The sequence below is a fragment of the Cyanistes caeruleus genome, chromosome 4, assembly GCF_971803275.1.
Source record: "Cyanistes caeruleus chromosome 4, bCyaCae1.hap1.1, whole genome shotgun sequence".
Classification (NCBI taxonomy): Eukaryota; Metazoa; Chordata; class Aves; order Passeriformes; family Paridae; genus Cyanistes; species Cyanistes caeruleus.
The window spans coordinates 70,678,573-70,800,468 of NC_141704.1; the positions used below are offsets into that span (position 1 = coordinate 70,678,573).

A 121,896-nucleotide genomic window follows, 5' to 3' on the forward strand; every position below is an offset into this window, starting at 1 on the left:
CTCAGCATCTCTAAGTGCAGAATCCTCCCTGGCACTGTATATCCTCGCCTTCTCCCTGACACCACCACTCAAATATTTTCCTTTCATTGTAAAGTGAGTGAGATTTTACTTGGCTGGAATTCTGCAGTGCTGGGAATGAAGGCTTTTTCCTTCCTCATTTTTTTATAATGAATTTCTTTTTTATTCTATTCACACCTTCTGAGTGAGCCTTTCATAAGGGCTTCTGTATTTCACAGAGGCTACACCTATTTGGGCCTGAAGACTTTGATACAATTGTAATCACTTGGAAATGGAACCTGTTTGATTTGTATGGAAGGCAGCCATTCTCCCTGTTCCAAACTTCCTAAAATAGTTTATCCACGTTGAAAAAAAAAATACCTCTTGGAGATAGTGAAGACAGTGCATGATGGTGATTCCAGGGATGGATAAGAAGGACCATCACCTTCCTCACACCAGCAAACTTGAGACTAATAGTCAGGTCTGCAGTTCTAATTTTAATCCACAGTAATCTACAGACAATCCTTTATTATCTAAAAAAGCTGATACCGTTCAAGTTGGAAGCAAGCTGAAGTTGGAAGAGTTAGGTTTCTTCAAAGCTCTTGTTTCCAGCAGGATTGGAGAGCCTTTACCTTTTGTAACAGGAAGGTTTTAAATTTGTAATGCTGACCTTGCAAGTGGAACTTGGTGGCTCCATTGTTGCACTTGGAGCAGCCAGATGACCTCAAAGGAGAAGTGCATTGTTCTAACTTGTGTGGAAGCAGTGGCTTCAAATACCATCAGGAAGTGCTGGACTGGCAGGACATTGGATGGATGCTCTTAGGCCACAGAGCTGGAAATATCAGTTGTAGCCACATGGTAAGTCCATTTATGTAATTCCAAATCTGTTCCTCACACGATCTGTGCTCCTCTATTCCGTATCAGCTTGGTGAGGAGGTAGATGAGACTGTTGGGGGAAAGAAACACTTAAATTTAAAGCAGAGTAACTGTTCCATTATAAATGCTGAAGATAAACCTGTGAGGCTACCAAAGAAATCTTTCTTTGGCTTCCAGTTAATAACTTCAAATGGATAACAAATCTATGCTGTATAATCTGCTTTGAATGGATTTCCTTTGGAACGTGTGCTTCTTCCTGAATGACAGAACTGCAATATTTTCACACTTGCAGTTTCACCCTCAAATGGCCACAGGAAATGCAGCAGCTTCTGTTTTCTGTTGCTTCTGTTTGTTAATGCTTCAAGGTGCTGCTCTGTATTTGTCCCCAGCTGTCATGACCTTAGAAAGAGAATGTTCTAAAGATAGGAGTAAAAAAGCCAGAGAGCTCCTCCTTGCAGCAGACACGGGCAGCATTGGATCCTAATAGTTTTTGCAAGGCATCCTGATGGGGAGAGGCAGATGTCAAGAATGGCAACTTCAGCAGGTGTGTGGCTGCTTCGTAGCTTGGGCTGGATTCAGGAAGGGCAGTGTTCCAGAGAGCAAAGTCAAGAGTTTGAATCAAGTAAGTGTGAGGTGCCCAGAAAGGCAGGGCCCACACTGCTCATGTGTGTCGGGGGAAGGTGAGAATCAGGCCCATCTGCTCCTAGAAATGCAGGTTCCATCTTTAGCAGCCAAAGGCTATGCAAATAAATGGCTTCTATGTATTGGAGAGCATAGAGCATGAAGTTAGTGTTTCATGCAGTTGTTTGAAGGCAATATGGGATTCCAGAGCTTAGTGTTTGAATTGCAACTTGAATTTCCTTCTTTGCTGTTATTTAGACTGCTCTGAAGTAGTCATGAGAAGCAAAAATGAAAGGCAATGTTGTTTGATGGGGACTGTGGTAGGGCTTTCTTGCCAGATTTGAAATGGCTTGAATTGATTAAAATCTCCAGGTGAGGGGAAGGTTGTATCCATTCCTCTCTCTTATTAAAGCAAATTTTCCAAGAGGGATGTAAAATTGCAGTTGAGGGTTGGGGTGGTTTTTTCTTTTTTCCCTTCTTTCATGTGCAACCTAACAACTCCAATTTCGCAGGCCTATTTAACATTTGATCCCTAAAAGTCAGTCCTTTGCTTTGTATTTTGGGCACTTGTTCATCTTGGGAAATTTGTCATCTTCTCAGGGCATTGAAGGTCAACCAAATGCTGCAGGTTTCATTCTTCCTTTCATATGGTCTATGTCCTGGGGTTTGACTCTTAAGCAGAGCTATTTTTTTATTTTGCAGCCTAGCAGTTGTACGGTGGGGCTGTGTGCAGGTGAATTGACTTGAGAACGATGGGTAAATCAGCTCCTGGGAAGATGTGCACTGCCTGGCCCCGATGCTTCAGCATGCTTGAGGTCAGCTTGGCTGTCTCTGACTGTCTAATAATAATGCAGAATAACAGAATTAAGTATTCATTGTAATTGGTGATCAATAAGATTTGTTTTCAGCTAAGTCTGCGTGCTAGTTTCTAAAGCACTCCAGTCTGTTTCATCAATGACCTTTGTGGTTTTAGCTTAAGCTTTCCAGTTTCTGCTGTTGTTATTTTTTGCCCTGTCGCTGTGAGAGGAAGGGATGATGGCTGGAGGTTTGGCAGTCAGCGAGGGCCTGGCCACCACTGCAGTTCTGTACACTCAGCCTTGGAGATGTGATCAGGAATGTGCTGTTAGTTGCCAGTTTTGTACTGCAAAGACTGAGCATGCTGCCATCACTGTGTTTGATGAGTGAGTTTTCATTGGTTTGGTCCAACTCCAAAGCAGCCTTAATTTGAAGGTGGAATTCTTTGTGGATGAGGCTGTGAAGAATATGGTGTTTATACTCCCATCCTACGGGCAGTACGGTAGAACAACTCCTAACTGATTTGGTAATAAAGACCTAGTTTTTCTTCACTAAACCTGCCCTAGCCAAATTCATCAGCTGGTGATAGCTATCTCTGGAGTGGAAAACCTTTATTGAGTTGATTGACAATTTAATATACTTTGTCAAGCTGTGTTGTTTAGTTTCTGTTGATCCAGAGACACCTGGGGCTCCTTTTGCTTCCTAAGGGATTAAAGTAGCAAGCACTTAGAATGAGATATTGGGAAGATGGGTGCAGGAGACTTTGTAATTTACTATGGAAAAACATAATAATGATGATGAATATTTCAGGTGGAAACGATAGCATTTCACTATATACTATGTGAAATGCTTTTATGTGGTCTTTTTCATTTCTCTTTTATTTTTTAATCCTGGATAAATTAAATGAGGCTTTTGGGGAAAGCATGAGCTGGAATTTCTATTGAGGTTGATAACCTCTGATTCTGCTCTCGTTTGTCTGTCTGCTGGAACTTGTAGCAAACTAGCTATGTCCAAGTTTAATTGTGTAATAATTATTTTTCAAATTGAGCCTTTCTCACTTGGTGCTGATGTATTTGGGGGAGGGAGGGGAATGGAGAGTAAAGAGCTCCTTTCATGAATACAATTGAAATTTCATCTTGCTGATTTGAGCCTTTCCAAGATTCAAGTGAGCATTGGATCAGGTTGGAACTGAGGGGATGACTCATGACTCTGGCATAAAAACTACATTGCATTCCACATATTAGGAGTTTTCTGTTGCCCACAAGAAAGTTCAGGAAAAAAAGACAAAAAGAGAAATGGGTTTCAAATTTCCTGTGCTATTTTCAGTTGACTCCTCTTTCTGGAGATGCCTTAGCAAGTGTAGGACATCTGAAAAACTTGGAACTGCAACTTTCTTGTTGAGGCTCTGATGAACATTGCTTCTGTCATCAAGTTCTTGTGTTCATACTTTGAACTTAGCTGAGTAATGTTGGTATCAGCAGACTCTACTAAAGCCATGCCTTCCTAATTAATAATGCATTCTTAATAAAAAAAAAAAAAATCTATTTCTTCATGTATTTAATTACCTAGTGAGTGTAAGACTGAATGAAGTTAATACCGTGCAGATTTCAAGCAAAACGCTGCTTTTTAATGTGCTTCAGTATAGGCTATGCACAAGTCAATAGACATGATTTTTAAGCTTCAGTTACCTTTCATTACCCTGTGCATATTCAAATTCAGATTGATGAATGCTGAACCAAAAGCAGACATCATAGAGTTAATTGAAGTTCTTTAAATTCAGAGGCAAACTATTTTCATAGCTTTGTTTTGAGGGTGGGTTGCTTTTGATGTCTGGGGTTTTTTTGGCTAAGGCAATGGCAAACATTTATTTATCCTGCTCCCTCCCCATTTTCCACCATCGTTGTTGCCAGTGATGCCTGCAGTGCTCAGTGGTCAATGACCCTCAGCCAGGGTGAGCTGCAGGAGCCTTACAGACGGGCCTGTTCTTTCTCCCAGTGCTAGAACAAGTGCAACAGCACAGTGCCATTTTGCTAAAAGCTAATATTTTTCCCAGCAGCTTCTTCTCCAGGCAGAATGAAATGCTTTCTTCAAGAGCAACCACATCTTTTCTCTGCCTGAAAGGTTGTGTTTGTTTGGGGTTTTTTCTCTTGCCTTAGGTGAGAGATAAAAAAAAAATGAAGAGGAAAGCCCAAGGAAATGCCAAAAGTACCACCTGGTAGTAATTTTGTGTGAGTGTCTCCATTTACACTTCAAACTTGCTCTTGGAGAACTTGGAGCTGCATTTAAAATGTATTTTGGTAGGTGGTCTGCTGCTGACTATCTGCATTTCTTCTTCCATTTCTTTTCTGTGCTTGTTTGGTATTGCTGCTGAATGTCCCCAAAGAGTAAAGTGGTGTGGAAGAGTTGAGGAAGCAGCTTTTGAAATTCTAAAGCTGATGTGTAGGTTTTGTTCCTCTTGGATTTTTAAAAGCAGGTATGTCATCCAAGTTAACTTTCTTCAGCAAGTAACAAGATTGTCGTCCTTCCACTGATGCTCTGTATTTTAACAGAGGTATTTGATGGTGCTGGAAAGGAGCAAGATGCAGAATGAGTTTGAGAGAAGTGATTTAAAGTGGGAGCACAGATGGTTGATTCCTAAAAATCAAAAAACGGATGTTTTGTTTTGTAGGAAAATGAAATCTAATCCTATTTGAGGGTCAACAGGATAAATACAAAGAACTAAATACAGATGTAGATACATATATACATATATGCGTGTATATATATATATATATATATATATATATATGTATAACCCCCCCCCCGAAATCTATGAAGCAGGACTGATTGGTGCCATAGCCCAGGCAGCCTGTGGATCTAATTGCCTGCCTGTATTCAGCCCTTGCCTGGATGCCAGGGGAGACGTCTCTGGATTTGTCTCCAGACAGCTTTCCAGGGATGATCCTGCTCCTTTCCTGGTGCCCCAGAGTGCTGCAAGCCCCCCGTCCTGGGGCCATGGTGATGCCTGCCAGGGCCTTTAGGGTCCCCCCTAAAGGGCAGACAGGGCTTGACTGCAAGCTTCCTTGGAAGCTGGAGGCAGGTGAATATTGGCCACCTTCTTCTTTCCCGCTGCCCTCCGTGCTCTTGCAAAGCCTGCTGGGGCACTGGGGCTCTCCATTGCAGGCAGTCTGGAGCTGCCATGCAAAGCCATCTCTCAAGGAGTCCCCAGGTCTCAGGTGCAACCTCAAGAAAATGACACAGCAACGTGTAGAAAACGTGAACTTTATTCACTTGACTACTTCTAAAATCTACAATCCAACGTTACTAGAAGACTATGGGGTAAGAATCTTAAGGCTAAGAAACTTCAATGCTTCAACTGTTTAGAACTGAACACTAAGGGAAAGGTCAACTTCTTGGGGGAAACGTGGTGGGGAATCGAACAACAACAGGGGTGTGGCTAACTTGTAAGGTGGGGAACGTCGCAGTGCCTGGGCTGGGCACTGGTCACCCGTTCCCCGTAAGGTTCTGTAGCTGGAGCGCGACGCTGGAGGTCAGAGCTGTGGGGAGGTGCGGAGTCTCCTGTCACTGCCCTCTTTTGCCGCCATCTTGGTGGTTGGTTGAGGGCTGTCGCGAAGGAGCAGCCGCATCAGGTCGCGGTTGTCCATCAGCAGCTGCATCAGCTCCGTGGGACAGCCCTGTCTTCGATGGCGGCGGGGCCCCGCACGGCCCGAAGGGCTCTGGAGATTCCGCTGCAAGGCAAAGCACAGGGATCCCCATGGAAGAGGCAGAGGGGCAGAGCGGGGCCGGCACCTGTGGGGCTGCCTTTGGCCTGGGAGACAGAGACTCGGGCCCAGTTGGGCTGGGCTGGCCCGGGGAAGAGGCTGCAGCAGGCAGAGCTCTGCCGCCTCTGCTTGGTGCTGTCCATGGAGCTCAGCCCCTGGGCCGCATTCCCCAGCCAGGAGCTCAGGCCCCTTCTGCCGCAGGGCATTGGCCAAAGGGTGCCCAAGAGGCCCTCAAGGTCTGCCCCATCCCGCCTGCCTGACCCCCCACCCCCCTCCTCACCTCTCGCCAGCGTCTCTGAATTCTTTTTCCGAGCGACCATCCCATGGCCATTCCTATGATGAGCAGGTCGATGAGCAGGAATGTCCTGGCCGCCCACCGGATGCGCTCAGGGTCCGACTCGTCCAGATGACAATCCTCCAGAAGCAGAGGAGAGGCATCCGTGCTGCGCTCAGGTTTGCTCACAGGGTCGAGGGGATGAGCCAAGAGCAGCAGCACGTAAAGCTGCAGCAGCGCGGAGGAGCCGTGAGCAGCCATAGTGCTCTGCCAGCAGCACCGAGGCTCTGGGCGTCTCTCTGCGAGCAGCTGTGCCTGGGCACTGGGGCGCAGCAACAGCTGGGGACAGTTGCCAGCCAGCGTGCCGTCCCCAGAGGCTGTGATGTCACAGAAGCACAGAACGCCCTGGCTGCAGAGAGCCCTGAGAGAATGTTGAGTCCAAGCTGGGAGCCATGGCGGCAAGCATGGCCAGCAGAGCGGGGCCCGAGCGCTGCGGCCTGGCTTGCCTTGCACCCGTGCCACAATGATGACTCCAGCAGCCCCTGTCAGGCCATTGCAGTATCTGATGGCCCACGCTGGGCACAAGTTCTTCCCAATGGCCAGCGTAAACCTCCCTTGGCCCAGCTTCCAAGCCTTGTTGGCATCTGCTCTCTCTTGTCCTTGCCCACCTGGCTGGCGCTGCCGTGTTGCTCGCTGGCCTGTCTGTGGGAGAAGAGGCTGTGCCAATGAGTGCTGCTCAACTTGGAGGCCATTCAAAGGAGGATTTGATTGTGCCTGCTGTGGGAAGAAGGAATATGCGTGCACATGGCCACTTCCCATAGGTTTTACCCCAGATTTTCATGAGCAGCTGTCCTAGTGAAAGTCAAGTCTGTTTTAGTGAGTATTTGAGGGCTTCCAGAGCACAGTGCCATCTCAGGGGAATTCTGCTGGTTGAGTTCTACTGAGGCTTTGAGATGAGTTGCAAATCCTGAAAATGTTCTCCTTGCCCAGGTAGTAATTTCACAGTTTAGACTCTGGGGATATTGATTGCTCAGTGTTGAGGACCTCATGTAACTTTCAGCCCCAGAAACTTTCAACCTCCAGTGATTGTCCTTGAGACAAAACCATTTGAAATCTTTTTTTCTGTGGACAGGAATTGCTTCGGTGTTACTTCACATCATCCATTAAAAATTTGATGCCTGGAACAAATCCCGAGTGCTGTGTGATTTCCTTGGTCGTGTTCTTTGGAATGGCTTCCCCCTCATTTTGTGAAGCTGGCCCCAGAAAGGTCATAGATGGGTGAGAAGTTCTGAAAGGCCAAGTGGTGCAGATCTTTGCCTCCTGTTTCGAGGTCTGCGGTGAGCTGTGAGTCCAAGAGCTGATTTGAAGTGATGGTGAAAACACAGTTGTCGTGGTTTTAAAGCAGTAACTGAAAAAATACTAGAAAACTTACTTTTTTCTTGCTGTGAGATATGGATTAGAGCAAGAGCAAAACAGGCTTAAAACTTAAAAGGAATAAAGAAAGTTTATTCACAAAACTACAAGAATAAGAACACCAGAATAAACTTTCAGAAAACCCTTTTATCCCGCACTACCCAGCATTCCCTTGTTCACATGACAAGATAGAGACAAAAGACTTTGGAACTTTGGTGTTTAAAACAGTCCCAATTCTTGCTAGAGTCTCTTTATCAGTGTTTGTATAGAAACAGAAATCTTCTTCTGCTAATCTATGGAGTTTCTCACAAGAAAAATATTTCTGTTATAGTTTTCTATTTGTTTGATGCCAGCTGCCCGGAAATCTGCCATGAGTTCACTCCTCCCATTTCACATCACTCTGAGGTGTGTATGGGCCATGAGTCCTCTTCATCTGTCTCTGTGAGCTTCGCAGGAAAACAGTTTTCTCATTGCCCTCAAGGCCTCAAATCTTCACTCCACTCTGTTCCAGCGCCTCACTGTATCACAATTACTCTACTTTTTACTCAAAATCCACACTTTGAACACTCCATGCTTCCCAATATACTCTGTCATGAATTAAAGGAGTTTTTTTCAGAACATGGTTGTCCATCTCCATAGCTTTAAGAGAAAAATATTTCAGCTTATAAAGCATCTCCTTATTCTCTCTTCCCTATCTAAAACTTAAGCCTTGTTTTTGTCCTATATTTTTCTAATACTAAAAAAAAAAAAATCTGTGTTTTTCTAAAAGTGAAAAAAAAAAATAAAAAAATAAAGTAAAGAGTAGAAACAGAATAATATTTCTGAGAGGCAGGACATTTTTTAGTTTGTGTTGTCCGATGGAACAACAGTCACTTGAAGAAATTCCATATAGTAGAACATGTCACATTTGTCAATTTTAACCTGAAATTTATTAACAGGAATGTCTGTACTACGAACATGTGTTAAGTATAGGAATATATTGCATGTTTTCCTACTTGTAAGAAGTAAATTTCTGTCTTTACAAGCTAACACCATTAATTTCAGCTCTTAGTTATTCCCATTGCATATTCTTTTAAACAGACTTAATCAGACAAATTTTGTGTTATTTAGCAAGTAATGCTTGGTTATTACTACAAGTTCTTGAAGTCATAACACTTAAAATTGCAGTACATATATATTATTCTTACTATGATGATGTGAGTTGGCTGCTAGTCATTTAACTATATATAAGGTCTTACTATTTCTTAGTGCAATTACTTAAAATAAGTGTCTTGGAAATTGTTTTTATTTTTAGATTTAAAACTGTTCTTACTAAAGTTGATTTGTTAAAGATTGGACAATGTATATTTAATAATTAATGTTCCCCAGTGATATTTATTGTCAGTCAGGATTCACTTTACAGTCAATAAATAACCTAAAAAATCTGAATTTTGTAGCCAGTTTTGTCTAATTCTTAGAGCAATGCTTTGGGAAATTGGAGATATATATATATGAATATAAATATGTATATCTGCTATATACCTTTTTTATGATGGTTTTGTCCTACTACTGCAAATGTTTCTTTTTGTTTGTTTTTTCCTAACATACATAAAATTTTCTTAACCATATTTAAAGCTACCAGCTTGTTATTCTGACAAAACCCTGTGAGAATAAATTATTTTTATTAATACTCTACATGTCAAAACCTTGCAGTCAGTCAAATAACAGAAGGAGTGTTCATTGTCTCTCTCCCCCACTGATGCTGTTCTAGGAGTTGGAGTTAGAAGATTCAGACATCAAGTGAAACAGTGAAAGATGATAAGAAAACACTTGATTCTCACAAGGTATTTCCTACTAAAAGAGATTGTTTTGCAGTTTTGTTTGCTCTTGACACTATTTTGAGTAAATGTGAATTCCTAAGACATGCTCAAGGCAATTAAATATTTATGCTCCCCAAACTCAATTTTTAAGCAACATTTTCTGTTTACAAGAATCAGGTTTGCTTTGGTTTTATCTCTTTTCTTTCAGGTTACAAGACAGATTTTTTTATTATTATTTTCATTGGGGGAAAAAGATATGTATTTATAGTGTTTGTGAAGACTTTGCTCAGCTGAAAAAAGTAATAGGTAACATGAGTATAACATTGTGTTCTTCCATATTTCTATTTTTAAGTCCTATTACATGTGATATTTTCCATTTTGCCTTCTATTAGGCCTGAAATTGGAAACTATTTAAAACCTAACAAACCCCGGAGTTTATCCCTGTTCTTTGAATAGCAACAGAAGTATGGCTGTCATGGTTTGACACATCAATGAAGAACAGCCTCTGCTCTGCAGCAGGTACTCAAGTGGAACTTTTGCAAGTGGGCTCTCATCAGGAGTGAAACACTGGCTGCTGACTCTGCTGCTTTTGGTCACAGACTGCTGCCTTTATGAACCAGGTTTGTCCTTCTGCCTCTTTTGTGTTTTATATAGACTTGATTACAAATGAGGCACTTGTCCTCTTAACCTGGGAGTTGCAGCAGGTCAGCAGCAGCAGGAGTTACTGGCTGCTTCCCATCAGCTGACTCCTTTTAGCCAACCCTTCCCATTTCCTGCGCCAATCCGATTTTTCCAAGCAATTAGGAAGAAAACTAAACCATAACTTTTACAAAATCACTTTAGGGAAGATGTTGCTTAATTGTTTGCTTCATTCAAATGAACACTTCTAACATTCACTTCTCTGAGTAAGAATGCCTTTTATGAGAAGCTGCTAAAAATAGGAATTTGAGAGCAGGGATGTTAAAAGTAGGGCCAGAGAGGAGCAAATTTGTCGCAGGGCAAGTTCTGTTTGCACTGAGGGAGTACTATCAATTTTGTCTCTGTCCTGTCTTTCACTGGTCCTGAAACAACAGTGCCTGCTTGAACAAACCTGCTCCTCAGGAGTGATTGGATCTGGTGCTCTGGGTGTTAGCAGCTGCAGTGCTGAACCACAGGCAGACATGAGATCTGACTGGATCACCCTTGCTAACATTTTCATGTAGAACCCATAACTCACTTGATCAGCAACACTTGCTTGAATGCTGCCTTTTGCCTTGGCTCTTCCCACTAAATAGTTCTTGAGCTGGGAAGTGGTCCTGATCTAAGAATCTGCAGTAATCTTTAATTCTGCCTTTATAACTCAGGAAACCACAGTAACCTTCATTTTAGAATGTGAACATTTTTTGGACAAACACTGAATTGTAGCTTCATTGACATGAGCTAAAGTAAGCTCTTTCAGTGGTCCTAGAGTGGTAGCTGTAAAAGGCAATCAGAGTGAAGATCCTGAATAATTTTCTTTTCCAGCCAGGTTTTAATGTATTTCCCCTGCAAATCAATTCATGTATCATAGAGCTCAATTACCTGCCCATAAAATGAGAGTTGTTGCTCAGAACTGTGGAATTAGGGTAACAAGAACTGTAATGATACACTAGATAAACACTGTTGCAATACTCTCTCAGCCCTGTTAGGGTATTTTAAATTTGCAGCAGATCTCAGTAAGGATGAGAAAATGCTGAGCTACATAAAAATGATGGAGACTGGAGGAGAAATTAGCCTTGCAGTGTTCTACAGTCCCAACATTTCCAACCACCACACCTGGTAGTGAAAATGCTGGTTTGTATTTGAAAAAAAGGAACTGCAATCAATCAAATGCACTGCCAAGTATAAATTAATTTCTGTAAGTCAAGTCCCTTAGGAACAATTCCTTAATAAAAGATCTGTTTCAAATCTCCTAAGTCTTCTAAAACCAACCCCAACAAAACACAGAAAACATAGTGTCTTTATTTGACCTGTCCTAGACTTCATTTATTTATTTACAGTCTGAAGGATGAGTCAAGTACCTGCAGTGGTGCCTTTAGCAATGCAAAACAAAATATTTTGAATATTCTTATTTAGCGTTCCAGTTTTAATGAGCTTGGAGCATAGTGAAGGAGATCAGATGTTTGCAGGTTCTGGATGAGGGTAGAAATAATTAAAAAGCATCTTGAAAGTAACATCATATTTTTGTCAGCCATCTCTTCAGGGACTACTTTAAATCCCAGAATGTTCAAGAGCCATCATCACTGTACAAACAGAAGCTCCAACTGAACGAAACCAGAAGAAGTGGATATGGCAAATTCTCTGGTCCAAGTGGTGATATTAATCTGGTGAGGCTCTGGATTCCCATTTCAGACATACTATCACAGCTTAAATATAGGAAAAAATTGGGATTTTACTTTGCTGTGGTCTCTTTTTGTTTTGCAAAATATGTGATAGTTAATATATGAGTAAAATCTTGTATAAAAACAGGTTTGTTTTTTGGTTTTTTTTCTAACAAATAGCCAAATGCATATTACCTGCCTTGCTGGAAAATAATTGAGGTCTTCCTCTAAGAAATTTTTTCTCAGAGTGCCTTTCTTTGTGATTTGTGTTCTTATCTTAGGAAGATACAGGAGTTGCTCATTTTAATGCTGTCCAGCAGACTATTCCATGCTTTCTCAGCTGTTTGGATCTGCAGTTCAGGATTGGACCAAGAAAAATGGTGATGGGATGAAATTATTTTTATTCTTAAATGAGGACAATTCCATTTTTAAACATACACATGTGCTTCCAATGCTTTCAGTAGTCAAGGATGAAATTTTGAACAGACATGAATTCCTCAGTCTTTGTTTCTTTTTCCCTGAAGGATGGAATTTGGACTTTGCCCACCAGTGCAGTCCTTGCTATGGGCAGATGTTTCTTCTGTTCTTCTTACCAGCAGTAGGAGTGGTTGGACACTGAACCTCAAAGAAGAGGGAGCTAACATCCCTTACCTGGATAAGTCCCACAGGTAAGCACCTTGGAGAAGTTCTTCAACCAAAACCAGTTCCTGTAAGGCTTTCCAGCCCTTGACAGGAAATAAGCTGATTCCTGCAGGCTGCAACATGAAGACTTCCAGACTGAAGTGAGCATCCTGCTATAAGGAAGGATTTGGGAGTAGTGAGTCATCATTTGTATGGGAAATTAATCTGTGATTTTTATTTATTGTTTTTTTTCATTTGAAGTAACATCACATCATCATAGAGAGACATTGTCTGTCATTTCTGGTGTGGATACCTGAATAACTCAGCTAGACAGGTAGCATGATAAGGCAATACAATGCAGATATTGAAAGGAATTTTTTGGATGATTTTTTTGTTAGTTCAAGCTGCAGTCCCTGATTTATTCAGGCTTTGAAGTACCATGCAAGCCTTTCCCACAGAAGAAATTCTGTTTTATGTAAATAATGCACTGTGCAGTAAACTAGAAGAAAGCAGGGAGCATAGAGCATGAAGTTAGTGTTTCATGCAGGTGTTTGAAGGCAATGTGGGATTCCAGAGCTTAGTGTTTGAATTGCAACTTGAATTTCCTTCTTTGCTGTTATTTAGACTGCTCTGAAGTAGTCATGAGAAGCAAAAATGAAAGGCAATGTTGTTTGATGGGGACTGTGGTAGGGCTTTCTTGCCAGATTTGAAATGGCTTGAATTGATTAAAATCTCCAGGTGAGGGGAAGGTTGTATCCATTCCTCTCTCTTATTAAAGCAAATTTTCCAAGAGGGATGTAAAATTGCAGTTGAGGGTTGGGGTGGTTTTTTCTTTTTTCCCTTCTTTCATGTGCAACCTAACAACTCCAATTTCGCAGGCCTATTTAACATTTGATCCCTAAAAGTCAGTCCTTTGCTTTGTATTTTGGGCACTTGTTCATCTTGGGAAATTTGTCATCTTCTCAGGGCATTGAAGGTCAACCAAATGCTGCAGGTTTCATTCTTCCTTTCATATGGTCTATGTCCTGGGGTTTGACTCTTAAGCAGAGCTATTTTTTTATTTTGCAGCCTAGCAGTTGTACGGTGGGGCTGTGTGCAGGTGAATTCACTTGAGAACGATGGGTAAATCAGCTCCTGGGAAGATGTGCACTGCCTGGCCCCGATGCTTCAGCATGCTTGAGGTCAGCTTGGCTGTCTCTGACTGTCTAATAATAATGCAGAATAACAGAATTAAGTATTCATTGTAATTGGTGATCAATAAGATTTGTTTTCAGCTAAGTCTGCGTGCTAGTTTCTAAAGCACTCCAGTCTGTTTCATCAATGACCTTTGTGGTTTTAGCTTAAGCTAAAAATCTAGTTTCTGCTGTTGTTATTTTCTGCCCTGTCGCTGTGAGAGGAAGGGATGATGGCTGGAGGTTTGGCAGTCAGCGAGGGCCTGGCCACCACTGCAGTTCTGTACACTCAGCCTTGGAGATGTGATCAGGAATGTGCTGTTAGTTGCCAGTTTTGTATTGCAAAGACTGAGCATGCTGCCATCACTGTGTTTGATGAGTGAGTTTTCATTGGTTTGGTCCAACTCCAAAGCAGCCTTAATTTGAAGGTGGAATTCTTCGTGGATGAGGCTGTGAAGAATATGGTGTTTGTACTCCCATCCTACGGGCAGTACGGTAGAACAACTCCTAACTGATTTGGTAATAAAGACCTAGTTTTTCTTCACTAAACCTGCCCTAGCCAAATTCATCAGCTGGTGATAGCTATCTCTGGAGTGGGAGTTCTTTATTGAGTTGATTGACAATTTGATATACTTTGTCAAGCTGTGTTGTTTAGTTTCTGTTGATCCAGAGACACCTGAGGCTCCTTTTGCTTCCTAAGGGATTAAAGAAGCAAGCACTTAGAATGAGATATTGGGAAGATGGGTGCAGGAGACTTTGTAATTTAGTATGGAAAAACATAATAATGATGATGAATATTTCAGGTGGAAATGATAGTATTTCACTATATACTATGTGAAATGCTTTTATGTGATTTTTTTTCATTTCCCTTTTATTTTTTAATCCTGGATAAATTAAATGAGGCTTTTGGGGAAAGCATGAGCTGGAATTTCTATTGAGGTTGATAACCTCTGATTCTGCTCTTGTTTGTCTGTCTGCTGGAACTTGTAGCAAACTAGCTATGTCCAAGTTTAATTGTGTAATAATTATCTTTCAAATCGAGCCTTTCTCACTTGGTGCTGATGTATTTGGGGGAGGGAGGGGAATGGAGAGTAAAGAGCTCCTTTCATGAATACAATTTTAATTTCATCTTGCTGATTTGAGCCTTTCCAAGATTCAAGTGAGCATTGGATCAGGTTGGAACTGAGGGGATGACTCATGACTCTGGCATAAAAACTACATTGCATTCCACATATTAGGAGTTTTCTGTTGCCCACAAGAAAGTTCAGGAAAAAAAGACAAAAAGAGAAATGGGTTTCAAATTTCCTGTGCTATTTTCAGTTGACTCCTCTTTCTGGAGATGCCTTAGCAAGTGTAGGACATCTGAAAAACTTGGAACTGCAACTTTCTTGTTGAGGCTCTGATGAACATTGCTTCTGTCATCAAGTTCTTGTGTTCATACTTTGAACTTAGCTGAGTAATGTTGGTATCAGCAGACTCTGCTAAAGCCATGCCTTCCTAATTAATAATGCATTCTTAATAAAAAAAATAAAAATCTATTTCTTCATGTATTTAATTACCTAGTGAGTGTAAGACTGAATGAAGTTAATACCGTGCAGATTTCAAGCAAAACGCTGCTTTTTAATGTGCTTCAGTATAGGCTATGCACAAGTCAATAGACATGATTTTTAAGCCTCAGTTACCTTTCATTACCCTGTGCATATTCAAATTCAGATTGATGAATGCTGAACCAAAAGCAGACATCATAGAGTTAATTGAAGTTCTTTAAATTCAGAGGCAAACTATTTTCATAGCTTTGTTTTGAGGGTGGGTTGCTTTTGATGTCTGGGGTTTTTTTGGCTAAGGCAATGGCAAACATTTATTTATCCTGCTCCCTCCCCATTTTCCACCATCGTTGTTGCCAGTGATGCCTGCAGTGCTCAGTGGTCAATGACCCTCAGCCAGGGTGAGCTGCAGGAGCCTTACAGACGGGCCTGTTCTTTCTCCCAGTGCTAGAACAAGTGCAACAGCACAGTGCCATTTTGCTAAAAGCTAATATTTTTCCCAACAGGTTCTTCTCCAGGCAGAATGAAATGCTTTCTTCAAGAGCAACCACATCTTTTCTCTGCCTGAAAGGTTGTGTTTGTTTGGGGTTTTTTCTCTTGCTTTAGACCAAATTCCAGAAACGCCCCATAAAATCAGCACAGTTTCCCACAAAATTCAAGAAAAAACACCACAAAATTCCTGAAATGCCCCACCAAATTCCCGAAACATCCCACAAAATGTCCTCAATATCCAACAAAATCCCAGAAAAGTCCCACAAAATTCCCTAAATCTTCTCAAAACTCTACCAAATTCCAGAAAAATCCCACAGAATCTCCACAAATTCGCACAGAATACATGAAAAATCCCTGATAATTCGTCAGTTCTCTACAGAATCTCACCAAATTCCTAAAAAGTCCCTCAAAGTTCCACAAACATCCCACAAAATCTCCCTAATATCCAACAAAATTCCAGGAAAAATCCCACAAAATTTCCTAAATCTTCTCAAAACACGACCAAATTCTAGAAAAATATCCCACCAAATCTCCACAAATTCCCACAAAATACATGAAAAATCCCTCAAGATCCCTAAATCGCCTCAATATCCCTCAAAATCACACAAAAATCCCACAAAACCTCCACAAGTTTCCACAAAATCTAAGAAAAATTCCTCAAAATTCTTCAAGTCTCCTCAAAACCACACAAAGTTCGTGAAAAGGCCCACCAAATTCCAGAAAAATCCCACAGAATCTCCACAAATTCCCACAAAAATCTAAATCAAATTCCTCAAAATTCTTCAAGTCTCCTCAGAATCCCACACAATTCCAGAAAAACCCCACCAAATTCCAGAGAAGTCCCACAAAACTCCCTAAATCATTTCAAAACCCTACCAATTCACAGGAATGTCCCACAAAATCTCCACCAATTCCCAGAACATCCCACAGAAATCCCACAAAAATCCCTAAATCTTTTGAAAACTCGACCAAATTCCAGAAACGCCCCATAAAATCAGCACAGTTTCCCACAAAATTCAAGAAAAAACACCACAAAATTCCCAAAATCTTTTCAAAATACCACAAAATTCCTGAAATGCCCCACCAAATTCCCGAAACATCCCACAAAATGTCCTCAATATCCAACAAAATCCCAGAAAAGTCCCACAAAATTCCCTAAATCTTCTCAAAACTCTACCAAATTCCAGAAAAATCCCACAGAATCTCCACAAATTCCCACAGAATACATGAAAAATCCCTGATAATTCGTCAGTTCTCTACAGAATCTCACCAAATTCCTAAAAAGTAGTTCAAAGTTCCACAAACATCCCACAGAATCTCCCTAATATCCAACAAAATTCCAGGAAAAATCCCACAAAATTTCCTAAATCTTCTCAAAACACGACCAAATTCTAGAAAAATATCCCACCAAATCTCCACAAATTAACACAAAATACATGAAAAATCCCTGATAATTCGTCAGTTCTCTACAGAATCTCACCAAATTCCAGAAAAGTCCCTCAAAGTTCCACAAACATCCCACAAATTCTCCCTAATATCCAACAAAATTCCAGGAAAAATCCCACAAAATTCCCTAAATCTTCTCAAAACACGACCAAATTCTAGAAAAATATCCCACCAAATCTACACAAATTCCCACAAAATACATGAAAAATCCCTCAAGATCCCTAAATCGCCTCAATATCCCACAAAATCACAAAAAAATCCCACAAAACCTCCACAAGTTTCCACAAAATCTAAGAAAAATTCCTCAAAATTCTTCAAGTCTCCTCAGAATCCCACACAATTCCAGAAAAACCCCACAAAATTCCAGAGAAGTCCCACAAAACTCCCTCAATCATTTCAAAACCCTACCAATTCACAGGAATGTTCCACAAAATCTCCACCAATTCCCAGAACATCCCACAGAAATCCCACAAAAATCCCTAAATCTTCTGAAAACTCGACCAAATTCCAGAAACGCCCCATAAAATCAGCACAGTTTCCCACAAAATTCAAGAAAAAACACCACAAAATTCCCAAAATGTTTTCAAAATACCACAAAATTCTTGAAAACGGCCACCAAATTCCAGAAACATCCCACAAAATGTCCTCAATACCCAACAAAATCGAGAAAAATCACAAAAAATTCCCTAAATTTTCTCAAACCACAACCAAAATTCCAGAAAAATCCCACCGAATCTCCACAAATTCCCACAGAATACATGAAAAATCCCTGATAATTCGTCAGTTCTCTACAGAATCTCACCAAATTCCAGAAAAGTCCCTCAAAGTTCCACAAACATCCCACAAATTCTCCTCAATATCCATCAAAATTCAAGAAAAATCCCACAAAATTCTCTAAATCTTCTCAAAACACGGCCAAAATCCTCAAAAATCCCACCGAATCTCCACCAATTCCCACAGAATACATGAAAAATCCCTGATAATTCGTCAGTTCTCTACAGAATCTCACCAAATTCCTGAAATGTCCCTCAAAGTTCCACAAACATCCCACAAAATGTCCTCAATATCCAACAAAATTCCAGAAAAATCACAAAAAATTCCCTAAATCTTCTCAAAACACGGCCAAAATCCTCAAAAATCCCACCGAATCTCCACAAATTCCCACAGAATACATGAAAAATCCCTGATAATTTCTCAGTTCTCTACAGAATCTCACCAAATTCCAGAAAAGTCCCTCAAAGTTCCACAAACATCCCACAAAATCTCCCCAGTATCCAACAAAATTCCAGAAAAAATCCCACAAAATTCCCTAAATCTTCTCAAAACACGACCAAATTCTAGAAAAATATCCCACCAAATCTCCACAAATTAACACAGAATACATGAAAAATCCCTGATAATTCGTCAGTTCTCTACAGAATCTCACCAAATTCCTAAAAAGTCCCTCAAAGTTCCACAAACATCCCACAAAATCTCCCTAATATCCAACAAAATTCCAGGAAAAATCCCACAAAATTCCCTAAATCTTCTCAAAACACGACCAAATTCTAGAAAAATATCCCACCAAATCTCCACAAATTCCCACAAAATACATGAAAAATCCCTCAAGATCCCTAAATCGCCTCAATATCCCACAAAATCACACAAAAATCCCACAAAACCTCCACAAGTTTCCACAAAATCTAAGAAAAATTCCTCAAAATTCTTCAAGTCTCCTCAAAACCACACAAAGTTCGTGAAAAGGCCCACCAAATTCCAGAAAAATCCCACAGAATCTTCACAAATTCCCACAAAAATCTAAATCAAATTCCTCAAAATTCTTCAAGTCTCCTCAGAATCCCACACAATTCCAGAAAAACCCCACAAAATTCCAGAGAAGTCCCACAAAACTCCCTAAATCATTTCAAAACCCTACCAATTCACAGGAATGTCCCACAAAATCTCCACCAATTCCCAGAACATCCCACAGAAATCCCACAAAAATCCCTAAATCTTCTGAAAACTCGACCAAATTCCAGAAACGTCCCATAAAATCAGCAGTTTCCCACAAAATTCAAGAAAAAACACCACAAAATTCCCTAAACCTTTTCAAAATACCACAAAATTCTTGAAAAGCCCCACCAAATTCCAGAAACATCCCAAAAAATGTCCCCAATACCCAACAAAATCCCAGAAAAATCCCACAAAATTCCCTAAATTTTCTCAAACCACAACCAAAATTCCAGAAAAATCCCACCGAATCTCCACAAATTCTTACAGAATACATGAAAAATCCCTGATAATTCGTCAGTTCTCTACAGAATCTCACCAAATTCCAGAAAAGTCCCTCAAAGTTCCACAAACATCCCACAAAATCTCCTCAATATCCAACAAAATTCAAGAAAAACCCCACAAAATTCTCTAAATCTTCTCAAAACACGGCCAAATTCAAGAAAAATCCCACCAAATCTCCACAAATTCCCAGAGAATACATGAAAAATCCCTGATAATTCGTCAGTTCTCTACAGAATCTCACCAAATTCCAGAAAAGTCCCTCAAAGTTCCACAAACATCCCACAAATTCTCCCTAATATCCAACAAAATTCCAGGAAAAATCCCACAAAATTCCCTAAATCTTCTCAAAACACGACCAAATTCTAGAAAAATATCCCACCAAATCTCCACAAATTCCCACAAAATACATGAGAAATCCCTCAAGATCCCTAAATCGCCTCAATATCCCACAAAATCACACAAAAATCCCACAAAACCTCCACAAGTTTCCACAAAATCTAAGAAAAATTCCTCAAAATTCTTCAAGTCTCCTCAGAATCCCACACAATTCCAGAAAAAACACACAAAATTCCAGAGAAGTCCCACAAAACTCCCTCAATCATTTCAAAACCCTACCAATTCACAGGAATGTCCCACAAAATCTCCAATTCCCAGAACATCCCACAGAAATCCCACAAAAATCCCTAAATCTTCTGAAAACTCGACCAAATTTCTGAAACGCCCCATAAAATCAGCACAGTTTCCCACAAAATTCAAGAAAAAACACCACAAAATTCCCTAAATCTTCTCAAAACACGACCAAATTCTAGAAAAATATCCCACCAAATCTCCACAAAATCCCACAAAATACATGAAAAATCCATCAAGATCCCTAAATCGCCTCAATATCCCACAAAATCACACAAAAATTCCACAAAACCTCCACAAGTTTCCACAAAATCTAAGAAAAATTCCTCAAAATTCTTCAAGTCTCCTCAAAACCACACAAAGTTTGTGAAAAGGCCCACCAAATTCCAAAAAAATCCAACAGACTCTCCACAAATTCCCATAAAAATCTAAATCAAATTCCTCAAAATTCTTCAAGTCTCCTCAGAATCCCACACAATTCCAGAAAAAACACACAAAATTCCAGAGAAGTCCCACAAAACTCCCTAAATCATTTCAAAACCCTACCAATTCACAGGAATGTCCCACAAAATCTCCACCAATTCCCAGAACATCCCACAGAAATCTCAAAAAAATCCCTAAATCTTCTGAAAACTCGACCAAATTCCAGAAACGCCCCATAAAATCAGCACAGTTTCCCACAAAATTCCAGAAAAAACAGCACAAAATTCCCAAAATGTTTTCAAAATACCACAAAATTCTTGAAAACGGCCACCAAATTCCAGAAACATCCCACAAAATGTCCTCAATACCCAACAAAATCCCAGAAAAATCACACAAAATTCCCTAAATTTTCTCAAAACACAACCAAAATTCCAGAAAAATCCCACCGAATCTCCAGAAATTCCCACAGAATACGTGAAAAATCCCTGATAATTCGTCAGTTCTCTACAGAATCTCACCAAATTCCAGAAAAGTCCCTCAAAGTTCCACAAACATCCCACAAATTCTCCTCAATATCCATCAAAATTCAAGAAAAATCCCACAAAATTCTCTAAATCTTCTCAAAACACGGCCAAAATCCTCAAAAATCCCACCGAATCTCCACCAATTCCCACAGAATACATGAAAAATCCCTGATAATTCGTCAGTTCTCTACAGAATCTCACCAAATTCCTGAAATGTCCCTCAAAGTTCCACAAACATCCCACAAAATGTCCTCAATATCCAACAAAATTCCAGAAAAATCACAAAAAATTCCCTAAATCTTCTCAAAACACGGCCAAAATCCTCAAAAATCCCACCGAATCTCCACAAATTCCCACAGAATACATGAAAAATCCCTGATAATTTCTCAGTTCTCTACAGAATCTCACCAAATTCCAGAAAAGTCCCTCAAAGTTCCACAAACATCCCACAAAATCTCCCCAGTATCCAACAAAATTCCAGAAAAAATCCCACAAAATTCCCTAAATCTTCTCAAAACACGACCAAATTCTAGAAAAATATCCCACCAAATCTCCACAAATTAACACAGAATACATGAAAAATCCCTGATAATTCGTCAGTTCTCTACAGAATCTCACCAAATTCCTAAAAAGTCCCTCAAAGTTCCACAAACATCCCACAAAATCTCCCTAATATCCAACAAAATTCCAGGAAAAATCCCACAAAATTCCCTAAATCTTCTCAAAACACGACCAAATTCTAGAAAAATATCCCACCAAATCTCCACAAATTCCCACAAAATACATGAAAAATCCCTCAAGATCCCTAAATCGCCTCAATATCCCACAAAATCACACAAAAATCCCACAAAACCTCCACAAGTTTCCACAAAATCTAAGAAAAATTCCTCAAAATTCTTCAAGTCTCCTCAAAACCACACAAAGTTCGTGAAAAGGCCCACCAAATTCCAGAAAAATCCCACAGAATCTTCACAAATTCCCACAAAAATCTAAATCAAATTCCTCAAAATTCTTCAAGTCTCCTCAGAATCCCACACAATTCCAGAAAAACCCCACAAAATTCCAGAGAAGTCCCACAAAACTCCCTAAATCATTTCAAAACCCTACCAATTCACAGGAATGTCCCACAAAATCTCCACCAATTCCCAGAACATCCCACAGAAATCCCACAAAAATCCCTAAATCTTCTGAAAACTCGACCAAATTCCAGAAACGCCCCATAAAATCAGCAGTTTCCCACAAAATTCAAGAAAAAACACCACAAAATTCCCTAAACCTTTTCAAAATACCACAAAATTCTTGAAAAGCCCCACCAAATTCCAGAAACATCCCAAAAAATGTCCCCAATACCCAACAAAATCCCAGAAAAATCCCACAAAATTCCCTAAATTTTCTCAAACCACAACCAAAATTCCAGAAAAATCCCACCGAATCTCCACAAATTCCCACAGAATACATGAAAAATCCCTGATAATTCGTCAGTTCTCTACAGAATCTCACCAAATTCCAGAAAAGTCCCTCAAAGTTCCACAAACATCCCACAAATTCTCCCTAATATCCAACAAAATTCCAGGAAAAATCCCACAAAATTCCCTAAATCTTCTCAAAACACGACCAAATTCTAGAAAAATATCCCACCAAATCTACACAAATTCCCACAAAATACATGAGAAATCCCTCAAGATCCCTAAATCGCCTCAATATCCCACAAAATCACACAAAAATCACACAAAACCTCCACAAGTTTCCACAAAATCTACGAAAAATTCCTCAAAATTCTTCAAGTCTCCTCAGAATCCCACACAATTCCAGAAAAAACACACAAAATTCCAGAGAAGTCCCACAAAACTCCCTAAATCATTTCAAAACCCTACCAATTCACAGGAATGTCCCACAAAATCTCCACCAATTCCCAGAACATCCCACAGAAATCCCACAAAAATCCCTAAATCTTCTGAAAACTCGACCAAATTTCTGAAACGCCCCATAAAATCAGCACAGTTTCCCACAAAATTCAAGAAAAAACACCACAAAATTCCCTAAATCTTCTCAAAACACGACCAAATTCTAGAAAAATATCCCACCAAATCTCCACAAATTCCCACAAAATATATGAGAAATCCATCAAGATCCCTAAATCGCCGCAATATACCACAAAATCACACAAAAATCCCACAAAACCTCCACAAGTTTCCACAAAATCTAAGAAAAATTCCTCAAAATTCTTCAAGTCTCCTCAAAACCACACAAAGTTCGTGAAAAGGCCCACCAAATTCCAAAAAAATCCCACAGACTCTCCACAAATTCCCATAAAAATCTAAATCAAATTCCTCAAAATTCTTCAAGTCTCCTCAGAATCCTACACAATTCCAGAAAAAACACACAAAATTCCAGAGAAGTCCCACAAAACTCCCTAAATCATTTCAAAACCCTACCAATTCACAGGAATGTCCCACAAAATCTCCACCAATTCCCAGAACATCCCACAGAAATCTCAAAAAAATCCCTAAATCTTCTGAAAACTCGACCAAATTCCAGAAACGCCCCATAAAATCAGCACAGTTTCCCACAAAATTCCAGAAAAAACAGCACAAAATTCCCAAAATGTTTTCAAAATACCACAAAATTCTTGAAAACGGCCACCAAATTCCAGAAACATCCCACAAAATGTCCTCAATACCCAACAAAATCCCAGAAAAATCACACAAAATTCCCTAAATTTTCTCAAAACACAACCAAAATTCCAGAAAAATCCCACCGAATCTCCAGAAATTCCCACAGAATACGTGAAAAATCCCTGATAATTCGTCAGTTCTCTACAGAATCTCACCAAATTCCAGAAAAGTCCCTCAAAGTTCCACAAACATCCCACAAATTCTCCTCAATATCCATCAAAATTCAAGAAAAATCCCACAAAATTCTCTAAATCTTCTCAAAACACGGCCAAAATCCTCAAAAATCCCACCGAATCTCCACCAATTCCCACAGAATACATGAAAAATCCCTGATAATTCGTCAGTTCTCTACAGAATCTCACCAAATTCCTGAAATGTCCCTCAAAGTTCCACAAACATCCCACAAAATGTCCTCAATATCCAACAAAATTCCAGAAAAATCACAAAAAATTCCCTAAATCTTCTCAAAACACGGCCAAAATCCTCAAAAATCCCACCGAATCTCCACAAATTCCCACAGAATACATGAAAAATCCCTGATAATTTCTCAGTTCTCTATAGAATCTCACCAAATTCCAGAAAAGTCCCTCAAAGTTCCACAAACATCCCACAAAATCTCCCCAGTATCCAACAAAATTCCAGAAAAAATCCCACAAAATTCCCTAAATCTTCTCAAAACACGACCAAATTCTAGAAAAATATCCCACCAAATCTCCACAAATTCCCACAAAATACATGAAAAATCCCTGATAATTCGTCAGTTCTCTACAGAATCTCACCAAATTCCAGAAAAGTCCCTCAAAGTTCCACAAACATCCCACAAATTCTCCCTAATATCCAACAAAATTCCAGGAAAAATCCCACAAAATTCCCTAAATCTTCTCAAAACACGACCAAATTCTAGAAAAATATCCCACCAAATCTACACAAATTCCCACAAAATACTTGAAAAATCCCTCAAGATCCCTAAATCGCCTCAATATCCCACAAAATCACACAAAAATCCCACAAAACCTCCACAAGTTTCCACAAAATCTAAGAAAAATTCCTCAAAATTCTTCAAGTCTCCTCAGAATCCCACACAATTCCAGAAAAAACACACAAAATTCCAGAGAAGTCCCACAAAACTCCCTCAATCATTTCAAAACCCTACCAATTCACAGGAATGTCCCACAAAATCTCCACCAATTCCCAGAACATCCCACAGAAATCCCACAAAAATTTCTAAATCTTCTGAAAACTCGACCAAATTCCAGAAACGCCCCATAAAATCAGCACAGTTTCCCACAAAATTCAAGAAAAAACACCACAAAATTCCCTAAATCTTTTCAAAATACCACAAAATTCTTGAAAAGCCCCACCAAATTCCCGAAACATCCCACAAAATGTCCTCAATACCCAACAAAATCCCAGAAAAGTCCCACAAAATTCCCTAAATCTTCTCAAAACTCTACCAAATTCTTGAAAAATCCCACAGAATCTCCACAAATTCCCACAGAATACATGAAAAATCCCTGATAATTCGTCAGTTCTCTACAGAATCTCACCAAATTCCAGAAAAGTCCCTCAAAGTTCCACAAACATCCCACAAATTCTCCCTAATATCCAACAAAATTCCAGGAAAAATCCCACAAAATTCCCTAAATCTTCTCAAAACACGACCAAATTCTAGAAAAATATCCCACCAAATCTCCACAAATTCCCACAAAATACATGAGAAATCCCTCAAGATCCCGAAATCGCCTCAATATCCCACAAAATCACACAAAAATCCCACAAAACCTCCACAAGTTTCCACAAAATCTAAGAAAAATTCCTCAAAATTCTTCAAGTCTCCTCAAAAACACAAAGTTCGTGAAAAGGCCCACCAAATTCCAGAAAAATCCCACAGAATCTTCACAAATTCCCACAAAAATCTAAATCAAATTCCTCAAAATTCTTCAAGTCTCCTTAGAATCCCACACAATTCCATAAAAACCCCACAAAATTCCAGAGAAGTCCCACAAAACTCCCTAAATCATTTCAAAACCCTACCAATTCACAGGAATGTCCCACAAAATCTCCACCAATTCCCAGAACATCCCACAAAAATCCCACAAAAATCCCTAAATCTTCTGAAAACTCGACCAAATTCCAGAAACGCCCCATAAAATCAGCACAGTTTCCCACAAAATTCAAGAAAAAACACCACAAAATTCCCTAAACCTTTTCAAAATACCACAAAATTCTTGAAAAGCCCCACCAAATTCCAGAAACATCCCACAAAATGTCCCCAATACCCAACAAAATCCCAGAAAAATCCCACAAAATTCCCTAAATTTTCTCAAAACACAACCAAAATTCCAGAAAAATCCCACCGAATCTCCACAAATTCCCACAGAATACATGAAAAATCCCTGATAATTCGTCAGTTCTCTACAGAATCTCACCAAATTCCAGAAAAGTCCCTCAAAGTTCCACAAACATCCCACAAAATCTCCTCAATATCCAACAAAATTCAAGAAAAACCCCACAAAATTCTCTAAATCTTCTCAAAACACGGCCAAATTCAAGAAAAATCCCACCAAATCTCCACAAATTCCCAGAGAATACATGAAAAATCCCTGATAATTCGTCAGTTCTCTACAGAATCTCACCAAATTCCAGAAAAGTCCCTCAAAGTTCCACAAACATCCCACAAATTCTCCCTAATATCCAACAAAATTCCAGGAAAAATCCCACAAAATTCCCTAAATCTTCTCAAAACACGACCAAATTCTAGAAAAATATCCCACCAAATCTCCACAAATTCCCACAAAATACATGAGAAATCCCTCAAGATCCCTAAATCGCCTCAATATCCCACAAAATCACACAAAAATCCCACAAAACCTCCACAAGTTTCCACAAAATCTAAGAAAAATTCCTCAAAATTCTTCAAGTCTCCTCAGAATCCCACACAATTCCAGAAAAAACACACAAAATTCCAGAGAAGTCCCACAAAACTCCCTAAATCATTTCAAAACCCTACCAATTCACAGGAATGTCCCACAAAATCTCCACCAATTCCCAGAACATCCCACAGAAATCTCAAAAAAATCCCTAAATCTTCTGAAAACTCGACCAAATTCCTGAAACGCCCCATAAAATCAGCACAGTTTCCCACAAAATTCCAGAAAAAACAGCACAAAATTCCCAAAATGTTTTCAAAATACCACAAAATTCTTGAAAACGGCCACCAAATTCCAGAAACATCCCACAAAATGTCCTCAATACCCAACAAAATCCCAGAAAAATCACACAAAATTCCCTAAATTTTCTCAAAACACAACCAAAATTCCAGAAAAATCCCACCGAATCTCCAGAAATTCCCACAGAATACGTGAAAAATCCCTGATAATTCGTCAGTTCTCTACAGAATCTCACCAAATTCCAGAAAAGTCCCTCAAAGTTCCACAAACATCCCACAAATTCTCCTCAATATCCATCAAAATTCAAGAAAAATCCCACAAAATTCTCTAAATCTTCTCAAAACACGGCCAAAATCCTCAAAAATCCCACCGAATCTCCACCAATTCCCACAGAATACATGAAAAATCCCTGATAATTCGTCAGTTCTCTACAGAATCTCACCAAATTCCTGAAATGTCCCTCAAAGTTCCACAAACATCCCACAAAATGTCCTCAATATCCAACAAAATTCCAGAAAAATCACAAAAAATTCCCTAAATCTTCTCAAAACACGGCCAAAATCCTCAAAAATCCCACCGAATCTCCACAAATTCCCACAGAATACATGAAAAATCCCTGATAATTTCTCAGTTCTCTATAGAATCTCACCAAATTCCAGAAAAGTCCCTCAAAGTTCCACAAACATCCCACAAAATCTCCCCAGTATCCAACAAAATTCCAGAAAAAATCCCACAAAATTCCCTAAATCTTCTCAAAACACGACCAAATTCTAGAAAAATATCCCACCAAATCTCCACAAATTCCCACAAAATACATGAAAAATCCCTGATAATTCGTCAGTTCTCTACAGAATCTCACCAAATTCCAGAAAAGTCCCTCAAAGTTCCACAAACATCCCACAAATTCTCCCTAATATCCAACAAAATTCCAGGAAAAATCCCACAAAATTCCCTAAATCTTCTCAAAACACGACCAAATTCTAGAAAAATATCCCACCAAATCTACACAAATTCCCACAAAATACTTGAAAAATCCCTCAAGATCCCTAAATCGCCTCAATATCCCACAAAATCACACAAAAATCCCACAAAACCTCCACAAGTTTCCACAAAATCTAAGAAAAATTCCTCAAAATTCTTCAAGTCTCCTCAGAATCCCACACAATTCCAGAAAAAACACACAAAATTCCAGAGAAGTCCCACAAAACTCCCTCAATCATTTCAAAACCCTACCAATTCACAGGAATGTCCCACAAAATCTCCACCAATTCCCAGAACATCCCACAGAAATCCCACAAAAATTTCTAAATCTTCTGAAAACTCGACCAAATTCCAGAAACGCCCCATAAAATCAGCACAGTTTCCCACAAAATTCAAGAAAAAACACCACAAAATTCCCTAAATCTTTTCAAAATACCACAAAATTCTTGAAAAGCCCCACCAAATTCCCGAAACATCCCACAAAATGTCCTCAATACCCAACAAAATCCCAGAAAAGTCCCACAAAATTCCCTAAATCTTCTCAAAACTCTACCAAATTCTTGAAAAATCCCACAGAATCTCCACAAATTCCCACAGAATACATGAAAAATCCCTGATAATTCGTCAGTTCTCTACAGAATCTCACCAAATTCCAGAAAAGTCCCTCAAAGTTCCACAAACATCCCACAAATTCTCCCTAATATCCAACAAAATTCCAGGAAAAATCCCACAAAATTCCCTAAATCTTCTCAAAACACGACCAAATTCTAGAAAAATATCCCACCAAATCTCCACAAATTCCCACAAAATACATGAGAAATCCCTCAAGATCCCGAAATCGCCTCAATATCCCACAAAATCACACAAAAATCCCACAAAACCTCCACAAGTTTCCACAAAATCTAAGAAAAATTCCTCAAAATTCTTCAAGTCTCCTCAAAAACACAAAGTTCGTGAAAAGGCCCACCAAATTCCAGAAAAATCCCACAGAATCTTCACAAATTCCCACAAAAATCTAAATCAAATTCCTCAAAATTCTTCAAGTCTCCTTAGAATCCCACACAATTCCATAAAAACCCCACAAAATTCCAGAGAAGTCCCACAAAACTCCCTAAATCATTTCAAAACCCTACCAATTCACAGGAATGTCCCACAAAATCTCCACCAATTCCCAGAACATCCCACAAAAATCCCACAAAAATCCCTAAATCTTCTGAAAACTCGACCAAATTCCAGAAACGCCCCATAAAATCAGCACAGTTTCCCACAAAATTCAAGAAAAAACACCACAAAATTCCCTAAACCTTTTCAAAATACCACAAAATTCTTGAAAAGCCCCACCAAATTCCAGAAACATCCCACAAAATGTCCCCAATACCCAACAAAATCCCAGAAAAATCCCACAAAATTCCCTAAATTTTCTCAAAACACAACCAAAATTCCAGAAAAATCCCACCGAATCTCCACAAATTCCCACAGAATACATGAAAAATCCCTGATAATTCGTCAGTTCTCTACAGAATCTCACCAAATTCCAGAAAAGTCCCTCAAAGTTCCACAAACATCCCACAAAATCTCCTCAATATCCAACAAAATTCAAGAAAAACCCCACAAAATTCTCTAAATCTTCTCAAAACACGGCCAAATTCAAGAAAAATCCCACCAAATCTCCACAAATTCCCAGAGAATACATGAAAAATCCCTGATAATTCGTCAGTTCTCTACAGAATCTCACCAAATTCCAGAAAAGTCCCTCAAAGTTCCACAAACATCCCACAAATTCTCCCTAATATCCAACAAAATTCCAGGAAAAATCCCACAAAATTCCCTAAATCTTCTCAAAACACGACCAAATTCTAGAAAAATATCCCACCAAATCTCCACAAATTCCCACAAAATACATGAGAAATCCCTCAAGATCCCTAAATCGCCTCAATATCCCACAAAATCACACAAAAATCCCACAAAACCTCCACAAGTTTCCACAAAATCTAAGAAAAATTCCTCAAAATTCTTCAAGTCTCCTCAGAATCCCACACAATTCCAGAAAAAACACACAAAATTCCAGAGAAGTCCCACAAAACTCCCTAAATCATTTCAAAACCCTACCAATTCACAGGAATGTCCCACAAAATCTCCACCAATTCCCAGAACATCCCACAGAAATCTCAAAAAAATCCCTAAATCTTCTGAAAACTCGACCAAATTCCTGAAACGCCCCATAAAATCAGCACAGTTTCCCACAAAATTCCAGAAAAAACAGCACAAAATTCCCAAAATGTTTTCAAAATACCACAAAATTCTTGAAAAGCCCCACCAAATTCCAGAAACATCCCACAAAATGTCCTCAATACCCAACAAAATCCCAGAAAAATCACACAAAATTCCCTAAATTTTCTCAAAACACAACCAAAATTCCAGAAAAATCCCACCGAATCTCCAGAAATTCCCACAGAATACGTGAAAAATCCCTGATAATTCGTCAGTTCTCTACAGAATCTCACCAAATTCCAGAAAAGTCCCTCAAAGTTCCACAAACATCCCACAAATTCTCCTCAATATCCATCAAAATTCAAGAAAAATCCCACAAAATTCTCTAAATCTTCTCAAAACACGGCCAAAATCCTCAAAAATCCCACCGAATCTCCACCAATTCCCACAGAATACATGAAAAATCCCTGATAATTCGTCAGTTCTCTACAGAATCTCACCAAATTCCTGAAATGTCCCTCAAAGTTCCACAAACATCCCACAAAATGTCCTCAATATCCAACAAAATTCCAGAAAAATCACAAAAAATTCCCTAAATCTTCTCAAAACACGGCCAAAATCCTCAAAAATCCCACCGAATCTCCACAAATTCCCACAGAATACATGAAAAATCCCTGATAATTTCTCAGTTCTCTACAGAATCTCACCAAATTCCAGAAAAGTCCCTCAAAGTTCCACAAACATCCCACAAAATCTCCCCAGTATCCAACAAAATTCCAGAAAAAATCCCACAAAATTCCCTAAATCTTCTCAAAACACGACCAAATTCTAGAAAAATATCCCACCAAATCTCCACAAATTAACACAGAATACATGAAAAATCCCTGATAATTCGTCAGTTCTCTACAGAATCTCACCAAATTCCTAAAAAGTCCCTCAAAGTTCCACAAACATCCCACAAAATCTCCCTAATATCCAACAAAATTCCAGGAAAAATCCCACAAAATTCCCTAAATCTTCTCAAAACACGACCAAATTCTAGAAAAATATCCCACCAAATCTCCACAAATTCCCACAAAATACATGAAAAATCCCTCAAGATCCCTAAATCGCCTCAATATCCCACAAAATCACACAAAAATCCCACAAAACCTCCACAAGTTTCCACAAAATCTAAGAAAAATTCCTCAAAATTCTTCAAGTCTCCTCAAAACCACACAAAGTTCGTGAAAAGGCCCACCAAATTCCAGAAAAATCCCACAGAATCTTCACAAATTCCCACAAAAATCTAAATCAAATTCCTCAAAATTCTTCAAGTCTCCTCAGAATCCCACACAATTCCAGAAAAACCCCACAAAATTCCAGAGAAGTCCCACAAAACTCCCTAAATCATTTCAAAACCCTACCAATTCACAGGAATGTCCCACAAAATCTCCACCAATTCCCAGAACATCCCACAGAAATCCCACAAAAATCCCTAAATCTTCTGAAAACTCGACCAAATTCCAGAAACGCCCCATAAAATCAGCAGTTTCCCACAAAATTCAAGAAAAAACACCACAAAATTCCCTAAACCTTTTCAAAATACCACAAAATTCTTGAAAAGCCCCACCAAATTCCAGAAACATCCCAAAAAATGTCCCCAATACCCAACAAAATCCCAGAAAAATCCCACAAAATTCCCTAAATTTTCTCAAACCACAACCAAAATTCCAGAAAAATCCCACCGAATCTCCACAAATTCCCACAGAATACATGAAAAATCCCTGATAATTCGTCAGTTCTCTACAGAATCTCACCAAATTCCAGAAAAGTCCCTCAAAGTTCCACAAACATCCCACAAATTCTCCCTAATATCCAACAAAATTCCAGGAAAAATCCCACAAAATTCCCTAAATCTTCTCAAAACACGACCAAATTCTAGGAAAATATCCCACCAAATCTACACAAATTCCCACAAAATACATGAGAAATCCCTCAAGATCCCTAAATCGCCTCAATATCCCACAAAATCACACAAAAATCACACAAAACCTCCACAAGTTTCCACAAAATCTACGAAAAATTCCTCAAAATTCTTCAAGTCTCCTCAGAATCCCACACAATTCCAGAAAAAACACACAAAATTCCAGAGAAGTCCCACAAAACTCCCTAAATCATTTCAAAACCCTACCAATTCACAGGAATGTCCCACAAAATCTCCACCAATTCCCAGAACATCCCACAGAAATCCCACAAAAATCCCTAAATCTTCTGAAAACTCGACCAAATTTCTGAAACGCCCCATAAAATCAGCACAGTTTCCCACAAAATTCAAGAAAAAACACCACAAAATTCCCTAAATCTTCTCAAAACACGACCAAATTCTAGAAAAATATCCCACCAAATCTCCACAAATTCCCACAAAATATATGAGAAATCCATCAAGATCCCTAAATCGCCGCAATATACCACAAAATCACACAAAAATCCCACAAAACCTCCACAAGTTTCCACAAAATCTAAGAAAAATTCCTCAAAATTCTTCAAGTCTCCTCAAAACCACACAAAGTTCGTGAAAAGGCCCACCAAATTCCAAAAAAATCCCACAGACTCTCCACAAATTCCCATAAAAATCTAAATCAAATTCCTCAAAATTCTTCAAGTCTCCTCAGAATCCTACACAATTCCAGAAAAAACACACAAAATTCCAGAGAAGTCCCACAAAACTCCCTAAATCATTTCAAAACCCTACCAATTCACAGGAATGTCCCACAAAATCTCCACCAATTCCCAGAACATCCCACAGAAATCTCAAAAAAATCCCTAAATCTTCTGAAAACTCGACCAAATTCCAGAAACGCCCCATAAAATCAGCACAGTTTCCCACAAAATTCCAGAAAAAACAGCACAAAATTCCCAAAATGTTTTCAAAATACCACAAAATTCTTGAAAACGGCCACCAAATTCCAGAAACATCCCACAAAATGTCCTCAATACCCAACAAAATCCCAGAAAAATCACACAAAATTCCCTAAATTTTCTCAAAACACAACCAAAATTCCAGAAAAATCCCACCGAATCTCCAGAAATTCCCACAGAATACGTGAAAAATCCCTGATAATTTGTCAGTTCTCTACAGAATCTCACCAAATTCCAGAAAAGTCCCTCAAAGTTCCACAAACATCCCACAAATTCTCCTCAATATCCATCAAAATTCAAGAAAAATCCCACAAAATTCTCTAAATCTTCTCAAAACACGGCCAAAATCCTCAAAAATCCCACCGAATCTCCACCAATTCCCACAGAATACATGAAAAATCCCTGATAATTCGTCAGTTCTCTACAGAATCTCACCAAATTCCTGAAATGTCCCTCAAAGTTCCACAAACATCCCACAAAATGTCCTCAATATCCAACAAAATTCCAGAAAAATCACAAAAAATTCCCTAAATCTTCTCAAAACACGGCCAAAATCCTCAAAAATCCCACCGAATCTCCACAAATTCCCACAGAATACATGAAAAATCCCTGATAATTTCTCAGTTCTCTATAGAATCTCACCAAATTCCAGAAAAGTCCCTCAAAGTTCCACAAACATCCCACAAAATCTCCCCAGTATCCAACAAAATTCCAGAAAAAATCCCACAAAATTCCCTAAATCTTCTCAAAACACGACCAAATTCTAGAAAAATATCCCACCAAATCTCCACAAATTCCCACAAAATACATGAAAAATCCCTGATAATTCGTCAGTTCTCTACAGAATCTCACCAAATTCCAGAAAAGTCCCTCAAAGTTCCACAAACATCCCACAAATTCTCCCTAATATCCAACAAAATTCCAGGAAAAATCCCACAAAATTCCCTAAATCTTCTCAAAACACGACCAAATTCTAGAAAAATATCCCACCAAATCTACACAAATTCCCACAAAATACTTGAAAAATCCCTCAAGATCCCTAAATCGCCTCAATATCCCACAAAATCACACAAAAATCCCACAAAACCTCCACAAGTTTCCACAAAATCTAAGAAAAATTCCTCAAAATTCTTCAAGTCTCCTCAGAATCCCACACAATTCCAGAAAAAACACACAAAATTCCAGAGAAGTCCCACAAAACTCCCTCAATCATTTCAAAACCCTACCAATTCACAGGAATGTCCCACAAAATCTCCACCAATTCCCAGAACATCCCACAGAAATCCCACAAAAATTTCTAAATCTTCTGAAAACTCGACCAAATTCCAGAAACGCCCCATAAAATCAGCACAGTTTCCCACAAAATTCAAGAAAAAACACCACAAAATTCCCTAAATCTTTTCAAAATACCACAAAATTCTTGAAAAGCCCCACCAAATTCCCGAAACATCCCACAAAATGTCCTCAATACCCAACAAAATCCCAGAAAAGTCCCACAAAATTCCCTAAATCTTCTCAAAACTCTACCAAATTCTTGAAAAATCCCACAGAATCTCCACAAATTCCCACAGAATACATGAAAAATCCCTGATAATTCGTCAGTTCTCTACAGAATCTCACCAAATTCCAGAAAAGTCCCTCAAAGTTCCACAAACATCCCACAAATTCTCCCTAATATTCAACAAAATTCCAGGAAAAATCCCACAAAATTCCCTAAATCTTCTCAAAACACGACCAAATTCTAGAAAAATATCCCACCAAATCTCCACAAATTCCCACAAAATACATGAGAAATCCCTCAAGATCCCGAAATCGCCTCAATATCCCACAAAATCACACAAAAATCCCACAAAACCTCCACAAGTTTCCACAAAATCTAAGAAAAATTCCTCAAAATTCTTCAAGTCTCCTCAAAAACACAAAGTTCGTGAAAAGGCCCACCAAATTCCAGAAAAATCCCACAGAATCTTCACAAATTCCCACAAAAATCTAAATCAAATTCCTCAAAATTCTTCAAGTCTCCTTAGAATCCCACACAATTCCATAAAAACCCCACAAAATTCCAGAGAAGTCCCACAAAACTCCCTAAATCATTTCAAAACCCTACCAATTCACAGGAATGTCCCACAAAATCTCCACCAATTCCCAGAACATCCCACAAAAATCCCACAAAAATCCCTAAATCTTCTGAAAACTCGACCAAATTCCAGAAACGCCCCATAAAATCAGCACAGTTTCCCACAAAATTCAAGAAAAAACACCACAAAATTCCCTAAACCTTTTCAAAATACCACAAAATTCTTGAAAAGCCCCACCAAATTCCAGAAACATCCCACAAAATGTCCCCAATACCCAACAAAATCCCAGAAAAATCCCACAAAATTCCCTAAATTTTCTCAAAACACAACCAAAATTCCAGAAAAATCCCACCGAATCTCCACAAATTCCCACAGAATACATGAAAAATCCCTGATAATTCGTCAGTTCTCTACAGAATCTCACCAAATTCCAGAAAAGTCCCTCAAAGTTCCACAAACATCCCACAAAATCTCCTCAATATCCAACAAAATTCAAGAAAAACCCCACAAAATTCTCTAAATCTTCTCAAAACACGGCCAAATTCAAGAAAAATCCCACCAAATCTCCACAAATTCCCAGAGAATACATGAAAAATCCCTGATAATTCGTCAGTTCTCTACAGAATCTCACCAAATTCCAGAAAAGTCCCTCAAAGTTCCACAAACATCCCACAAATTCTCCCTAATATCCAACAAAATTCCAGGAAAAATCCCACAAAATTCCCTAAATCTTCTCAAAACACGACCAAATTCTAGAAAAATATCCCACCAAATCTCCACAAATTCCCACAAAATACATGAGAAATCCCTCAAGATCCCTAAATCGCCTCAATATCCCACAAAATCACACAAAAATCCCACAAAACCTCCACAAGTTTCCACAAAATCTAAGAAAAATTCCTCAAAATTCTTCAAGTCTCCTCAGAATCCCACACAATTCCAGAAAAAACACACAAAATTCCAGAGAAGTCCCACAAAACTCCCTAAATCATTTCAAAACCCTACCAATTCACAGGAATGTCCCACAAAATCTCCACCAATTCCCAGAACATCCCACAGAAATCTCAAAAAAATCCCTAAATCTTCTGAAAACTCGACCAAATTCCTGAAACGCCCCATAAAATCAGCACAGTTTCCCACAAAATTCCAGAAAAAACAGCACAAAATTCCCAAAATGTTTTCAAAATACCACAAAATTCTTGAAAAGCCCCACCAAATTCCAGAAACATCCCACAAAATGTCCTCAATACCCAACAAAATCCCAGAAAAATCACACAAAATTCCCTAAATTTTCTCAAAACACAACCAAAATTCCAGAAAAATCCCACCGAATCTCCAGAAATTCCCACAGAATACGTGAAAAATCCCTGATAATTCGTCAGTTCTCTACAGAATCTCACCAAATTCCAGAAAAGTCCCTCAAAGTTCCACAAACATCCCACAAATTCTCCTCAATATCCATCAAAATTCAAGAAAAATCCCACAAAATTCTCTAAATCTTCTCAAAACACGGCCAAAATCCTCAAAAATCCCACCGAATCTCCACCAATTCCCACAGAATACATGAAAAATCCCTGATAATTCGTCAGTTCTCTACAGAATCTCACCAAATTCCTGAAATGTCCCTCAAAGTTCCACAAACATCCCACAAAATGTCCTCAATATCCAACAAAATTCCAGAAAAATCACAAAAAATTCCCTAAATCTTCTCAAAACACGGCCAAAATCCTCAAAAATCCCACCGAATCTCCACAAATTCCCACAGAATACATGAAAAATCCCTGATAATTTCTCAGTTCTCTACAGAATCTCACCAAATTCCAGAAAAGTCCCTCAAAGTTCCACAAACATCCCACAAAATCTCCCCAGTATCCAACAAAATTCCAGAAAAAATCCCACAAAATTCCCTAAATCTTCTCAAAACACGACCAAATTCTAGAAAAATATCCCACCAAATCTCCACAAATTAACACAGAATACATGAAAAATCCCTGATAATTCGTCAGTTCTCTACAGAATCTCACCAAATTCCTAAAAAGTCCCTCAAAGTTCCACAAACATCCCACAAAATCTCCCTAATATCCAACAAAATTCCAGGAAAAATCCCACAAAATTCCCTAAATCTTCTCAAAACACGACCAAATTCTAGAAAAATATCCCACCAAATCTCCACAAATTCCCACAAAATACATGAAAAATCCCTCAAGATCCCTAAATCGCCTCAATATCCCACAAAATCACACAAAAATCCCACAAAACCTCCACAAGTTTCCACAAAATCTAAGAAAAATTCCTCAAAATTCTTCAAGTCTCCTCAAAACCACACAAAGTTCGTGAAAAGGCCCACCAAATTCCAGAAAAATCCCACAGAATCTTCACAAATTCCCACAAAAATCTAAATCAAATTCCTCAAAATTCTTCAAGTCTCCTCAGAATCCCACACAATTCCAGAAAAACCCCACAAAATTCCAGAGAAGTCCCACAAAACTCCCTAAATCATTTCAAAACCCTACCAATTCACAGGAATGTCCCACAAAATCTCCACCAATTCCCAGAACATCCCACAGAAATCCCACAAAAATCCCTAAATCTTCTGAAAACTCGACCAAATTCCAGAAACGCCCCATAAAATCAGCAGTTTCCCACAAAATTCAAGAAAAAACACCACAAAATTCCCTAAACCTTTTCAAAATACCACAAAATTCTTGAAAAGCCCCACCAAATTCCAGAAACATCCCAAAAAATGTCCCCAATACCCAACAAAATCCCAGAAAAATCCCACAAAATTCCCTAAATTTTCTCAAACCACAACCAAAATTCCAGAAAAATCCCACCGAATCTCCACAAATTCCCACAGAATACATGAAAAATCCCTGATAATTCGTCAGTTCTCTACAGAATCTCACCAAATTCCAGAAAAGTCCCTCAAAGTTCCACAAACATCCCACAAATTCTCCCTAATATCCAACAAAATTCCAGGAAAAATCCCACAAAATTCCCTAAATCTTCTCAAAACACGACCAAATTCTAGGAAAATATCCCACCAAATCTACACAAATTCCCACAAAATACATGAGAAATCCCTCAAGATCCCTAAATCGCCTCAATATCCCACAAAATCACACAAAAATCACACAAAACCTCCACAAGTTTCCACAAAATCTACGAAAAATTCCTCAAAATTCTTCAAGTCTCCTCAGAATCCCACACAATTCCAGAAAAAACACACAAAATTCCAGAGAAGTCCCACAAAACTCCCTAAATCATTTCAAAACCCTACCAATTCACAGGAATGTCCCACAAAATCTCCACCAATTCCCAGAACATCCCACAGAAATCCCACAAAAATCCCTAAATCTTCTGAAAACTCGACCAAATTTCTGAAACGCCCCATAAAATCAGCACAGTTTCCCACAAAATTCAAGAAAAAACACCACAAAATTCCCTAAATCTTCTCAAAACACGACCAAATTCTAGAAAAATATCCCACCAAATCTCCACAAATTCCCACAAAATATATGAGAAATCCATCAAGATCCCTAAATCGCCGCAATATACCACAAAATCACACAAAAATCCCACAAAACCTCCACAAGTTTCCACAAAATCTAAGAAAAATTCCTCAAAATTCTTCAAGTCTCCTCAAAACCACACAAAGTTCGTGAAAAGGCCCACCAAATTCCAAAAAAATCCCACAGACTCTCCACAAATTCCCATAAAAATCTAAATCAAATTCCTCAAAATTCTTCAAGTCTCCTCAGAATCCTACACAATTCCAGAAAAAACACACAAAATTCCAGAGAAGTCCCACAAAACTCCCTAAATCATTTCAAAACCCTACCAATTCACAGGAATGTCCCACAAAATCTCCACCAATTCCCAGAACATCCCACAGAAATCTCAAAAAAATCCCTAAATCTTCTGAAAACTCGACCAAATTCCAGAAACGCCCCATAAAATCAGCACAGTTTCCCACAAAATTCCAGAAAAAACAGCACAAAATTCCCAAAATGTTTTCAAAATACCACAAAATTCTTGAAAACGGCCACCAAATTCCAGAAACATCCCACAAAATGTCCTCAATACCCAACAAAATCCCAGAAAAATCACACAAAATTCCCTAAATTTTCTCAAAACACAACCAAAATTCCAGAAAAATCCCACCGAATCTCCAGAAATTCCCACAGAATACGTGAAAAATCCCTGATAATTCGTCAGTTCTCTACAGAATCTCACCAAATTCCAGAAAAGTCCCTCAAAGTTCCACAAACATCCCACAAATTCTCCTCAATATCCATCAAAATTCAAGAAAAATCCCACAAAATTCTCTAAATCTTCTCAAAACACGGCCAAAATCCTCAAAAATCCCACCGAATCTCCACCAATTCCCACAGAATACATGAAAAATCCCTGATAATTCGTCAGTTCTCTACAGAATCTCACCAAATTCCTGAAATGTCCCTCAAAGTTCCACAAACATCCCACAAAATGTCCTCAATATCCAACAAAATTCCAGAAAAATCACAAAAAATTCCCTAAATCTTCTCAAAACACGGCCAAAATCCTCAAAAATCCCACCGAATCTCCACAAATTCCCACAGAATACATGAAAAATCCCTGATAATTTCTCAGTTCTCTATAGAATCTCACCAAATTCCAGAAAAGTCCCTCAAAGTTCCACAAACATCCCACAAAATCTCCCCAGTATCCAACAAAATTCCAGAAAAAATCCCACAAAATTCCCTAAATCTTCTCAAAACACGACCAAATTCTAGAAAAATATCCCACCAAATCTCCACAAATTCCCACAAAATACATGAAAAATCCCTGATAATTCGTCAGTTCTCTACAGAATCTCACCAAATTCCAGAAAAGTCCCTCAAAGTTCCACAAACATCCCACAAATTCTCCCTAATATCCAACAAAATTCCAGGAAAAATCCCACAAAATTCCCTAAATCTTCTCAAAACACGACCAAATTCTAGAAAAATATCCCACCAAATCTACACAAATTCCCACAAAATACTTGAAAAATCCCTCAAGATCCCTAAATCGCCTCAATATCCCACAAAATCACACAAAAATCCCACAAAACCTCCACAAGTTTCCACAAAATCTAAGAAAAATTCCTCAAAATTCTTCAAGTCTCCTCAGAATCCCACACAATTCCAGAAAAAACACACAAAATTCCAGAGAAGTCCCACAAAACTCCCTCAATCATTTCAAAACCCTACCAATTCACAGGAATGTCCCACAAAATCTCCACCAATTCCCAGAACATCCCACAGAAATCCCACAAAAATTTCTAAATCTTCTGAAAACTCGACCAAATTCCAGAAACGCCCCATAAAATCAGCACAGTTTCCCACAAAATTCAAGAAAAAACACCACAAAATTCCCTAAATCTTTTCAAAATACCACAAAATTCTTGAAAAGCCCCACCAAATTCCCGAAACATCCCACAAAATGTCCTCAATACCCAACAAAATCCCAGAAAAGTCCCACAAAATTCCCTAAATCTTCTCAAAACTCTACCAAATTCTTGAAAAATCCCACAGAATCTCCACAAATTCCCACAGAATACATGAAAAATCCCTGATAATTCGTCAGTTCTCTACAGAATCTCACCAAATTCCAGAAAAGTCCCTCAAAGTTCCACAAACATCCCACAAATTCTCCCTAATATCCAACAAAATTCCAGGAAAAATCCCACAAAATTCCCTAAATCTTCTCAAAACACGACCAAATTCTAGAAAAATATCCCACCAAATCTCCACAAATTCCCACAAAATACATGAGAAATCCCTCAAGATCCCGAAATCGCCTCAATATCCCACAAAATCACACAAAAATCCCACAAAACCTCCACAAGTTTCCACAAAATCTAAGAAAAATTCCTCAAAATTCTTCAAGTCTCCTCAAAAACACAAAGTTCGTGAAAAGGCCCACCAAATTCCAGAAAAATCCCACAGAATCTTCACAAATTCCCACAAAAATCTAAATCAAATTCCTCAAAATTCTTCAAGTCTCCTTAGAATCCCACACAATTCCATAAAAACCCCACAAAATTCCAGAGAAGTCCCACAAAACTCCCTAAATCATTTCAAAACCCTACCAATTCACAGGAATGTCCCACAAAATCTCCACCAATTCCCAGAACATCCCACAAAAATCCCACAAAAATCCCTAAATCTTCTGAAAACTCGACCAAATTCCAGAAACGCCCCATAAAATCAGCACAGTTTCCCACAAAATTCAAGAAAAAACACCACAAAATTCCCTAAACCTTTTCAAAATACCACAAAATTCTTGAAAAGCCCCACCAAATTCCAGAAACATCCCACAAAATGTCCCCAATACCCAACAAAATCCCAGAAAAATCCCACAAAATTCCCTAAATTTTCTCAAAACACAACCAAAATTCCAGAAAAATCCCACCGAATCTCCACAAATTCCCACAGAATACATGAAAAATCCCTGATAATTCGTCAGTTCTCTACAGAATCTCACCAAATTCCAGAAAAGTCCCTCAAAGTTCCACAAACATCCCACAAAATCTCCTCAATATCCAACAAAATTCAAGAAAAACCCCACAAAATTCTCTAAATCTTCTCAAAACACGGCCAAATTCAAGAAAAATCCCACCAAATCTCCACAAATTCCCAGAGAATACATGAAAAATCCCTGATAATTCGTCAGTTCTCTACAGAATCTCACCAAATTCCAGAAAAGTCCCTCAAAGTTCCACAAACATCCCACAAATTCTCCCTAATATCCAACAAAATTCCAGGAAAAATCCCACAAAATTCCCTAAATCTTCTCAAAACACGACCAAATTCTAGAAAAATATCCCACCAAATCTCCACAAATTCCCACAAAATACATGAGAAATCCCTCAAGATCCCTAAATCGCCTCAATATCCCACAAAATCACACAAAAATCCCACAAAACCTCCACAAGTTTCCACAAAATCTAAGAAAAATTCCTCAAAATTCTTCAAGTCTCCTCAGAATCCCACACAATTCCAGAAAAAACACACAAAATTCCAGAGAAGTCCCACAAAACTCCCTCAATCATTTCAAAACCCTACCAATTCACAGGAATGTCCCACAAAATCTCCAATTCCCAGAACATCCCACAGAAATCCCACAAAAATCCCTAAATCTTCTGAAAACTCGACCAAATTTCTGAAACGCCCCATAAAATCAGCACAGTTTCCCACAAAATTCAAGAAAAAACACCACAAAATTCCCTAAATCTTCTCAAAACACGACCAAATTCTAGAAAAATATCCCACCAAATCTCCACAAAATCCCACAAAATACATGAAAAATCCATCAAGATCCCTAAATCGCCTCAATATCCCACAAAATCACACAAAAATTCCACAAAACCTCCACAAGTTTCCACAAAATCTAAGAAAAATTCCTCAAAATTCTTCAAGTCTCCTCAAAACCACACAAAGTTTGTGAAAAGGCCCACCAAATTCCAAAAAAATCCCACAGACTCTCCACAAATTCCCATAAAAATCTAAATCAAATTCCTCAAAATTCTTCAAGTCTCCTCAGAATCCCACACAATTCCAGAAAAAACACACAAAATTCCAGAGAAGTCCCACAAAACTCCCTCAATCATTTCAAAACCCTACCAATTCACAGGAATGTCCCACAAAATCTCCACCAATTCCCAGAACATCCCACAGAAATCTCAAAAAAATCCCTAAATCTTCTGAAAACTCGACCAAATTCCAGAAACGCCCCATAAAATCAGCACAGTTTCCCACAAAATTCCAGAAAAAACAGCACAAAATTCCCAAAATGTTTTCAAAATACCACAAAATTCTTGAAAAGCCCCACCAAATTCCAGAAACATCCCACAAAATGTCCTCAATACCCAACAAAATCCCAGAAAAATCACACAAAATTCCCTAAATTTTCTCAAAACACAACCAAAATTCCAGAAAAATCCCACCGAATCTCCAGAAATTCCCACAGAATACGTGAAAAATCCCTGATAATTCGTCAGTTCTCTACAGAATCTCACCAAATTCCAGAAAAGTCCCTCAAAGTTCCACAAACATCCCACAAATTCTCCTCAATATCCATCAAAATTCAAGAAAAATCCCACAAAATTCTCTAAATCTTCTCAAAACACGGCCAAAATCCTCAAAAATCCCACCGAATCTCCACCAATTCCCACAGAATACATGAAAAATCCCTGATAATTCGTCAGTTCTCTACAGAATCTCACCAAATTCCTGAAATGTCCCTCAAAGTTCCACAAACATCCCACAAAATGTCCTCAATATCCAACAAAATTCCAGAAAAATCACAAAAAATTCCCTAAATCTTCTCAAAACACGGCCAAAATCCTCAAAAATCCCACCGAATCTCCACAAATTCCCACAGAATACATGAAAAATCCCTGATAATTTCTCAGTTCTCTATAGAATCTCACCAAATTCCAGAAAAGTCCCTCAAAGTTCCACAAACATCCCACAAAATCTCCCCAGTATCCAACAAAATTCCAGAAAAAATCCCACAAAATTCCCTAAATCTTCTCAAAACACGACCAAATTCTAGAAAAATATCCCACCAAATCTCCACAAATTCCCACAAAATACATGAAAAATCCCTGATAATTCGTCAGTTCTCTACAGAATCTCACCAAATTCCAGAAAAGTCCCTCAAAGTTCCACAAACATCCCACAAATTCTCCCTAATATCCAACAAAATTCCAGGAAAAATCCCACAAAATTCCCTAAATCTTCTCAAAACACGACCAAATTCTAGAAAAATATCCCACCAAATCTACACAAATTCCCACAAAATACTTGAAAAATCCCTCAAGATCCCTAAATCGCCTCAATATCCCACAAAATCACACAAAAATCCCACAAAACCTCCACAAGTTTCCACAAAATCTAAGAAAAATTCCTCAAAATTCTTCAAGTCTCCTCAGAATCCCACACAATTCCAGAAAAAACACACAAAATTCCAGAGAAGTCCCACAAAACTCCCTCAATCATTTCAAAACCCTACCAATTCACAGGAATGTCCCACAAAATCTCCACCAATTCCCAGAACATCCCACAGAAATCCCACAAAAATTTCTAAATCTTCTGAAAACTCGACCAAATTCCAGAAACGCCCCATAAAATCAGCACAGTTTCCCACAAAATTCAAGAAAAAACACCACAAAATTCCCTAAATCTTTTCAAAATACCACAAAATTCTTGAAAAGCCCCACCAAATTCCCGAAACATCCCACAAAATGTCCTCAATACCCAACAAAATCCCAGAAAAGTCCCACAAAATTCCCTAAATCTTCTCAAAACTCTACCAAATTCTTGAAAAATCCCACAGAATCTCCACAAATTCCCACAGAATACATGAAAAATCCCTGATAATTCGTCAGTTCTCTACAGAATCTCACCAAATTCCAGAAAAGTCCCTCAAAGTTCCACAAACATCCCACAAATTCTCCCTAATATCCAACAAAATTCCAGGAAAAATCCCACAAAATTCCCTAAATCTTCTCAAAACACGACCAAATTCTAGAAAAATATCCCACCAAATCTCCACAAATTCCCACAAAATACATGAGAAATCCCTCAAGATCCCGAAATCGCCTCAATATCCCACAAAATCACACAAAAATCCCACAAAACCTCCACAAGTTTCCACAAAATCTAAGAAAAATTCCTCAAAATTCTTCAAGTCTCCTCAAAAACACAAAGTTCGTGAAAAGGCCCACCAAATTCCAGAAAAATCCCACAGAATCTTCACAAATTCCCACAAAAATCTAAATCAAATTCCTCAAAATTCTTCAAGTCTCCTTAGAATCCCACACAATTCCATAAAAACCCCACAAAATTCCAGAGAAGTCCCACAAAACTCCCTAAATCATTTCAAAACCCTACCAATTCACAGGAATGTCCCACAAAATCTCCACCAATTCCCAGAACATCCCACAAAAATCCCACAAAAATCCCTAAATCTTCTGAAAACTCGACCAAATTCCAGAAACGCCCCATAAAATCAGCACAGTTTCCCACAAAATTCAAGAAAAAACACCACAAAATTCCCTAAACCTTTTCAAAATACCACAAAATTCTTGAAAAGCCCCACCAAATTCCAGAAACATCCCACAAAATGTCCCCAATACCCAACAAAATCCCAGAAAAATCCCACAAAATTCCCTAAATTTTCTCAAAACACAACCAAAATTCCAGAAAAATCCCACCGAATCTCCACAAATTCCCACAGAATACATGAAAAATCCCTGATAATTCGTCAGTTCTCTACAGAATCTCACCAAATTCCAGAAAAGTCCCTCAAAGTTCCACAAACATCCCACAAAATCTCCTCAATATCCAACAAAATTCAAGAAAAACCCCACAAAATTCTCTAAATCTTCTCAAAACACGACCAAATTCTAGAAAAATATCCCACCAAATCTCCACAAATTCCCAGAGAATACATGAAAAATCCCTGATAATTCGTCAGTTCTCTACAGAATCTCACCAAATTCCAGAAAAGTCCCTCAAAGTTCCACAAACATCCCACAAATTCTCCCTAATATCCAACAAAATTCCAGGAAAAATCCCACAAAATTCCCTAAATCTTCTCAAAACACGACCAAATTCTAGAAAAATATCCCACCAAATCTCCACAAATTCCCACAAAATACATGAGAAATCCCTCAAGATCCCTAAATCGCCTCAATATCCCACAAAATCACACAAAAATCCCACAAAACCTCCACAAGTTTCCACAAAATCTAAGAAAAATTCCTCAAAATTCTTCAAGTCTCCTCAGAATCCCACACAATTCCAGAAAAAACACACAAAATTCCAGAGAAGTCCCACAAAACTCCCTCAATCATTTCAAAACCCTACCAATTCACAGGAATGTCCCACAAAATCTCCAATTCCCAGAACATCCCACAGAAATCCCACAAAAATCCCTAAATCTTCTGAAAACTCGACCAAATTTCTGAAACGCCCCATAAAATCAGCACAGTTTCCCACAAAATTCAAGAAAAAACACCACAAAATTCCCTAAATCTTCTCAAAACACGACCAAATTCTAGAAAAATATCCCACCAAATCTCCACAAAATCCCACAAAATACATGAAAAATCCATCAAGATCCCTAAATCGCCTCAATATCCCACAAAATCACACAAAAATTCCACAAAACCTCCACAAGTTTCCACAAAATCTAAGAAAAATTCCTCAAAATTCTTCAAGTCTCCTCAAAACCACACAAAGTTTGTGAAAAGGCCCACCAAATTCCAAAAAAATCCCACAGACTCTCCACAAATTCCCATAAAAATCTAAATCAAATTCCTCAAAATTCTTCAAGTCTCCTCAGAATCCCACACAATTCCAGAAAAAACACACAAAATTCCAGAGAAGTCCCACAAAACTCCCTAAATCATTTCAAAACCCTACCAATTCACAGGAATGTCCCACAAAATCTCCACCAATTCCCAGAACATCCCACAGAAATCTCAAAAAAATCCCTAAATCTTCTGAAAACTCGACCAAATTCCAGAAACGCCCCATAAAATCAGCACAGTTTCCCACAAAATTCCAGAAAAAACAGCACAAAATTCCCAAAATGTTTTCAAAATACCACAAAATTCTTGAAAAGCCCCACCAAATTCCAGAAACATCCCACAAAATGTCCTCAATACCCAACAAAATCCCAGAAAAATCACACAAAATTCCCTAAATTTTCTCAAAACACAACCAAAATTCCAGAAAAATCCCACCGAATCTCCACAAATTCCCACAGAATACATGAAAAATCCCTGATAATTCGTCAGTTCTCTACAGAATCTCACCAAATTCCAGAAAAGTCCCTCAAAGTTCCACAAACATCCCACAAAATCTCCTCAATATCCAACAAAATTCAAGAAAAACCCCACAAAATTCTCTAAATCTTCTCAAAACACGGCCAAATTCAAGAAAAATCCCACCAAATCTCCACAAATTCCCAGAGAATACATGAAAAATCCCTGATAATTCGTCAGTTCTCTACAGAATCTCACCAAATTCCAGAAAAGTCCCTCAAAGTTCCACAAACATCCCACAAATTCTCCCTAATATCCAACAAAATTCCAGGAAAAATCCCACAAAATTCCCTAAATCTTCTCAAAACACGACCAAATTCTAGAAAAATATCCCACCAAATCTCCACAAATTCCCACAAAATACATGAGAAATCCCTCAAGATCCCTAAATCGCCTCAATATCCCACAAAATCACACAAAAATCCCACAAAACCTCCACAAGTTTCCACAAAATCTAAGAAAAATTCCTCAAAATTCTTCAAGTCTCCTCAGAATCCCACACAATTCCAGAAAAAACACACAAAATTCCAGAGAAGTCCCACAAAACTCCCTCAATCATTTCAAAACCCTACCAATTCACAGGAATGTCCCACAAAATCTCCAATTCCCAGAACATCCCACAGAAATCCCACAAAAATCCCTAAATCTTCTGAAAACTCGACCAAATTTCTGAAACGCCCCATAAAATCAGCACAGTTTCCCACAAAATTCAAGAAAAAACACCACAAAATTCCCTAAATCTTCTCAAAACACGACCAAATTCTAGAAAAATATCCCACCAAATCTCCACAAAATCCCACAAAATACATGAAAAATCCATCAAGATCCCTAAATCGCCTCAATATCCCACAAAATCACACAAAAATTCCACAAAACCTCCACAAGTTTCCACAAAATCTAAGAAAAATTCCTCAAAATTCTTCAAGTCTCCTCAAAACCACACAAAGTTTGTGAAAAGGCCCACCAAATTCCAAAAAAATCCCACAGACTCTCCACAAATTCCCATAAAAATCTAAATCAAATTCCTCAAAATTCTTCAAGTCTCCTCAGAATCCCACACAATTCCAGAAAAAACACACAAAATTCCAGAGAAGTCCCACAAAACTCCCTCAATCATTTCAAAACCCTACCAATTCACAGGAATGTCCCACAAAATCTCCACCAATTCCCAGAACATCCCACAGAAATCTCAAAAAAATCCCTAAATCTTCTGAAAACTCGACCAAATTCCAGAAACGCCCCATAAAATCAGCACAGTTTCCCACAAAATTCCAGAAAAAACAGCACAAAATTCCCAAAATGTTTTCAAAATACCACAAAATTCTTGAAAAGCCCCACCAAATTCCAGAAACATCCCACAAAATGTCCTCAATACCCAACAAAATCCCAGAAAAATCACACAAAATTCCCTAAATTTTCTCAAAACACAACCAAAATTCCAGAAAAATCCCACCGAATCTCCAGAAATTCCCACAGAATACGTGAAAAATCCCTGATAATTCGTCAGTTCTCTACAGAATCTCACCAAATTCCAGAAAAGTCCCTCAAAGTTCCACAAACATCCCACAAATTCTCCTCAATATCCATCAAAATTCAAGAAAAATCCCACAAAATTCTCTAAATCTTCTCAAAACACGGCCAAAATCCTCAAAAATCCCACCGAATCTCCACCAATTCCCACAGAATACATGAAAAATCCCTGATAATTCGTCAGTTCTCTACAGAATCTCACCAAATTCCTGAAATGTCCCTCAAAGTTCCACAAACATCCCACAAAATGTCCTCAATATCCAACAAAATTCCAGAAAAATCACAAAAAATTCCCTAAATCTTCTCAAAACACGGCCAAAATCCTCAAAAATCCCACCGAATCTCCACAAATTCCCACAGAATACATGAAAAATCCCTGATAATTTCTCAGTTCTCTATAGAATCTCACCAAATTCCAGAAAAGTCCCTCAAAGTTCCACAAACATCCCACAAAATCTCCCCAGTATCCAACAAAATTCCAGAAAAAATCCCACAAAATTCCCTAAATCTTCTCAAAACACGACCAAATTCTAGAAAAATATCCCACCAAATCTCCACAAATTCCCACAAAATACATGAAAAATCCCTGATAATTCGTCAGTTCTCTACAGAATCTCACCAAATTCCAGAAAAGTCCCTCAAAGTTCCACAAACATCCCACAAATTCTCCCTAATATCCAACAAAATTCCAGGAAAAATCCCACAAAATTCCCTAAATCTTCTCAAAACACGACCAAATTCTAGAAAAATATCCCACCAAATCTACACAAATTCCCACAAAATACTTGAAAAATCCCTCAAGATCCCTAAATCGCCTCAATATCCCACAAAATCACACAAAAATCCCACAAAACCTCCACAAGTTTCCACAAAATCTAAGAAAAATTCCTCAAAATTCTTCAAGTCTCCTCAGAATCCCACACAATTCCAGAAAAAACACACAAAATTCCAGAGAAGTCCCACAAAACTCCCTCAATCATTTCAAAACCCTACCAATTCACAGGAATGTCCCACAAAATCTCCACCAATTCCCAGAACATCCCACAGAAATCCCACAAAAATTTCTAAATCTTCTGAAAACTCGACCAAATTCCAGAAACGCCCCATAAAATCAGCACAGTTTCCCACAAAATTCAAGAAAAAACACCACAAAATTCCCTAAATCTTTTCAAAATACCACAAAATTCTTGAAAAGCCCCACCAAATTCCCGAAACATCCCACAAAATGTCCTCAATACCCAACAAAATCCCAGAAAAGTCCCACAAAATTCCCTAAATCTTCTCAAAACTCTACCAAATTCTTGAAAAATCCCACAGAATCTCCACAAATTCCCACAGAATACATGAAAAATCCCTGATAATTCGTCAGTTCTCTACAGAATCTCACCAAATTCCAGAAAAGTCCCTCAAAGTTCCACAAACATCCCACAAATTCTCCCTAATATCCAACAAAATTCCAGGAAAAATCCCACAAAATTCCCTAAATCTTCTCAAAACACGACCAAATTCTAGAAAAATATCCCACCAAATCTCCACAAATTCCCACAAAATACATGAGAAATCCCTCAAGATCCCGAAATCGCCTCAATATCCCACAAAATCACACAAAAATCCCACAAAACCTCCACAAGTTTCCACAAAATCTAAGAAAAATTCCTCAAAATTCTTCAAGTCTCCTCAAAAACACAAAGTTCGTGAAAAGGCCCACCAAATTCCAGAAAAATCCCACAGAATCTTCACAAATTCCCACAAAAATCTAAATCAAATTCCTCAAAATTCTTCAAGTCTCCTTAGAATCCCACACAATTCCATAAAAACCCCACAAAATTCCAGAGAAGTCCCACAAAACTCCCTAAATCATTTCAAAACCCTACCAATTCACAGGAATGTCCCACAAAATCTCCACCAATTCCCAGAACATCCCACAAAAATCCCACAAAAATCCCTAAATCTTCTGAAAACTCGACCAAATTCCAGAAACGCCCCATAAAATCAGCACAGTTTCCCACAAAATTCAAGAAAAAACACCACAAAATTCCCTAAACCTTTTCAAAATACCACAAAATTCTTGAAAAGCCCCACCAAATTCCAGAAACATCCCACAAAATGTCCCCAATACCCAACAAAATCCCAGAAAAATCCCACAAAATTCCCTAAATTTTCTCAAAACACAACCAAAATTCCAGAAAAATCCCACCGAATCTCCACAAATTCCCACAGAATACATGAAAAATCCCTGATAATTCGTCAGTTCTCTACAGAATCTCACCAAATTCCAGAAAAGTCCCTCAAAGTTCCACAAACATCCCACAAAATCTCCTCAATATCCAACAAAATTCAAGAAAAACCCCACAAAATTCTCTAAATCTTCTCAAAACACGGCCAAATTCAAGAAAAATCCCACCAAATCTCCACAAATTCCCAGAGAATACATGAAAAATCCCTGATAATTCGTCAGTTCTCTACAGAATCTCACCAAATTCCAGAAAAGTCCCTCAAAGTTCCACAAACATCCCACAAATTCTCCCTAATATCCAACAAAATTCCAGGAAAAATCCCACAAAATTCCCTAAATCTTCTCAAAACACGACCAAATTCTAGAAAAATATCCCACCAAATCTCCACAAATTCCCACAAAATACATGAGAAATCCCTCAAGATCCCTAAATCGCCTCAATATCCCACAAAATCACACAAAAATCCCACAAAACCTCCACAAGTTTCCACAAAATCTAAGAAAAATTCCTCAAAATTCTTCAAGTCTCCTCAGAATCCCACACAATTCCAGAAAAAACACACAAAATTCCAGAGAAGTCCCACAAAACTCCCTCAATCATTTCAAAACCCTACCAATTCACAGGAATGTCCCACAAAATCTCCAATTCCCAGAACATCCCACAGAAATCCCACAAAAATCCCTAAATCTTCTGAAAACTCGACCAAATTTCTGAAACGCCCCATAAAATCAGCACAGTTTCCCACAAAATTCAAGAAAAAACACCACAAAATTCCCTAAATCTTCTCAAAACACGACCAAATTCTAGAAAAATATCCCACCAAATCTCCACAAAATCCCACAAAATACATGAAAAATCCATCAAGATCCCTAAATCGCCTCAATATCCCACAAAATCACACAAAAATTCCACAAAACCTCCACAAGTTTCCACAAAATCTAAGAAAAATTCCTCAAAATTCTTCAAGTCTCCTCAAAACCACACAAAGTTTGTGAAAAGGCCCACCAAATTCCAAAAAAATCCCACAGACTCTCCACAAATTCCCATAAAAATCTAAATCAAATTCCTCAAAATTCTTCAAGTCTCCTCAGAATCCCACACAATTCCAGAAAAAACACACAAAATTCCAGAGAAGTCCCACAAAACTCCCTAAATCATTTCAAAACCCTACCAATTCACAGGAATGTCCCACAAAATCTCCACCAATTCCCAGAACATCCCACAGAAATCTCAAAAAAATCCCTAAATCTTCTGAAAACTCGACCAAATTCCAGAAACGCCCCATAAAATCAGCACAGTTTCCCACAAAATTCCAGAAAAAACAGCACAAAATTCCCAAAATGTTTTCAAAATACCACAAAATTCTTGAAAAGCCCCACCAAATTCCAGAAACATCCCACAAAATGTCCTCAATACCCAACAAAATCCCAGAAAAATCACACAAAATTCCCTAAATTTTCTCAAAACACAACCAAAATTCCAGAAAAATCCCACCGAATCTCCAGAAATTCCCACAGAATACGTGAAAAATCCCTGATAATTCGTCAGTTCTCTACAGAATCTCACCAAATTCCAGAAAAGTCCCTCAAAGTTCCACAAACATCCCACAAATTCTCCTCAATATCCATCAAAATTCAAGAAAAATCCCACAAAATTCTCTAAATCTTCTCTAAACACGGCCAAAATCCTCAAAAATCCCACCGAATCTCCACCAATTCCCACAGAATACATGAAAAATCCCTGATAATTCGTCAGTTCTCTACAGAATCTCACCAAATTCCTGAAATGTCCCTCAAAGTTCCACAAACATCCCACAAAATGTCCTCAATATCCAACAAAATTCCAGAAAAATCACAAAAAATTCCCTAAATCTTCTCAAAACACGGCCAAAATCCTCAAAAATCCCACCGAATCTCCACAAATTCCCACAGAATACATGAAAAATCCCTGATAATTTCTCAGTTCTCTATAGAATCTCACCAAATTCCAGAAAAGTCCCTCAAAGTTCCACAAACATCCCACAAAATCTCCCCAGTATCCAACAAAATTCCAGAAAAAATCCCACAAAATTCCCTAAATCTTCTCAAAACACGACCAAATTCTAGAAAAATATCCCACCAAATCTCCACAAATTCCCAGAGAATACATGAAAAATCCCTGATAATTCGTCAGTTCTCTACAGAATCTCACCAAATTCCAGAAAAGTCCCTCAAAGTTCCACAAACATCCCACAAATTCTCCCTAATATCCAACAAAATTCCAGGAAAAATCCCACAAAATTCCCTAAATCTTCTCAAAACACGACCAAATTCTAGAAAAATATCCCACCAAATCTACACAAATTCCCACAAAATACTTGAAAAATCCCTCAAGATCCCTAAATCGCCTCAATATCCCAGAAAATCACACAAAAATCCCACAAAACCTCCACAAGTTTCCACAAAATCTAAGAAAAATTCCTCAAAATTCTTCAAGTCTCCTCAGAATCCCACACAATTCCAGAAAAAACACACAAAATTCCAGAGAAGTCCCACAAAACTCCCTAAATCATTTCAAAACCCTACCAATTCACAGGAATGTCCCACAAAATCTCCACCAATTCCCAGAACATCCCACAAAAATCCCACAAAAATTTCTAAATCTTCTGAAAACTCGACCAAATTCCAGAAACGCCCCATAAAATCAGCACAGTTTCCCACAAAATTCAAGAAAAAACACCACAAAATTCCCTAAATCTTTTCAAAATACCACAAAATTCTTGAAAAGCCCCACCAAATTCCCGAAACATCCCACAAAATGTCCTCAATACCCAACAAAATCCCAGAAAAGTCCCACAAAATTCCCTAAATCTTCTCAAAACTCTACCAAATTCCAGAAAAATCCCACCAAATCTCCACAAATTCCCACAGAATACATGAAAAATCCCTGATAATTCGTCAGTTCTCTACAGAATCTCACCAAATTCCAGAAAAGTCCCTCAAAGTTCCACAAACATCCCACAAATTCTCCCTAATATCCAACAAAATTCCAGGAAAAATCCCACAAAATTCCCTAAATCTTCTCAAAACACGACCAAATTCTAGAAAAATATCCCACCAAATCTCCACAAATTCCCACAAAATACTTGAAAAATCCCTCAAGATCCCTAAATCGCCTCAATATCCCACAAAATCACACAAAAATCACACAAAACCTCCACAAGTTTCCACAAAATCTAAGAAAAATTCCTCAAAATTCTTCAAGTCTCCTCAGAATCCCACACAATTCCAGAAAAAACACACAAAATTCCAGAGAAGTCCCACAAAACTCCCTAAATCATTTCAAAACCCTACCAATTCACAGGAATGTCCCACAAAATCTCCACCAATTCCCAGAACATCCCACAAAAATCCCACAAAAATTTCTAAATCTTCTGAAAACTCGACCAAATTCCAGAAACGCCCCATAAAATCAGCACAGTTTCCCACAAAATTCAAGAAAAAACACCACAAAATTCCCTAAATCTTTTCAAAATACCACAAAATTCTTGAAAAGCCCCACCAAATTCCCGAAACATCCCACAAAATGTCCTCAATACCCAACAAAATCCCAGAAAAGTCCCACAAAATTCCCTAAATCTTCTCAAAACTCTACCAAATTCCAGAAAAATCCCACCAAATCTCCACAAATTCCCACAGAATACATGAAAAATCCCTGATAATTCGTCAGTTCTCTACAGAATCTCACCAAATTCCAGAAAAGTCCCTCAAAGTTCCACAAACATCCCACAAATTCTCCCTAATATCCAACAAAATTCCAGGAAAAATCCCACAAAATTCCCTAAATCTTCTCAAAACACGACCAAATTCTAGAAAAATATCCCACCAAATCTCCACAAATTCCCACAAAATACATGAGAAATCCCTCAAGATCCCGAAATCGCCTCAATATCCCACAAAATCACACAAAAATCCCACAAAACCTCCACAAGTTTCCACAAAATCTAAGAAAAATTCCTCAAAATTCTTCAAGTCTCCTCAAAAACACAAAGTTCGTGAAAAGGCCCACCAAATTCCAGAAAAATCCCACAGAATCTTCACAAATTCCCACAAAAATCTAAATCAAATTCCTCAAAATTCTTCAAGTCTCCTTAGAATCCCACACAATTCCATAAAAACCCCACAAAATTCCAGAGAAGTCCCACAAAACTCCCTAAATCATTTCAAAACCCTACCAATTCACAGGAATGTCCCACAAAATCTCCACCAATTCCCAGAACATCCCACAAAAATCCCACAAAAATCCCTAAATCTTCTGAAAACTCGACCAAATTCCAGAAACGCCCCATAAAATCAGCACAGTTTCCCACAAAATTCAAGAAAAAACACCACAAAATTCCCTAAACCTTTTCAAAATACCACAAAATTCTTGAAAAGCCCCACCAAATTCCAGAAACATCCCACAAAATGTCCCCAATACCCAACAAAATCCCAGAAAAATCCCACAAAATTCCCTAAATTTTCTCAAAACACAACCAAAATTCCAGAAAAATCCCACCGAATCTCCACAAATTCCCACAGAATACATGAAAAATCCCTGATAATTCGTCAGTTCTCTACAGAATCTCACCAAATTCCAGAAAAGTCCCTCAAAGTTCCACAAACATCCCACAAAATCTCCTCAATATCCAACAAAATTCAAGAAAAACCCCACAAAATTCTCTAAATCTTCTCAAAACACGGCCAAATTCAAGAAAAATCCCACCAAATCTCCACAAATTCCCAGAGAATACATGAAAAATCCCTGATAATTCGTCAGTTCTCTACAGAATCTCACCAAATTCCAGAAAAGTCCCTCAAAGTTCCACAAACATCCCACAAATTCTCCCTAATATCCAACAAAATTCCAGGAAAAATCCCACAAAATTCCCTAAATCTTCTCAAAACACGACCAAATTCTAGAAAAATATCCCACCAAATCTCCACAAATTCCCACAAAATACATGAGAAATCCCTCAAGATCCCTAAATCGCCTCAATATCCCACAAAATCACACAAAAATCCCACAAAACCTCCACAAGTTTCCACAAAATCTAAGAAAAATTCCTCAAAATTCTTCAAGTCTCCTCAGAATCCCACACAATTCCAGAAAAAACACACAAAATTCCAGAGAAGTCCCACAAAACTCCCTCAATCATTTCAAAACCCTACCAATTCACAGGAATGTCCCACAAAATCTCCAATTCCCAGAACATCCCACAGAAATCCCACAAAAATCCCTAAATCTTCTGAAAACTCGACCAAATTTCTGAAACGCCCCATAAAATCAGCACAGTTTCCCACAAAATTCAAGAAAAAACACCACAAAATTCCCTAAATCTTCTCAAAACACGACCAAATTCTAGAAAAATATCCCACCAAATCTCCACAAAATCCCACAAAATACATGAAAAATCCATCAAGATCCCTAAATCGCCTCAATATCCCACAAAATCACACAAAAATTCCACAAAACCTCCACAAGTTTCCACAAAATCTAAGAAAAATTCCTCAAAATTCTTCAAGTCTCCTCAAAACCACACAAAGTTTGTGAAAAGGCCCACCAAATTCCAAAAAAATCCCACAGACTCTCCACAAATTCCCATAAAAATCTAAATCAAATTCCTCAAAATTCTTCAAGTCTCCTCAGAATCCCACACAATTCCAGAAAAAACACACAAAATTCCAGAGAAGTCCCACAAAACTCCCTAAATCATTTCAAAACCCTACCAATTCACAGGAATGTCCCACAAAATCTCCACCAATTCCCAGAACATCCCACAGAAATCTCAAAAAAATCCCTAAATCTTCTGAAAACTCGACCAAATTCCAGAAACGCCCCATAAAATCAGCACAGTTTCCCACAAAATTCCAGAAAAAACAGCACAAAATTCCCAAAATGTTTTCAAAATACCACAAAATTCTTGAAAAGCCCCACCAAATTCCAGAAACATCCCACAAAATGTCCTCAATACCCAACAAAATCCCAGAAAAATCACACAAAATTCCCTAAATTTTCTCAAAACACAACCAAAATTCCAGAAAAATCCCACCGAATCTCCAGAAATTCCCACAGAATACGTGAAAAATCCCTGATAATTCGTCAGTTCTCTACAGAATCTCACCAAATTCCAGAAAAGTCCCTCAAAGTTCCACAAACATCCCACAAATTCTCCTCAATATCCATCAAAATTCAAGAAAAATCCCACAAAATTCTCTAAATCTTCTCTAAACACGGCCAAAATCCTCAAAAATCCCACCGAATCTCCACCAATTCCCACAGAATACATGAAAAATCCCTGATAATTCGTCAGTTCTCTACAGAATCTCACCAAATTCCTGAAATGTCCCTCAAAGTTCCACAAACATCCCACAAAATGTCCTCAATATCCAACAAAATTCCAGAAAAATCACAAAAAATTCCCTAAATCTTCTCAAAACACGGCCAAAATCCTCAAAAATCCCACCGAATCTCCACAAATTCCCACAGAATACATGAAAAATCCCTGATAATTTCTCAGTTCTCTATAGAATCTCACCAAATTCCAGAAAAGTCCCTCAAAGTTCCACAAACATCCCACAAAATCTCCCCAGTATCCAACAAAATTCCAGAAAAAATCCCACAAAATTCCCTAAATCTTCTCAAAACACGACCAAATTCTAGAAAAATATCCCACCAAATCTCCACAAATTCCCAGAGAATACATGAAAAATCCCTGATAATTCGTCAGTTCTCTACAGAATCTCACCAAATTCCAGAAAAGTCCCTCAAAGTTCCACAAACATCCCACAAATTCTCCCTAATATCCAACAAAATTCCAGGAAAAATCCCACAAAATTCCCTAAATCTTCTCAAAACACGACCAAATTCTAGAAAAATATCCCACCAAATCTACACAAATTCCCACAAAATACTTGAAAAATCCCTCAAGATCCCTAAATCGCCTCAATATCCCACAAAATCACACAAAAATCACACAAAACCTCCACAAGTTTCCACAAAATCTAAGAAAAATTCCTCAAAATTCTTCAAGTCTCCTCAGAATCCCACACAATTCCAGAAAAAACACACAAAATTCCAGAGAAGTCCCACAAAACTCCCTAAATCATTTCAAAACCCTACCAATTCACAGGAATGTCCCACAAAATCTCCACCAATTCCCAGAACATCCCACAAAAATCCCACAAAAATTTCTAAATCTTCTGAAAACTCGACCAAATTCCAGAAACGCCCCATAAAATCAGCACAGTTTCCCACAAAATTCAAGAAAAAACACCACAAAATTCCCTAAATCTTTTCAAAATACCACAAAATTCTTGAAAAGCCCCACCAAATTCCCGAAACATCCCACAAAATGTCCTCAATACCCAACAAAATCCCAGAAAAGTCCCACAAAATTCCCTAAATCTTCTCAAAACTCTACCAAATTCCAGAAAAATCCCACCAAATCTCCACAAATTCCCACAGAATACATGAAAAATCCCTGATAATTCGTCAGTTCTCTACAGAATCTCACCAAATTCCAGAAAAGTCCCTCAAAGTTCCACAAACATCCCACAAATTCTCCCTAATATCCAACAAAATTCCAGGAAAAATCCCACAAAATTCCCTAAATCTTCTCAAAACACGACCAAATTCTAGAAAAATATCCCACCAAATCTCCACAAATTCCCACAAAATACTTGAAAAATCCCTCAAGATCCCTAAATCGCCTCAATATCCCACAAAATCACACAAAAATCACACAAAACCTCCACAAGTTTCCACAAAATCTAAGAAAAATTCCTCAAAATTCTTCAAGTCTCCTCAGAATCCCACACAATTCCAGAAAAAACACACAAAATTCCAGAGAAGTCCCACAAAACTCCCTAAATCATTTCAAAACCCTACCAATTCACAGGAATGTCCCACAAAATCTCCACCAATTCCCAGAACATCCCACAAAAATCCCACAAAAATTTCTAAATCTTCTGAAAACTCGACCAAATTCCAGAAACGCCCCATAAAATCAGCACAGTTTCCCACAAAATTCAAGAAAAAAAACCACAAAATTCCCTAAATCTTTTCAAAATACCACAAAATTCTTGAAAAGCCCCACCAAATTCCCGAAACATCCCACAAAATGTCCTCAATACCCAACAAAATCCCAGAAAAGTCCCACAAAATTCCCTAAATCTTCTCAAAACTCTACCAAATTCCAGAAAAATCCCACCAAATCTCCACAAATTCCCACAGAATACATGAAAAATCCCTGATAATTCGTCAGTTCTCTACAGAATCTCACCAAATTCCAGAAAAGTCCCTCAAAGTTCCACAAACATCCCACAAATTCTCCCTAATATCCAACAAAATTCCAGGAAAAATCCCACAAAATTCCCTAAATCTTCTCAAAACACGACCAAATTCTAGAAAAATATCCCACCAAATCTCCACAAATTCCCACAAAATACATGAGAAATCCCTCAAGATCCCGAAATCGCCTCAATATCCCACAAAATCACACAAAAATCCCACAAAACCTCCACAAGTTTCCACAAAATCTAAGAAAAATTCCTCAAAATTCTTCAAGTCTCCTCAAAAACACAAAGTTCGTGAAAAGGCCCACCAAATTCCAGAAAAATCCCACAGAATCTTCACAAATTCCCACAAAAATCTAAATCAAATTCCTCAAAATTCTTCAAGTCTCCTTAGAATCCCACACAATTCCATAAAAACCCCACAAAATTCCAGAGAAGTCCCACAAAACTCCCTAAATCATTTCAAAACCCTACCAATTCACAGGAATGTCCCACAAAATCTCCACCAATTCCCAGAACATCCCACAAAAATCCCACAAAAATCCCTAAATCTTCTGAAAACTCGACCAAATTCCAGAAACGCCCCATAAAATCAGCACAGTTTCCCACAAAATTCAAGAAAAAACACCACAAAATTCCCTAAACCTTTTCAAAATACCACAAAATTCTTGAAAAGCCCCACCAAATTCCAGAAACATCCCACAAAATGTCCTCAATACCCAACAAAATCCCAGAAAAATCACACAAAATTCCCTAAATTTTCTCAAAACACAACCAAAATTCCAGAAAAATCCCACCGAATCTCCACAAATTCCCACAGAATACATGAAAAATCCCTGATAATTCGTCAGTTCTCTACAGAATCTCACCAAATTCCAGAAAAGTCCCTCAAAGTTCCACAAACATCCCACAAAATCTCCTCAATATCCAACAAAATTCAAGAAAAACCCCACAAAATTCTCTAAATCTTCTCAAAACACGGCCAAATTCAAGAAAAATCCCACCAAATCTCCACAAATTCCCAGAGAATACATGAAAAATCCCTGATAATTCGTCAGTTCTCTACAGAATCTCACCAAATTCCAGAAAAGTCCCTCAAAGTTCCACAAACATCCCACAAATTCTCCCTAATATCCAACAAAATTCCAGGAAAAATCCCACAAAATTCCCTAAATCTTCTCAAAACACGACCAAATTCTAGAAAAATATCCCACCAAATCTCCACAAATTCCCACAAAATACATGAGAAATCCCTCAAGATCCCTAAATCGCCTCAATATCCCACAAAATCACACAAAAATCCCACAAAACCTCCACAAGTTTCCACAAAATCTAAGAAAAATTCCTCAAAATTCTTCAAGTCTCCTCAGAATCCCACACAATTCCAGAAAAAACACACAAAATTCCAGAGAAGTCCCACAAAACTCCCTCAATCATTTCAAAACCCTACCAATTCACAGGAATGTCCCACAAAATCTCCAATTCCCAGAACATCCCACAGAAATCCCACAAAAATCCCTAAATCTTCTGAAAACTCGACCAAATTCCAGAAACACCCCATAAAATCAGCACAGTTTCCCACAAAATTCAAGAAAAAACACCACAAAATTCCCTAAATCTTCTCAAAACACGACCAAATTCTAGAAAAATATCCCACCAAATCTCCACAAAATCCCACAAAATACATGAAAAATCCATCAAGATCCCTAAATCGCCTCAATATCCCACAAAATCACACAAAAATTCCACAAAACCTCCACAAGTTTCCACAAAATCTAAGAAAAATTCCTCAAAATTCTTCAAGTCTCCTCAAAACCACACAAAGTTTGTGAAAAGGCCCACCAAATTCCAAAAAAATCCCACAGACTCTCCACAAATTCCCATAAAAATCTAAATCAAATTCCTCAAAATTCTTCAAGTCTCCTCAGAATCCCACACAATTCCAGAAAAAACACACAAAATTCCAGAGAAGTCCCACAAAACTCCCTAAATCATTTCAAAACCCTACCAATTCACAGGAATGTCCCACAAAATCTCCACCAATTCCCAGAACATCCCACAGAAATCTCAAAAAAATCCCTAAATCTTCTGAAAACTCGACCAAATTCCAGAAACGCCCCATAAAATCAGCACAGTTTCCCACAAAATTCCAGAAAAAACAGCACAAAATTCCCAAAATGTTTTCAAAATACCACAAAATTCTTGAAAAGCCCCACCAAATTCCAGAAACATCCCACAAAATGTCCTCAATACCCAACAAAATCCCAGAAAAATCACACAAAATTCCCTAAATTTTCTCAAAACACAACCAAAATTCCAGAAAAATCCCACCGAATCTCCAGAAATTCCCACAGAATACGTGAAAAATCCCTGATAATTCGTCAGTTCTCTACAGAATCTCACCAAATTCCAGAAAAGTCCCTCAAAGTTCCACAAACATCCCACAAATTCTCCTCAATATCCATCAAAATTCAAGAAAAATCCCACAAAATTCTCTAAATCTTCTCAAAACACGGCCAAAATCCTCAAAAATCCCACCGAATCTCCACCAATTCCCACAGAATACATGAAAAATCCCTGATAATTCGTCAGTTCTCTACAGAATCTCACCAAATTCCTGAAATGTACCTCAAAGTTCCACAAACATCCCACAAAATGTCCTCAATATCCAACAAAATTCCAGAAAAATCACAAAAAATTCCCTAAATCTTCTCAAAACACGGCCAAAATCCTCAAAAATCCCACCGAATCTCCACAAATTCCCACAGAATACATGAAAAATCCCTGATAATTCGTCAGTTCTCTACAGAATCTCACCAAATTCCAGAAAAGTCCCTCAAAGTTCCACAAGCATCCCACAAAATCTCCCTAATATCCAACAAAATTCCAGGAAAAATCTCACACAATTACCTAAATCTTCTGAGAACTTGACCAAATTCCAGAAACGCCCCATAAAATTAGCACAGTTTCCCACAAAATTCAAGAAAAAACACCAGAAAATTCCCTAAATCTTCTCAAAACACAACCAAATTCTAGAAAATTATCCCACCAAATCTCCACCAATTCCCACAAAATACATGAGAAATCCCTCAAGATCCCTAAATCGCCTCAATATCCCACAGAATCACACAAAAATCACACAAAACCTCCACAAGTTTCCACAAAATCTAAGAAAAACAAATTCCTCAAAATTCTTCAAGTCTCCTCAGAATCCCACACAATTCCAGAAAAACCCCACAAAATTCCTGAGAAGTCCCACAAAACTCCCTAAATCATTTCAAAACCCTACCAATTCACAGGAATGTCCCACAAAATCTCCACCAATTCCCAGAACATCCCACAAAAATCCCACAAAAATCCCTAAATCTTCAGAAAACTCGACCAAATTCCAGAAACGCCCCATAAAATCAGCACAGTTTCCCACAAAATTCAAGAAAAAACACCACAAAATTCCCAAAATCTTTTCAAAATACCACAAAATCCTTGAAAAGCTCCACCAAATTCCAGAAACATCCCACAAAATGTCCTCAATATCCAACAAAATCCCAGAAAAATCACACAAAATTCCCTAAATCTTCTCAAAACACGGCCAAAATCCACAAAAATCCCACAGAATCTCCGCAAATTCCCACAGAATACGTGAAAAATCCCTGATAATTCGTCAGTTCTCTACAGAATCTCACCAAATTCCAGAAAAGTCCCTCAAAGTTCCACAAACATCCCACAAAATCTCCCCAGTATCCAACAAAACTCCAGGAAAAATCCCACAAAATTCCCTAAATCTTCTCAAAACTCTACCAAATTCCAGAAAAATCCCACCAAATCTCCACAAATTCCCACAGAATACATGAAAAATCCCTGATAATTCGTCAGTTCTCTACAGAATCTCACCAAATTCCAGAAAAGTCCCTCAAAGTTCCACAAACATCCCACAAATTCTCCCTAATATCCAACAAAATTCCAGGAAAAATCCCACAAAATTCCCTAAATCTTCTCAAAACACGACCAAATTCTAGAAAAATATCCCACCAAATCTCCACAAATTCCCACAAAATACATGAGAAATCCCTCAAGATCCCGAAATCGCCTCAATATCCCACAAAATCACACAAAAATCCCACAAAACCTCCACAAGTTTCCACAAAATCTAAGAAAAATTCCTCAAAATTCTTCAAGTCTCCTCAAAAACACAAAGTTCGTGAAAAGGCCCACCAAATTCCAGAAAAATCCCACAGAATCTTCACAAATTCCCACAAAAATCTAAATCAAATTCCTCAAAATTCTTCAAGTCTCCTTAGAATCCCACACAATTCCATAAAAACCCCACAAAATTCCAGAGAAGTCCCACAAAACTCCCTAAATCATTTCAAAACCCTACCAATTCACAGGAATGTCCCACAAAATCTCCACCAATTCCCAGAACATCCCACAAAAATCCCACAAAAATCCCTAAATCTTCTGAAAACTCGACCAAATTCCAGAAACGCCCCATAAAATCAGCACAGTTTCCCACAAAATTCAAGAAAAAACACCACAAAATTCCCTAAACCTTTTCAAAATACCACAAAATTCTTGAAAAGCCCCACCAAATTCCAGAAACATCCCACAAAATGTCCCCAATACCCAACAAAATCCCAGAAAAATCCCACAAAATTCCCTAAATTTTCTCAAAACACAACCAAAATTCCAGAAAAATCCCACCGAATCTCCACAAATTCCCACAGAATACATGAAAAATCCCTGATAATTCGTCAGTTCTCTACAGAATCTCACCAAATTCCAGAAAAGTCCCTCAAAGTTCCACAAACATCCCACAAAATCTCCTCAATATCCAACAAAATTCAAGAAAAACCCCACAAAATTCTCTAAATCTTCTCAAAACACGGCCAAATTCAAGAAAAATCCCACCAAATCTCCACAAATTCCCAGAGAATACATGAAAAATCCCTGATAATTCGTCAGTTCTCTACAGAATCTCACCAAATTCCAGAAAAGTCCCTCAAAGTTCCACAAACATCCCACAAATTCTCCCTAATATCCAACAAAATTCCAGGAAAAATCCCACAAAATTCCCTAAATCTTCTCAAAACACGACCAAATTCTAGAAAAATATCCCACCAAATCTCCACAAATTCCCACAAAATACATGAGAAATCCCTCAAGATCCCTAAATCGCCTCAATATCCCACAAAATCACACAAAAATCCCACAAAACCTCCACAAGTTTCCACAAAATCTAAGAAAAATTCCTCAAAATTCTTCAAGTCTCCTCAGAATCCCACACAATTCCAGAAAAAACACACAAAATTCCAGAGAAGTCCCACAAAACTCCCTCAATCATTTCAAAACCCTACCAATTCACAGGAATGTCCCACAAAATCTCCAATTCCCAGAACATCCCACAGAAATCCCACAAAAATCCCTAAATCTTCTGAAAACTCGACCAAATTCCAGAAACGCCCCATAAAATCAGCACAGTTTCCCACAAAATTCAAGAAAAAACACCACAAAATTCCCTAAATCTTCTCAAAACACGACCAAATTCTAGAAAAATATCCCACCAAATCTCCACAAAATCCCACAAAATACATGAAAAATCCATCAAGATCCCTAAATCGCCTCAATATCCCACAAAATCACACAAAAATTCCACAAAACCTCCACAAGTTTCCACAAAATCTAAGAAAAATTCCTCAAAATTCTTCAAGTCTCCTCAAAACCACACAAAGTTTGTGAAAAGGCCCACCAAATTCCAAAAAAATCCCACAGACTCTCCACAAATTCCCATAAAAATCTAAATCAAATTCCTCAAAATTCTTCAAGTCTCCTCAGAATCCCACACAATTCCAGAAAAAACACACAAAATTCCAGAGAAGTCCCACAAAACTCCCTAAATCATTTCAAAACCCTACCAATTCACAGGAATGTCCCACAAAATCTCCACCAATTCCCAGAACATCCCACAGAAATCTCAAAAAAATCCCTAAATCTTCTGAAAACTCGACCAAATTCCAGAAACGCCCCATAAAATCAGCACAGTTTCCCACAAAATTCCAGAAAAAACAGCACAAAATTCCCAAAATGTTTTCAAAATACCACAAAATTCTTGAAAAGCCCCACCAAATTCCAGAAACATCCCACAAAATGTCCTCAATACCCAACAAAATCCCAGAAAAATCACACAAAATTCCCTAAATTTTCTCAAAACACAACCAAAATTCCAGAAAAATCCCACCGAATCTCCAGAAATTCCCACAGAATACGTGAAAAATCCCTGATAATTCGTCAGTTCTCTACAGAATCTCACCAAATTCCAGAAAAGTCCCTCAAAGTTCCACAAACATCCCACAAATTCTCCTCAATATCCATCAAAATTCAAGAAAAATCCCACAAAATTCTCTAAATCTTCTCAAAACACGGCCAAAATCCTCAAAAATCCCACCGAATCTCCACCAATTCCCACAGAATACATGAAAAATCCCTGATAATTCGTCAGTTCTCTACAGAATCTCACCAAATTCCTGAAATGTACCTCAAAGTTCCACAAACATCCCACAAAATGTCCTCAATATCCAACAAAATTCCAGAAAAATCACAAAAAATTCCCTAAATCTTCTCAAAACACGGCCAAAATCCTCAAAAATCCCACCGAATCTCCACAAATTCCCACAGAATACATGAAAAATCCCTGATAATTCGTCAGTTCTCTACAGAATCTCACCAAATTCCAGAAAAGTCCCTCAAAGTTCCACAAGCATCCCACAAAATCTCCCTAATATCCAACAAAATTCCAGGAAAAATCTCACACAATTACCTAAATCTTCTGAAAACTTGACCAAATTCCAGAAACGCCCCATAAAATTAGCACAGTTTCCCACAAAATTCAAGAAAAAACACCAGAAAATTCCCTAAATCTTCTCAAAACACAACCAAATTCTAGAAAATTATCCCACCAAATCTCCACCAATTCCCACAAAATACATGAGAAATCCCTCAAGATCCCTAAATCGCCTCAATATCCCACAGAATCACACAAAAATCACACAAAACCTCCACAAGTTTCCACAAAATCTAAGAAAAACAAATTCCTCAAAATTCTTCAAGTCTCCTCAGAATCCCACACAATTCCAGAAAAACCCCACAAAATTCCAGAGAAGTCCCACAAAACTCCCTAAATCATTTCAAAACCCTACCAATTCACAGGAATGTCCCACAAAATCTCCACCAATTCCCAGAACATCCCACAAAAATCCCACAAAAATCCCTAAATCTTCAGAAAACTCGACCAAATTCCAGAAACGCCCCATAAAATCAGCACAGTTTCCCACAAAATTCAAGAAAAAACACCACAAAATTCCCTAAATCTTTTCAAAATACCACAAAATCCTTGAAAAGCTCCACCAAATTCCAGAAACATCCCACAAAATGTCCTCAATATCCAACAAAATCCCAGAAAAATCACACAAAATTCCCTAAATCTTCTCAAAACACGGCCAAAATCCACAAAAATCCCACAGAATCTCCGCAAATTCCCACAGAATACGTGAAAAATCCCTGATAATTCGTCAGTTCTCTACAGAATCTCACCAAATTCCAGAAAAGTCCCTCAAAGTTCCACAAACATCCCACAAAATCTCCCCAGTATCCAACAAAACTCCAGGAAAAATCCCACAAAATTCCCTAAATCTTCTCAAAACTCTACCAAATTCCAGAAAAATCCCACCAAATCTCCACAAATTCCCACAGAATACATGAAAAATCCCTGATAATTCGTCAGTTCTCTACAGAATCTCACCAAATTCCAGAAAAGTCCCTCAAAGTTCCACAAAACACCCACAAAACCTCTCTAATATCCAACAAAATTCCAGGAAAAATCCCACAAAATTCCCTAAATCTTCTCAAAACACGACCAAATTCTAGAAAAATATCCCACCAAATCTCCACAAATTCCCACAAAATACATGAAAAATCCCTCAAGATCCCTAAATCGCCTCAATATCCCACAAAATCACACAAAAATCACACAAAACCTCCACAAGTTTCCACAAAATCTAAGAAAAATTCCTCAAAATTCTTCAAGTCTCCTCAAAACCACACAAAGTTCGTGAAAAGGCCCACCAAATTCCAGAAAAATCCCACAGAATCTCCACAAATTCCCACAAAAATCTAAATCAAATTCCTCAAAATTCTTCAAGTCTCCTCAGAACCCCACACAATTCCAGAAAAAACCCCACCAAATTCCAGAGAAGTCCCACAAAACTCCCTAAATCATTTCAAAACCCTACCAATTCACAGGAATGTCCCACAAAATCTCCACCAATTCCCAGAACATCCCACAGAAATCCCACAAAAATCCCTAAATCTTCTGAAAACTCGACCAAATTCCAGAAACGCCCCATAAAATCAGCACAGTTTCCCATAAAATTCAAGAAAAAACACCACAAAATTCCCAAAATCTTTTCAAAATACCACAAAATTCTTGAAAAGCCCCACCAAATTCCAGAAACATCCCACAAAATGTCCTCAATATCCAACAAAATCCCAGAAAAATCACACAAAATTCCCTAAATCTTCTCAAAACATAACCAAAATTCCAGAAAAATCCCACCAAATCTCCACAAATTCCCACAGAATACGTGAAAAATCCCTGATAATTCGTCAGTTCTCTACAGAATCTCACCAAATTCCAGAAAAGTCCCTCAAACTTCCACAAACATCCCACAAAATCTCCTCAATATCCAACAAAATTCAAGAAAAATCCCACAAAATTCTCTAAATCTTCTCAAAACACGACCAAATTCTAGAAAAATATCCCACCAAATCTCCACAAATTCCCAGAGAATACATGAAAAATCCCTGATAATTCGTCAGTTCTCTACAGAATCTCACCAAATTCCAGAAAAGTCCCTCAAAGTTCCACAAGCATCCCACAAAATCTCCCTAATATCCAAGAAAATTCCAGGAAAAATCTCACAAAATTCCCTAAATCTTCTGAAAACTTGACCAAATTCCAGAAATGCCCAATAAAATCAGCACAGTTTCCCACAAAATTCAAGAAAAAACCCCACAAAATTCCCTAAATCTTCTCAAAACACGGCCAAAATCCTCAAAAATCCCACCGAATCTCCACAAATTCCCACAGAATACATGAAAAATCCCTGATAATTCGTCAGTTCTCTACAGAATCTCACCAAATTCCAGAAAAGTCCCTCAAAGTTCCACAAACATCCCACAAAATCTCCTCAATATCCAACAAAATTCAAGAAAAATCCCACAAAATTCTCTAAATCTTCTCAAAACACGGCCAAAATCCTCAAAAATCCCACCGAATCTCCACAAATTCCCACAGAATACATGAAAAATCCCTGATAATTCGTCAGTTCTCTACAGAATCTCACCAAATTCCAGAAAAGTCCCTCAAAGTTCCACAAAACACCCACAAAATCTCCCCAGTATCCAACAAAATTCCAGGAAAAATCCCACAAAATTCCCTAAATCTTCTCAAAACACGACCAAATTCTAGAAAAATATCCCACCAAATCTACACAAATTCCCACAAAATACATGAAAAATCCCTCAAGATCCCTAAATCGCCTCAATATCCCACAAAATCACACAAAAATCCCACAAAACCTCCACAAGTTTCCACAAAATCTAAGAAAAATTCCTCAAAATTCTTCAAGTCTCCTCAAAACCACACAAAGTTCGTGAAAAGGCCCACCAAATTCCAGAAAAAACCCACAGAATCTCCACAAATTCCCACAAAAATCTAAATCAAATTCCGCAAAATTCTTCAAGTCTCCTCAGAATCCCACACAATTCCAGAAAAAACACACAAAATTCCAGAGAAGTCCCACAAAACTCCCTAAATCATTTCAAAACCCTACCAATTCACAGGAATGTCCCACAAAATCTCCACCAATTCCCAGAACATCCCACAGAAATCCCACAAAAATCCCTAAATCTTCTGAAAACTCGACCAAATTCCAGAAACGCCCCATAAAATCAGCACAGTTTCCCACAAAATTCAAGAAAAAACACCACAAAGTTCCCTAAACCTTTTCAAAATACCACAAAATTCTTGAAAAGCCCCACCAAATTCCAGAAACATCCCACAAAATGTCCTCAATATCCAACAAAATCCCAGAAAAATCACACAAAATTCCCTAAATCTTCTCAAAACACGGGCAAAATCCACAAAAATCCCACAGAATCTCCACAAATTCCCACAGAATACATGAAAAATCCCTGATAATTCGTCAGTTCTCTACAGAATCTCACCAAATTCCTAAAAAGTCCCTCAAAGTTCCACAAACATCCCACAAAATCTCCCCAGTATCCAACAAAATTCCAGGAAAAATCCCACAAAATTCCCTAAATCTTCTCAAAACTCTACCAAATTCCAGAAAAATCCCACCAAATCTCCACAAATTCCCACAGAATACATGAAAAATCCCTGATAATTCGTCAGTTCTCTACAGAATCTCACCAAATTCCAGAAAAGTCCCTCAAAGTTCCACAAACATCCCACAAAAATCTCACAAAAATCCCTAACACTTCTGAAAAGTCGACCAAATTCCAGAAACGCCCCATGAAATCAGCACAGTTTCCCACAAAATTCAAGAAAAAACACCACAAAATTCCCTAAATCTTTTCAAAATGCCACAAAATTATTGAAAAGCCCCACCAAATTCCACAAACATCCCACAAAATCTCCTCAATATCCAACAAAATTCAAGAAAAATCCCACAAAATTCTCTAAATCTTCTCAAAACACGGCCAAAATCCACAAAAATCCCACCAAATCTCCACAAATTCCCACAGAATACATGAAAAATCCCTGATAATTCGTCAGTTCTCTACAGAATCTCACCAAATTCCAGAAAACTCCCTCAAAGTTCCACAAAACACCCACAAAATCTCCCCAGTATCCAACAAAATTCCAGGAAAAATCCCACAAAATTCCCTAAATCTTCTCAAAACACGACCAAATTCTAGAAAAATATCCCACCAAATCTCCACAAATTCTTACAGAATACATGAAAAATCCCTGATAATTTGTCAGTTCTCTACAGAATCTCACCAAATTCCAGAAAAGTCCCTCAAAGTTCCACACACCACCCACAAAATCTCCTCAATATCCAACAAAATTCCAGAAAAATCCCACATAATTCCCTAAATCTTCTCAAAACACGACCAAATTATAGAAAAATATCCCACCAAATCTCCACAAATTCCCACAAAATACATGAGAAATCCCTCAAGATCCATAAATCGCCTCAATATCCCACAAAATCACACAAAAATCACACAAAACCTCCACAAGTTTCCACAAAATCTAAGAAAAATTCCTCAAAATTCTTCAAGTCTCCTCAGAATCCCACACAATTCCAGAAAAAACACACAAAATTCCAGAGAAGTCCCACAAAACTCCCTAAATCATTTCAAAACCCTACCAATTCACAGGAATGTCCCACAAAATCTCCACCAATTCCCAGAACATCCCACAGAAATCCCACAAAAATCCCTAAATCTTCTGAAAACTCGACCAAATTCCAGAAACGCCCCATAAAATCAGCACAGTTTCCCACAAAATTCAAGAAAAAACACCACAAAATTCCCAAAATCTTTTCAAAATACCACAAAATTCTTGAAAAGCCCCACCAAATTCCAGAAACATCCCACAAAATGTCCTCAATATCCAACAAAATCCCAGAAAAATCACACAAAATTCCCTAAATCTTCTCAAAACATAACCAAAATTCCAGAAAAATCCCACCAAATCTCCACAAATTCCCACAGAATACATGAAAAATCCCTGATAATTCGTCAGTTCTCTACAGAATCTCACCAAATTCCAGAAAAGTCCCTCAAAGTTCCACAAACATCCCACAAAATCTCCTCAATATCCAACAAAATTCAAGAAAAATCCCACAAAATTCTCTAAATCTTCTCAAAACACGACCAAATTCTAGAAAAATATCCCACCAAATCTCCACAAATTCCCAGAGAATACATGAAAAATCCCTGATAATTCCTCAGTTCTCTACAGAATCTCACCAAATTCCAGAAAAGTCCCTCAAAGTTCCACAAGCATCCCACAAAATCTCCCTAATATCCAAGAAAATTCCAGGAAAAATCTCACAAAATTCCCTAAATCTTCTGAAAACTTGACCAAATTCCAGAAACGCCCCATAAAATCAGCACAGTTTCACACAAAATTCAAGAAAAAACACCACAAAATTCCCTAAATCTTCTCAAAACACGACCAAATTCTAGAAAATTATCCCACCAAATCTCCACAAATTCCCACAAAATACATGAGAAATCCCTCAAGATCCCTAAATCGCCTCAATATCCCACAAAATCACACAAAAATCCCACAAAACCTCCACAAGTTTCCACAAAATCTAAGAAAAATTCCTCAAAATTCTTCAAGTCTCCTCAACACCACACAAAGTTCGTGAAAAGGCCCACAAAATTCCAGAAAAATCCCACAGAATCTCCACAAATTCCCACAAAAATCTAAATCAAATTCCTCAAAATTCTTCAGGTCTCCTCAGAATCCCACACAATTCCAGAAAAAACACACAAAATTCCAGAGAAGTCCCACAAAACTCCCTAAATCATTTCAAAACCCTACCAATTCACAGGAATGTCCCACAAAATCTCTACCAATTCCCAGAACATCCCACAAAAATCTCACAAAAATCCCTAAATCTTCTGAAAACTCGACCAAATTCCAGAAACGCCCCATAAAATCAGCACAGTTTCCCACAAAATTCAAGAACAAACACCACAAATTTCCCTAAACCTTTTCAAAATACCACAAAATTCTTGAAAAGCCCCAACAAATTCCAGAAACATCCCACAAAATGTCCTCAATATCCAACAAAATCCCAGAAAAATCACACAAAATTCCCTAAATCTTCTCAAAACACGGCCAAAATCCACAAAAATCCCACAGAATCTCCACAAATTCCCACAGAATACATGAAAAATCCCTGATAATTTGTCAGTTCTCTACAGAATCTCACCAAATTCCTAAAAAGTCCCTCAAAGTTCCACAAACATCCCACAAAATCTCCCCAGTATCCAACAAAACTCCAGGAAAAATCCCACAAAATAACCTAAATCTTCTCAAAACTCTACCAAATTCCAGAAAAATCCCACCAAATCTCCACAAATTCCCACAGAATACATGAAAAATCCCTGATAATTCGTCAGTTCTCTACAGAATCTCACCAAATTCCAGAAAAGTCCCTCAAAGTTCCACAAACATCCCACAAAAATCTCACAAAAATCCCTAACACTTCTGAAAACTCGACCAAATTCCAGAAACGCCCCATAAAATCAGCACAGTTTCCCACAAAATTCAAGAAAAAACCCCACAAAATTCCCTAAATCTTCTCAAAACACGGCCAAAATCCTCAAAAATCCCACCGAATCTCCACAAATTCCCACAGAATACATGAAAAATCCCTGATAATTCGTCAGTTCTCTACAGAATCTCACCAAATTCCAGAAAAGTCCCTCAAAGTTCCACAAACATCCCACAAAATCTTCTCAATATCCAACAAAATCCCAGAAAAATCACACAAAATTCCCTAAATTTTCTCAAAACACGGCCAAAATCCTCAAAAATCCCACCGAATCTCCACAAATTCCCACAGAATACATGAAAAATCCCTGATAATTTGTCAGTTCTCTACAGAATCTCACCAAATTCCAGAAAAGTCCCTCAAAGTTCCACAAAACACCCACAAAATCTCCCCAGTATCCAACAAAATTCCAGGAAAAATCCCACAAAATTCCCTAAATCTTCTCAAAACACGACCAAATTCTAGAAAAATATCCCACCAAATCTACACAAATTCCCACAAAATACATGAAAAATCCCTCAAGATCCCTAAATCGCCTCAATATCCCACAAAATCACACAAAAATCCCACAAAACCTCCACAAGTTTCCACAAAATCTAAGAAAAATTCCTCAAAATTCTTCAAGTCTCCTCAAAACCACACAAAGTTCGTGAAAAGGCCCACCAAATTCCAGAAAAAACCCACAGAATCTCCACAAATTCCCACAAAAATCTAAATCAAATTCCTCAAAATTCTTCAAGTCTCCTCAGAATCCCACACAATTCCAGAAAAAACACACAAAATTCCAGAGAAGTCCCACAAAACTCCCTAAATCATTTCAAAACCCTACCAATTCACAGGAATGTCCCACAAAATCTCCACCAATTCCCAGAACATCCCACAGAAATCCCACAAAAATCCCTAAATCTTCTGAAAACTCGACCAAATTCCAGAAACGCCCCATAAAATCAGCACAGTTTCCCACAAAATTCAAGAAAAAACACCACAAAATTCCCTAAACCTTTTCAAAATACCACAAAATTCTTGAAAAGCCCCACCAAATTCCAGAAACATCCCACAAAATGTCCTCAATATCCAACAAAATCCCAGAAAAATCACACAAAATTCCCTAAATCTTCTCAAAACTCTACCAAATTCTAGAAAAATATCCCACCAAATCTCCACAAATTCCCAGAGAATACATGAAAAATCCCTGATAATTCCTCAGTTCTCTACAGAATCTCACCAAATTCCAGAAAAGTCCCTCAAAGTTCCACAAGCATCCCACAAAATCTCCCTAATATCCAAGAAAATTCCAGGAAAAATCTCACAAAATTCCCTAAATCTTCTGAAAACTTGACCAAATTCCAGAAACGCCCCATAAAATCAGCACAGTTTCACACAAAATTCAAGAAAAAACACCACAAAATTCCCTAAATCTTCTCAAAACACGACCAAATTCTAGAAAATTATCCCACCAAATCTCCACAAATTCCCACAAAATACATGAGAAATCCCTCAAGATCCCTAAATCGCCTCAATATCCCACAAAATCACACAAAAATCCCACAAAACCTCCACAAGTTTCCACAAAATCTAAGAAAAATTCCTCAAAATTCTTCAAGTCTCCTCAACACCACACAAAGTTCGTGAAAAGGCCCACAAAATTCCAGAAAAATCCCACAGAATCTCCACAAATTCCCACAAAAATCTAAATCAAATTCCTCAAAATTCTTCAGGTCTCCTCAGAATCCCACACAATTCCAGAAAAAACACACAAAATTCCAGAGAAGTCCCACAAAACTCCCTAAATCATTTCAAAACCCTACCAATTCACAGCAATGTCCCACAAAATCTCTACCAATTCCCAGAACATCCCACAAAAATCTCACAAAAATCCCTAAATCTTCTGAAAACTCGACCAAATTCCAGAAACGCCCCATAAAATCAGCACAGTTTCCCACAAAATTCAAGAACAAACACCACAAATTTCCCTAAACCTTTTCAAAATACCACAAAATTCTTGAAAAGCCCCAACAAATTCCAGAAACATCCCACAAAATCTCCTCAATATCCAACAAAATCCCAGAAAAATCACACAAAATTCCCTAAATCTTCTCAAAACACGGCCAAAATCCACAAAAATCCCACAGAATCTCCACAAATTCCCACAGAATACATGAAAAATCCCTGATAATTTGTCAGTTCTCTACAGAATCTCACCAAATTCCTAAAAAGTCCCTCAAAGTTCCACAAACATCCCACAAAATCTCCCCAGTATCCAACAAAACTCCAGGAAAAATCCCACAAAATAACCTAAATCTTCTCAAAACTCTACCAAATTCCAGAAAAATCCCACCAAATCTCCACAAATTCCCACAGAATACATGAAAAATCCCTGATAATTCGTCAGTTCTCTACAGAATCTCACCAAATTCCAGAAAAGTCCCTCAAAGTTCCACAAACATCCCACAAAAATCTCACAAAAATCCCTAACACTTCTGAAAACTCGACCAAATTCCAGAAACGCCCCATAAAATCAGCACAGTTTCCCACAAAATTCAAGAAAAAACACCACAAAATTCCCTAAACCTTTTCAAAATACCAAAAAATTCTTGAAAAGCCCCACCAAATTCCAGAAACATCCCACAAAATGTCCTCAATATCCAACAAAATCCCAGAAAAATCACACAAAATTCCCTAAATCTTCTCAAAACATAACCAAAAATCCACAAAAATCCCACCAAATCTCCACAAATTCCCACAGAATACATGAAAAATCCCTGATAATTCGTCAGTTCTCTACAGAATCTCACCAAATTCCAGAAAAGTCCCTCAAAGTTCCACAAACATCCCACAAAATCTCCTCAATATCCAACAAAATCCCAGAAAAATCACACAAAATTCCCTAAATCTTCTCAAAACACGACCAAATTCTAGAAAAATATCCCACCGAATCTCCACAAAATCCCACAGAATACATGAAAAATCCCTCAAGATCCCTAAATCGCCTCAATATCCCACAAAATCACACAAAAATCACACAAAACCTCCACAAGTTTCCACAAAATCTAAGAAAAATTCCTCAAAATACTTCAAGTCTCCTCCGAATCCCACACAATTCCAGAAAAACCCCACAAAATTCCTGAGAAGTCCCACAAAACTCCCTAAATCATTTCAAAACCCTACCAATTCACAGGAATGTCCCACAAAATCTCTACCAATTCCCAGAACATCCCACAAAAATCTCACAAAAATCCCTAAATCTTCTGAAAACTCGACCAAATTCCAGAAACGCCCCATAAAATCAGCACAGTTTCCCACAAAATTCAAGAAAAAACACCACAAAATTCCCTAAATCTTTTCAAAATACCACAAAATTCTTGAAAAGCCCCACCAAATTCCAGAAACATCCCACAAAATGTCCTCAATACCCAACAAAATCCCAGAAAAATCACACAAAATTCTCTAAATCTTCTCAAAACACCGCCAAAATCCACAAAAATCCCACCAAATCTCCACAAATTCCCACAGAATACATGAAAAATCCCTGATAATTCGTCAGTTCTCTACAGAATCTCACCAAATTCCAGAAAACTCCCTCAAAGTTCCACAAAACACCCACAAAATCTCCCCAGTATCCAACAAAATTCCAGGAAAAATCCCACAAAATTCCCTAAATCTTCTCAAAACACGACCAAATTCTAGAAAAATATCCCACCAAATCTCCACAAATTCCCACAAAATACATGAAAAATCCCTCAAGATCCCTAAATCGCCTCAATATCCCACAAAATCCCACAAAAATCCCACAAAACCTCCACAAGTTTCCAGAAAATCTAAGAAAAATTCCTCAAAATTCTTCAAGTCTCCTCAAAACCACACAAAGTTCGTGAAAAGGCCCACCAAATTCCAGAAAAATCCCACAGAATCTCCACAAATTCCCACAAAAATCTAAATCAAATTCCTCAAAATTCTTCAAGTCTCCTCAGAACCCCACACAATTCCAGAAAAAACCCCACCAAATTCCAGAGAAGTCCCACAAAACTCCCTAAATCATTTCAAAACCCTACCAATTCACAGGAATGTCCCACAAAATCTCCACCAATTCCCAGAACATCCCACAGAAATCCCACAAAAATCCCTAAATCTTCTGAAAACTCGACCAAATTCCAGAAACGCCCCATAAAATCAGCACAGTTTCCCACAAAATTCAAGAAAAAACACCACAAAATTCCCAAAATCTTTTCAAAATACCACAAAATTCTTGAAAAGCCCCACCAAATTCCAGAAACATCCCACAAAATGTCCTCAATATCCAACAAAATCCCAGAAAAATCACACAAAATTCCCTAAATCTTCTCAAAACATAACCAAAATTCCAGAAAAATCCCACCAAATCTCCACAAATTCCCACAGAATACGTGAAAAATCCCTGATAATTCGTCAGTTCTCTACAGAATCTCACCAAATTCCAGAAAAGTCCCTCAAAGTTCCACAAACATCCCACAAAATCTCCTCAATATCCAACAAAATTCAAGAAAAATCCCACAAAATTCTCTAAATCTTCTCAAAACAAGGCCAAAATGCACAAAAATCCCACCAAATCTCCACAAATTCCCACAGAATACATGAAAAATCCCTGATAATTCGTCAGTTCTCTACAGAATCTCACCAAATTCCAGAAAAGTAACTCAAAGTTCCACAAGCATCCCACAAAATCTCCCTAATATCCAACAAAATTCCAGGAAAAATCTCACACAATTACCTAAATCTTCTGAAAACTTGACCAAATTCCAGAAATGCCCAATAAAATCAGCACAGTTTCCCACAAAATTCAAGAAAAAACACCACAAAATTCCCTAAATCTTCTCAAAATACGACCAAATTCTAGAAAATTATCCCACCAAATCTCCACCAATTCCCACAAAATACATGAGAAATCCCTCAAGATCCCTAAATCGCCTCAATATCCCACAAAATCACACAAAAATCACACAAAACCTCCACAAGTTTCCACAAAATCTAAGAAAAATTCCTCAAAATTCTTCAAGTCTCCTCAAAACCACACAAAGTTCGTGAAAAGGCCCACCAAATTCCAAAAAAATCCCACAGATTCTCCACAAATTCCCACAAAAATCTAAATCAAATTCCTCAAAATTCTTCAAGTCTCCTCAGAATCCCACACAATTCCAGAAAAACCCCACCAAATTCCAGAGAAGTCCCACAAAACTCCCTAAATCATTTCAAAACCCTACCAATTCACAGGAATGTCCCACAAAATCTCTACCAATTCCCAGAACATCCCACAAAAATCTCACAAAAATCCCTAAATCTTCTGAAAACTCGACCAAATTCCAGAAACGCCCCATAAAATCAGCACAGTTTCCCACAAAATTCAAGAAAAAACACCACAAAATTCCCTAAACCTTTTCAAAATACCACAAAATTCTTGAAAAGCCCCAACAAATTCCAGAAACATCCCACAAAATTTCCTCAATACCCAACAAAATCCCAGAAAAATCACACAAAATTCCCTAAATCTTCTCAAAACACGGCCAAAATCCACAAAAATCCCACCGAATCTCAACAAATTCCCACAGAATACATGAAAAATCCCTGATAATTCGTCAGTTCTCTACAGAATCTCACCAAATTCCAGAAAAGTCCCTCAAACTTCCACAAACATCCCACAAAATCTCCTCAATATCCAACAAAATTCAAGAAAAATCCCACAAAATTCTCTAAATCTTCTCAAAACACGACCAAATTCTAGAAAAATATCCCACCAAATCTCCACAAATTCCCAGAGAATACATGAAAAATCCCTGATAATTCGTCAGTTCTCTACAGAATCTCACCAAATTCCAGAAAAGTCCCTCAAAGTTCCACAAGCATCCCACAAAATCTCCCTAATATCCAAGAAAATTCCAGGAAAAATCTCACAAAATTCCCTAAATCTTCTGAAAACTTGACGAAATTCCAGAAATGCCCAATAAAATCAGCACAGTTTCCCACAAAATTCAAGAAAAAACCCCACAAAATTCCCTAAATCTTCTCAAAACACGGCCAAAATCCTCAAAAATCCCACCGAATCTCCACAAATTCCCACAGAATACATGAAAAATCCCTGATAATTCGTCAGTTCTCTACAGAATCTCACCAAATTCCAGAAAAGTCCCTCAAAGTTCCACAAACATCCCACAAAATCTTCTCAATATCCAACAAAATCCCAGAAAAATCACACAAAATTCCCTAAATTTTCTCAAAACACGGCCAAAATCCTCAAAAATCCCACCGAATCTCCACAAATTCCCACAGAATACATGAAAAATCCCTGATAATTTGTCAGTTCTCTACAGAATCTCACCAAATTCCAGAAAAGTCCCTCAAAGTTCCACAAAACACCCACAAAATCTCCCCAGTATCCAACAAAATTCCAGGAAAAATCCCACAAAATTCCCTAAATCTTCTCAAAACACGACCAAATTCTAGAAAAATATCCCACCAAATCTACACAAATTCCCACAAAATACATGAAAAATCCCTCAAGATCCCTAAATCGCCTCAATATCCCACAAAATCACACAAAAATCCCACAAAACCTCCACAAGTTTCCACAAAATCTAAGAAAAATTCCTCAAAATGCTTCAAGTCTCCTCAAAACCACACAAAGTTCGTGAAAAGGCCCACCAAATTCCAGAAAAAACCCACAGAATCTCCACAAATTCCCACAAAAATCTAAATCAAATTCCTCAAAATTCTTCAAGTCTCCTCAGAATCCCACACAATTCCAGAAAAAACACACAAAATTCCAGAGAAGTCCCACAAAACTCCCTAAATCATTTCAAAACCCTACCAATTCACAGGAATGTCCCACAAAATCTCCACCAATTCCCAGAACATCCCACAGAAATCCCACAAAAATCCCTAAATCTTCTGAAAACTCGACCAAATTCCAGAAACGCCCCATAAAATCAGCACAGTTTCCCACAAAATTCAAGAAAAAACACCACAAAATTCCCTAAACCTTTTCAAAATACCACAAAATTCTTGAAAAGCCCCACCAAATTCCAGAAACATCCCACAAAATGTCCTCAATATCCAACAAAATCCCAGAAAAATCACACAAAATTCCCTAAATCTTCTCAAAACTCTACCAAATTCTAGAAAAATATCCCACCAAATCTCCACAAATTCCCAGAGAATACATGAAAAATCCCTGATAATTCCTCAGTTCTCTACAGAATCTCACCAAATTCCAGAAAAGTCCCTCAAAGTTCCACAAGCATCCCACAAAATCTCCCTAATATCCAAGAAAATTCCAGGAAAAATCTCACAAAATTCCCTAAATCTTCTGAAAACTTGACCAAATTCCAGAAACGCCCCATAAAATCAGCACAGTTTCACACAAAATTCAAGAAAAAACACCACAAAATTCCCTAAATCTTCTCAAAACACGACCAAATTCTAGAAAATTATCCCACCAAATCTCCACAAATTCCCACAAAATACATGAGAAATCCCTCAAGATCCCTAAATCGCCTCAATATCCCACAAAATCACACAAAAATCCCACAAAACCTCCACAAGTTTCCACAAAATCTAAGAAAAATTCCTCAAAATTCTTCAAGTCTCCTCAACACCACACAAAGTTCGTGAAAAGGCCCACAAAATTCCAGAAAAATCCCACAGAATCTCCACAAATTCCCACAAAAATCTAAATCAAATTCCTCAAAATTCTTCAGGTCTCCTCAGAATCCCACACAATTCCAGAAAAAACACACAAAATTCCAGAGAAGTCCCACAAAACTCCCTAAATCATTTCAAAACCCTACCAATTCACAGCAATGTCCCACAAAATCTCTACCAATTCCCAGAACATCCCACAAAAATCTCACAAAAATCCCTAAATCTTCTGAAAACTCGACCAAATTCCAGAAACGCCCCATAAAATCAGCACAGTTTCCCACAAAATTCAAGAACAAACACCACAAATTTCCCTAAACCTTTTCAAAATACCACAAAATTCTTGAAAAGCCCCAACAAATTCCAGAAACATCCCACAAAATCTCCTCAATATCCAACAAAATCCCAGAAAAATCACACAAAATTCCCTAAATCTTCTCAAAACACGGCCAAAATCCACAAAAATCCCACAGAATCTCCACAAATTCCCACAGAATACATGAAAAATCCCTGATAATTTGTCAGTTCTCTACAGAATCTCACCAAATTCCTAAAAAGTCCCTCAAAGTTCCACAAACATCCCACAAAATCTCCCCAGTATCCAACAAAACTCCAGGAAAAATCCCACAAAATAACCTAAATCTTCTCAAAACTCTACCAAATTCCAGAAAAATCCCACCAAATCTCCACAAATTCCCACAGAATACATGAAAAATCCCTGATAATTCGTCAGTTCTCTACAGAATCTCACCAAATTCCAGAAAAGTCCCTCAAAGTTCCACAAACATCCCACAAAAATCTCACAAAAATCCCTAACACTTCTGAAAACTCGACCAAATTCCAGAAACGCCCCATAAAATCAGCACAGTTTCCCACAAAATTCAAGAAAAAACACCACAAAATTCCCTAAACCTTTTCAAAATACCAAAAAATTCTTGAAAAGCCCCACCAAATTCCAGAAACATCCCACAAAATGTCCTCAATATCCAACAAAATCCCAGAAAAATCACACAAAATTCCCTAAATCTTCTCAAAACATAACCAAAAATCCACAAAAATCCCACCAAATCTCCACAAATACCCAGAGAATACATGAAAAATCCCTGATAATTCGTCAGTTCTCTACAGAATCTCACCAAATTCCAGAAAAGTCCCTCAAAGTTCCACAAGCATCCCACAAAATCTCCCTAATATCCAACAAAATTCCAGGAAAAATCTCACACAATTCCCTAAATCTTCTGAAAACTTGACCAAATTCCAGAAACGCCCCATAAAATCAGCACAGTTTCCCACAAAATTCAAGAAAAAACACCACAAAATTCCCTAAACCTTTTCAAAATACCACAAAATTCTAGAAAATTATCCCACCAAATCTCCACAAATTCCCACAAAATACATGAAAAATCCCTCAAGATCCCTAAATCGCCTCAATATCCCACAAAATCACACAAAAATCACACAAAACCTCCACAAGTTTCCACAAAATCTAAGAAAAATTCCTCAAAATTCTTCAAGTCTCCTCAAAACCACACAAACTTCGTGAAAAGGCCCACCAAATTCCAAAAAAATCCCACAGAATCTCCACAAATTCTCACAAAAATCTAAATCAAATTCCTCAAAATTCTTCAAGTCTCCTCAGAATCCCACACAATTCCAGAAAAAACACACAAAATTCCAGAGAAGTCTCACAAAACTCCCTAAATCATTTCAAAACCCTACCAATTCACAGGAATGTCCCACAAAATCTCTACCAATTCCCAGAACATCCCACAAAAATCTCACAAAAATCCCTAAATCTTCTGAAAACTCGACCAAATTCCAGAAACGCCCCATAAAATCAGCACAGTTTCCCACAAAATTCAAGAAAAAACACCACAAAATTCCCTAAATCTTTTCAAAATACCACAAAATTCTTGAAAAGCCCCACCAAATTCCAGAAACATCCCACAAAATCTCCCCAATATCCAACAAAATCCCAGAAAAATCACACAAAATTCCCTAAATCTTCTCAAAACACGGCCAAAATCCACAAAAATCCCACCAAATCTCCACAAATTCCCACAGAATACATGAAAAATCCCTGATAATTCGTCAGTTCTCTACAGAATCTCACCAAATTCCAGAAAAGTCCCTCAAAGTTCCACAAACATCCCACAAAATCTCCTCAATATCCAACAAAATCCCAGAAAAATCACACAAAATTCCCTAAATCTTCTCAAAACACGACCAAATTCTAGAAAAATATCCCACCGAATCTCCACAAAATCCCACAGAATACATGAAAAATCCCTCAAGATCCCTAAATCGCCTCAATATCCCACAAAATCACACAAAAATCACACAAAACCTCCACAAGTTTCCACAAAATCTAAGAAAAATTCCTCAAAATACTTCAAGTCTCCTCCGAATCCCACACAATTCCAGAAAAACCCCACAAAATTCCTGAGAAGTCCCACAAAACTCCCTAAATCATTTCAAAACCCTACCAATTCACAGGAATGTCCCACAAAATCTCTACCAATTCCCAGAACATCCCACAAAAATCTCACAAAAATCCCTAAATCTTCTGAAAACTCGACCAAATTCCAGAAACGCCCCATAAAATCAGCACAGTTTCCCACAAAATTCAAGAAAAAACACCACAAAATTCCCTAAACCTTTTCAAAATACCACAAAATTCTTGAAAAGCCCCAACAAATTCCAGAAACATCCCACAAAATTTCCTCAATACCCAACAAAATCCCAGAAAAATCACACAAAATTCCCTAAATCTTCTCAAAACACGGCCAAAATCCACAAAAATCCCACCGAATCTCCACAAATTCCCACAGAATACATGAAAAATCCCTGATAATTCGTCAGTTCTCTACAGAATCTCACCAAATTCCAGAAAAGTCCCTCAAACTTCCACAAACATCCCACAAAATCTCCTCAATATCCAACAAAATTCAAGAAAAATCCCACAAAATTCTCTAAATCTTCTCAAAACACGACCAAATTCTAGAAAAATATCCCACCAAATCTCCACAAATTCCCAGAGAATACATGAAAAATCCCTGATAATTCGTCAGTTCTCTACAGAATCTCACCAAATTCCAGAAAAGTCCCTCAAAGTTCCACAAGCATCCCACAAAATCTCCCTAATATCCAAGAAAATTCCAGGAAAAATCTCACAAAATTCCCTAAATCTTCTGAAAACTTGACGAAATTCCAGAAATGCCCAATAAAATCAGCACAGTTTCCCACAAAATTCAAGAAAAAACCCCACAAAATTCCCTAAATCTTCTCAAAACACGGCCAAAATCCTCAAAAATCCCACCGAATCTCCACAAATTCCCACAGAATACATGAAAAATCCCTGATAATTCGTCAGTTCTCTACAGAATCTCACCAAATTCCAGAAAAGTCCCTCAAAGTTCCACAAACATCCCACAAAATCTTCTCAATATCCAACAAAATCCCAGAAAAATCACACAAAATTCCCTAAATTTTCTCAAAACACGGCCAAAATCCTCAAAAATCCCACCGAATCTCCACAAATTCCCACAGAATACATGAAAAATCCCTGATAATTTGTCAGTTCTCTACAGAATCTCACCAAATTCCAGAAAAGTCCCTCAAAGTTCCACAAAACACCCACAAAATCTCCCCAGTATCCAACAAAATTCCAGGAAAAATCCCACAAAATTCCCTAAATCTTCTCAAAACACGACCAAATTCTAGAAAAATATCCCACCAAATCTACACAAATTCCCACAAAATACATGAAAAATCCCTCAAGATCCCTAAATCGCCTCAATATCCCACAAAATCACACAAAAATCCCACAAAACCTCCACAAGTTTCCACAAAATCTAAGAAAAATTCCTCAAAATTCTTCAAGTCTCCTCAAAACCACACAAAGTTCGTGAAAAGGCCCACCAAATTCCAGAAAAAACCCACAGAATCTCCACAAATTCCCACAAAAATCTAAATCAAATTCCTCAAAATTCTTCAAGTCTCCTCAGAATCCCACACAATTCCAGAAAAAACACACAAAATTCCAGAGAAGTCCCACAAAACTCCCTAAATCATTTCAAAACCCTACCAATTCACAGGAATGTCCCACAAAATCTCCACCAATTCCCAGAACATCCCACAGAAATCCCACAAAAATCCCTAAATCTTCTGAAAACTCGACCAAATTCCAGAAACGCCCCATAAAATCAGCACAGTTTCCCACAAAATTCAAGAAAAAACACCACAAAATTCCCTAAACCTTTTCAAAATACCACAAAATTCTTGAAAAGCCCCACCAAATTCCAGAAACATCCCACAAAATGTCCTCAATATCCAACAAAATCCCAGAAAAATCACACAAAATTCCCTAAATCTTCTCAAAACTCTACCAAATTCTAGAAAAATATCCCACCAAATCTCCACAAATTCCCAGAGAATACATGAAAAATCCCTGATAATTCCTCAGTTCTCTACAGAATCTCACCAAATTCCAGAAAAGTCCCTCAAAGTTCCACAAGCATCCCACAAAATCTCCCTAATATCCAAGAAAATTCCAGGAAAAATCTCACAAAATTCCCTAAATCTTCTGAAAACTTGACCAAATTCCAGAAACGCCCCATAAAATCAGCACAGTTTCACACAAAATTCAAGAAAAAACACCACAAAATTCCCTAAATCTTCTCAAAACACGACCAAATTCTAGAAAATTATCCCACCAAATCTCCACAAATTCCCACAAAATACATGAGAAATCCCTCAAGATCCCTAAATCGCCTCAATATCCCACAAAATCACACAAAAATCCCACAAAACCTCCACAAGTTTCCACAAAATCTAAGAAAAATTCCTCAAAATTCTTCAAGTCTCCTCAACACCACACAAAGTTCGTGAAAAGGCCCACAAAATTCCAGAAAAATCCCACAGAATCTCCACAAATTCCCACAAAAATCTAAATCAAATTCCTCAAAATTCTTCAGGTCTCCTCAGAATCCCACACAATTCCAGAAAAAACACACAAAATTCCAGAGAAGTCCCACAAAACTCCCTAAATCATTTCAAAACCCTACCAATTCACAGCAATGTCCCACAAAATCTCTACCAATTCCCAGAACATCCCACAAAAATCTCACAAAAATCCCTAAATCTTCTGAAAACTCGACCAAATTCCAGAAACGCCCCATAAAATCAGCACAGTTTCCCACAAAATTCAAGAACAAACACCACAAATTTCCCTAAACCTTTTCAAAATACCACAAAATTCTTGAAAAGCCCCAACAAATTCCAGAAACATCCCACAAAATCTCCTCAATATCCAACAAAATCCCAGAAAAATCACACAAAATTCCCTAAATCTTCTCAAAACACGGCCAAAATCCACAAAAATCCCACAGAATCTCCACAAATTCCCACAGAATACATGAAAAATCCCTGATAATTTGTCAGTTCTCTACAGAATCTCACCAAATTCCTAAAAAGTCCCTCAAAGTTCCACAAACATCCCACAAAATCTCCCCAGTATCCAACAAAACTCCAGGAAAAATCCCACAAAATAACCTAAATCTTCTCAAAACTCTACCAAATTCCAGAAAAATCCCACCAAATCTCCACAAATTCCCACAGAATACATGAAAAATCCCTGATAATTCGTCAGTTCTCTACAGAATCTCACCAAATTCCAGAAAAGTCCCTCAAAGTTCCACAAACATCCCACAAAAATCTCACAAAAATCCCTAACACTTCTGAAAACTCGACCAAATTCCAGAAACGCCCCATAAAATCAGCACAGTTTCCCACAAAATTCAAGAAAAAACACCACAAAATTCCCTAAACCTTTTCAAAATACCAAAAAATTCTTGAAAAGCCCCACCAAATTCCAGAAACATCCCACAAAATGTCCTCAATATCCAACAAAATCCCAGAAAAATCACACAAAATTCCCTAAATCTTCTCAAAACATAACCAAAAATCCACAAAAATCCCACCAAATCTCCACAAATACCCAGAGAATACATGAAAAATCCCTGATAATTCGTCAGTTCTCTACAGAATCTCACCAAATTCCAGAAAAGTCCCTCAAAGTTCCACAAGCATCCCACAAAATCTCCCTAATATCCAACAAAATTCCAGGAAAAATCTCACACAATTCCCTAAATCTTCTGAAAACTTGACCAAATTCCAGAAACGCCCCATAAAATCAGCACAGTTTCCCACAAAATTCAAGAAAAAACACCACAAAATTCCCTAAACCTTTTCAAAATACCACAAAATTCTAGAAAATTATCCCACCAAATCTCCACAAATTCCCACAAAATACATGAAAAATCCCTCAAGATCCCTAAATCGCCTCAATATCCCACAAAATCACACAAAAATCACACAAAACCTCCACAAGTTTCCACAAAATCTAAGAAAAATTCCTCAAAATTCTTCAAGTCTCCTCAAAACCACACAAACTTCGTGAAAAGGCCCACCAAATTCCAAAAAAATCCCACAGAATCTCCACAAATTCTCACAAAAATCTAAATCAAATTCCTCAAAATTCTTCAAGTCTCCTCAGAATCCCACACAATTCCAGAAAAAACACACAAAATTCCAGAGAAGTCTCACAAAACTCCCTAAATCATTTCAAAACCCTACCAATTCACAGGAATGTCCCACAAAATCTCTACCAATTCCCAGAACATCCCACAAAAATCTCACAAAAATCCCTAAATCTTCTGAAAACTCGACCAAATTCCAGAAACGCCCCATAAAATCAGCACAGTTTCCCACAAAATTCAAGAAAAAACACCACAAAATTCCCTAAATCTTTTCAAAATACCACAAAATTCTTGAAAAGCCCCACCAAATTCCAGAAACATCCCACAAAATCTCCCCAATATCCAACAAAATCCCAGAAAAATCACACAAAATTCCCTAAATCTTCTCAAAACACGGCCAAAATCCACAAAAATCCCACCAAATCTCCACAAATTCCCACAGAATACATGAAAAATCCCTGATAATTCGTCAGTTCTCTACAGAATCTCACCAAATTCCAGAAAAGTCCCTCAAAGTTCCACAAACATCCCACAAAATCTCCTCAATATCCAACAAAATCCCAGAAAAATCACACAAAATTCCCTAAATCTTCTCAAAACACGACCAAATTCTAGAAAAATATCCCACCGAATCTCCACAAAATCCCACAGAATACATGAAAAATCCCTCAAGATCCCTAAATCGCCTCAATATCCCACAAAATCACACAAAAATCACACAAAACCTCCACAAGTTTCCACAAAATCTAAGAAAAATTCCTCAAAATACTTCAAGTCTCCTCCGAATCCCACACAATTCCAGAAAAACCCCACAAAATTCCTGAGAAGTCCCACAAAACTCCCTAAATCATTTCAAAACCCTACCAATTCACAGGAATGTCCCACAAAATCTCTACCAATTCCCAGAACATCCCACAAAAATCTCACAAAAATCCCTAAATCTTCTGAAAACTCGACCAAATTCCAGAAACGCCCCATAAAATCAGCACAGTTTCCCACAAAATTCAAGAAAAAACACCACAAAATTCCCTAAATCTTTTCAAAATACCACAAAATTCTTGAAAAGCCCCACCAAATTCATGAAACATCCCACAAAATGTCCTCAATACCCAACAAAATCCCAGAAAAATCACACAAAATTCTCTAAATCTTCTCAAAACACCGCCAAAATCCACAAAAATCCCACCAAATCTCCACAAATTCCCACAGAATACATGAAAAATCCCTGATAATTCGTCAGTTCTCTACAGAATCTCACCAAATTCCAGAAAACTCCCTCAAAGTTCCACAAAACACCCACAAAATCTCCCCAGTATCCAACAAAATTCCAGGAAAAATCCCACAAAATTCCCTAAATCTTCTCAAAACACGACCAAATTCTAGAAAAATATCCCACCAAATCTCCACAAATTCCCACAAAATACATGAAAAATCCCTCAAGATCCCTAAATCGCCTCAATATCCCACAAAATCCCACAAAAATCCCACAAAACCTCCACAAGTTTCCAGAAAATCTAAGAAAAATTCCTCAAAATTCTTCAAGTCTCCTCAAAACCACACAAAGTTCGTGAAAAGGCCCACCAAATTCCAGAAAAATCCCACAGAATCTCCACAAATTCCCACAAAAATCTAAATCAAATTCCTCAAAATTCTTCAAGTCTCCTCAGAACCCCACACAATTCCAGAAAAAACCCCACCAAATTCCAGAGAAGTCCCACAAAACTCCCTAAATCATTTCAAAACCCTACCAATTCACAGGAATGTCCCACAAAATCTCCACCAATTCCCAGAACATCCCACAGAAATCCCACAAAAATCCCTAAATCTTCTGAAAACTCGACCAAATTCCAGAAACGCCCCATAAAATCAGCACAGTTTCCCACAAAATTCAAGAAAAAACACCACAAAATTCCCAAAATCTTTTCAAAATACCACAAAATTCTTGAAAAGCCCCACCAAATTCCAGAAACATCCCACAAAATGTCCTCAATATCCAACAAAATCCCAGAAAAATCACACAAAATTCCCTAAATCTTCTCAAAACATAACCAAAATTCCAGAAAAAACCCACCAAATCTCCACAAATTCCCACAGAATACGTGAAAAATCCCTGATAATTCGTCAGTTCTCTACAGAATCTCACCAAATTCCAGAAAAGTCCCTCAAAGTTCCACAAACATCCCACAAAATCTCCTCAATATCCAACAAAATTCAAGAAAAATCCCACAAAATTCTCTAAATCTTCTCAAAACAAGGCCAAAATGCACAAAAATCCCACCAAATCTCCACAAATTCCCACAGAATACATGAAAAATCCCTGATAATTCGTCAGTTCTCTACAGAATCTCACCAAATTCCAGAAAAGTCCCTCAAAGTTCCACAAACATCCCACAAAAATCTCACAAAAATCCCTAACACTTCTGAAAACTCGACCAAATTCCAGAAACGCCCCATAAAATCAGCACAGTTTCCCACAAAATTCAAGAAAAAACACCACAAAATTCCCTAAATCTTTTCAAAATACCACAAAATTCTTGGAAAGTCCCTCAAAGTTCCACAAACATCCCACAAAATCTCCTCAATATCCAACAAAATTCAAGAAAAATCCCACAAAATTCCCTAAATCTTCTCAAAACACGGCCAAAATCCTCAAAAATCCCACCGAATCTCCACAAATTCCCACAGAATACATGAAAAATCCCTGATAATTCGTCAGTTCTCTACAAAATCTCACCAAATTCCAGAAAAGTCCCTCAAAGTTCCACAAACATCCCACAAAATCTCCCCAGTATCCAACAAAATTCCAGGAAAAATCCCACAAAATTCTCTAAATCTTCTCAAAACACGGCCAAAATCCTCAAAAATCCCACCGAATCTCCACAAATTCCCACAGAATACATGAAAAATCCCTGATAATTCGTCAGTTCTCTACAGAATCTCACCAAATTCCAGAAAAGTCCCTCAAAGTTCCACAAACATCCCACAAAATCTCCTCAATATCCAACAAAATTCAAGAAAAATCCCACAAAATTCTCTAAATCTTCTCAAAACACCGCCAAAATCCACAAAAATCCCACCGAATCTCCACAAATTCCCACAGAATACATGAAAAATCCCTGATAATTCTTCAGTTCTCTACAGAATCTCACCAAATTCCAGAAAAGTCCCTCAAAGTTCCACAAACATCCCACAAAATCTCCCCAGTATCCAACAAAATTCCAGGAAAAATCCCACAAAATTCCCTAAATCTTCTCAAAACACGACCAAATTCTAGAAAAATATCCCACCAAATCTCCACAAATTCCCACAGAATACATGAAAATACCCCTGATAATTCGTCAGTTCTCTACAGAATCTCACCAAATACCAGAAAAGTCCCCAGAAGTTCCACAAGCATCCCACAAAATCTCCCTAATATCCAACAAAATTCCAGGAAAAATCTCACACAATTCCCTAAATCTTCTGAAAACTTGACCAAATTCCAGAAGCGCCCCATAAAATCAGCACAGTTTCCCACAAAATTCAGGAAAAAACCACACAAAATTCTCTAAATCTTCTCAAAACTCTACCAAATTCTAGAAAAATATCCCACCAAATCTCCACAAATTCCCACAGAATACATGAAAAATCCCTGATAATTCGTCAGTTCTCTACAGAATCTCACCAAATTCCAGAAAAGTCCCTCAAAGTTCCACAAACATCCCACAAAAATCTCACAAAAATCCCTAACACTTCTGAAAACTCGACCAAATTCCAGAAACGCCCCATAAAATCAGCACAGTTTCCCACAAAATTCAAGAAAAAACACCACAAAATTCCCAAAATCTTTTCAAAATACCACAAAATTCTTGAAAAGCCCCACCAAATTCCAGAAACATCCCACAAAATGTCCTCAATACCCAACAAAATCCCAGAAAAATCACACAAAATTCCCTAAATTTTCTCAAAACACAACCAAAATTCCAGAAAAATCCCACCGAATCTCCACAAATTCCCACAGAATACATGAAAAATCCCTGATAATTCGTCAGTTCTCTACAGAATCTCACCAAATTCCAGAAAAGTCCCTCAAAGTTCCACAAAACAACCAAAAAATCTCCCCAGTATCCAACAAAATTCCAGAAAAAATCCCACAAAATTCCCTAAATCTTCTCAAAACACGACCAAATTCTAGAAAAATATCCCACCAAATCTCCACAAATTCCCACAGAATACATGAAAAATCCCTGATAATTCGTCAGTTCTCTACAGAATCTCACCAAATTCCAGAAAAGTCCCTCAAAGTTCCACAAACATCCCACAAAAATCTCACAAAAATCCCTAACACTTCTGAAAACTCGACCAAATTCCAGAAACGCCCCATAAAATCAGCACAGTTTCCCACAAAATTCAAGAAAAAACACCACAAAATTCCCTAAATCTTTTCAAAATACCACAAAATTCTTGGAAAGTCCCTCAAAGTTCCACAAACATCCCACAAAATCTCCTCAATATCCAACAAAATTCAAGAAAAATCCCACAAAATTCCCTAAATCTTCTCAAAACACGGCCAAAATCCTCAAAAATCCCACCGAATCTCCACAAATTCCCACAGAATACATGAAAAATCCCTGATAATTCGTCAGTTCTCTACAAAATCTCACCAAATTCCAGAAAAGTCCCTCAAAGTTCCACAAACATCCCACAAAATCTCCCCAGTATCCAACAAAATTCCAGGAAAAATCCCACAAAATTCTCTAAATCTTCTCAAAACACGGCCAAAATCCTCAAAAATCCCACCGAATCTCCACAAATTCCCACAGAATACATGAAAAATCCCTGATAATTCGTCAGTTCTCTACAGAATCTCACCAAATTCCAGAAAAGTCCCTCAAAGTTCCACAAACATCCCACAAAATGTCCTCAATATCCAACAAAATCCCAGAAAAATCACACAAAATTCCCTAAATCTTCTCAAAACACGGCCAAAATCCTCAAAAATCCCACCGAATCCCCACAAATTCCCACAGAATGCATGAAAAATCCCTGATAATTCGTCAGTTCTCTACAGAATCTCACCAAATTCCAGAAAAGTCCCTCAAAGTTCCACAAAACACCCACAAAATCTCCCCAGTATCCAACAAAATTCCAGGAAAAATCCCACAAAATTCCCTAAATCTTCTCAAAACACGACCAAATTCTAGAAAAATATCCCACCAAATCTCCACAAATTCCCACAAAATACATGAGAAATCCCTCAAGGTCCCTAAATCGCCTCAATATCCCACAAAATCACACAAAAATCACCCAAAACCTCCACAAGTTTCCACAAAATCTAAGAAAAATTCCTCAAAATTCTTCAAGTCTCCTCAGAATCCCACACAATTCCAGAAAAAACACAAAAAATCCAGAGAAGTCTCACAAAACTCCCTCAATCATTTCAAAACCCTACCAATTCACAGGAATGTCCCACAAAATCTCTACCAATTCCCAGAACATCCCACAAAAATCTCACAAAAATCCCTAAATCTTCTGAAAACTCGACCAAATTCCAGAAACGCCCCATAAAATCAGCACAGTTTCCCACAAAATTCAAGAAAAAACACCACAAAATTCCCTAAATCTTTTCAAAATACCACAAAATTCTTGAAAAGCCCCACCAAATTCCAGAAACATCCCACAAAATGTCCTCAATACCCAACAAAATCCCAGAAAAATCAACAAAAATTCCCTAAATCTCCTCAAAGCATAACCAAAATTCCAGAAAAATCCCACCAAATCTCCACAAATTCCCAGAGAATACATGAAAAATCCCTGATAATTCGTCAGTTCTCTACAGAATCTCACCAAATTCCAGAAAAGTCCCTCAAAGTTCCACAAGCATCCCACAAAATCTCCCTAATATCAAACAAAATTCCAGGAAAAATCTCACACAATTCCCTAAATCTTCTGAAAACTTGACCAAATTCCAGAAACGCCCCATAAAATCAGCACAGTTTCCCACAAAATTCAAGAAAAAACACCACAAAATTCCCTAAACCTTTTCAAAATACCACAAAATTCTAGAAAATTATCCCACCAAATCTCCACAAATTCCCACAAAATACATGAGAAATCCCTCAAGATCCCTAAATCGCCTCAATATCCCACAAAATCACACAAAAATCACACAAAACCTCCACAAGTTTCCACAAAATCTAAGAAAAATTCCTCAAAATTCTTCAAGTCTCCTCAAAACCACACAATTCCAGAAAAACCCCACAAAATTCCAGAGAAGTCCCACAAAACTCCCTAAATCATTTCAAAACCCTACCAATTCACAGGAATGTCCCACAAAATCTCCACCAATTCCCAGAACATCCCACAGAAATCCCACAAAAATCCCTAAATCTTCTGAAAACTCGACCAAATTCCAGAAACGCCCCATAAAATCAGCACAGTTTCCCACAAAATTCAAGAAAAAACACCACAAAATTCCCTAAATCTTCTCAAAACACGACCAAATTCTAGAAAAATATCCCACCAGATCTCCAGAAATTCCCACAAAATATATGAGAAATCCATCAAGATCCCGAAATCGCCTCAATATCCCACAAAATCACACAAAAATCACCCAAAACCTCCACAAGTTTCCACAAAATCTAAGAAAAATTCCTCAAAATTCTTCAAGTCTCCTCAGAATCCCACACAATTCCAGAAAAAACACACAAAATTCCAGAGAAGTCCCACAAAACTCCCTCAATCATTTCAAAACCCTACCAATTCACAGGAATGTCCCACAAAATCTCTACCAATTCCCAGAACATCCCACAAAAATCTCACAAAAATCCCTAAATCTTCTGAAAACTCGACCAAATTCCAGAAACGCCCCATAAAATCAGCACAGTTTCCCACAAAATTCAAGAAAAAACACCACAAAATTCCCTAAATCTTTTCAAAATACCACAAAATTCTTGAAAAGCCCCAACAAATTCCAGAAACATCCCACAAAATGTCCTCAACACCCAACCAAATCCCAGAAAAGTCCCACAAAATTCCCTAAATCTTCTCAAAACTCTACCAAATTCCAGAAAAATCCCACCGAATCTCCACAAATTCCCACAGAATACATGAAAAATCCCTGAAAATTCGTCAGTTCTCTACAGAATCTCACCAAATTCCTAAAAAGTCCCTCAAAGTTCCACAAACATCCCACAAAATCTCCTCAATATCCAACAAAATTCAAGAAAAATCCCACAATATTCTCTAAATCTTCTCAAAACACCGCCAAAATCCTCAAAAATCCCACCGAATCTCCACAAATTCCCAGAGAATACATGAAAAATCCCTGATAATTCGTCAGTTCTCTACAGAATCTCACCAAATTCCAGAAAAGTCCCTCAAAGTTCCACAAACATCCCACAAAATCTCCTCAATATCCAACAAAATTCAAGAAAAATCCCACAGAATTCTCTAAATCTTCTCAAAACACGACCAAATTCTAGAAAAATATCCCACCAAATCTCCACAAATTCCCACAGAATACATGAAAAATCCCTGATAATTCGTCAGTTCTCTACAGAATCTCACCAAATTCCAGAAAAGTCCCTCAAAGTTCCACAAACATCCCACAAAATCTCCCCAGTATCCAACAAAATTCCAGGAAAAATCCCACAAAATTCCCTAAATCTTCTCAAAACACGACCAAATTCTAGAAAAATATCCCACCAAATCTCCACAAATTCCCACAGAATACATGAAAATACCCCTGATAATTCGTCAGTTCTATACAGAATCTCAACAAATACCAGAAAAGTCCCCCAAAGTTCCACAAGCATCCCACAAAATCTCCCTAATATCCAAGAAAATTCCAGGAAAAATCTAACACAATTCCCTAAATCTTCTGAAAACTTGACCAAATTCCAGAAGCGCCCCATAAAATCAGCACAGTTTCCCACAAAATTCAAGAAAAAAACACACAAAATTCCCTAAATCTTCTCAAAACTCTACCAAATTCCAGAAAAATCCCACCAAATCTCCACAAATTCCCACAGAATACATGAAAAATCCCTGATAATTCGTCAGTTCTCTACAGAATCTCACCAAATTCCAGAAAAGTCCCTCAAAGTTCCACAAACATCCCACAAAAATCTCACAAAAATCCCTAACACTTCTGAAAACTCGACCAAATTCCAAAAACGCCCCATAAAATCAGCACAGTTTCCCACAAAATTCAAGAAAAAACACCACAAAATTCCCTAAATCTTTTCAAAATACCACAAAATTCTTGAAAAGCCCCACCAAATTCCAGAAACATCCCACAAAATTTCCTCAATACCCAACAAAATCCCAGAAAAATCACACAAAATTCCCTAAATTTTCTCAAAACACAACCAAAATTCCAGAAAAATCCCACCGAATCTCCACAAATTCCCACAGAATACATGAAAAATCCCTGATAATTCGTCAGTTCTCTACAGAATCTCACCAAATTCCAGAAAAGTCCCTCAAAGTTCCACAAACATCCCACAAAATCTCCCCAGTATCCAACAAAATTCCAGAAAAAATCCCACAAAATTCCCTAAATCTTCTCAAAACACGACCAAATTCTAGAAAAATATCCCACCAAATCTCCACAAATTCCCACAAAATTCATGAGAAATCCCTCAAGATCCCTAAATCGCCTCAATATCCCACAAAATCACACAAAAATCACCCAAAACCTCCACAAGTTTCCACAAAATCTAAGAAAAATTCCTCAAAATTCTTCAAGTCTCCTCAGATCCCACACAATTCCAGAAAAACCCCACAAAATTCCAGAGAAGTCCCACAAAACTCCCTCAATCATTTCAAAACCCTACCAATTCACAGGAATGTCCCACAAAATCTCTACCAATTCCCAGAACATCCCACAAAAATCTCACAAAAATCCCTAAATCTTCTGAAAACTCGACCAAATTCCAGAAACGCCCCATAAAATCTGCACAGTTTCCCACAAAATTCAAGAAAAAACACCACAAAATTCCCAAAATCTTTTCAAAATACCACAAAATTCTTGAAAAGCCCCACCAAATTCCAGAAACATCCCACAAAATGTCCTCAATATCCAACAAAATCCCAGAAAAATCAACCAAAATTCCCTAAATCTTCTCAAAACATAACCAAAATTCCAGAAAAATCCCACCAAATCTCCACAAATTCCCAGAGAATACATGAAAAATCCCTGATAATTCGTCAGTTCTCTACAGAATCTCACCAAATTCCAGAAAAGTCCCTCAAAGTTCCACAAGCATCCCACAAAATCTCCCTAATATCCAACAAAATTCCAGGAAAAATCTCATACAATTCCCTAAATCTTCTGAAAACTTGACCAAATTCCAGAAACGCCCCATAAAATCAGCACAGTTTCCCACAAAATTCAAGAAAAAACACCACAAAATTCCCTAAACCTTTTCAAAATACCACAAAATTCCAGAAAATTATCCCACCAAATCTCCACAAATTCCCACAAAATACATGAGAAATCCCTCAAGATCCCGAAATCGCCTCAATATCCCACAAAATCACACAAAAATCACACAAAACCTCCACAAGTTTCCACAAAATCTAAGAAAAATTCCTCAAAATTCTTCAAGTCTCCTCAAAACCACACAAAGTTCGTGAAAAGGCCCACCAAATTCCAAAAAAATCCCACAGAATCTCCACAAATTCCCACAAAAATCTAAATCAAATTCCTCAAAATTCTTCAAGTCTCCTCAGAATCCCACACAATTCTAGAAAAACCCCACCAAATTCCAGAGAAGTCCCACAAAACTCCCTAAATCATTTCAAAACCCTACCAATTCACAGGAATGTCCCACAAAATCTCTACCAATTCCCAGAACATCCCACAAAAATCTCACAAAAATCCCTAAATCTTCTGAAAACTCGACCAAATTCCAGAAACGCCCCATAAAATCAGCACAGTTTCCCACAAAATTCAAGAAAAAACACCACAAAATTCCCTAAATCTTTTCAAAATACCACAAAATTCTTGAAAAGCCCCACCAAATTCCAGAAACATCCCACAAAATGTCCTCAACACCCAACAAAATCCCAGAAAAATCACACAAAATTCCCTAAATTTTCTCAAAACACAACCAAAATTCCAGAAAAATCCCACCGAATCTCCACAAATTCCCACAGAATACGGGAAAAATCCCTGATAATTCGTCAGTTCTCTACAGAATCTCACCAAATTCCAGAAAAGTCCCTCAAAGTTCCACAAACATCCCACAAAAATCTCACAAAAATCCCTAACACTTCTGAAAACTCGACCAAATTCCAGAAACGCCCCATAAAATCAGCACAGTTTCCCACAAAATTCAAGAAAAAACACCACAAAATTCCCTAAATCTTTTCAAAATACCACAAAATTCTTGGAAAGTCCCTCAAAGTTCCACAAACATCCCACAAAATCTCCTCAATATCCAACAAAATTCAAGAAAAATCCCACAAAATTCCCTAAATCTTCTCAAAACACGGCCAAAATCCTCAAAAATCCCACCGAATCTCCACAAATTCCCACAGAATACATGAAAAATCCCTGATAATTCGTCAGTTCTCTACAAAATCTCACCAAATTCCAGAAAAGTCCCTCAAAGTTCCACAAACATCCCACAAAATCTCCCCAGTATCCAACAAAATTCCAGGAAAAATCCCACAAAATTCTCTAAATCTTCTCAAAACACGGCCAAAATCCTCAAAAATCCCACCGAATCTCCACAAATTCCCACAGAATACATGAAAAATCCCTGATAATTCGTCAGTTCTCTACAGAATCTCACCAAATTCCAGAAAAGTCCCTCAAAGTTCCACAAACATCCCACAAAATGTCCTCAATATCCAACAAAATCCCAGAAAAATCACACAAAATTCCCTAAATCTTCTCAAAACACGGCCAAAATCCTCAAAAATCCCACCGAATCCCCACAAATTCCCACAGAATGCATGAAAAATCCCTGATAATTCGTCAGTTCTCTACAGAATCTCACCAAATTCCAGAAAAGTCCCTCAAAGTTCCACAAAACACCCACAAAATCTCCCCAGTATCCAACAAAATTCCAGGAAAAATCCCACAAAATTCCCTAAATCTTCTCAAAACACGACCAAATTCTAGAAAAATATCCCACCAAATCTCCACAAATTCCCACAAAATACATGAGAAATCCCTCAAGGTCCCTAAATCGCCTCAATATCCCACAAAATCACACAAAAATCACCCAAAACCTCCACAAGTTTCCACAAAATCTAAGAAAAATTCCTCAAAATTCTTCAAGTCTCCTCAGAATCCCACACAATTCCAGAAAAAACACAAAAAATCCAGAGAAGTCTCACAAAACTCCCTCAATCATTTCAAAACCCTACCAATTCACAGGAATGTCCCACAAAATCTCTACCAATTCCCAGAACATCCCACAAAAATCTCACAAAAATCCCTAAATCTTCTGAAAACTCGACCAAATTCCAGAAACGCCCCATAAAATCAGCACAGTTTCCCACAAAATTCAAGAAAAAACACCACAAAATTCCCTAAATCTTTTCAAAATACCACAAAATTCTTGAAAAGCCCCACCAAATTCCAGAAACATCCCACAAAATGTCCTCAATACCCAACAAAATCCCAGAAAAATCAACAAAAATTCCCTAAATCTCCTCAAAGCATAACCAAAATTCCAGAAAAATCCCACCAAATCTCCACAAATTCCCAGAGAATACATGAAAAATCCCTGATAATTCGTCAGTTCTCTACAGAATCTCACCAAATTCCAGAAAAGTCCCTCAAAGTTCCACAAGCATCCCACAAAATCTCCCTAATATCAAACAAAATTCCAGGAAAAATCTCACACAATTCCCTAAATCTTCTGAAAACTTGACCAAATTCCAGAAACGCCCCATAAAATCAGCACAGTTTCCCACAAAATTCAAGAAAAAACACCAAAAAATTCCCTAAACCTTTTCAAAATACCACAAAATTCTAGAAAATTATCCCACCAAATCTCCACAAATTCCCACAAAATACATGAGAAATCCCTCAAGATCCCTAAATCGCCTCAATATCCCACAAAATCACACAAAAATCACACAAAACCTCCACAAGTTTCCACAAAATCTAAGAAAAATTCCTCAAAATTCTTCAAGTCTCCTCAAAACCACACAATTCCAGAAAAACCCCACAAAATTCCAGAGAAGTCCCACAAAACTCCCTAAATCATTTCAAAACCCTACCAATTCACAGGAATGTCCCACAAAATCTCCACCAATTCCCAGAACATCCCACAGAAATCCCACAAAAATCCCTAAATCTTCTGAAAACTCGACCAAATTCCAGAAACGCCCCATAAAATCAGCACAGTTTCCCACAAAATTCAAGAAAAAACACCACAAAATTCCCTAAATCTTCTCAAAACACGACCAAATTCTAGAAAAATATCCCACCAAATCTCCAGAAATTCCCACAAAATATATGAGAAATCCATCAAGATCCCGAAATCGCCTCAATATCCCACAAAATCACACAAAAATCACCCAAAACCTCCACAAGTTTCCACAAAATCTAAGAAAAATTCCTCAAAATTCTTCAAGTCTCCTCAGAATCCCACACAATTCCAGAAAAAACACACAAAATTCCAGAGAAGTCCCACAAAACTCCCTCAATCATTTCAAAACCCTACCAATTCACAGGAATGTCCCACAAAATCTCTACCAATTCCCAGAACATCCCACAAAAATCTCACAAAAATCCCTAAATCTTCTGAAAACTCGACCAAATTCCAGAAACGCCCCATAAAATCAGCACAGTTTCCCACAAAATTCAAGAAAAAACACCACAAAATTCCCTAAATCTTTTCAAAATACCACAAAATTCTTGAAAAGCCCCAACAAATTCCAGAAACATCCCACAAAATGTCCTCAACACCCAACCAAATCCCAGAAAAGTCCCACAAAATTCCCTAAATCTTCTCAAAACTCTACCAAATTCCAGAAAAATCCCACCGAATCTCCACAAATTCCCACAGAATACATGAAAAATCCCTGAAAATTCGTCAGTTCTCTACAGAATCTCACCAAATTCCTAAAAAGTCCCTCAAAGTTCCACAAACATCCCACAAAATCTCCTCAATATCCAACAAAATTCAAGAAAAATCCCACAATATTCTCTAAATCTTCTCAAAACACCGCCAAAATCCTCAAAAATCCCACCGAATCTCCACAAATTCCCAGAGAATACATGAAAAATCCCTGATAATTCGTCAGTTCTCTACAGAATCTCACCAAATTCCAGAAAAGTCCCTCAAAGTTCCACAAACATCCCACAAAATCTCCTCAATATCCAACAAAATTCAAGAAAAATCCCACAGAATTCTCTAAATCTTCTCAAAACACGACCAAATTCTAGAAAAATATCCCACCAAATCTCCACAAATTCCCACAGAATACATGAAAAATCCCTGATAATTCGTCAGTTCTCTACAGAATCTCACCAAATTCCAGAAAAGTCCCTCAAAGTTCCACAAACATCCCACAAAATCTCCCCAGTATCCAACAAAATTCCAGGAAAAATCCCACAAAATTCCCTAAATCTTCTCAAAACACGACCAAATTCTAGAAAAATATCCCACCAAATCTCCACAAATTCCCACAGAATACATGAAAATACCCCTGATAATTCGTCAGTTCTATACAGAATCTCAACAAATACCAGAAAAGTCCCCCAAAGTTCCACAAGCATCCCACAAAATCTCCCTAATATCCAAGAAAATTCCAGGAAAAATCTAACACAATTCCCTAAATCTTCTGAAAACTTGACCAAATTCCAGAAGCGCCCCATAAAATCAGCACAGTTTCCCACAAAATTCAAGAAAAAAACACACAAAATTCCCTAAATCTTCTCAAAACTCTACCAAATTCCAGAAAAATCCCACCAAATCTCCACAAATTCCCACAGAATACATGAAAAATCCCTGATAATTCGTCAGTTCTCTACAGAATCTCACCAAATTCCAGAAAAGTCCCTCAAAGTTCCACAAACATCCCACAAAAATCTCACAAAAATCCCTAACACTTCTGAAAACTCGACCAAATTCCAAAAACGCCCCATAAAATCAGCACAGTTTCCCACAAAATTCAAGAAAAAACACCACAAAATTCCCTAAATCTTTTCAAAATACCACAAAATTCTTGAAAAGCCCCACCAAATTCCAGAAACATCCCACAAAATTTCCTCAATACCCAACAAAATCCCAGAAAAATCACACAAAATTCCCTAAATTTTCTCAAAACACAACCAAAATTCCAGAAAAATCCCACCGAATCTCCACAAATTCCCACAGAATACATGAAAAATCCCTGATAATTCGTCAGTTCTCTACAGAATCTCACCAAATTCCAGAAAAGTCCCTCAAAGTTCCACAAACATCCCACAAAATCTCCCCAGTATCCAACAAAATTCCAGAAAAAATCCCACAAAATTCCCTAAATCTTCTCAAAACACGACCAAATTCTAGAAAAATATCCCACCAAATCTCCACAAATTCCCACAAAATTCATGAGAAATCCCTCAAGATCCCTAAATCGCCTCAATATCCCACAAAATCACACAAAAATCACCCAAAACCTCCACAAGTTTCCACAAAATCTAAGAAAAATTCCTCAAAATTCTTCAAGTCTCCTCAGATCCCACACAATTCCAGAAAAACCCCACAAAATTCCAGAGAAGTCCCACAAAACTCCCTCAATCATTTCAAAACCCTACCAATTCACAGGAATGTCCCACAAAATCTCTACCAATTCCCAGAACATCCCACAAAAATCTCACAAAAATCCCTAAATCTTCTGAAAACTCGACCAAATTCCAGAAACGCCCCATAAAATCTGCACAGTTTCCCACAAAATTCAAGAAAAAACACCACAAAATTCCCAAAATCTTTTCAAAATACCACAAAATTCTTGAAAAGCCCCACCAAATTCCAGAAACATCCCACAAAATGTCCTCAATATCCAACAAAATCCCAGAAAAATCAACCAAAATTCCCTAAATCTTCTCAAAACATAACCAAAATTCCAGAAAAATCCCACCAAATCTCCACAAATTCCCAGAGAATACATGAAAAATCCCTGATAATTCGTCAGTTCTCTACAGAATCTCACCAAATTCCAGAAAAGTCCCTCAAAGTTCCACAAGCATCCCACAAAATCTCCCTAATATCCAACAAAATTCCAGGAAAAATCTCATACAATTCCCTAAATCTTCTGAAAACTTGACCAAATTCCAGAAACGCCCCATAAAATCAGCACAGTTTCCCACAAAATTCAAGAAAAAACACCACAAAATTCCCTAAACCTTTTCAAAATACCACAAAATTCCAGAAAATTATCCCACCAAATCTCCACAAATTCCCACAAAATACATGAGAAATCCCTCAAGATCCCGAAATCGCCTCAATATCCCACAAAATCACACAAAAATCACACAAAACCTCCACAAGTTTCCACAAAATCTAAGAAAAATTCCTCAAAATTCTTCAAGTCTCCTCAAAACCACACAAAGTTCGTGAAAAGGCCCACCAAATTCCAAAAAAATCCCACAGAATCTCCACAAATTCCCACAAAAATCTAAATCAAATTCCTCAAAATTCTTCAAGTCTCCTCAGAATCCCACACAATTCTAGAAAAACCCCACCAAATTCCAGAGAAGTCCCACAAAACTCCCTAAATCATTTCAAAACCCTACCAATTCACAGGAATGTCCCACAAAATCTCTACCAATTCCCAGAACATCCCACAAAAATCTCACAAAAATCCCTAAATCTTCTGAAAACTCGACCAAATTCCAGAAACGCCCCATAAAATCAGCACAGTTTCCCACAAAATTCAAGAAAAAACACCACAAAATTCCCTAAATCTTTTCAAAATACCACAAAATTCTTGAAAAGCCCCACCAAATTCCAGAAACATCCCACAAAATGTCCTCAACACCCAACAAAATCCCAGAAAAATCACACAAAATTCCCTAAATTTTCTCAAAACACAACCAAAATTCCAGAAAAATCCCACCGAATCTCCACAAATTCCCACAGAATACGGGAAAAATCCCTGATAATTCGTCAGTTCTCTACAGAATCTCACCAAATTCCAGAAAAGTCCCTCAAAGTTCCACAAACATCCCACAAAATCTCCTCAATATCCAACAAAATTCAAGAAAAATCCCACAAAATTCTCTAAATCTTCTCAAAACACCGCCAAAATCCACAAAAATCCCACCGAATCTTCACAAATTCCCACAGAATACATGAAAAATCCCTGATAATTCGTCAGTTCTCAACAGAATCTCACCAAATTCCAGAAAAGTCCCTCAAAGTTCCACAAACATCCCACAAAATCTCCCCAGTATCCAACAAAATTCCAGGAAAAATCCCACAAAATTCCCTAAATCTTCTCAAAACACGACCAAATTCTAGAAAAATATCCCACCAAATCTCCACAAATTCCCACAGAATACATGAAAATACCCCTGATAATTCGTCAGTTCTCTACAGAATCTCACCAAATACCAGAAAAGTCCCCAGAAGTTCCACAAGCATCCCACAAAATCTCCCTAATATCCAACAAAATTCCAGGAAAAATCTAACACAATTCCCTAAATCTTCTGAAAACTTGACCAAATTCCAGAAGCGCCCCATAAAATCAGCACAGTTTCCCACAAAATTCAGGAAAAAACCACACAAAATTCCCTAAATCTTCTCAAAACTCTACCAAATTCCAGAAAAATCCCACCAAATCTCCACAAATTCCCACAGAATACATGAAAAATCCCTGATAATTCGTCAGTTCTCTACAGAATCTCACCAAATTCCAGAAAAGTCTCTCAAAGTTCCACAAACATCCCACAAAAATCTCACAAAAATCCCTAACACTTCTGAAAACTCGACCAAATTCCAGAAACGCCCCATAAAATCAGCACAGTTTCCCACAAAATTCAAGAAAAAACACCACAAAATTCCCAAAATCTTTTCAAAATACCACAAAATTCTTGAAAAGCCCCACCAAATTCCAGAAAAATCCCACAAAATGTCCTCAATACCCAACAAAATCCCAGAAAAATCACACAAAATTCCCTAAATTTTCTCAAAACACAACCAAAATTCCAGAAAAATCCCACCGAATCTCCACAAATTCCCACAGAATACATGAAAAATCCCTGATAATTCTTCAGTTCTCTACAGAATCTCACCAAATTCCAGAAAAGTCCCTCAAAGTTCCACAAAACAACCAAAAAATCTCCCCAGTATCCAACAAAATTCCAGAAAAAATCCCACAGAATTCCCTAAATCTTCTCAAAACACGACCAAATTCTAGAAAAATATCCCACCAAATCTCCACAAATTCCCACAGAATACATGAAAAATCCCTGATAATTCGTCAGTTCTCTACAGAATCTCACCAAATTCCAGAAAAGTCCCTCAAAGTTCCACAAACATCCCACAAAAATCTCACAAAAATCCCTAACACTTCTGAAAACTCGACCAAATTCCAGAAACGCCCCATAAAATCAGCACAGTTTCCCACAAAATTCAAGAAAAAACACCACAAAATTCCCAAAATCTTTTCAAAATACCACAAAATTCTTGGAAAGTCCCTCAAAGTTCCACAAACATCCCACAAAATCTCCTCAATATCCAACAAAATTCAAGAAAAATCCCACAAAATTCCCTAAATCTTCTAAAAACACGGCCAAAATCCTCAAAAATCCCACCGAATCTCCACAAATTCCCACAGAATACATGAAAAATCCCTGATAATTCGTCAGTTCTCTACAAAATCTCACCAAATTCCAGAAAAGTCCCTCAAAGTTCCACAAACATCCCACAAAATCTCCCCAGTATCCAACAAAATTCCAGGAAAAATCCCATAAAATTCTCTAAATCTTCTCAAAACACGGCCAAAATCCTCAAAATCCCACCGAATCTCCACAAATTCCCACAGAATACATGAAAAATCCCTGATAATTCGTCAGTTCTCTACAGAATCGCACCAAATTCCAGAAAAGTCCCTCAAAGTTCCACAAACATCCCACAAAATGTCCTCAATATCCAACAAAATCCCAGAAAAATCACACAAAATTCCCTAAATCTTCTCAAAACACGGCCAAAATCCTCAAAAATCCCACCGAATCTCCACAAATTCCCACAGAATGCATGAAAAATCCCTGATAATTCGTCAGTTCTCTACAGAATCTCACCAAATTCCAGAAAAGTCCCCAGAAGTTCCACAAGCATCCCACAAAATCTCCCTAATATCCAACAAAATTCCAGGAAAAATCCCACAAAATTCCCTAAATCTTCTCAAAACACGACCAAATTCTAGAAAAATATCCCACCAAATCTCCACAAATTCCCACAAAATACATGAGAAATCCCTCAAGATCCCTAAATCGCCTCAATATCCCACAAAATCACACAAAAATCACCCAAAACCTCCACAAGTTTCCACAAAATCTAAGAAAAATTCCTCAAAATTCTTCAAGTCTCCTCAGAATCCCACACAATTCCAGAAAAAAAACACACAAAATTCCAGAGAAGTCCCACAAAACTCCCTCAATCATTTCAAAACCCTACCAATTCACAGGAATGTCCCACAAAATCTCTACCAATTCCCAGAACATCCCACAAAAATCTCACAAAAATCCCTAAATCTTCTGAAAACTCGACCAAATTCCAGAAACGCCCCATAAAATCAGCACAGTTTCCCACAAAATTCAAGAAAAAACACCACAAAATTCCCAAAATCTTTTCAAAATACCACAAAATTCTTGAAAAGCCCCACCAAATTCCAGAAACATCCCACAAAATGTCCTCAATACCCAACAAAATCCCAGAAAAATCAACAAAAATTCCCTAAATCTCCTCAAAGCATAACCAAAATTCCAGAAAAATCCCACCAAATCTCCACAAATTCCCAGAGAATACATGAAAAATCCCTGATAATTCGTCAGTTCTCTACAGAATCTCACCAAATTCCAGAAAAGTCCCTCAAAGTTCCACAAGCATCCCACAAAATCTCCCTAATATCCAACAAAATTCCAGGAAAAATCTCACACAATTCCCTAAATCTTTTGAAAACTTGACCAAATTCCAGAAACGCCCCATAAAATCAGCACAGTTTCCCACAAAATTCAAGAAAAAACACCACAAAATTCCCTAAACCTTTTCAAAATACCACAAAATTCTAGAAAATTATCCCACCAAATCTCCACAAATTCCCACAAAATACATGAGAAATCCCTCAAGATCCCTAAATCGCCTCAATATCCCACAAAATCACACAAAAATCACACAAAACCTCCACAAGTTTCCACAAAATCTAAGAAAAATTCCTCAAAATTCTTCAAGTCTCCTCAAAACCACACAATTCCAGAAAAACCCCACAAAATTCCAGAGAAGTCCCACAAAACTCCCTAAATCATTTCAAAACCCTACCAATTCACAGGAATGTCCCACAAAATCTCCACCAATTCCCAGAACATCCCACAGAAATCCCACAAAAATCCCTAAATCTTCTGAAAACTCGACCAAATTCCAGAAACGCCCCATAAAATCAGCACAGTTTCCCACAAAATTCAAGAAAAAACACCACAAAATTCCCTAAATCTTCTCAAAACACGACCAAATTCTAGAAAAATATCCCACCAAATCTCCAGAAATTCCCACAAAATATATGAGAAATCCATCAAGATCCCGAAATCGCCTCAATATCCCACAAAATCACACAAAAATCACACAAAACCTCCACAAGTTTCCACAAAATCTAAGAAAAATTCCTCAAAATTCTTCAAGTCTCCTCAGAATCCCACACAATTCCAGAAAAAACACACAAAATTCCAGAGAAGTCCCACAAAACTCCCTCAATCATTTCAAAACCCTACTAATTAACAGGAATGTCCCACAAAATCTCTACCAATTCCCAGAACATCCCACAAAAATCTCACAAAAATCCCTAAATCTTCTGAAAACTCGACCAAATTCCAGAAACGCCCCATAAAATCAGCACAGTTTCCCACAAAATTCAAGAAAAAACACCACAAAATTCCCTAAACCTTTTCAAAATACCACAAAATTCTAGAAAATTATCCCACCAAATCTCCACAAATTCCCACAAAATACATGAGAAATCCCTCAAGATCCCTAAATCGCCTCAATATCCCACAAAATCACACAAAAATCACACAAAACCTCCACAAGTTTCCACAAAATCTAAGAAAAATTCCTCAAAATTCTTCAAGTCTCCTCAAAACCACACAAAGTTCGTGAAAAGGCCCACCAAATTCCAAAAAATCCCACAGAATCTCCACAAATTCCCACAAAAATCTAAATCAAATTCCTCAAAATTCTTCAAGTCTCCTCAGAATCCCACACAATTCTAGAAAAACCCCACCAAATTCCAGAGAAGTCTCACAAAACTCCCTAAATCATTTCAAAACCCTACCAATTCACAGGAATGTCCCACAAAATCTCTACCAATTCCCAGAACATCCCACAAAAATCTCACAAAAATCCCTAAATCTTCTGAAAACTCGATCAAATTCCAGAAACGCCCCATAAAATCAGCACAGTTTCCCACAAAATTCAAGAAAAAACACCACAAAATTCCCTAAATCTTTTCAAAATACCACAAAATTCTTGAAAAGCCCCACCAAATTCCAGAAACATCCCACAAAATGTCCTCAACACCCAACAAAATCCCAGAAAAATCACACAAAATTCCCTAAATTTTCTCAAAACACAACCAAAATTCCAGAAAAATCCCACCGAATCTCCACAAATTCCCACAGAATACGGGAAAAATCCCTGATAATTCGTCAGTTCTCTACAGAATCTCACCAAATTCCAGAAAAGTCCCTCAAAGTTCCACAAACATCCCACAAAATCTCCTCAATATCCAACAAAATTCAAGAAAAATCCCACAAAATTCTCTAAATCTTCTCAAAACACCGCCAAAATCCACAAAAATCCCACCGAATCTCCACAAATTCCCACAGAATACATGAAAAATCCCTGATAATTCGTCAGTTCTCAACAGAATCTCACCAAATTCCAGAAAAGTCCCTCAAAGTTCCACAAACATCCCACAAAATCTCCCCAGTATCCAACAAAATTCCAGGAAAAATCCCACAAAATTCCCTAAATCTTCTCAAAACACGACCAAATTCTAGAAAAATATCCCACCAAATCTCCACAAATTCCCACAGAATACATGAAAATACCCCTGATAATTCGTCAGTTCTCTACAGAATCTCACCAAATACCAGAAAAGTCCCCAGAAGTTCCACAAGCATCCCAAAATATCTCCCTAATATCCAACAAAATTCCAGGAAAAATCTCACACAATTCCCTAAATCTTCTGAAAACTTGACCAAATTCCAGAAGCGCCCCATAAAATCAGCACAGTTTCCCACAAAATTCAGGAAAAAACCACACAAAATTCCCTAAATCTTCTCGAAACTCTACCAAATTCTAGAAAAATATCCCACCAAATCTCCACAAATTCCCACAGAATACATGAAAAATCCCTGATAATTCGTCAGTTCTCTACAGAATCTCACCAAATTCCAGAAAAGTCCCTCAAAGTTCCACAAACATCCCACAAAAATCTCACAAAAATCCCTAACACTTCTGAAAACTCGACCAAATTCCAGAAACGCCCCATAAAATCAGCACAGTTTCCCACAAAATTCAAGAAAAAACACCACAAAATTCCCAAAATCTTTTCAAAATACCACAAAATTCTTGAAAAGCCCCACCAAATTCCAGAAACATCCCACAAAATGTCCTCAATACCCAACAAAATCCCAGAAAAATCACACAAAATTCCCTAAATCTTCTCAAAACACAACCAAAATTCCAGAAAAATCCCACCGAATCTCCACAAATTCCCACAGAATACATGAAAAATCCCTGATAATTCGTCAGTTCTCTACAGAATCTCACCAAATTCCAGAAAAGTCCCTCAAAGTTCCACAAACATCCCACAGAATCTCCTCAATATCCAACAAAATTCAAGAAAAATCCCACAAAATTTTCTAAATCTTCTCAAAACACGGCCAAAATCCACAAAAATCCCACCAAATCTCCACAAATTCCCACAGAATACATGAAAAATCCCTGATAATTTGTCAGTTCTCTACAGAATCTCACCAAATTCCTAAAAAGTCCCTCAAAGTTCCACAAACATCCCACAAAATCTCCTCAATATCCCACAAAATTCAAGAAAAATCACACAAAATTTTCTAAATCTTCTCAAAACACGACCAAATTCTAGAAAAATATCCCACCAAATCTCCACAAATTCCCACAAAATACATGAAAAATCCCTCAAGATCCCGAAATCGCCTCAATATCCCACAAAATTCCACAAAAATCCCACAAAACCTCCACAAGTTTCCACAAAATCTAAGAAAAATTCCTCAAAAGTCTTCAAGTCTCCTCAAAACCACACAAAGTCCTTGAAAAGGCCCACCAAATTCCAGTAAAATCCCACAGATTCTCCACAAATTCCCACAAAATCTAAAACAAATTCCTCAAAATTCTTCAAGTCTCCTCAGAATCCCACACAATTCCATAAAAAACACACAAAATTCCAGAGAAGTCCCACAAAACTCCCTAAATCATTTCAAAACCCTACCAATTCACAGGAATGTCCCACAAAATCTCCACCAATTCCCAGAACATCCCACAAAAATCCCACAAAAATCCCTAAATCTTCTGAAAACTCGACCAAATTCCTGAAACGCCCCATAAAATCAGCACAGTTTCCCACAAAATTCAAGAAAAAACACCACAAAATTCCCAAAATCTTTTCAAAATACCACAAAATTCTTGAAAAGCCCCACCAAATTCCAGAAACATCCCACAAAATGTCCTCAATACCCAACAAAATCCCAGAAAAGTCCCACAAAATTCCCTAAATCTTCTCAAAACTCTACCAAATTCCAGAAAAATCCCACAGAATCTCCACAAATTCCCACAGAATACATGAAAAATCCCTGATAATTCGTCAGTTCTCTACAGAATCTCACCAAATTCCAGAAAAGTCCCTCAAAGTTCCACAAACATCCCACAAAATCTCCCCGGTATCCAATAAAATTCCAGGAAAAATCCCACAAAATTCCCTAAATCTTCTCAAAACATGGACAAAATCCACAAAAATCCCACCGAATCTCCACAAATTCCCACAGAATACATGAAAATACCCCTGATAATTCGTCAGTTCTCTACAGAATCTCACCAAATTCCAGAAAAGTCCCTCAAAGTTCCACAAACATCCCACAAAATCTCCTCAATATACAACAAAATCCCAGAAAAATCACACAAAATTCCCTAAATCTTCTCAAAACACGACTAAATTCTAGAAAAATGTCCCACCAAATCTCCACAAAATCCCACAAAATACATGAAAAATCCATCAAGATCCCTAAATCGCCTCAATATCCCACAAAATCCCACAAAAATCACACAAAACCTCCACAAGTTTCCACAAAATCTAAGAAAAATTCCTCAAAATTCTTCAAGTCTCCTCAAAACCACACAAAGTCCTTGAAAAGGCCCACCAAATTCCAGTAAAATCCCACAGATTCTCCACAAATTCCCACAAAATCTAAAACAAATTCCTCAAAATTCTTCAAGTCTCCTCAAAACCACACAATTCCATAAAAAACACACAAAATTCCAGAGAAGTCCCACAAAACTCCCTAAATCATTTCAAAACCCTACCAATTCACAGGAATGTCCCACAAAATCTCCACCAATTCCCAGAACATCCCACAAAAATCCCACAAAAATCCCTAAATCTTCTGAAAACTCGACCAAATTCCAGAAACGCCCCATAAAATCAGCACAGTTTCCCACAAAATTCAAGAAAAAACACCACAAAATTCCCAAAATCTTTTCAAAATACCACAAAATTCTTGAAAAGCCCCACCAAATTCCAGAAACATCCCACAAAATGTCCTCAATACCCAACAAAATCCCAGGAAAGTCCCACAAAATTCCCTAAGTCTTCTCAAAACACGGCCAAAATCCACAAAAATCCCACCAAATCTCCACAAATTCCCACAGAATACATGAAAAATCCCTGATAATTTGTCAGTTCTCTACAGAATCTCACCAAATTCCAGAAAAGTCCCTCAAAGTTCCACAAACCACCCACAAAATCTCCTCAATATCCAACAAAATTCCAAGAAAAATCCCACATAATTCCCTAAATCTTCTCAAAACACGACCAAATTCTAGAAAAATATCCCACCAAATCTCCACAAATTCCCACAAAATACATGAAAAATCCCTCAAGATCCCTAAATCGCCTCAATATCCCAGAAAATCACACAAAAATCCCACAAAACCTCCACAAGTTTCCACAAAATCTAAGAAAAATTCCTCAAAATTCTTCAAGTCTCCTCAGAAGGTTCTGGATGAGGGTAGAAATAATTAAAAAGCATCTTGAAAGTAACATCATATTTTTGTTAGCCATCTCTTCAGGGACTACTTTAAATCCCAGAATGTTCAAGAGCCATCATCACTGTACAAACAGAAGCTCCAACTGAACGAAACCAGAAGAAGTGGATATGGCAAATTCTCTGGTCCAAGTGGTGATATTAATCTGGTGAGGCTCTGGATTCCCATTTCAGACATACTATCACAGCTTAAATATAGGAAAAAATTGGGATTTTACTTTGCTGTGGTCTCTTTTTGTTTTGCAAAATATGTGATAGTTAATATATGAGTAAAATCTTGTATAAAAACAGGTTTGTTTTTTGGTTTTTTTTCTAACAAATAGCCAAATGCATATTACCTGCCTTGCTGGAAAATAATTGAGGTCTTCCTCTAAGAAATTTTTTCTCAGAGTGCCTTTCTTTGTGATTTGTGTTCTTATCTTAGGAAGATACAGGAGTTGCTCATTTTAATGCTGTCCAGCAGACTATTCCATGCTTTCTCAGCTGTTTGGATCTGCAGTTCAGGATTGGACCAAGAAAAATGGTGATGGGATGAAATTATTTTTATTCTTAAATGAGGACAATTCCATTTTTAAACATACACATGTGCTTCCAATGCTTTCAGTAGTCAAGGATGAAATTTTGAACAGACATGAATTCCTCAGTCTTTGTTTCTTTTTCCCTGAAGGATGGAATTTGGACTTTGCCCACCAGTGCAGTCCTTGCTATGGGCAGATGTTTCTTCTGTTCTTCTTACCAGCAGTAGGAGTGGTTGGACACTGAACCTCAAAGAAGAGGGAGCTAACATCCCTTACCTGGATAAGTCCCACAGGTAAGCACCTTGGAGAAGTTCTTCAACCAAAACCAGTTCCTGTAAGGCTTTCCAGCCCTTGACAGGAAATAAGCTGATTCCTGCAGGCTGCAACATGAAGACTTCCAGACTGAAGTGAGCATCCTGCTATAAGGAAGGATTTGGGAGTAGTGAGTCATCATTTGTATGGGAAATTAATCTGTGATTTTTATTTATTGTTTTTTTTCATTTGAAGTAACATCACATCATCATAGAGAGACATTGTCTGTCATTTCTGGTGTGGATAACTGAATAACTCAGCTAGACAGGTAGCATGATAAGGCAATACAATGCAGATATTGAAAGGAATTTTTTGGATGATTTTTTTGTTAGTTCAAGCTGCAGTCCCTGATTTATTCAGGCTTTGAAGTACCATGCAAGCCTTTCCCACAGAAGAAATTCTGTTTTATGTAAATAATGCACTGTGCAGTAAACTAGAAGAAAGCAGGGAGCATAGAGCATGAAGTTAGTGTTTCATGCAGGTGTTTGAAGGCAATGTGGGATTCCAGAGCTTAGTGTTTGAATTGCAACTTGAATTTCCTTCTTTGCTGTTATTTAGACTGCTCTGAAGTAGTCATGAGAAGCAAAAATGAAAGGCAATGTTGTTTGATGGGGACTGTGGTAGGGCTTTCTTGCCAGATTTGAAATGGCTTGAATTGATTAAAATCTCCAGGTGAGGGGAAGATTGTATCCATTCCTCTCTCTTATTAAAGCAAATTTTCCAAGAGGGATGTAAAATTGCAGTTGAGGGTTGGGGTGGTTTTTTCTTTTTTCCCTTCTTTCATGTGCAACCTAACAACTCCAATTTCGCAGGCCTATTTAACATTTGATCCCTAAAAGTCAGTCCTTTGCTTTGTATTTTGGGCACTTGTTCATCTTGGGAAATTTGTCATCTTCTCAGGGCATTGAAGGTCAACCAAATGCTGCAGGTTTCATTCTTCCTTTCATATGGTCTATGTCCTGGGGTTTGACTCTTAAGCAGAGCTATTTTTTTATTTTGCAGCCTAGCAGTTGTACGGTGGGGCTGTGTGCAGGTGAATTGATTTGAGAACGATGGGTAAATCAGCTCCTGGGAAGATGTGCACTGCCTGGCCCCGATGCTTCAGCATGCTTGAGGTCAGCTTGGCTGTCTCTGACTGTCTAATAATAATGCAGAATAACAGAATTAAGTATTCATTGTAATTGGTGATCAATAAGATTTGTTTTCAGCTAAGTCTGCGTGCTAGTTTCTAAAGCACTCCAGTCTGTTTCATCAATGACCTTTGTGGTTTTAGCTTAAGCTAAAAATCTAGTTTCTGCTGTTGTTATTTTCTGCCCTGTCGCTGTGAGAGGAAGGGATGATGGCTGGAGGTTTGGCAGTCAGCGAGGGCCTGGCCACCACTGCAGTTCTGTACACTCAGCCTTGGAGATGTGATCAGGAATGTGCTGTTAGTTGCCAGTTTTGTATTGCAAAGACTGAGCATGCTGCCATCACTGTGTTTGATGAGTGAGTTTTCATTGGTTTGGTCCGACTCCAAAGCAGCCTTAATTTGAAGGTGGAATTCTTTGTGGATGAGGCTGTGAAGAATATGGTGTTTATACTCCCATCCTACGGGCAGTACGGTAGAACAACTCCTAACTGATTTGGTAATAAAGACCTAGTTTTTCTTCACTAAACCTGCCCTAGCCAAATTCATCAGCTGGTGATAGCTATCTCTGGAGTGGGAGTTCTTTATTGAGTTGATTGACAATTTAATATACTTTGTCAAGCTGTGTTGTTTAGTTTCTGTTGATCCAGAGACACCTGAGGCTCCTTTTGCTTCCTAAGTGATTAAAGTAGCAAGCACTTAGAATGAGATATTGGGAAGATGGGTGCAGGAGACTTTGTAATTTACTATGGAAAAACATAATAATGATGATGAATATTTCAGGTGGAAACGATAGCATTTCACTATATACTATGTGAAATGCTTTTATGTGGTTTTTTTCATTTCTCTTTTATTTTTTAATCCTGGATAAATTAAATGAGGCTTTTGGGGAAAGCATGAGCTGGAATTTCTATTGAGGTTGATAACCTCTGATTCTGCGTGTGACAGGACAGCACATGTTTGTGCAGCTCACCCCTGCCACTGACACAAGCACGGATTTGCAGCACCCTATTCCACCCATGGTGTGACAGGTTTCTGCGCTGTGCAGGGCATTTCTCTGCATCTGGGAGTCCAAGGGAAAGTAAAATTGTTGTCGCAGAGAGCAGCAACAGCAGTAGGGAGCAGCAGAAGGAAGTCGTGGCCGTACTTCTTCTACAAGACAACTAGAGACTTGTCAGCAAGCGGCTGAGCAGCATCTACGTTCCACTTGCAGTCTGAAAGTTTCCCGTGCCAGATACCTGTTCAACACCTTCCTTATTCGCCTGCCCGCAGCGCTCGCGCTTTCCCCCGCCCGCGCTCTGACCGGCACTCTCCCTCTGACGCACATGGTTCCTTGGCCGGTTGCCAAGAGCTCCGGAAAGCAGCTTCTGCCGAAGGAGACTCGCCTCTTGCGGTTGCCTTCTCCGAACCCCGGAGTCGCGGCATCTGCCTTTCTTGCTCTTATTGCAAGCGGAAAGCTTTTGCACTGCGTCTGGCGAGGAGAACGTGTGACAGGACAGCACATGTTTGTGCAGCTCACCCCTGCCACTGACACAAGCACGGATTTGCAGCACCCTATTCCACCCATGGTATGACAGGTTTCTGCGCTGTGCAGGGCATTTCTCTGCATCTGGGAGTCCAAGGGAAAGTAAAATTGTTGTCGCAGAGAGCAGCAACAGCAGTAGGGAGCAGCAGAAGGAAGTCGCTGCAGTACTTCTTCCACACGACAACTAGCAACTAATCAGCAAGCGTGCGAGCGGCAGCTATGTTCCACTTGCAATCTGAAAGTTTCGCGTGCCAGATACCTGTTCAACACCTTCCTTATTCGCCTGCCCGCAGCGCTCGCTCTTTCCCCCGCCAGCGCGCTGATCGGCACGCTCCCTCTGACACACATGGGAAGTTGGCCGGTTGCCAAGAGCTCCGGAAAGCAGCTTCTGCCGAAGGAGACTCGCCTCTTGCGGTTGCCTTCTCCGAACCCCGGAGTCGCGGCATCTGCCTTTCTTGCTCTTATTGCAAGCGGAAATCTTTTGCACTGCGTCTGGCGAGGAGAACGTGTGACAGGACAGCACATGTTTGTGCAGCTCACCCCTGCCACTGACACAAGCACGGATTTGCAGCACCCTATTCCACCCATGGTGTGACAGGTTTCTGCGCTGTGCAGGGCATTTCTCTGCATCTGGGAGTCCAAGGGAAAGTAAAATTGTTGTCGCAGAGAGCAGCAACAGCAGTAGGGAGCAGCAGAAGGAACTCGTGGCCGTACTTCTTCTACAAGACAACTAGAGACTTGTCAGCAAGCGGCTGAGCAGCATCTACGTTCCACTTGCAGTCTGAAAGTTTCGCGTGCCAGATACCTGTTCAACACCTTCCTTATTCGCCTGCCCGCAGCGCTCGCGCTTTCCCCCGCCCGCGCTCTGACCGGCACTCTCCCTCTGACACACATGGTTCCTTGGCCGGTTGCCAAGAGCTCCGGAAAGCAGCTTCTGCCGAAGGAGGCTCGCCTCTTGCGGTTACCTTCTCTGAGCTCCGGAGTCCTGGCTTCTGCCTTTCTTGCTCTTAATGCAAGCAGAAAGCTTTTGCACTGCGTCTGGCGAGGAGAACGTGTGACAGGACAGCACATGTTTGTGCAGCTCACCCCTGCCACTGACACAAGCACGGATTTGCAGCACCCTATTCCACCCATGGTGTGACAGGTTTCTGCGCTGTGCAGGGCATTTCTCTGCATCTGGGAGTCCAAGGGAAAGTAAAATTGTTGTCGCAGAGAGCAGCAACAGCAGTAGGGAGCAGCAGAAGGAAGTCGTTGCAGTACTTCTTCCACACGACATCTATCTATCTATCTATCTATCTATCTATCTATCTATCTATCTATCTATCTATCTATCTATCTATCTCCCTATCTATGTATCTCCCTATCTATCACCCTATATGCATTTCTTTATTATAGATTTGTATATTTTAATTTCTATATTATTCATTTAAATGCCAAGCTTTTAAATAAATAGGGGAACCGAGTGAGAGGAGTGGCAGCATGGTACGGGTCGTCGCGAGTGCCAGAAGCCCGAAAAAGCGGCCGCGTCAAGGACCCCCGGCAGAGTGCGGCGTCGTCACCGCTGCCTGTCGGCGCCCGACCGGCTCGCGCTCGGCCCCGGTGCCGCCGAGCGCACAGCCCGTGTCCGCACGGCTGGAGCAGCCGCGGAAAATTGCGACGGGGTGGCGTCGACGCCAGGGTGTTTGTCAGGCAGTCGAATTCACGCACCCACTGCCCGGGGTCCTTCCATTTTCCCGCCTTTTTGGCCGCCATCCTTGGAAGGACAAGCCGGCCACGACCTGGCAGCCATCTTCTGCGTGGCGTGACGTAACTTCCGCCCTTCCTCGCCGCCATCTTTGCTGTGGCTGAAGCCACTTCCGGCAGAGCGGCCATCTTTGTTATGGCACAAGTAAGGCCCCCGCTGCTCTCAGCGCGTCTGTCTAACTTACATGCCTGAACGAAAAACCTGCCGACGCCGACCGACTCCGAGCATTCCGCCCGATTTTCCGCCGCCTTTCCCGGGGCGAGGACGATGGCGGCGAGACTCAGCGGCTCCGTAGCTGGGTGGCGGCCGCGCCTGCGGCGGCAGGCATTGGAGTTAACGCCTCTGCCGCGGTCCTCCCGGCCGGCTCCGGCGGGGGGCGGGGGGGAGGCCCGACGCGGCTCGGTTCGGTTCGACTCTTTCCGGCCCGCTTCGGCTCGGCTCTTTCTGGCCCGCTTCGGCTCGGCTCGCCCCTGCTCGGCCCCGCTCGGCCAGGCCCCGCCCGGCTCGGAGCACAGCTGCAGTACCGCTCTGTGCCCACAAGGCGGCAGCACTGCCGCAGAGCTCAGCCCGGGGTGGGCGGGGGGAGCCCCTGCAAGTGCAGAGAAGCGAGGCAAGAAACCACGTGTACAACCCCCTTCCATATGCTGCTACCTGTTTCCAGGCGACGACAAAGACCCATGAAGCAAATGCTTTTTCTTGGCCCATTTTGCTAAGCAAAGCTCTTCTGCAGCTCTTTAGTGCTTGCCAAACTCCAATGCGCGTGCTGCTGCTTCGATCGGATAAGAAGCACAGCCTTCTGACAGCAGCTTTCAGGTTGCTTCAGAATGAGCTTGGCCATTTGAACGTGCAGCATGTCTGTGTGTGCATAAGCTGCAGGTGCAAGCTCCTGACAAATGTGTTCTGCAGGTACAGTTTCTCTCTGCCGGATGCAGTGGAAATGCTTTCTGCTGGTATTCTCGCCAAGAGTCACAGAGTGCTTAACTCAGGAGCTCTGAGAATGGAAGCGCAAGAAGCGTTCCGCATTTGGTGGGATATTTTTCTAGAATTTGGTCGTGTTTTGAGAAGATTTAGGGAATTTGGTGGGATTTTTCCTGGAATTTTGTTGGATATTGAGGAGATTTTGTGAGATGTTTGTGGAACTTTGAGGGACTTTTCTGGAATTTGGTGAGGTTTTGTAGAGAACTGATGAATTATCAGGGATTTTTCATGTATTCTGTGGGAATTTGTGGAGATTCTGTGGGATTTTTGTGGATTTTGGCCGTGTTTTGAGTCCCCTCAAAACCACACAAATCCTTGAAAAGGTCCACCAAATTCCAGAAAAATCCCACAGAATCTCCACAAATTCCCACAAAATCTAAGAAAAATTCCTCAAAATTCTTCAAGTCTCCTCAGAATCCCACACAATTCCAGAAAAACCCCACAAAATTCCAGAGAAGTCCCACAAAACTCCCTAAATCATTTCAAAACCCTACCAATTCACAGGAATGTCCCACAAAATCTCTACCAATTCCCAGAACATCCCACAAAAATCTCACAAAAATCCCTAACACTTCTGAAAACTCGACCAAATTCCAGAAACGCCCCATAAAATCAGCACAGTTTCCCACAAAATTCAAGAAAAAACACCACAAAATTCCCAAAATCTTTTCAAAATACCACAAAATTCTTGAAAAGCCCCACCAAATTCCAGAAACATCCCACAAAATGTCCTCAATACCCAACAAAATCCCAGAAAAATCCCACAAAATTCCCTAAATTTTCTCAAAACACAACCAAAATTCCAGAAAAATCCCACCGAATCGCCACAAATTCCCACAGAATACATGAAAAATCCCTGATAATTCGTCAGTTCTCTACAGAATCTCACCAAATTCCAGAAAAGTCCCTCAAAGTTCCACAAACATCCCACAAAATCTCCTCAATATCCAACAAAATTCAAGAAAAATCCCACAAAATTCTCTAAATCTTCTCAAAACACGGCCAAAATGCACAAAAATCCCACCGAATCTCCACAAATTCCCACAGAATACATGAAAAATCCCTGATAATTTGTCAGTTCTCTACAGAATCTCACCAAATTCCAGAAAAGTCCCTCAAAGTTCCACAAACATCCCACAAAATCTCCTCAATATCCAACAAAATTCCAAGAAAAATCCCACATAATTCCCTAAATCTTCTCAAAACACGACCAAATTATAGAAAAATATCCCACCAAATCACCACAAATTCCCACAAAATACATGAAAAATCCCTCAAGATCCCTAAATCGCCTCAATATCCCACAAAATCACACAAAAATCACACAAAACCTCCACAAGTTTCCACAAAATCTAAGAAAAATTCCTCAAAATTCTTCAAGTCTCCTCAAAACCACACAACGTCCTGGAAAAGGCCCACTAAATTCCAGAAAAATCCCACAGAATCTTCACAAATTCCCACAAAATCTAAAACAAATTCCTCAAAATTCTTCAAGTCTCCTCAGAATCCCACACAATTCCAGAAAAACCCCACCAAATTCCAGAGAAGTCCCACAAAACTCCCTAAATCATTTCAAAACCCTACCAATTCACAGGAATGTCCCACAAAATCTCCACCAATTCCCAGAACATCCCATAAAAATCCCTAAATCTTCTGAAAACTCGACCAAATTCCAGAAACGCCCCATAAAATCAGCACCGTTTCCCACAAAATTCAAGAAAAAACACCACAAAATTCCCTAAATCTTCTCAAAACACGACCAAATTCTAGAAAAATATCCCACCAAATCTCCACAAATTCCCACAAAATACATGAAAAATCCCTCAAGATCCATAAATCGCCTCAATATCCCACAAAATCACACAAAAATCACACAAAACCTCCACAAGTTTCCACAAAATCTAAGAAAAATTCCTCAAATATCTTCAAGTCTCCTCAGAAGGTTCTGGATGAGGGTAGAAATAATTAAAAAGCATCTTGAAAGTAACATCATATTTTTGTCAGCCATCTCTTCAGGGACTACTTTAAATCCCAGAATGTTCAAGAGCCATCATCACTGTGCAAACAGAAGCTCCAACTGAACGAAACCAGAAGAAGTGGATATGGCAAATTCTCTGGTCCAAGTGGTGATATTAATCTGGTGAGGCTCTGGATTCCCATTTCAGACATACTATCACAGCTTAAATATAGGAAAAAATTGGGATTTTACTTTGCTGTGGTCTCTTTTTGTTTTGCAAAATATGTGATAGTTAATATATGAGTAAAATCTTGTATAAAAACAGGTTTGTTTTTTGGTTTTTTTTCTAACAAATAGCCAAATGCATATTACCTGCCTTGCTGGAAAATAATTGAGGTCTTCCTCTAAGAAATTTTTTCTCAGAGTGCCTTTCTTTGTGATTTGTGTTCTTATCTTAGGAAGATACAGGAGTTGCTCATTTTAATGCTGTCCAGCAGACTATTCCATGCTTTCTCAGCTGTTTGGATCTGCAGTTCAGGATTGGACCAAGAAAAATGGTGATGGGATGAAATTATTTTTATTCTTAAATGAGGACAATTCCATTTTTAAACATACACATGTGCTTCCAATGCTTTCAGTAGTCAAGGATGAAATTTTGAACAGACATGAATTCCTCAGTCTTTGTTTCTTTTTCCCTGAAGGATGGAATTTGGACTTTGCCCACCAGTGCAGTCCTTGCTATGGGCAGATGTTTCTTCTGTTCTTCTTACCAGCAGTAGGAGTGGTTGGACACTGAACCTCAAAGAAGAGGGAGCTAACATCCCTTACCTGGATAAGTCCCACAGGTAAGCACCTTGGAGAAGTTCTTCAACCAAAACCAGTTCCTGTAAGGCTTTCCAGCCCTTGACAGGAAATAAGCTGATTCCTGCAGGCTGCAACATGAAGACTTCCAGACTGAAGTGAGCATCCTGCTATAAGGAAGGATTTGGGAGTAGTGAGTCATCATTTGTATGGGAAATTAATCTGTGATTTTTATTTATTGTTTTTTTTCATTTGAAGTAACATCACATCATCATAGAGAGACATTGTCTGTCATTTCTGGTGTGGATACCTGAATAACTCAGCTAGACAGGTAGCATGATAAGGTAATACAATGCAGATATTGAAAGGAATTTTTTGGATGATTTTTTTGTTAGTTCAAGCTGCAGTCCCTGATTTATTCAGGCTTTGAAGTACCATGCAAGCCTTTCCCACAGAAGAAATTCTGTTTTATGTAAATAATGCACTGTGCAGTAAACTAGAAGAAAGCAGGGAGCATAGAGCATGAAGTTAGTGTTTCATGCAGGTGTTTGAAGGCAATGTGGGATTCCAGAGCTTAGTGTTTGAATTGCAACTTGAATTTCCTTCTTTGCTGTTATTTAGACTGCTCTGAAGTAGTCATGAGAAGCAAAAATGAAAGGCAATGTTGTTTGATGGGGACTGTGGTAGGGCTTTCTTGCCAGATTTGAAATGGCTTGAATTGATTAAAATCTCCAGGTGAGGGGAAGATTGTATCCATTCCTCTCTCTTATTAAAGCAAATTTTCCAAGAGGGATGTAAAATTGCAGTTGAGGGTTGGGGTGGTTTTTTCTTTTTTCCCTTCTTTCATGTGCAACCTAACAACTCCAATTTCACAGGCCTATTTAACATTTGATCCCTAAAAGTCAGTCCTTTGCTTTGTATTTTGGGCACTTGTTCATCTTGGGGAATTTGTCATCTTCTCAGGGCATTGAAGGTCAACCAAATGCTGCAGGTTTCATTCTTCCTTTCATATGGTCTATGTCCTGGGGTTTGACTCTTAAGCAGAGCTATTTTTTTATTTTGCAGCCTAGCAGTTGTACGGTGGGGCTGTGTGCAGGTGAATTGATTTGAGAACGATGGGTAAATCAGCTCCTGGGAAGATGTGCACTGCCTGGCCCCGATGCTTCAGCATGCTTGAGGTCAGCTTGGCTGTCTCTGACTGTCTAATAATAATGCAGAATAACAGAATTAAGTATTCATTGTAATTGGTGATCAATAAGATTTGTTTTCAGCTAAGTCTGCGTGCTAGTTTCTAAAGCACTCCAGTCTGTTTCATCAATGACCTTTGTGGTTTTAGCTTAAGCTAAAAATCTAGTTTCTGCTGTTGTTATTTTCTGCCCTGTCGCTGTGAGAGGAAGGGATGATGGCTGGAGGTTTGGCAGTCAGCGAGGGCCTGGCCACCACTGCAGTTCTGTACACTCAGCCTTGGAGATGTGATCAGGAATGTGCTGTTAGTTGCCAGTTTTGTATTGCAAAGACTGAGCATGCTGCCATCACTGTGTTTGATGAGTGAGTTTTCATTGGTTTGGTCCAACTCCAAAGCAGCCTTAATTTGAAGGTGGAATTCTTCGTGGATGAGGCTGTGAAGAATATGGTGTTTGTACTCCCATCCTACGGGCAGTACGGTAGAACAACTCCTAACTGATTTGGTAATAAAGACCTAGTTTTTCTTCACTAAACCTGCCCTAGCCAAATTCATCAGCTGGTGATAGCTATCTCTGGAGTGGGAGTTCTTTATTGAGTTGATTGACAATTTAATATACTTTGTCAAGCTGTGTTGTTTAGTTTCTGTTGATCCAGAGACACCTGAGGCTCCTTTTGCTTCCTAAGGGATTAAAGTAGC

At 38.3% G+C, this 121,896-nt stretch overlaps 1 long non-coding RNA gene across 1 annotated transcript; it reads left to right on the forward strand.

Annotated features, from left to right (window-relative positions):
* The first annotated feature begins 6,758 nt into the window (after window positions 1–6,758).
* LOC147653749 (uncharacterized) lies at window positions 6,759–121,192 on the forward strand. The gene is made up of 6 exons (XR_015285759.1): window positions 6,759–7,200; window positions 119,261–119,396; window positions 119,672–119,770; window positions 119,915–120,058; window positions 120,273–120,358; window positions 121,080–121,192. It is a non-coding gene; the product is annotated as an uncharacterized LOC147653749 (long non-coding RNA).
* The last annotated feature ends 704 nt before the right edge of the window (window positions 121,193–121,896 follow it).